Raw genomic sequence first — 144,179 nt, 5'->3', positions numbered from 1 at the left:
TTTAGTATTAGTTAGGCACTCTGCTAATCCACCTGACTGAAACACAACTCAAGCAGGACAAATTTCCAAGGTTAGAATCATAGAATCAAGGAATGATATAATACCTGTGCTGGATTTTCAGTAGAGCTATCCAATTAGTCCCACTCCCCAGTTTTGTCCCATTCACCTGTATTTTTCTTTCCCCTTCAAATATTATCCAATTCTCTTTTGAAAGTTATTGTTGAATCTCCTTCCACCATCTTTTCAACAACATGTTTCAGGACACAACAGCTTGCTGTGTGAAAAAAAAATCCTTAGGTCACCTCTAGTTCATTTGCCTATCACCTTAAATTGGGGTCCTCTGGTTGCCACCTTTTCTCCTTATCCATTTGATCCAAACAGTTCATGATTTTGAAAACCTTTATCAAATCTCCTTTTATCCTCTGCTGTATGGAGAAAAAGCCCAGCTTCTTCCGTCTCCCCACATTATTGAAGCTCCACATCCTTGGTGCCATTTTAGTAAATCTCTGCACCCTCTCTCTGAAGCCTCAGCACATGCCTAAAGTCTTATGCCCAGGATTGAACATACAACTCTAGTTGAGACCTAGCTAGTGATTTATAAAGATTTAGCATAACTCCCTTGCACCTTTACTTCATGTGTCTGTTTATAAAGCCAAGGATCTTATTTTTTAACATCATTTTCAACTTGTCCTGACAGGTGAAAATTTTGAGCACATACACCCCTAGGTTTTCCAGTTCCTGCACTCCTCCTTTAAAATTGGACAATGGAGTTTATATTGCCTCTTCCCATTCTTCCTACCAAAATGTATAATTTCACATTTCTTTGCATTAAATGTCACCTGGCATGTGTCTGCCCGTTCCACCTCAGCCATACTAGTTCAAATCCTTCCACACAGCACTTATTTGCATGATCTTATTTGCATTCCCTAGAATTTATTTGGATAAGAAAATGCCCGAGCTTGAGCTCATCTGAAACTGCACTGTCTGTTTCCTAACTCACACCAAGCCCTGTTAACTCATCACACTTTTGCTTGCTTACCTACATTGACTCTTAGTCTGGCAATACCTCCATTTTAAGATTCACATCTTTCTTTTCAAATCCTCCATGGCCTTTTCTCCATCACCTCCTCTAGCCCTATAACCATCCCCTGCACTCCTCCAGTTCTGGTCACTTGAGCTCTTGCACATGCCTGGTTTTCATTGCCACTCCATTGGAGGCTGCTTTTTAGGCCCTTAACTTATATTTTGTTTAATAACTCTCCTGCGAAGCACTTCGGGATGATTTACTAAGTTGAAGGTGCTATATAGTTATTGCAGCAGGCCACAGGGACATACAGCAGCATAAAATTCTAGTTGGTTTTCAGACCTTTTGGCTGCAGTCAAAAACAGCAGGAAGGTGGCCTTAAGTCCTGCAGTCCCTCCTTGCTAACCTAACTCAGTCCGGGCTCCAGGTGTGGAGAGATTGCTAACAGCTTCTTCTCATATCATCCGCTTGAAGGGGCTGGTCGCAAATTCTAATACCCAGTTTCTCTGGCGATCATCCTTTTGAGCAACCGTCAGGTGGTAACCCAGGAAAGTGATAGAAGAGGCACCCTGTCATTAATATACCATTATAAATGTGGTTTAAGTGGCGGCTTCCTGTCTATGCCGAAGGATGCCCCAGAAAATGTGTGTTATCAAACAGGAAGGATTGAATCTCTGGCAATATTCTAAGAGTTGAAGAATTCCCTGCACTATGTTAATTTCTTAGGAATTAAAATGACTCAGAATTCTAAATAACTTTTTCTCAATCTGCTTCATCCAATTTTATGTTAACTTATCACCCTGTGTGGGGGCGGTTTTAAGGTTGCCTATAAATAAAATGCACCCTTTTTCATTCAAATGGATTCTGCCAGTTTATCTTTCATGTAAAACACCTAATCTTCAAGTGTCATATCACTCTTGACTTGCAGTGTTGGTGTAGACAGACATTTCAAAACATGGAGCTTTCGGTTTGGATTGGCCTTCAACTAAGCCCAGCTCACAAATCCATCGAGGTCTAGTAATTAATTAGTTCAAGCAGCAACCAGGTATTTTATTACTCGGTTCCAGTCTCTTCATTACTTTCTCTCCCAAAGACACAGGCTCCTGCTAGGGTGGATCCCAATTCTCTGACACCAATGCCCACATCCGTTTCGTGTGAGCTTGGAGTATCAGCAAACCATTCAGCCACTGAAGATGTCACATTTGGAGCTGATTCCATCTTCATTCAGCACCCTCAAAGGTTCCCTTACCTACCAGAACAGCTGGATGATTTTTTTTTTCTTTCTCCAGCCCAAACCAGTAGTAGATTTCTTTCCAGTCGACTTATGTTAGGTGATGAGCTTTAACCGGTTAGTTCTGTGCTGGTAAAAAAGAGTTTCATATATCTGTAATCTGCCAGTCAGCTGATCATCTTTACTATTCTAGGCTATTCCCTAGCTACAGGATCTAATAAAAACATGTTCTTGGGCATTGATATGCAAACAAAAGGTTTTTATTTTGCAATCATTGATACGATGTGGGCATCACTGGCTGGGCCAGCATTTAATTCCCATCCCTCATTGCCCTTGAGAAGGTGGTGATGAGCTGCCTTCTTGACCTGCTGCAGTCCATATGGTATAGGTACACCCACAGTGCTGTTAGGAAGGGAGTTCCAGGATTTTAACTCAGTGACAGTGAAGAAACAGTGACATAGTTCCAAGTCAGGATGGTGTGTGACTTGGTGGGGAACTTGCAGGTGGTGTTCCCATGTGTCTCCTGCCCTGGTCCTTCCACATAGTAGAGGCTGCGGGTTTGGAAGACGCTGTTGAAGGAGCCTTGATGAGCTGCTGCTGTGCACCTTGCAGATGGTATAGACTATTGCCGCTGCCTGCTGGTGTTGGTGTGAACCTTTAAGGTGCTGGATGGGATGCTGATCAAGTGGGCTGCTTGGTCCTGGATGGTGTCAAGATTCTTGAGCATTGTTGGAGCTGCACTTAAACAGGCTAGTGGAGAGTATTCCATCACATTCCTGACTTGTGCCTTGTAGACGGTGGACAGATGGCTTTGGGGAGTCAGGAGGTGAGTTACCCACCACAGAAGTCATGGCCTATGATCTGCTCTTGTGGCCACAGTATTTATATGGCTGGTCCAGTTAAGGCGCTGATCAATGGTGATGCCCAGGATGTTGATAGTGTGGAATTCAATGATGATGATGCCATTGAATATCAAAGGAATGGTTGGATTCTCTCTTGTTGGAGATGGTCATTGCCTGGGATTTGTGTGATGCGAATGTTACTTGTCACTTATCATCCCAAACCTGAATATTATCCAGGTCTTGCTGCACATGGGCGCAGACTGCTTCAGTATCTGAGGAGTTGTGAGTCTACTGAACATTGTGAAATCATCAGCAGACATCCCCACTTCTGACTTTATAATGAAGGACGCATTTATCTTCTCTACAATTGTATCTATGATGGATTTATCCTTGTTGGGAACTCCACGAAAATGATGATAACTGTTATTTCATAAATTGGTTAAAGTAATTTAGTCATATCAAGAGACAAGCAACAATTAGATTATTTGTTAAATCTATCTTCAGGTTTTTTAACGAAAAAAGTTAGCATTTAAGTATTTACCTAATGCACCAAAATTGTCAGCCAGTAGCATATTAGAAAATTATTTAAGGCACTCAATAGTTCCTGTTGTAGCAAAATTAAAGGACAAGGGCAGTAGACGCATGGGAACACCACCACGTGAAAGTTCCCCTCCAAGCGACACACCGTCCTGACTTGGAAATATATCGCCGTTCCTTCACTGTCACTGGGTCAAAATCCTGGAACTCCCTCCCTAACAGCACTGTAAGTGTACCTATGCCACATGGATGGCAGCGGTTCAAGAAAGCAGCTCACCACCATTTTCTCAGGGGCAACTAGGGATGAGCAATAAATGCTGGCCCAGCCAGCGATGTCCATCCATTGAATGAATGAAAAAAACTAAACTTGATTTATCTAAAGGCCTCTCAATTCCTTGGCAAATTCATACAATTAGTAGTTGATTTGTACAGACTAGGAAAGTTGAGCACTGAGTAATATTAGCCAGAGGGCTAATTTGGGTTGGGGAATCAATTTGCCTTAGTAAATCTGGAAGGGTAAATCAGACAGGCTTCCCATCCTGGATTAAAATATAGCAACTGTTGATGGAAGTGCAGGTGTGAAGACATTGGGTGATCAGTTCTGATGCTCCCCAATGTCATGCCAACAATCTTTGTTTAACTTCATCCTGAATTAATTGGATAAGTCAATTCGCAAAAGAAGAGTTGAGGTGCAAAGCATTGCCTAGAATAGAATAAAGGGAAAATTTATATTAGCCTGTAATAAATATTTATGTTTAACATGTACACCTCTACCTAGGGAAAGGACTTGTGTAAATGGATGTGCTTTTGCTGAATAATACTTTGTTCTTATTTTCCTTAGACATTTCCGACAGAGAAGAGTTTTTATAATTTGACAAAGTATGCTCACCTAAACTTTTCCCACCTTTTCTCTTTCTAAATGGGCCTTCCATGTGTTTCTAACATGTTTAACATTTATTTAAAATTTCAGTGACAGCATTTTCAGCATTTTATCTCTGCAGTGCACTTTTACATTAGTATTGTTACCCTCGTGAAAATAAAGCCAAGCTAAAATCTAAAATCATCTGATACAATTAAATGAAAATGTTATTTTTAGTTTAATTTAAGCTCGTCACCTGATACAGTTAAATGAAAATATCATCTAGATTTCAGACTGGCTTTATTTTAATTACAAACTATTGTTTGTCACTGATACATGCAGCTGGTATTTTCCGCTCAATCCTCTTGGATGTTTATTGTTTTCAAAAGCTTAAACATCATGGAAATTCTAAATTTTAATTACATACACCCAAATCTGTTGGGAGTCACACTGTCAGAGTAGCTGAGATAGAGCAAAACCTGGACAAATTCTTGTTGTGCAGACATAAGTGATGAACTGTGATGCGGCTTTACTACATATCGTTATTTGCAAGTCTTTAACTACAAAAAGGATTGGATTTGCAAAGTACAGCTAAAATTTGAGAGCATACTTAGCAGCAACTATGATGAGCAATTGAAGGCTTCCCATTTCAGCGATCTTATAATCAATGCTCAGGTGAACTCAGGTATGTTTTATTGCTGTTTGATTCTTTCACTGCTTAGCAAACCATCCATTGGCAGGATCAGTACATCACTGATGCCATTCAGGAAACTACGAGAATTCATTCCAAGTGCCAGTACCAGCTGAAATAACTCTTTTCTTTGAATCCTTTTTAAAACATGTATGTTTCTGATAGCTTGGCGGTTGTAGCTTGTTGTAGCATCAACACAATGCATGATGAAGCTAAAGAGTAAATGTTCCTCCACACTGGATCTTCTGCTTCATGCTTCTGGTCAGGAGGCAGAGAACAGAAGTGAGATGCTAACAGCAGGGACAGGTGGAAATTAAGCAGGCAAATCTTGTGCCACTATCACTCTGTCTCTCCTTCTCTCTCTCTCTAGCACTCCCTCGAAGCGAGGAGGGTGCTTGCCATGGAGCTTGCAGTCTTTTAACATGGGGATGCTGTTGCACTGCAGCAACCACTTGGTTCTGGCTGAGCGGGAAACCCTCCCACTTCTGCCATCGAAATATCGGAAGGATTTACAGGTTGACAACCAACCTGTTTGGCTACGCCATTATCGCACCTCCCGTGGCCATCAAGATCTTGGGTGGGACTGAAAACTTCTGGCTCAGAGGTAGGGATGCTTCCCACTGCACCACAAGACCCCATTGTCATTATCATTAAGCTTCTAGTTGTTAGGCATCAGCAAATATCTAACAGCAATCATTTTGCCTTCTTGCCATCTCAAATGGGAAATGTTAAGTGGCATAAAGCAATGGATAGGATAAACCAGAATTAGAGCCCAAAAATATTTTACTAAAATTTCTGCATGCACAGGAAGAAAATCCGCATGAGTTGCAACAAAATGAGAAGGAGAAAGATGTATTTCTGTCGTTTTGCAACATTTTGTAGTTCACGGTAAAGGAAGAGGTACTTGTCTAGGTATAACACAGGGGTCTGAAGTCAAATGTGGTTAAGGTTTCAGGTTACAAGCAGGACTGAATTTTGGAGTAAGTTTTGATTGGGTAATTTGGTGGGATGGGGACGCTTGGGTTGACTGGGGAGAATCACAAAGAGGAATAAATTGAGTGCATCATTGTTTATGTGATAGTCAGGTGAGAAGTGATAAAATGGCTCCCCTCTCTTTCCGCCCCTCAGTTGACCACAACAGGGGCAAGATCTTCAGGTTGTCGGGCGGACGGGGTGGGTGGGCCTGGGAGCGGCTGGGAGATGGCCCGCCCCCCGCGATCGGCCCCTGACTGCGATTTCACGCTGGCTGGCCAATTGATGGCCAGCCAACATGAAAGGTGCATTGAAAGGCTCAGTGCTGCTGGGATGTGTGTGGGAAAAGGGTGAGCGCTGAAGTCAGCGCAGGCGTGGAGGAGTGCGCAATGAAAGCTCCCTGAGGCAGAGAGCTGCCTCAAGGAGCTGAAGAATTTTAAACCATCAAATAAAGATTTATAAATGCAGAAAAAAATGTCCACACATCAGACTGATTCACCTAAACATAGGCATTATTAAAATTCTGCCCAAACATTTTTAATTTTTTTATATTCAATTATGGAAACCTCATTCCGTCCTTGGATGAGGTTTCCTGAAAAATGCAAAGGCCACCTGGCCGATTCACCCAGCTGCCAACTGTAAGATTGGATGGGCAGCGAAAAATTGCTGTTAATTAATACTTTAATAACTTTAAAAGGCCTCTTAATTGTGGGCAGACGTGCTGCCCACCCTCACATGAGCCCGCCAACCGAAATATCGCCTACTATTTTACATATGATTGGGTCGGGCGTGCGTCCGCCCATGGGATGTAAAATTCTGCCCCAGGTGTCTTTTTTAATGAATTTGCAAGCCAATTCAGTGAGTGTTTTAACTGTTTAAGTGCTGTGACTGTTAAGGACACAGATAGACAGGTTGTAAATTTTAAAAATGTGAATGTTTGAAAAGAAAAGAGAATAGTATTTACAATACTTAACACCCAATTAAATAAAAATAATAAAAATGCTCCAACACACACACGCACATGCTCACACACACACACACACACACACACACACACATGCTCGTAAGTTACAAAGTGGAAGGGCAGGCTAAATTGTTTGAAGTTCAAGAAAAAAGTCAGCTGTATACAGCTCCTGTAGATTGATGACATGGACAGTTTCAGACTGAGCCTGATGATCTTTCTGGATTATGCATCGAGAAGATTTTTAAAATGTTGACGGACAATTTTTGTCCTTTCTTCTAGTGTCAGCAGCTGCAAGGTTGATATTTAATATGTTGCCAGTGACATGCGGCTGGTCAAAAAACAGGCAGGGCATAAGCTTGCAGGATGGCTGGAGAGAGAGAGAGTGCTAACTCAGGCTGGTTTCACTCTGACTGGTCTGAAGAGAAGCAGTTTCTTAAAATACAAAGAGGTTAGCTTGCTCATCACATGATCTCCTCTCACAAACTGGCCAGTTACCCAAACATGGTCATAGTAAGCTGGTTCCAGATGCATTGTTTAAAAATTATTAGATTATATGGTTTCTTTCTCAGCCAGAATCTATTGTCCAAAGTGATTGAGTCTAATGGCTTAGTCCACATCCAACTGAATATACAGGTTATGTTGGATGCTTTATGAATGATTCAGGAGATGGGTCAGTCATATCTGCCTAAGTTGATTGTCTCTGGTGGGCTACTTCTAGACAGTCCAGTGACTTGCTGATGGCTTTGTAATTTGTATGGTACAGTTATGTATGTGCTCAGCCATCTTAGAAGCTTCATTTAAGTCATTTAAAATGTTGTTCCTTAGTCTTTTTAAACTTATGCAGCGGTTTCAGCCCACTCAATAAATAAATCCATTTTCAATGTAAAACATGGTTTTCTAACAGTTTAGGAAAATGGGACTGGGGTTGAGCAATTATACAAATTTAAGACAGGGTAGAGCAATGTCCTTATGGCCTTGGAATAGAAGCTGTGAGATGGAAATTGTTTCCGTCAAATGCAGATAAGTTTGCCACTCCATACTGTAATATGTGGTGCTATGGAAGCTGTATTATATCAGTGACAAACTATATTTGCAAACACAAGAGATGTGTTTACCTTATGTGGGCAGAATTGGATCTAAATCTGATTTTGTTCCAACAGAAATGTAATTTCAGCCACTGAAATTCAAACCGTCTCTCTGGTGATTTTAAATATGTAAATGTACCACTGGGAAGTCATATTTGTGGTTGTTGTTTTGTGTGACACTGGGGAAAATATAAGGAAAAGTAGCAGCTGGTATTTGCAGTATAAGGTAAGGGAGTTGTATTTACCTGTACATTTTACTGCAAAGCTAGGAGAGAAACGTAATGCCCAGTTATACATATTGTGTTAAGAGTGGTGACGGCATTAATATTTCTGATGCTGTTGAACTTTGGTTCTGTTTTTGATGCCCTCTTCCCTCCAAAGTACTCATAACCTTACACCCCCACTATTCTCCTAGTATAAACTTGATCCCTGCACCTTCAGAATCAAACACATTTTGTTCACAACTGACCTGATCAGTCATCGCCAGATTTGCTTTGATCATGTTAAGCAATAATACATTTACCTTTCAATGTTTGAGTCCTCCTATGACTCCAGTATTATCCTTAATAGTAAGAGAAATCCCGCAACAACTAGCTGACCATGTCCTTGCTCCCACCATCCTTATCTCTAATACCAGGTGCTCATCCCTATGCTGTCCAGCTTTTACTCCACCTAAGTGCCAAATCCACATCATTCTTCATCTCCTTAATCTTCTGCTGCACACTGAGCTCACTTCCTCCCATGGATCTATCTGCTCTTCTACAAAAACTCTCCCTACCCAACAGGTGACTACTCAACTACTTCTTCTTGTTCCAGATATCATAAACAGCTCCCTTTACACTGAAATTGCTTCCCTTTATTCAAATCCACAGCTGTTAATCTCTCATCTAAAAATGTTTTCTCCATCCCTCTGCCCTCTCTCCAACTGTCATTCTGAATCTAACTGTTGTTTTAACTCTTGTGTTCCTTAAGTGCATCATTGCAACTCGACTCTTCGATAGCCTTTCCCAAAGTCCCCTTGTGAATTTTTCAATCTGGCATCTTCTACAAACTTTGGACCAAGACTGTCCTGGTCGAAGTCCCCAGTTACATCGTCTGTGACTCTGGCAGTTGTGCATTATTATTCGTGGTCTTCCACTGAACGCAGTTGACCATTCCACCTTCCACCACTGCCCAATCCTCCCTGACCCACTTCCTTGAGACTGCCTTCTCTTGGTTCCATTTTCACTTATCTCAGCATTGCCTATGCATTCCCAGCAATAGATTCTCCTCTTGGTCCCACACCTTGACCTCTGACATACTTCAAGGTTTGACCCTTGGTTCCCTTATTTATATGCTGATCCTTAGAAGTGGTGGGCTGAATTTTATGGGGCACCTTAGGCAGAAAAGCAGGTAGGTGGACCCATGAATTAGGGCATCTTTCCATCAGTGGGTCCCTTGCTGCTGGCTCACCTGCCCCCACCACAATTTTATGAGCAGTAGGGAGGGGGGAAGGGCAGAGTGTCGGGTGGGTGACCCACCCATGGCCCAACTAAGGCCCTTAAGTGGGCAATTAATTCCCAGTTAAGGACAGCATCCCACTGCCACTCTGATTTAATGCTGGGGTGTGGGCAGTCCACCCTCCGCATATAATCCAGCCCATTGTCTGCAGGTACGGAACCAGTTTCCTTATGCTTGTTAATGCATCCCATTTTGCCTAGCTAACAACATTGTGGACCCATTGCCGCATATGTGACGTCAATTTGTTTACCTGATACTAAGTTGTGGATAAAGCAGAACTTACTGCAACTGAATAACGTAAAGGTAGAATCCATATTATTTAGCTCCCACGAAGAAATATTTTCCTCACTCCACTCCTCCCCAGCTGATTTAGATAGTTCTTAGTGCTTGAGCCTGAGGTGCACTTCAAATCCCATATCCTATTCATCCCCAAAACTACTTACGTTTACCTCTAGAGGTTCCAATCCTGCCTCCCCAGAACAAAAAAGCAGTAAAAACTGGGAAATAAGAATACTGGCCCATACTTGTACACCTGAAAATGGAACACCAGTAAAAACTGGAAAATAAGAGCACTGATCCAAACTGTTTTTTCTCCTTCTGGGTTGCCTTTGTTACTTTTCAAATACTTATCAATGTTTTCCTACCTCAAGACCTGATTCCTCCAACACCTCCTTGCTGGCTTCTTGAGGTCGTGCATGCTAACATAGACATCTAACAACAACTGACCAAAAAGCCCCCAGCAAAGCTGAACTTAGAAAGAAATTAGCTGTGAATGTAGCTGTGGCATGGAATTAGATGGAAAGTGCGATGACACCTGAGCAGGTGATAACACCAACGATACCCAAAACACCTCAACAGTTCTACTGCTGTCAAAATATCTAAAGAACACAAAGAAATTCCAGATTTTCTCAATGCTGAATTTGGAACTTACTGAAGGAGATGTGGGTTAATGTCTCCTTGGAAGATTCTGATTTCTAACATTTTACTTGGGCGTATTCTGCAGCTTTCTGGGTCTTTGAGGAATTTCGCCTTTCCAGCCAAAAATAATTCCAAGTGCAAGGATTTCACATCCTTTAAGTATGACAATAGAACCAGTTGTATAGGCTTACAATCAACCCTACATGGTCTTGTCTCTTTCACATGGGATCCAACCATTGGCAAGTCATGTCAATTTGGCAATTGAAGGCTGTTACAATACACACCTACAATAATCTCAATCAACTGGGTGCTCTGCATTCACAAGATAATATTGAGCCAGCATAAAAACTGACAAATCCCCTCGATTTGATGGTCTACATGCTAGAGTTTTAAAACAGGTAGCTTCTGAGAAAATGGATGCATTGGTTTCGACCTTCCAGAATTCTTTAGATTCTAGAACTTTCCATGTAGATTGGAAGGCAGTAAACCTGCAACAAAGGAGGATTCAAAGGATTCAACAAAGGAGGAAGAGAAAAATTAGTTAACTTGACAGGTTAGTTAATCTAACATCAGTAGTAGAGATAATGTAAGAATCTATTACTAAGGATAGCAGGGCACTTAAAAAACTCTAACAGATTGGTCAAACACAATTTCTTACATAAAACTGTGTTGACTCTGCCTAATCATATTGTGATTTTCTAAGGGTGTAATAAGCAGGGTAGGTAAAGTGGGAACTGGTGGATGTGGTACATTTAGATTTTCTGAAGGCATTTGATAAGGCGCCACACAAACAGTTTTTGTACAAGATTTAAGGTTCATGTGACTGGGGCTAACATATATATGCATAGATTGAGGATTGGTTAACAGGCAAGAAACAGAAATTGGAATAAACAGGTTATTATCAGGTTGGTGGGGTGCAACCAATGGAGTGCCAGATGGATCAGTGATCGAGCTAGTTACAATCCATGTTAATAACTTGGATGAAGGGGGCAAGTGTGATATATCCAAGTTTGCTGGTGATAAAAGGCTAGGTAGAAAGTAAGTTGTGCAGAGCATATAAAGAGTCTTCAAAGGAATATAGACCTGTTAAGTATCCATGGAGTATAATGTGAGGAAGTGTGAAATTATCCACTTTGGTAGGAAGAATGGTAAAGCAGGATATTTTTTACAAAGTGAGAAACTTGTAAACATTGGGATTCAGGAGGATTTGTAGGGGGGGGGGGGGTGGGGGGGGTGGCCTTTTACATGAATCACAGGAAGAATTTGACCGAGCGTGGTATCAAGCAGCCCTAATAATATTGAAGTCAATGGGAATCAATGGTGAAACTTTTCACTGGTTGGAGTCATATTTAGTACAAAGGAAGGTGGTTGTGGTTGTTGAAGGCCAATCGTCTCAGTCTCAGAACATTTCTGCAGGACAGTATCATAGGCCCAACCATCTTCAGCTGCTTCATCAATGATCTTCCCTCCGCCATAAAGTCAAAAGTGGGTATGTTCGCTGATGATTTCACAATATTCAGCACCATTCGCAACTCCTCAGAATTTGAAGCAGTCCATGTCCATCTGTAGCAAAACCTGGACAACATTCAGGCTGGAGCTGATAAGTGGCAAGTAACAAGTGCCAATGAACATCTTAAACAAGAGAGAATCTAACCATCTCCCCTTGACATTCAATAGCATTACCATTGCTGAATCCCCCACTATTAACATTCTGGAGGTTACCATTGACCAGATACTGAACTGGACTAGCCACATAAATTGTATGGCTACAAGAGCAGGTCAGAGGCTGAGAATTCTGTGATGAATAACTCACATCCTCACTCCCAAAATCTGTCCACCATCTACAAGGTACAAGTCAAGAGTGTGATGGAATACTCTCCACTTGCCTGGATCACTCCCTCCACAGCCAGTGGCAGCAGTGTGTCTCATCTACAAGGTGCACTGTAGCACCTTGCCAAGCCTCCTTCAATAGCCATTCCAAACCCATGACCTCTATCACCTAGAAGGACAAGGGCAGCATGTGTATGGCCACATGCAAGTTCCCCTCCAAGCCACACACCGTCTTGACTTGGAACTATACTATATCGCCATTCCTTCACGGTCATTGAGCCAAAGTCCTGGAACTCCCTTCCTAACAGCGCAGTGGGTGCAGCCTACAGCACATGGACAGTAACAGTTCAAGAAGGTGACCCGCCGCCACCTTCTCAACAAATCATGGGCTTCCCAGTAATGCTTAAATCCCATAAAAGAATATATAAAAAAGAAAAAGTCAACATGGAATTATGGCAAGCAATTAAGTATGTTAACCTTTATTACAAGGGGGTTGCAGTTGAAGAGTAAGGAAGGCTTGCTGCAATTATACAGGACTTTGATGAGGTCATACCTAGAGTACTGTATGCAGTTTTGGCCTCCTTACTCCAGGAAGGATATGCTCCCTGAGGAGAGGTCCAATGACATTCCACTGGTTGACTCCTTGAATGGTAGGTCTGTCCTAGGAGGAAAGACAGAGTAGAATGAGCATATGTTCTTTGAAGTTTAGAAGAATGCGAGGTGATCTCATTGAAACTTGGGAGTTATTGGAGGCCTTGACAGGGTAGATGCTGAGAGGTTGCATCTCCTGGTTAGTCTGTCTTGAACTAAATGCCATAGTCTCAGAATAAGGGGTCAGCCATTTAGGACTGAGATGGAGAGAAATTTCATCTCCTCTACCGCACTGAACTGTGGATGCTTAGGTAATGACTAAATTCAAACCTGGAATTGATAGAGTTTTGGGCACTAAGGGGATCAAAAGATGTGGGAATAGGATGGGAAAATGGCCAGGATGTAGACCTTCCGTCATGATCTTACTGAATGCAGAACAGGCTTGAGGATCTGTGAGACCTACTCCAGTTCCTTTCTCTCATGTTTATTATGTAAGCCCAAATGCAGTGGTTCACCATTGATTTCTCTTTGGAAATTAGGAATGGGTAATAAATGCTGTCTTTACCAGGAATAACCACATTCCATGAACAAATATTAAAAATAACAATATAGCCGAAAAGAGAGACGCATTGCTGAAGCTTTTTGTCTTGCATTGATCAAGCCAAATGCAAGAATGCCAAATTTCTTATACCACAGGAGAAAAGGGATCTGATTGGTTGGCAAATCAATTCTGATTGACCAAGGCATTGCCATGGAGAAAGCAATGGGGAACTATAGGCTTCATATGTTTCTGGATAATTGAAAAAAGGTGCAAGGCTTGAACATGTTCCTTTTGTTTGCAGAGCACGGGGGGTCCCGGTGTATGAATACATGTCACCTCTAAAAAGCGTAAATGAGCCACGTTACAAGCTTGACTGATTATCTTAAATTGGTTGTTAGTGTAGTTATTAGCACACTCAGGATGGCTCAGCAAGTGCTGCCCAATTGTGAATCACATCAGACAGTAGGCTCTTTGCTTTGGGTTTTGCAAGTGCAGGCTGGTTGACTGCAGCCTTTACTTTGCCTATTATGAACTGCAAGAGAAACATGGGGAAGAATTTTCGGCCTGTCGGGCGGGCCATGCAGGAGCGGGCAAGGGAGGGCGCAGATCTGATTGCTGCCTATGATCGGGTCTATGCCACCATTTTATGCAGGCGGGCCAATTAAGGCCTGCCCAGTGTGAAACATGGCTCCCGAGGACAGTGTGATTGGACGGGCGGCGGCGGGATTGCTATGACCGTTGGGTCCAGTAGTGACCGGGTGTCCTGTTTAAAAGCCCTCCTGCAGCCTTGCAAAGGCTGTCAAACACGGCCAACAGAAGGGCTCCCCAGGCCACTGCTGGTGAGTAGGCCAGGCAGGAGGGGAGGGCAGGGGGGGCATTGTGCCCCTCATTTTTCAGGCGATTGCCTTGCTGCCCTCCTAGAGGAGGTGGCAGCATGGCGGGAGGTCCTCGTTCCCAGGGATGGAAGGAGGAAGCCCTCCCACATGACCAAACGTGTCTGGGAGGAGGTGGCGGAGATAGTGAACTACCGCGAAGTGGTGCAGCACACCTGGATCCAGTGCCGCAAGCATTTCTATGATCTTTTGTGCCCTGGAAGTGTGAGTACCATGTTGGCATTGGTCACTTAACCCAGAAGATAGACTTTCCCCCCTGGCTGTCCCCCCCTTCAACTATGAGTGCAGTGACTGCATTGAATCTTTGATGGCATGTGCCCTCCGCTGGGTGGGTCAACAGATATTGCCCATGCTGAGGTCACCCTGAGAGGATAATGATGAGATGGGTTCTGCACCCACAGCATGTGGTTCAGTGACAACCACATTACTGTTTTGGGAGCAACCTGGAGGATCTGCACCTAGGCGCAGTGCTGGAACTGCAAAACATTTCAAAGTCAGGGTGCTGACATGTTGGGAGGGGAGCTTCCAGGTGGCGGGGCACCGATCCATCTGCTGCCCTTTGCGTTTCATGTGCTTGCACCTCCTTGCTATAGAAGATTAGGCCGTGTGGTGCCAAATGTGATGTAGACAGCGTTTGGCCAAGGTAGGGGGAACAGGTCTGGCATCTTTGTGAGAGTGTTCGGCAGCTGCAGGGTGAGGAGGCACTGGAGCTCTGCAATGTCCCACTCTGGTTGGGGTGGGACGGCAGAGAAGAGATTCCAGGTACAAGTTGCACTAATCAATGCTCTTCTCTCCTTTTCAGGAAAAGAATGCTCATAACGCCGCCGAGCAGGTGAGCACTGGCAGAGGGCCGGCCCAGTTGGCCATCATTACCAGGTTCGAGCAGGAGGCCCTCGGTCTGTAGAGGTGCCATGTGCCCAGGTCCACCGGTGTCGGTGAGGCTGGGGTGCCACGGGCAGGTATGTTTGCCCAGCACTGAGGTCACCATTAGTGTCCCAGCAGCCATGGCACTGCTGAATGTTCAGTGATTGAAGTTTGCAACATGGCTTGACCTTGTCTTATGGAAGGATGAGCGTATAATGATCCGGGGGACAGGAATGCACATTGATATTGTGTCCACATTAACTAATAAATGTCCTTGTTCTTCCTTTCAGCATCAGTGGAGCAGGGCCGGGAGGAGGAGCAGCAGAGGCCCTCTCTCACACCTGAGGGCCCTGAAGTCTCTGACCCAACAGTGTCACACCATCTCTGCCAGGCAGGCACTAACGCAGATACTGGCACCTCAGTGGGAATTAGATCATTGGCTAGTGTCCTGGGGCACAGCGGTAAGGGCACTTCACAGTCGCTGGAGGAGCTGGTGGAGACAGAGAGTGCCCACGGCGCCAGCAGTCGAAGGACTGCAGGGGACCAGGCACATGCTTAGTCGGTGGCTGATGATGTGCCTCTGGAGTCATCTGTGAGGCAGCAAATGCTGGAAGTCCAACAGGGTGTGCAGGAGGATCTGGTAGAGATACATGAGGCTATGCTTGGCTTGGTGTCCATGGTGGAGGAGTCCACGCGGAGCATTACCAATGCAATGAGCCTAGTGGCCGAGCGCCATGCTCCCTCCATGGAGATAGTGGTGAGAACAATCAGGTCTTCCTGGGGATGCACTCAGACCAGCAAGCCCTCACAGCAGCTTTGGCCTCAGCTGGTCAGTGCCAGTGTGGGAGATGGCCTGGGCAACAAATTTCCCAGCTTGGTGCCCATCCATCCACGGTGAGCAGGGAGGTCCGAAGCACCCTCACGTCAGTGGAGCAGGGCACTCCGGATGAGGGCAGCAGCTCCTCCATCCCTCTGCCAGTGACCATTGCATTTGATGAGGCTGCGACGACTGGGGAGATGCCAGCTGTGGAACTGGCAGCTCCCTCCCAGGTGGGGCCAGCACAGGCTCCACAGGCCAGAGGATGTCTGCCAAGGTCATCGAGGCCAACAGGACAGCACAGTGAGCAGGCTGTCTCAGATGCTGGTGCCAGCAAGGATACAGCACCTAGATGTGGTACCCAAAAGCGTAAATTTAAGGCACCTTAGGCACACCACAGGTTTCTCACTGGTGCTTTTGTGTTGAGGTCATGATTAGTTGGTGTGGTGTTTAACACCTTTGTCATTTTGTTTCCTTAAGTTCATTTTAGACATGTGACCATAGCTGAGGGGGCCTCTTTTCCTCTGAAGGTGGATGGTTACTTATGATGTTATGAGTGAGTTGTGTCACATTGAGCTTTATTGACAAGGCCCTTAGTTAATGTTCCTATCCAGGCAGATTTAGCACTCAGGCGTCGAGCATGGAGCCTGCAGCCCAGGCTTCTCCTGGAGGTCCATCTGTGGTGGGCTAGCTGAAGGTTAATTGGATTAAAGCCTCCCAGGTGTCGCTGCTTCCCTGGAGTATGCCCGGCTCAGCGTCTACCCCCTCAGCATTTCCCTGTGCATGCTCATCCTCAGACTCACTGCTGGACCCCTCGTGTGCAGCCGCAGCCACTGCGTCTACATCTTCTTCATCTACAGCGTTGCCCCTTTCCAGCGCAAGACTGTGGAGAGCGCAGCATGAAACCACTATCACTGAGACACTGGGGGGTATTGGAGTGCACCCCCTGAGAGGTCCAGGCATCGGAAGCGCATCTTGAGAAGACTGGTGATTCTCTCCACCACAGCCCTTGTGGAAGCATGGCTTCTATTGTACCGCTGCTCAGCTTCTGTTCTTGGATGGTGGAGAGGTGTCATGAGCCACCTTCTGAAGGGATAGCCCTTGTCACCCGGCAGCCATCCATCCAGCCGGGCTGGAGCACTGAAGAGACCCGGCACCTGGGAGTGTCTGAGGATGTAGGTGTCGTGGGAGCTGCCTGGGTGCCTTGCACAGACTTGTAGAACCAGCATCCTGTGATCACACACTATCTACACGTTCATGGAGTGGAAGCCCTTCCTGTTGATGAAGGCACCGGGCTCACTTGCTGGCGCCTTGATGGCCACATGTGTACAGTCTATTGCACCCTGGATGCGGGGGAAGAGAGCAATGGCCGCGAAGCCTCTGGCTTGCTGTATCTGGCTGGCCTGGTCTCAGCGGTAGTGGATGGACGTCAATGCATGCCTGAATAAAGCATCTGTCACCTGCTTGACACAAGTGTGGACAGCTGATTGTGAGACACCGCAAAGATCACCCACCGAGACCTGGAAAGAGCCAGGGGCATAGAAGTTGAGGGCAGCTGTGACCTTCTAAGCCACTGGCATGGGGTGTCCACCCACACAGCAGCAAAGATCTCAGGCCCTATCATCTGACAGATGGAGGTGACTGTCTTCCTTGAGAGATGCAGCCTCCTTTGGCACTGCACCTCAGACATATTGAGGTAGCTGCTTCACTGCCTGTATACCCTGGCAGCAAGATAGTGGCGTCTTCTGTGGCCCCTTCCGCCTTGGACTTCCTGTTGGTCCTGCACCCTTGTGTCTGCACCTCTCCTCCCAAAGGTGGCTCCTCTGGAGGCTGAATGTGGACTCCTGGCCTCCTCCCCGTTCTGGCCCTCCCTTCCTCCTCAGAGGAGGTGCCTCCAGTGGAGAGCACAACTCCCATTCCCAGGCTAAGGGAAGGCTTCCTGAAACCTGCAGGCCTCAAAAAGGATCTTCGCTGCAGAGTGCTGACCTGAAGGTTGTGAGTCCTGTCCAAGCAGCTGGTATGAATTTTGAAGTATTTCTGCTCACACAGGCAAGTATCAGTAACTTTCCAAATTAAATATCTGAGCACGTTCACGACCCCACTGACCCCTCTTATCCTGCCCGCGGATGAGGTTTATACAAATGTCTCCTATCCGCCTGCCCGTTGTGCCCATGCGACGACCTGAAGATCGCACGGGCCCTGAAAAATTGCTGTCAATTGATGCCTCAAGGGCCTTAAGTGGCCTGTTAATTAACGGCGGGTGGTCATCAGAGATCATCGCGCACCCGCCACAGAAATATCACGATGGCGCGCGGTGATGTCGGGACACTCACCCACGTCATTTTACACATTAGCGTGTGGGGCCCGTCCCCGCACGCCAACGGGAAAATTCTACCCATGTTGTTTGATTTGATAAAATAATTGTTGGGATATATAACCTATGTAGCTGGCATCACACTGGCACTGAAATTCATACACTGCATTGTTCAATTATGTGTTAGGCAGAATGTCTTTTCGGATTGATGGCAGCCTCCTGTTAGTGGAAAGTACCACTCCTGTTGCTGCTGCATAGTGGCAGCATGAAAAGGCTAGTTTAACCTGTTGTTAAAATTTTGAGATACTTTGCCTTTCCTGGATAATTTGCGATAGGCCCGGCACTTTTCAAGTTCGGAAGTGATGGCTTTTGGTACATTTGGAGCAAACGATGACCTGATCAGCCATTATTTCGCAGGATAGCTTTCATCTGCTCTATTTCTGTATTGATGTTGTAAGGTAAACAAATAATTAAAAAAAGAATCTAACTGTTGTCTAATATAGATATAAGGCATTTTATAAACCAAGGGGGTTAGAGTTTCCGCTTTGGGCGCAATCAACAATCTAGGTGCAAATTGCACCTAAAATTGCGCTAGTTTTGATTCAGTGTTTTTCTCTCTTGAGTTTCAATTTATTTGCATATCACCAAACACAATGGAACTGAATGTCGGGCAGGATGGAGAATGGTTAGGTGATTTGATGCTGCATGCTTTGTCCCACCAGTCAAGGTGAATTTCTATCCTTCTGTTTGTGTCTGACAGCCTCCAACAAACCTCTAATGTCATTTAATGGACTTTGTTGTAATATCAGGTAATGTGCATGCATGAAATAGTCTGCTTCATTTGCTGGTCCAACAAGAATCAACAATACTTGCATAATGAGGGGATGGAAGTGTGAATCCCCAATCAAAAAAATGATGGTCAGTTAAAGGTTTAATGGCTGGCATCTATGTGAACCCCCATCCTGCACGAGCTCCAACTTATCCGAAAATTCCCCCCACCCACAGCTTATCCAGTACCTAATTAATCTAACCTATCACTGCCACCATCCACAAACTCCCCTGTCTTCATGCCCTCTGAATTAGAATTGTTATCCTTGCCTGTGAATCTCTTCATGGCCTTGGCCTACTTCACTTATGCAACCTCCTCCAATATGTCCCAGACATGTCCTTCATTCCTCTGATTCTATCCTCCAGTGCATTCCCCTTTCATGGCTGTGTGCAAGTTACTGCTGAGCTTGCCTATGGAGCAACAGTGACAACACTTCCAAAGTAATTAATTGGTTGTGAAGCCAGTGGGATGTTCTGAGGATGTGAAAATGCTGTATAAATACAAGCTCTTTTTTTAACAAATGCAAATTCCAGAACGGTTGAGAGACATGTTCCTCCCCTCTGTTGCCGTCTTTCTCTCTCTGGTTGGGAACCATATTTGCTATATTGACTCAGATATTTTACACTCTTGCACTTCACTCTCCAGTAAGCAGCAAGGAAATGTTATCTGAATTTAAAGTAATCCTTTGTTCTCCATTTTGATTTGAAAAAAAAGATTGACAAGGTTTAATTGATCCAGAAGACAAGTGCTTCTTTTCGGTTGCATTCTCTTGCTATCAAATAGAATAATATTAAACCCCATACCCCCAGTTTAATTGCCCCCGCTTGGCTTTCAGGGAGGGGGAGTTACATTAGGCCATTTGTTTATACTCTGAAAGCCCACTGCCTTCCCACCATGGTCTGGTTGTAATCGGCTGTTTGAGAGGGCAAGTGGGAAATCCATAGGAAAGAATCAGGGTCCCTCTTTAAATATGGCTTTGTGGGCTCCTCTGGCCTCTCACAGATGCATTGGACTACCCTTGCCCTTTTGGATCTTTTCCGGAGGCCCTGTACTCCCTCCTGAACATCTCAAAGCCTTGACCCACCCCACCAATTGCCCCTTACTTCCATTGCACTGATATTCACTGCCAGGGACTGCTCCCACGGCCTGCTGCTATGTGCCCACTCTTGCCTGCCAGTCAGGGAATCAATCTGGTTGGGTGGGACCAGAGCACAAGCATGCACCAAAAATAGAAGCGGGGAGTGCCTTTTATTGGCAGGTTTCCACAATTAAAAGATAAGTCAACTAGCATCTCCTTGGGAGTGGTTCTAGAATGGCATTGCCTGAGTTTGGAAACAACCGGCTTGGCCAAGCTGTCAGTCAGGAACTAATGTAATTTAAATATTCCAACATGGGGTAAAACAACTTAACAGGTATTGTGATGAGGGGAGAAATCATTATCGAAAAACTCTGATTGAAATAATTGGAGGTGGCACTACAAAGGACCAGTATTGCTGTCACAGTGTGTCTGATGGCACCTGCAATTGGGTTAGAGTTGTCCTTGCAGCCTCCAACTCAAAATACTTTGCCCACGAAGAAAGTGTGACCTGATAATATTCCTTTGAGGGAAACTGGGACAGACAAACTAAGTATCTCCTTGACTATTGAGTTTTAAAGGTTGGGAAATAAACAATGCAAAGCCTGAGGGGAAGAATGAGTTAGAGTGGGTGAATTCAATGTCAAATTAGGTATAGAAAGAGAAATAATGAGAGGGAAATAAAGATTGGATGAAGTGAAAGAGTAGGAAAAAAGTACGACAGAGAATGTGAGGATGGACCTAGATTTGCACTAAGTACAGTATTGGGTGGGTAAAACGATGTTTAACCTGCCGGCTGCAATGACGGCATATTACGCCGTTTTGTCCCAAAGCCGCTGTATTAATTATGCATTCCTGGGAAACACGGTGGGTGGGCTTTCATTCACGTGCCTCTCCATCACCTCACCGCTTCATTATGCTGGGCGCCATATTTAAAGTACAGCCACGTGCACACCTCTCAGTGCTTCCAGCCCATGACTGCTGCAAAGAAACATGGCCCTGAAAGGCAAAAAGTTTGTAGCCCCCAGGTTCAATGACGCCTCCCTTGAGTGCCTTTTGGACACTGTGGAGGCTCACCATGATGTCCTCTATCCCTGCTCTGGCCACAGGATTGGCAGCAACTTCACTAATCCGGCTTGGGAAGTGGTGGCAGCGGGGGTCAGTGCCAATGCCCTGCAAAAGAGGTCAGCCACCTCGTGCTGCAAAAGGATGAATGATCTCCTCCGTTCTGCCAGGGTAAATCAATCTTTTCATCACTCTCAACTCACACGCTCACAAACCCATCACATGTCCACAGGGCCCTCACTCACTGCCAGTGCAAGGGACATCACCATTCACTCTCTCACACACACCTTCATTGTCCTCATCCTGTCCATGTTTCCACTCACCACCCACACATGCCAGGCATACTTATCATCGGGCCTGGCAGGCATCCTGCTGACACTCTGTCTGTCTCTCTTCATGTAGGACAAGCTGGCACACAACAAGAGGGAGAGGTTGCAGACCGGTGGAGGAATGCCTGAAATCAAGATCCTCACAGACATTGAAATCAGAGCCATCCAGCTGGCTGGCGAGGATCTGGACCGCTCCTGTGCTGATGGTGAGGTCGGCGCTGCTCTACCAAGTGAGGATGCAGCAGTACAACATCCATCAGACAACCATGCTGTGGCAGGGACCACCCTGGTGTATGGCACTCGGAGGACTGTTGGAGGCCAGAAATTTGCTGAGTCCGAGTCAGATGACGAACCTCTGGCTTCGGTCAAGTCACAGTTTCTGGAGCTGCAAAGGCAAGCTTGGGAACATCAGCAAGGGATGTCCCCTGCACTCCTCAGATTGCAAGGCACGATAGAGGAGTCCGTCCACCTTCACTCTGAGGTGATAGTGCAGGCATTGCAATGCATTGAGGTCAACACTGGTAGGAAGGCAGCCGCCATGGAGACCTTGGTCCAGGATGTCGCTCCTGCACTGCTGCGCGAGCTCAACTCCAGCGCTGATGTCATAGTTGGCCTCCAACAGTGTGTATGCAAGAGGGGTGCAGAGCAGCTCGTTCTCACTCCATCTACCCCTTCTGCTCATGGAGTCAGCCAGGGGCCCTCGGGCACCAATAGGGAGGATGAGGATCAGCAGGTGTAATCCCGGGGGCATCCATCCAGGTGACTCCGGGAGTGTCAGGGCCATCCAAATCCCCTCTTCCTGTGACCTCAATGGCTCCAGCTCCACAAGCCGAGGAGGGTGCCACTGCCACACAGCAGGACCCCGAAAGCAGACCAGGGCGCTCAAGGTCTCGGCCCTCCAGAGGACGCCCGCCCTGGTCATCACAGACAGGACGTAGCAGTCAGCAGGCTGCCTCCACCTCCACTGTTGATGACAGAGGCGCAGGGTTAGGAAAGTTAAGGACAATTAACTCTTTTGGAGTCAACCAATTGATTTAAATTAACAAAATGAGGGACAAAATAAACACAGCCCCTTAAGTTAGGGACACTGAAAAACCAAAGACAAAATTTAAAGGAAACTTACAAACATCAAATAAAAATGTGATAAAGGAGGTCAATAAAACACCCCAGCCCCCACGGTGCCTGGAGCATGGAAGGCCTCAATGGTGCTGGCAGACGCTGTGTACTCTGTCTCCAGGGACACCCGGCCACAAACGTAGCCGCGGAAGAGGGGCAGACAGTCAGGTCGGGCAACCCCTTCGATGACCATGTTGAAGGGTCATGAGGACTTGAAACATCAACTTTGTTCTTCTCCACAGATGCTGCCAGACCTGCTGAGTTTTTCCAGGTATTTCTGTTTTTGTTTTGGATTTCCAGCATTCGCAGTTTTTTGTTTTTACCCCTTGATCGCCCAACTTGGCCAGGCCCAGGAGCAGGTTCACGAGGAGGTCCTCCTTGTGAAGAATTAGCTCTTTGAAATCCAACCAAATAAACTAAATTAACAAAATGAGGGATAAAGTAAACACAGCCCCTAAGTTAGGTTAGCTATAAAACCAAAGACAAAGTTTAAAGGAAACTTACAACATCAAACCAAAATGTGAGTAAGAGGGTTGATAAAGCACCCCAATCCCCGTGGTGCCCGGAGCATGAAGGCCTTGAGGGTGCCGGCAGACACCGCGTGCTCCCTCACCAGGGACACCCGGCCGCGAACATAGCTGCGGAAGAGGGGCAAACAGTTGGGTGGGACAACCCCCTCGATCGCCCGCTGCCTGGACCTGTTAGTGGTCAACTTGGCCAGTCCAGGAGCAGGTTCATGAGGAGGTCCTCCTTGTGAAGAATTAGTTGCACAGCCTGGGCATGGGTGTTAATCACTTGTACAGACTGTTTGCTATTGTCAATAAACTCCCAAGAATGTCTCCCTGCCGATGGCTCCATGTTCTAATGAGCAGTGTTCGAGTCACTCAGATGTGAAACATTTCTGCACAAGATAAAGGCAGGTGTCTCAGTCCAGGGCCTCTTCCCTGTGCTTTGTGTAGTCTTCAGACCAAAGTCATCACAGCCTCACACTCCCTGGACACATTACTGATACCCTGCACCTCAATGGTGCTTGTCATTGCTGCCAGAATGTCGTAGGCAGGTGTCACAGAGTTCCATCATTCTCTCTCTGTGCTCTCAGCACCTTCAAGGTGGGGCTAGCCCCCATCTCTTTGGCATCTGTGACCAATGATGCTGTGCTCCTGAAGGGGACAGCTGCAGAAGGTGGATACAGCATCAGATGTTTTTAAAGTTTCATGGTTGTGTCTCTATAATATGACCCTGGTCACAGAGCGCAAGGAGCTGCCCTCAGCCAGACAGGAGTCAGACATTCTCAGAGGCTGTGTGAAGATCTATGGAGTGTCCTCATTGCTTGTCTTCATCATCCTCCTGCAATCAAGCGACAATTAGGGCCTCCACTGTACCTCCATGACAGAAGCATTCCCACAGAGGGTATGTGTGCTGCCATAAGCCAGATGTTGCCAAAAGTCAAACGTTCCCAGATGCAATATAAGGATCTATGGGGGTCTCCTCACTGCATGTCATCATCATCCTCCACAAATATAGCAGCTATGAAGGCCTCCTGCACACGCCTGCCTCATCTGGCCAGTGCGAGGGCCTCATCCCCGTCATTGTTGCTTTGAGGACCTCCTCACCCTCATCCGAGGAGACGTGCAGCTCCTCCATCTCCTCCTCAGCCAGCTCCTCTCCCTGTTGCAGCGCCTGGTTGTGAGGGGCGCAGTAGATGATGACGATGTGTGACACCCTCTGTGGACTGTATTGCAGGCTCCACCAGACCGGTCCAGGCACCGGAACCTCATCTTCAGCATCCCGATGGTTTGCTCCATCAAGTTTCGAGCTGCAGCATGAGCCTCATTATAGTGTCCTCTGCTGCAGTCTGAGGCCGCCACATGGGTGTCATCAGCCACATCCTCTGCGGGTAGCCCTTGTCCCCGAGAAGCCACCCCTGCAGCCTCTGTGGACCCTGGAAGAAGTCAGGGATCTGTGACCGACTGAGAATGCACACTCCCTGTAAACCGTACACAGAACTGCAGGATGCACTCATGGTAGTTGCACACCAGCTGCACATTCAGCGAATGGAATCCCTTGCAGTTGGCACAGTTGACTGTGTGTTATGACGGAAATCTGAGCGCCACGTGAGTGCAGTCAATGGCATCCTGCACCTGTGGGAGAACTGAGATCTAGGCAATCGCTCTTGCATCCTGACTGTCCTGGTACCAGGTGAAATGCACAAAGTTGTTTGCCCTCCTGAAGATGGCATTTGCGGGTGGAGGCTTGTGATATCCTACAGGGAATACCTGTGGAGCCCTGAAAGGAGCCACTGGCACGGAAATTGAGCGCCACAGTCACATCCACGGCCATTGGCAGTGATGTCCTCTTTGTCCCCGTGGCGCCAAATCCTGCAGTAGCTGGCAGATGCAACCAACCAGTTTTCCCTAGACATGCACAGTCTTCAGCGGAACTGGTTCTCAGACATCTGCAGTAATGAAAGGCGGCATCTATAGACCCTGAGTCTAGCTAGGCACTGACCAGCGACAACTCACTGTGGCTCTTGGCTGGCATGTGCGGGAGCCCCAGCTGCCCCTTCTTCCTGAAGTTGTTGCACCAAACACACCTGACATCAACGGACATGGAAAATCCCGGCCTAAGAAAAAAATTGACTTTTAAAAAATCTCCGTAAGCAATTCACAACTTGATGGAATGCGACTCCACAGCTGTAATAGTTAAGTTTCATTCTTGGATATTGGCTGTCATTAATTCTTATTACACTATTAAAATGGTACTGACACTTGTAATTACTAGCCCTAAATATCTGTGGTGTTTAGTTTATACCTATAGCAACTGCATGAGGTCAATGATGAGGCAGTCCGCACTTTCTGTAGTTTTTCAGTTTGGAATGTTTCGATTTCAGGCTGTGTACCTGACAAGAAATATATATTTTCAATACCAAGAGAATTACAATTGTTTGGAGGCACCTAGGAGCAGAACATAATGTTTGGAGACAAGTCAAATTTTATTGCACTTCCTATAATTTTGAAGTCGAAATGTTTTTTAATATGCTTTTACAAATCTTATGAATAAAGTATCATTTTTGGGGGAACAAAATGTTTTCGCACAGCTAGCGGCAGAAGAGCACAACTCGGACTGTAGTTTCTGGATATTAGTGTTGAACCTTGGTCTAAAGTTGTTGTATTATTTAAGCATAAATAATGGTGAGCGCAATTAGTCTCAGTTTGTCAGTAAAACCCTGGCCCAATGTTTTCAAAGTGGCTCTGATGGGGTGGAGTGGGGTTGGGTTGGTGGGGGGGAGGGCGATGTCAAGGTGGGTTCCACTGTATCCTTGCTGCTATGTGGTGGCATAAGAATAATTTCCTAAAGTATTTTTCTCACACCTATGGTGCACTCCATTCCTGCTTAACGGCAGCATCAGTCGGATCCCATAACATCTTACACAGGCCAGTGGGATCTCTCAATTAGGGATATGATGTTTTCGTGCTGGAGAGAATTTTAAACGGGGAATAGCAAATAGCCACATAGGGATACGCTTTAAAATGCACGGGTTTTGATATAAGCAATATAAAACGATAGTTTTTTTTTCTCTCTCTCTCTCTCTATGCTCCTTGAGACCAAGCTGGGGGTGAGCACAGTGCAGTATTTACATTTGCTATTCCCAGCTGCTCCCCGTGTCCTAGCCCTGCTCCTGCTGCTCATTCAACACTCCTCCCTCTCGGTGCAGCTTTACCGAGTCCTGATTGGAGACAGGAGCCGCCAGATGAGTGGCGTGAGCAGGGCTGAGCTCCGGAGAGAGGAGAGGGGAGGAGAGAGTAGTCAGCATCATACTGATAGTAACTATCCACGAGAGCTCAGTATGCAACAGCGTGTGTGTGTGTGCATGTTGGGGGAATACATATATACATTAAAAACGCAAGCACTAAAGGCCAGAAGCAACATCGCGCACTTTGAAATCGCTCTATACATTTAGGGGATGTGCTATTATGAATTATTTTGGGGCTGGGACTTTGCAACAAGAATGTTGGCAAAATGTGTTTCAATTGCAATGGGGAAAATGGTCGGATAAAACAAGTCGTGCACGGTGCTATTTAGGCGCCTTGGAATGAACATTTATTATTATTATTATTAGAAACATTAAATTATACCAGGTTTCTCTACCTATCTGATATGAATGTTCCGGAGTAGTCGGGGAGGTTCCCCAGTCCCCGCCACCCCGGCGTCTTTGCTCCTTCTTTAACTCATTTATTGTTTCACTTCGGTCGGGCAGAAATAGGGCAGATTCAATAGGTCTGAGCAGAGGGAGAGGAGAGAGAGAGAGAAAAGAGAGAAATAGGAGAGGAAGGGAGAAATGGAGAGAAAGGAATAGAAAAAGGGAGATATTGAGAAAGATAGGAGAGCAAGGGCAAGGGGAGAAAATGAAAGGGAGGAGGGGAAGAAAGGGTAGAGGACAAAGAGCGAGGAGGTGAGGAGAGATAGGAGCGAGGTGGTGAAGGGGGAGAAGGAGAAGAAAGAGACAAGGGAGAGAGGGAAGGAGGGAAGGTGGGGACTGAGGAGGATGACGGAGAGCTGGTGGAGAGGAGCCGGAGCAGAATGGAGAGAGGGTGAGAGGGATAGGGGAGTGGGCTGAGGGGAAATGTAGGGAGAGAGGGAGGGGTGAGATAGGGATAAAGGCAGGAAGGGGAGAAGAAGTGGGGAGAAAGGAGGTGAGTGTGAGAGTAGAGGCTGAGGGGGAGAGTTTCGGGCGAGATGGAGGGGCAGGGAGAGAGGGGACGGGGAGGGGAGAGAGGGGGAGGGGGACGGGGAAGAGAGGGGGAGGAGAAGAGGGGAAGGGGAAAGGGAGGGAGAGGGGAGAGGGTAGAGGGGGAAGGGGAAGGGGGAAGGGGAGGGGGAAAGGGGGAGGGGGAGAGGGGGAAGGGGAGAGGGGAAAAGAGGGAGGGGGAGAGGGGAAAAGGGGAGGGGAGAGGGGAGAGGGGAGGGGGAGGGAGGGGAGGGAGGGGGGAGAGAGGAGGAAGGAGAGAATGAGGAGGAGGGGAGAAGGGGAGAGAGTGAGGAGGAGGGGAGAAGGGGAGAGAGTGAGGAGGAGGGGAGAAGGGGAGAGAGGGAGGAGAGGAGAGAAGGGAGGTAGGGGAAGGGAAGAGGGAAAGGGAAGAGAGGGAAGGAGGGGAGTGAGGGAGGAGGGGATTGAGGGAGGGAGGAATGGGGAGGAAGGGAATGATGGAGGTGGAAATGAGGATGGAAGTGAGGGAAGAGGGAGAGAATGAGGGAAAAGGGAGAGGAGGGGGAGCGGAGAAGGGGCGAGAGGGAGGAGGGGAGGAGGGCCGAAAGGGAGGGGGGAGGAAATGAGAGGGGAGGGAATGGGGAGGAGGGGAGTGAGTGAGAAGCGAATGGGGAGTCAAGGAGGAGGGAATGGGAAGGAGGGGAGTGAGGGAGGAGGGAAATGAGGGAGGAGGGTAACTCTGGGACTATCTGCTTTTAGGAGCTGATGTGACTTTGTCAGGATTATAAAGCAGAAAGTTAATGAGCTGTTGCTTCTTCCTTTCTCTTTGCCCTGCTCAGTCTCTCTCTGTCCTTTCTGCAGTGGTTGTCAGACTGAGAGAGGGAGCTGAACTCCAGTGTTTGTGTGTCCTTTATGCAGTGGGTTGTCAGACTGAGAGAGGGAGCTAAACTCCAGTCTCTCGGAGCTGCTTCTCTGTGGGAGGAGGAGCCTTCGCTTTTTTTTCCACTTCTGCTGTCAGGGTTTTTATTTTTCACGAGGTGAGTGAGGAGGCATTGCTGCATTAACGTTCTTGTGAGTTAAACCACTTAATATTATTTATAGATAAATATATATATTAGAAACGAACGTTATTTGTTCCACAAGAAGGGGACTCAGTGGGAACGATGTAAAATGCAATTTGGTAATGACTGGCTCGGCTTGGAGCGCGAACCGTGTGTGTGTAATGATTCCGGCCAGCCTGCAATCTCCGGCAGTGCACAAATGCTTCATATATGTTGCATTTCAATCGCAGAAACAAGTAGATATGTTTTCGGATTTGCACTTTGTTTTGCGTCTGGTGTCAAGGGAGGCTTTCCAAAGAGCTTTGCTTGCACTGATTGCACACAAAGCAGTGTTTCTGTAATATATATCTTTCTTTGTTACTCAGTCGGAGAAGAGCACTTTGCACCTTTTCTCTCGGGGCGTGCTAACCTCCCTCTTTTAGGTCACTAATTTACAATGCTTTTTGATGACTACTGAATGATGTTGTGATTTAATATTGAAGTGACACCTAAACCTCAATTTGGCAACGTTTAGTGTTTCATATATATATATATATATGTATTACTGTACATGGTTTGAGCTGCTGCAGGATTAGTAAATTAAGGCAAGAAAATGGCATTTGAAGAGTTCCAAAAAGATGCAAGTGTGTGTGGTGTGCAATGTTTTTTTAACATTATATGAAGGTCCAACAGTAGTAAACTTTCAACCACTCTCAAGGACACTGCGAGAACTGGCATTACTTCCACAGCATGTGGACAACGTTTCCATCCAAATACATGGTCAAGATAACTTTCTGAATGTAGGTGAAACATTTTGTGCCAAGGTTTGTCTCCACCAGGGATAAAGCTCTGTTGTGGTGCAGGCACAAGTATATTTTTAGAATCACTGTTGGAGTGGAATCAATTAGAGTGGCAAAATTGGCTTGATCCACAATGCAATGTGTGGTAATTATGATTTTATGTAATGTGTAGTATACCGTTAAGGATGTTATAAAGGAAGATCACATGGTCTTATGTAACCAATAGAGGAGCAGCACGGGCTACCTCTAGTCAGTAGTCTGAGTTAGTGAGAAGTATGGAGACAGCGTTTGAGTTGAAAGCACACAAGTGTAGCTGCTGAGTACCTTTGTAAGTAAACAGAATGTGTTCCACCTAAGAACTGTCTGCAGATCAACTCTTTCTATTGTCCTCGGCCATCCGAAAACTAGCATGCAATCAGGACCCCTAAGTCCCAACAAACTGGTGAACAGGCTCCAACACAAGGTTATTAAGAAAATTCTGGGATGGTCAGGGAACATCAGAGACAGGATCTGTGGTCATGCTCTACGAAGTAACCCAAGTGTCAATGAGTTTTAGTTTTCTAGCAACTAGTTGAATACGAATAGTAAGCGACTAGTTCTGAGCTCGCTTCCAGGTTAGGAACAGTTTTTCTTTTGGTAGTTTTCTGAACTTTTGTGTACCTTCATCCAAAAATAATCTCCTTTTATTACATTTCCTCTATTTATTTCATTGTTAATTTTCTGCTCCTGTTCTAGTTCAATTTTCAGTCTGTTACTTTGCATTAATATTTTGGCAGACAGTTGGATTTATAAATGTTTCTAAGAAGAATTTTTAATGTAGTCAGAAGCTGCATATTTTCCACCTGTTTCTTAGGATCAGTGAAATAACATTTTCTGCTGGTCTTGATCAAAAAATTATCAAATGATAGAACAAGTGAAAATATAGATTTTCCAATTTGGGATCCTGTTCCTTTCCAGGAAATATTTACAAATCCAGCTAAGACCTTTTAGACTGTACAATATGCTTTCAGTACAGGTTTTGATCATGTGGAGCACTGCTTTCAGTTTTGGGCACGGAACCTCTGCAAAGATATACTGACCAGCGAAGTGGTACAGTGCAGATTCACCAGACTTTATCACTTCAACATCTGTTCTGTGGAAGTTACTGGAATCAATCATCGCGGACAGGATGACTGAGCACATAGACAGTGATGACCTGACCGAAAAGGGACGGTATGAATATATGAAGGGTAGATCATGTCACAAAAATCTAGTTGGACCGTTTGAGAACGTCGCCATCATGGTGGATAGGGAAGTGCCTATGTGTATTGTCTGTATGGACTTCCAAAGGCGTGTTCTGTGCATCGGTAAAACACAGGGTATTGGGGTAGCTTTGAGGCAGAAGTTAGTAGTTGGTTGGGAGTTAGGAGACAGAGTAGGGATACAGAAAAATGGACTCTGATTGACCGGATGCAACAAGTAGTCTTCTCCAGTATTCCTTACCGGAGCATCAGTTTTTCACTATAGGTAGCAATGACTTGGATGAAGGAATGGAGTGTTGCATATCCCCAGTTTGCTGAGTTAGGAGGCAGAGTAAGTTATGTAGACGGGAGTAGAAAATTTTACAAAGCGACATAGATTAAGTTAGTAGGAAAAAATTGTGGAAGATGAAGTTCAATGTGGGGGAAGTGCAAGGTCGTCCACTTTGCATCTAGGAAAGACAAATCAGAATACTTTCTCTGGGAGATGTGGAGGAGGAAAGGGATTTGGGTGTCCAGGTACATAAATCAATAAATGCTACTGACAGGTAGACAAAGTAATCAAAAAAGTTATTGGAATATTGGTCTTTATCTCAAGTGGGTTGGAATACGATGGATTGGAAGTTGTACTTCGGTTCATAGAACTTGGTCAGATTCCACCTGAAGTACTGTGTTCAGTTTTGATTATCGTACCTTAGGAAGGATATATAGGCTTTAGAGTGGTTGCATTGTAGATTCATCAAAATGATACTGGGCTGAAGGGGTTAAATTATGAGGATAGGTTCTATAAGCATGGCTTGTATTCCCTTGAGTTTAGAAGGTTGAGGGGTGATCTAATTGGGGTGTTTAAAATAATCAAAGGATTCAATGCGATGAATACGGGGAATTCGAAACAAGGGAGCATAAATTAAAATTAGAGCTAGCTCATGTAGGAGCGAAATCAAGGAGCATTTTTTCACACATAGGGTAGTAGAAACCTGGAGCTCTCTCCACAGAAAAGCTGTGGATTTTGGATTAATTGAAATTTTCAAGCGAGTCGGTTGGCTTTTGTTAGGTAGAGGTAATCAGAGATAAGGAGTAAAGATGACTAACCGAAGTTGAGGTCCAGATTAACCATGAGCTAAACAAAATTCTGAATAGGCTTGAGGAGTTGAATGGCTTATCCCTGTTGCTGTCTTTCTATGTCAATGGGATGTGGGCATCACTGGCTAGGCCAGCATTTATTGCCCATCCCTAATTGCCCTTGGTCAGGGGGCATTTTAGAGTTGACCTCATTGCTGTGGCTCTGGAGTCACATGTAGGCCAAACCAGGTAAGGATGGCAGATTTTCTTCCCTAAAGGGCATTAGTGAACCAGATGGGTTTTTACAACAATCAACAATGTTTTCATGGTCGTCGTTAGACTTTTATTTCCAGATTTTTATCAAATTCAATTTACACCATCTGCTGTGGTGGGATTCAAACCCAGGTCCCCAGAGCATTACCCTGGGTTTCCTGGATTATTAGTCTAGAGACAGTACCACTATGCCATTGCCTCCCCCCTCAGCAGGAGCAGAAGTAGGCCATTCGGCCCATCAAGTCTGCTCTGCCATTCAATGAGATCATGGCTGATCTGATAACCCTCAACTCCACTTTCCTGCCTTGTCCCTATAACCCTTGATTCCCTTACTGATTCTAAATCTGTCTACCTCAGCCTTGAATCTACTTAACGACCCAGCCTCTACATCCCTTTGCAGTAAAGAAATCCACAGATTGTCTACTCTCTGAGAGAAGAAATTCCTCCTCACCACTGTTTAAATGGGTGCCCCCTTCCTCTGAAATTATGTCCTCTGGTCCTAGACTCTTCCCACAAGGGGAAATAACCTCTCAGCATCTACCCTGTCGAGCCCCCTAAGAATCTTATGTTTCAATAAGGTCACCTATAAATCAAATCCTGAACTCTATTTTGCCAACATAAGGTTGGTGTAGTAATATGTAAAGCTATGATAGTTTGTTGACCATCATTTTGTGTGAATTTATTTGCTAACCATGGACTGGTTGACAAAACACTTCAATAGGTCATAGCAATGGAGAATTCTGTATTAGACCTTTCTTTCCCATTCTGATTCACCTTCTATAGTCCAGGTACTGTATGTAGTGTACCACATTTCTCAGCACATTAGTTTCAGTGTAGGGTGTGTTGATCCCCTGGTACTGGTTAAAACTGCTGCTGCTTTGGTCGTTGTTTTATTTGTATGTTTATATTGGCATCAGGCCTTTGACCAATATAGACTGTGTCAGATCACCAACAAAAAAGGAACACTTTTATTTTACCAGGTATTTAATGAATATATAGATATACACTGAGGTCTGACGACTTTTGCACCAAATTTCCACCTAGCATATAGCTGAGAAATAAACTTCTAGGTATTTCACTGGACTCTTATGTTGCCTGTAACAATAGTAAATTCTCCCTCATTAGGTCAATCAACAGATTGTTGGTTGTGTGGTTTACTTTAACATAAAAATACAGATAGTGTTAATGGATTCTTCCACTCACCCATGTTGTTATGTTATTTATCTGTTGTAATTGTGTTTCATTGACCATGAAAACAAAAACATTTGATGTTCAGTATGTTGCAAAGTGTGGGACTGGCCTGTAAGAAGTTTTTAAACATGCAACAATATAGAGGAAACCTCTGTGGTATTGGAATACAGTGCTTAGGAAAACATTGTTATTTGGTTCCAATTGTGGGAACAGTTCTTGTTTTGTGGTAGCTGTCCACTTGCTAAGTAGTGTTTCATTGTGCTGAGACCAAGGTTTGCTTCATTTATTCCTTGGTGGGGGAGGCTGCTTGTTTCTGCTTACTGATCCACTATTTTGTGTGAAACTATTTTGCTGTCCTGGAACGTGGAATCACTGGTGCTGTTCAGCAAGAGGTAATGATCCTCTGTGGCATTTGATATATTTGCCCACTCCATCCCGCTCCAGTGCCTCTGCTTTGTGACCCATCTTCGTGACACCACTCTTGCTTGGTTGTTGAGGTTATCCCAATGTGTCCCAGCACATTTCTTTTAATGGCTTAACTTTTAACCCAACATGGTCACCTTAAGGGTGTCTCAAAGGCTACATTTACTCCTTTTTATTATTAATCTACATGTTTCACCCATTGGTGTGGGTTCGGTATCCATATGTGTGCTGACAGCATCCAGCTTTACCTCTTTGTGAGCACCCAGACGTCCATACCATCATTATGCGGTCAGACTCTTTATCCAACATAAAGTGGCAGATAATCCAGATTTCTCCGACTTCATATTGTCAATACAAAAACCATCCTAAGTTGATTCCTGCCAATAACCTTAGCCTCCAATCCCACCTCCCCCTCAAGCTGCTCATTCAGACTCTCCTTGGTGCCTTATATGACTAAGCTTGATTGTCCATTTCTTATCGAAACCCACCTATTCCCAGCTCTGATGTGTTAACCACTGCAACCCCTCCACTGGTGAAACTCTCATACCTCCCACTATCTTCTTGCTGACTTCCAAGTTCACTCTACATAAACCCTAACACGTCCAAAACTCTCTTGGCTGCAATATATTATACACTTATCTCCTGGAACTGTTGACCTCCAGTGGTTCCCCATTCACCCATGCATTGAATTCAACATCCTCATCTTTGTTCACAAACTCCCCCAAATATTTGCCATTCCTTTCCTTTGTACTCTCCTCCAGCCCTGTGTCTCTCCATTTTTTCCAGCCTACTGAGCATTTGCTTTATTCCATCTTTGGAACCAACTGACCTGACCCTACATTTTGGATCTTTCTTCTTAAACTTTTTGCTTTACTACCATTTTCAAAAGCCTCTTCAAAACCTGTCTTTCTGAATGTGCCTTTGGGCCACCTCCTCAAACTCTTCTGTTATTATTGCTTTATGCTTCCTTCTTGTCCTCTGTTCTCCTCTCCTCTGTTTACTACCTTAAAAGTGTTGTACCGACGCAAATTGTTAACTAGGAACAGGAGGCCATTTAGCTTCTTGAGTTTGTTCTGCTCCCCATTCTGTGAGATCATGGCTGATCTGTGCCCTAACTCCATTTACTTGCCTTTACCCCGTATCCTTTAATACCTTTGGCTAACAAAAATTTATGAACCTCTGATTTAAAATTAACAATTGATCTAGCACTAATCTGTGGAAAGGATTTCTAAACTTCTACCACCTTTCTTTGTAGAAGTGTTTCCTTATTTCAGTCCTGAAAGACTTGTCTATAATTTTCAGACTATGCTGCCTAGTCCTAGACTTACCAATCAGTTTTCATGCATCTACCCTATCTATTCCTTTTAACATCTTGAAAATTTTAATCAATTACCCCTTAAGCTTCTAAATTCCAGGAAATACGACCTAGTTTGTGTAATCTCTCCTGTATCCTAACCCTTGGAGACCAGGTATCTTGCTGTTCAACTCTTGGCTGCTCTAAAGTCCAGTGGGTTCACCCACCTCCTCACATTCAGCAACTCCTGCAACTCAACAAGGGAGAAGCCAAGGAGGAAAGAATAATCATGCGAGACAGAGAAAAAGAAAACAAGAAACAGAGAGAGAGAGCATGGATCTCAGGAGTATACAAAGCAAGCAGATTTCTGTTCAACTGAGGCTGCCCCTACCCTGTTCTACAAGCACAGTGTCTCAGGAACAATATAATCTCTAATGTATTTTCTTCTGTATTCGTTTACTCACTAATGCAGTGTTACTGGAGCTGAAGACTAACAAAAAACATTCTATAATAATAGTACTGTTTTCATTTGGGTATCTAATACTTTCAGGAATTGAGACTGAGGGGCCTAGAAATTGGTTGGTACTTAAAATTCAGGGGCTAATTTAGCAGCAGCAAAACCACGCCACAACTGTTGCGCAGAAGAACCATGTAAAATTGGGTCTCTAATGACAACTGTAAGCAATGGTGGGCTGGCATCCCATAAGAGATGGCAAAGAGGTGGGGCCTAGAGTGAGCCTGGTGGAGTGGGGGGAGGGGAGTGGGTGGCATTGGAGGGTGATGAGGGATGGAGATTGGGAACGGATAAGTGGTGCAGGCAGCAACCTGCAATTTCAACGTTGAGCTAGGAGGAGCGTTCCTGCTTTACCTGGCTCCACATTCAAGCAAGTAAAACATTTTTGTTGGCAGTTTCCAGCGGTCCCATGAAAGACCCCTGCTTTAGATCTCAGAATACTGATGTCTGTGGCACATGCTCCGTGTTTTCACAGGGATCTGAAATGGGCATTAGGCTCCCTATGGCAAAGGCAATCGGCCAAACAAAATGGACAACTCCATTTGCACCTCACTAATTTGTTATGTGGTGGACTCCCACAATGGATTGAGTGTGTGCATACTGCACACCATTTGGACCTTCACTGTCATTTTTTCAGGCCAGGATATCTGGATGTCCCCACAGAGAAATCTTGAAAATTATTGGCCTGTGAAGATTAATCTGAATTTGTGTGCATATATCTTTATGGCTCTCTTATTTTCCTTTTGTTTTCTTCTAATTCTGTCATTTTTATTCATCTCTCTTTTCTCTCTCTTTTTTGTTCACTCTTCATTCCTTTTAATCTTTCAAGGGATGTGGGTGTCGCTGGCTAAGCCAGCATTTATTGCCCATCCCTAATTGCCCTTGAGAAGATTCAAATCCATCCTAATGTTTTCCTACTCCCTCATTCTATTTTTCTGTCCTTATCTCATGTTATGTCTTTATTTTCTGTTATTATCTCACACTGTTCAGGTTTCACCTTCTCCTTGTCTCCAGTTCTGACACTGCTTTTTCCATCTCTCTCTCACATTTCTCTCTCCTAGCTTGTCGTGTGTTAATACCGGCCTCCAGTATTCTTCCTATTCTTCGGTCACATTTCTTTCTTTTGGTTTATCTCTTGCCCTTTTTTCTTTCTGTCACTTTTTATCTTACATCTATTCCCATTTGTTTTTCAATCTTTTTTCCTGTCTCTTTTTTTTTCCTCTTCCACCTACTTCACATCTTTATCTCTACCTTGGCGTTTGTTTAAATCTCTTTCTGCTTTTCTCTCTTTCACCTTTTAGATGGGATTTTCCGGCCCTGTTGTGGGTGGGACCCGCCCCAGCCAAAAGTCCATTGCCTTGTGATGGGACCGGAAGATCCTGGTGGCGGGCGGGTGTGGAAAATCCTGCCCAAATTGTCTTTTTCTGTCTCTTTGTTTCTTTCACTGCCTTTTCTTCGTCTCTCTGCATTTTTCTTCCTGTCTCCTCTATCTCACATCCTTTCTCTTGGCCTCCCTATTTCTCTTTCTTTTTTCTTATCTCTTATTTTGCATGCTATAATGTAAGCTATCATTTTCTCTTTCTGTGTTCCTAAATTGAGGGTTTTTTTTGTTTCCGAGCTGTGCATGGATTGGACTTTTGGGTTAGCCATTTTCACTCTTAGCCGTAACTGATGTGAATGGAAAATCAATTTGTGTTTTAGTAGTCAAGCTGCTTTTTTCTTGTGGAAAGATTGTACTCTTGTACTGACCAGGATTACTGGAACATGGTTATGGCTATTCACTGCATCACACTGTCAGCCCCCTGTACAAATGCATTTGTGGCTTTGTGCTTTCAGTGAAGGCAGTGGTCAGTTTGGGAGACATTAATCTTTGTAACAGTGATTTGGCCTCGTTGTTTGCATCCAGTAACTGAAACAATAACTTGTATTTATGTAATGCCTTTAGCAAATCATCTTAAGATGCTTCACAGAGGAATTATAAAACAAAAAAAAGGTACCGAGTCACAAAAGGAGGTATTAGGGCAGATGACCAAAAGCCTGGTTAAAGAGACACGTTTACATATACGCTCATTCGAATTAGGAGCAGGTGTAGATCATTCAGCCCCTCGAGCCTTCACCACCATTCAGTAAGATCATGGCTGATCTAATTGTGGCCTCAACTCCACATTCCACCTCCCCCAGTAACCTTTGCCTCCCTTGTTAGTCAAGAATCTGCCTTAAAAATATTCAGTGACCCTGCCTCCACCACTCAGGTAGGTTTCAAAAAATATCCTGAAGGAGGAAAGAGAGGCGGAGAGGTTTAGGGAAAGTTATTCCAGAGCCTAGGGTCCAGAGAGCTGAAAGTATGGAAGCTAGTGATGGAGCAATAAAAGTCGGCAGTGCCCAAGAGGCTAGAATTAGATGAGCGCAGATATCTCAGAGGGTTGTGGGGCTGGTGGAAATTATAGAGATAGGGAGGGAGGAATTTGAAAACAAAGAGTAATTTGTTTCAGTTTGATGAATAATACAGTTGATTGCGCTGAATTAGATATTTTTTTGAATGTGTTGCAGCCATTACTAAGTCGATGGTCAGTGATCTTTTGACCCCAATATTTGCTGTGGGGCTGAAGGCTTCAATATAAATACAATTGGTGCCTCTTCCTGGGCTCTAAATTCAAGTAAGCATCTTTAAGGCTATAGATTTCTTTCAATTTAAAGCTGAGCTGCAGGCTTGTCTCAGCCTACTACTTTAAACATTAATTTTACAGATGTTTTGTGCAAAGCAAATGTTTTCCTCTCCCCTCAGGGTGTGACATAAAATCTAGTGTCTGGATATGTAAAGTTGTAAGGCACTTGGACTGGAGGGCACACACCCAAAATTCTTCAAAGAAATCCGAGGCAGTGATGAGTATCTTCCAACATTTCCATAGGTACAGGAGTGGAGGATAACTACATTGGAAATATCATCCCAAAGCTTTTTAAAAAAAAGATCCGGCATGAAGCCAGAAATTTAAAGATTAAAAAAAAAAAATTTGGTCATGGGATGCGGGCGTCACTGGCAAGACCAGCATTTATTGCGATCACTAATTGCCCTAGAGAAGCTGGTGGTGAGCTGCCTTCTTAAACCGCTGCAGTCAATGTGGTGTAGGTACACCCACAGTGCTGTTAGGAAGGAAGTTGCAGAGTTTTGACCCAACGACAAATAAGGAATGGCAATATATTTTCAAGTCAGGATGGTGAGTGACTGGGAGGGGGACTTATAGGCGGTGGTGTTCCCATGCATCTGATGCCCTTGTCCTTCTAGGGGTAGAGGTTGTGAGCTTAGAAGATGCTGTCAAAGGAGCCTTGGCAAGTTTTTGCAGTACATCTTGTAGATGTACAGATGTCACTGTGCACCAGTGGTAAAGGGACTGAATGTTTAAGGTGGAAGATGGGATGCAAATCAAACAGCCTGCTTTGTCCTGAATGGTGTCAAGCTTCTTGAGTGTTGTTAGAACCACACTCATCCAGGCAAGTGGAGAGTATTCCATCACACTCCTGACTTGTGCCTTGTTTATGAAGGACAGGCTTTGTGGAATCAAGAAATGAGTTACTCACCGCAGGATTCCCAGCCTCTGACCTGCTCTTGCAGCTACAATATTTGTGTGGTTGGTCCAGTAATGCTTCTGGTCAATGGTAACCCTTAGAGCGCTGATGGTGGGGAATTTAGCCATGGTAATACAACCAGGATTACGGGATGATTTGATTGAGGTGTTCAGGATTATGAAGGGATGGGGCAAAATAGAAGATGCAGAAATGTAAGATTTTGGACAAAGCAGGAATGTTTTGATCTCGCGTGCTATATGACTGTGTAATGTGCTCTTGGAGTTAGGAATTGAAACAGAGACCTACGTACAAACATGCGGGCCTATCAGTTAGGAGCAGGAGTAAGCCATTCAGCATCTCGAGCCTGGTCCACCATTTGATAATATCATGTTTGACCTGATTATGATCTCAGCTCTACTTTCCTGTCTAACCCCTTTAACTTTTAAGTCACTTGTCAGTCAAGAACCTAACTAACCCACCCTTAAAAATATTCAATGACTCTGCCTCCATTGCCCTCTGGGGAAGAGAATTCCACATACTAACAACCCTCAGAGAAAAAAAATTCTCATCTTGGTCTTAAATGGGAGACTCCTTATTTTTAAACTGTATCCCCTCGTCCTAGTCCCTCCCATAACATCCTGTCAGCATCCACCCTATCAAGTATCCTCAGGGTCCTATATGTTTCAATAAATCATTCTTCTAAGCTCCAATGGATACAGGCCCAACCTATCCAGCCTTCTCTCTAATTTATTTTTTGAGTATGATTTATTTAAGCGCATGGCCTCTTCAGAATTTTTTGCATAGCCATGCACATATGACAACTTAAGCAACCAACTTGCGCATGGCTTATAGGAAATTTTGGACACCATCATAGACTATTTGGAACATGCATGTTCCCTGTTGCAAATTTTATGTAATTCTGTAAAATCTCATCAGAAAGATGCCACTTCTGACAGTGCTGCACCTCCTCATTACTGCATTGAAATGTCCGTGCTCAAGTTCTGGAGTGATACTTAAACCTATTAGGAGCTACCACTTAGCCAAAGCTGGTATTTATAAGGGTAAATTTATCAATTCTGCACTCGCAGAGGAGACTGTCACTGTGAAGGGCAGGTTGGAGGATCACAATGCTACGGTGTTGTAATCTTGTCACTAACTTGCACACTAGCAATGCAGGATTTCTGAAATGGTCAATAATCTCCTTGAGTTTTTTGGAGCTATTTCATACCATTTCACTTATGGATATTGTTGTGTAGGATTTCTCTAGTAACATTATATTATAACATTTTGCATGGGTCTAGATGTGTATTTGATATTGATAGCATTGAGAGAGATCTAGGGCAATTAAATGGATGGGTTAAAGAATGACAGGTTTTGATGCAGTGAAATATATACATGGCCATATGAAATGTGAAACATGGCCATAACAAGTGTGTGCATCAGCGAAGATGGGAGATGAAAAGGAATTGGGATGTTAACTGGCTATTCATCTGAAACATTCAGTCAATGTCAGATTGTCATTTGGGAGATTAATCATGCACCAGGATGGACTTAAAGAATACTTGTTTAAAGGCGAAACAAGTTATTCTAATCTTATAGCCCAGGCGTTCATTTATTCTTCTGTAATGATGTGTTCCATTTAGGCACATCACCTTTAAAGGACTAAAACAAAAACAGAATTACCTGGAAAAACTCAGCAGGTCTGGCAGCATCGGCGGAGAAGAAAAGGGTTGATGTTTCGAGTCCTCATGACCCTTCGACAGAACTTGAGTTCGAGTCCAAGAAAGAGTTGAAATATAAGCTGGTTTAAGGTGTGTGTGTGTGTGTGTGTGTGTGTGTGTGTGTGTGTGTGTGTGTGTGGGGGGGGGGTGGGGGGGGGGGGGGGGCGGAGAGAGAGAGAGAAGTGGAGGGGGTTGGTGTGGTTGTAGGGACAAACAAGCAGTGATAGAAGCAGATCATCAAGAGATGTCACCAACAATAGAACAAAAGAACACATAGGTGTTAAAGTTGGTGATATTATCTAAACGAATGTGCTAATTAAGAATGGATGGTAGGGCACTCAAGGTATAGCTCTAGTGGGGGTGGGGAGAGCATAAAAGATTTTAAAATATTTAAAAATAATGGAAATAGGTGGGAAAAGAAAAATCTATATAATTTATTGGAAAAAAACAAAAGGAAGGGGGAAGCAGAAAGGGGGTGGGGATGGGGGGAGGGAGCTCAAGATCTAAAATTGTTGAATTGAATATTCAGTCTGGAAGGCTGTAAAGTGCCTAGTCGGAAGATGAGGTGTTGTTCCTCCAGTTTGCGTTGGGCTTCACTGGAACAATGCAGCAAGCCAAGGACAGACATGTGGGCAAGAGAGCAGGGTAGAGTGTTAAAATGGCAAGCAACAGGGAGGTTTGGGTCATTCTTGCGGACAGACCGCAGGTGTTCTGCAAAGCGGTCGCCCAATTTACGTTTGGTCTCTCCAATGTAGAGGAGACCACATTGGGAGCAACGAATGCAGTAGACTAAGTTGGGGGAAATGCAAGTGAAATGATGCTTCACTTGAAAGGAGTGTTTGGGCCCTTGGACGGTGAGGAGAGAGGAAGTGAAGGGGCAGGTGTTGCATCTTTTGCATGGGCATGGGGTGGTGCCATAGGAGGGGGTTGAGGAGTAGGGGGTGATGGAGGAGTGGACCAGGGTGTCCCGGAGGGAGCGATCCCTACGGAATGCCGATAGGGGGGGGGTGAAGGCAAGATGTGTTTGGTGGTGGCATCATGCTGGAGTTGGCGGAAATGGCGGAGGATGATCCTTTGAATGCGGAGGCTGGTGGGATGATAAGTGAGGACAAGGGGGACCCTATCATGTTTCTGGGAGGGAGGAGAAGGCGTGAGGGCGGATGCGCGGGAGATGGGCCGGACACGGTTGAGTGCCCTGTCAACGACCGTGGGTGGAAAACCTCGGTTAAGGAAGAAGGAGGACATGTCAGAGGAACTGTTTTTGAAGGTAGCATCATCGGAACAGATGCGACGGAGGCGAAGGAACTGAGAGAATGGGATGGAGTCCTTACAGGAAGCGGGGTGTGAGGAGCTGTAGTCGAGGTAGCTGTGGGAGTCGGTGGGTTTGTAATAGATATTGGTGGACAGTCTATCACCAGAGATTGAGACAGAGAGGTCAAGGAAGGGAAGCGAAGTGTCAGAGATGGACCACGTGAAAATGATGGAGGGGTGGAGATTGGAAGCAAAATTAATAAATTTTTCCAAGTCCCGATGAGAGCGTGAAGCAGCACTGAAGTAATCATCGATGTACTGGAGAAAGAGTTGTGGAAGGGGGCTGGAGTAGGACTGGAACAAGGAATGTTCCACATACCCCATAAAGAGACAGGCATAGCTGGGGCCCATGCGGGTACCCATAGCCACACCTTTTATTAGGAGGAAGTGAGAGGAGTTGAAGGAGAAATTGTTCAGCGTGAGAACAAGTTCAGCCAGACGGAGGAGAGTAGTGGTGGATGGGGATTGTTCGGGCCTCTGTTCGAGGAAGAAGCTAAGGGCCCTCAGACCATCCTGGTGGGGGATGGAGGTGTAGAGGGATTGGACGTCCAAGGTGAAGAGGAAGCGGTTGGGGCCAGGGAACTGGAAATTGTTGATGTGACGTAAGGTGTCAGAGGAATCACGGATGTAGGTGGGAAGGGACTGGACAAGGGGAGAGAGAAGGGAGTCAAGATAATGAGAAATGAGTTCTGTGGGGCAGGAGCAGGCTGACACAATCGGTCTACCGGGGCAGTTCTGTTTGTGGATTTTGGGTAGGAGATAGAAGCGGGCCGTCCGAGGTTGGGCGACTATCAGGTTGGAAGCTGTGGGAGGAAGATCCCCAGAGTAGATGAGGTCAGTGACAGTCCTGGAAACAATGGCTTGATGTTCAGTGGTGGGGTCATGGTCCAGGGAGAGGTAGGAGGAAGTGTTTGCGAGTTGATGCTTAGCCTCCGCGAGGTAGAGGTCAGTGCGCCAGGCAACAACAGCACCACCCTTGTCAGCGGGTTTGGTGACAATGTCAGGGTTGGGCCTGAGAGAATGGAGTGCAGTAAGTTCAGAGAGAGACAGGTTAGAATGGGTGAGAGGAGCAGAGAAATTGAGACGACTAATGTTGCGCCAACAGTTCTCAATGAAAAGATCAAGAGAAGGTAAGAATCCAGAGGGAGGGGTCCAGGTGGAGGGAGAATATTGGAGATGGGTGAAAGGATCCGTTGAATGAGGAGAGGACTCCTGCCCAAAGAAGTGAGCCCGGAGACGAAGACGGCGGAAGAAGAGTTCAGCATCATGCCGAGCCCGAAATTCATCCAGCCTCCACTCCTCCATCACCCCCTACTCCTCAACCCCCTCCTATGACACCACCCCATGCCCATGCAAAAGATGCAACACCTGCCCCTTCACTTCCTCTCTCCTCACCGTCCAAGGGCCCAAACACTCCTTTCAAGTGAAGCATCATTTCACTTGCATTTCCCCCAACTTAGTCTACTGCATTCGTTGCTCCCAATGTGGTCTCCTCTACATTGGAGAGACCAAACGTAAATTGGGCGACCGCTTTGCAGAACACCTGCGGTCTGTCCGCAAGAATGACCCAAACCTCCCTGTTGCTTGCCATTTTAACACTCTACCCTGCTCTCTTGCCCACATGTCTGTCCTTGGCTTGCTGCATTGTTCCAGTGAAGCCCAACGCAAACTGGAGGAACAACACCTCATCTTCCGACTAGGCACTTTACAGCCTTCCAGACTGAATATTCAATTCAACAATTTTAGATCTTGAGCTCCCTCCCCCCATCCCCACCCCCTTTCTGCTTCCCCCTTCCTTTTGTTTTTTTCCAATAAATTATATAGATTTTTCTTTTCCCACCTATTTCCATTATTTTTAAATATTTTAAAATCTTTTATGCTCTCCCCACCCCCACTAGAGCTATACCTTGAGTGCCCTACCATCCATTCTTAATTAGCACATTCGTTTAGATAATATCACCAACTTTAACACCTATGTGTTCTTTTGTTCTATTGTTGGTGACATCTCTTGATGATCTGCTTCTATCACTGCTTGTTTGTCCCTACAACCACACCAACCCCCTCCACTTCTCTCTCTCTCTCTCTCTCTCCGCCGCCCCCCCACCCCCCCCCCCACACCTTAAACCAGCTTATATTTCAACTCTTTCTTGGACTTGAACTCAAGTTCTGTCGAAGGGTCATGAGGACTCGAAACGTCAACTCTTTTCTTCTCCGCCGATGCTGCCTCCATCTGACCTGCTGAGTTTTTCCAGGTAATTCTGTTTTTGTTTTGGATTTCCAGCATCCGCAGTTTTTTTGTTTTTACCTTTAAAGGACTAATGCATTCTAGAGGTCAGAAGAGATTTAGGTTCCAATTTGTGAACAAAGATTCTTAAAAATGAGACAAAGGACTCAGAGAAGATCACAGTCCAAGTTTTTAAAAGGTTGAGAGGTGATTATGTTACTTTATTTGGACAGTGAGTGCAAAACCAGAGGATGTAAGTATAACATTAACATCCCTTAAACAACATTTAAAGTATGTGTAAATGTACATATTGTATGGATATATGAAAGGAAAGTTGAGAAAAACTATGGTTGGGCAATTCCTGGAAGCTGCTTTCACTCTGCTGAAGAGGTGGTGGAAAGCCCATTTATATGAAAGAAAGACTTGCATTTATATAGCACCTTTTATGAACGCAGGATTTCCCAAAGTGCTTTACAGCCAATGAAGTACTTTTGAAGTGTAGCCCCTGTGGTAACGTAGGAAATGTTGCAGCCAATTTGCACACAGCAAACTCCCACAAACAGCATTGAGGTAATGACCAAAACGCTTGCTTTAATGATATTGACTGAAATAACTATTGCTCAGGGCCCCTCCTCTTTATGAAATAGTGCCTTGGGATGTTTTACAGACACGTGAGTGGGCAGATGGGGCCTCAGTTTAACATCTTAAAAAAAGATGGCACCTCTGGCAGTTCAGCACTCACTCAGTACTGCTCTGTTGTGTTAGTCAGATTTGATACTCAAGTTTTTGGAGTGGGACATCACCTACAATCTCCTGCTTCTGTGGAGTGCTTCTCACTGAACCATGGTTGACTTGAACATAAACAAGGTGACGTTAGGCTCAAGGAGTGGAAGCAACTCTGAGGAATTTCCCAACTTGTTAGGCCAAACAGCACTCACCCTGCCCATTTGATGATGCACCCTGGGTGTCTTCCCAAGTCAGTTTTGGAATAATCTCCAGTTGGTATGACAGGTGCAGTACAGAAGGAAGGATAGTGCCATCATTAAATGAGCTGGAAGAGGGAAGGGCCAAGTGGGTAATCCCAATTCAGACACTGGCCCGTCATATCTGTGTATTGGCTTTTGGCCTTCTGCTTGACTCCTGCTGGTCTAGAGGCCAGATTGTGGTGAAATTGCTGAGGAAATTCAGTTATCTTATGTTCACATTGTATGGTGAAACCAACAACAAAGAATATCATTAGAAATGCAAGAAACAAGAAAAAGACATAGGGCTTAACAAGCCTTTTGCTTTTCACTGCCCTTGATACCAATGACATGCCAACTTCCCTTTCCGTTCACTCCTAATTTTCTATGGTTATTAGAGCTCTTGCCATAAAATTCTGGATTCAAGTACCACTCAGGATTTGAACATATAATCTTGGCTGTCATGTCAGCACTAAGGGAATACACATTGTTTGAGGTGCTAGTAAATGATCATATGGTACTATTCGAATTGAAGGGTGATGACCTGGCTAACATTCCTCCCTAAGCCAAAAACAGATTAACTGGCCACTCAGCTCCTTCTTATTTTGGGAGGTTGATGTATGCAAATTAACTGCCATCTTTTCTCACTTAATGACAATAAGTATTTGGGAATTGGGGCAGAAGTAGGCCGTTCATCCTCCCTCTAAACTTGCTTTGCCATTCCCTTCGATTGTGCCTGATCTGTACTGCAGTTTCACTTATTCACCTTTGTTCCAACCCCCATATCCCTGGCCATCGACCTCAATCTTGAAAACTTCATTTGACCCTCAGCATCTGCAGCCTTTTGCTTGAACAGGTTTTGGATTTGCGTTACAGTTTATGTGAAAAAGTACTCCTTGATTTCATGCCTGAATGGCTTAACTCTAACTTTACAATTATGCTCAATCCTCCACCAGTGGCAATGGTTTCTCTGTATCAACCCCATTGAATCTATTTATTATTTTAAAGACTCCCAATCTGAGAACGGGATTAGCACTAAACAAATGCCTTTCCTTCCCTCTAGTTGCTGTTTCAACTCCAGTTACAATCTCTAATATTTGACTTAATTTGTGTTTTTTCCTATTCCTATGTAATTGGCCTTCCCTGGTAACCGGGTATCTTTCAACACTTGCTGTGAATCTCAGGGTGAATTGTGTCTTGCTGTCTTACTTTGAAGATTGCAGTCTTGCAATTTACAACTTTCATGGGTTTTCGGTGAATTTTCTCCAGGGCATAGTGCCACTCCTATAATCCTCTGCATTCACTCCTGTAATGCAACTTTGCATTCCCTGCACTCACTCCTGTAATGTGACCTTGCACCTCCTGCACTAACTCTGGTAATTTGTCCTTGCACCCTCTGCTCTCACTCCTATAATCCAACCATGCATCCCCTTCACTCACTTCTGAAATGCGACATGGCATCCCCTGCACTCACTCCTGTAATCCGACCTTGTAACCCCTGCACTCACTCTCGTAATATGACCCTGTAATGCAACCTTGCAACCCCTGCACTCACTCCTGTAATCGAACCTTGCATCCCCTGAACTCACTCCTGTAATCTGTCCTTGCATCCCCTGCACTCACTCCAATAATGTGACCTTCCATCAACCAGCTGCTAAATACTAAATTACTTCCTATGGCCTGAAAGATTGTGCCACTTGTTAAAGTACAGTTGATGATTGTTCAATTTAGGATTTTTATTTATTTTTTCATGGGATGTGGGCATTACTGACTAGACGAGCATTTGTTGCCCATCCCTAGTTGCCCTTGAGAAGGTGGTGGTGAGCTGCCTTCTTGAACCACTGCAGTCCATGTGGTGTAGAAACACCCACAGTGCTGTTAGGAAGGGAGTTCCAGGATCTTGACCCAGCGAAAGTGAAGGAAAGCCGATATTGTTCCAAGTTAGGATGGTAGGTGTCTTGGAAGGGAGCTACTAGGTAGTGGTGTTCCTATGCATCTGCTAGGTGGTAGAGGTTGCAGGTTTGGAAGGTGCTGTTGAAGGAGCCTTGGTGAGTTGCTGCAGTGCACTTCATAGATGGTACACACTGCTGCCACTGTGCATCAGTGGTGGAGGGAGTGAATGTTTGTGGATGGGTTGCCAATCAAGCGGGCTGTTTTGTCCTGGCTTCTTGAGTGTTGTTGGAGCTGTGCTCATCCAGGCAAGTGGGGAGTATTCCATCACACTCCAGACTTGCGCCTTGTAGATGGTGGACAGGCTTTGGGGAATCAGGAGGTGAGTTAATCGTCTCAGGACTCCTAACCTCTGACCTGCTCTTGTAGCCACAGTATTTATATGGCTAGTCCAGTTCAGTTTCTGGTCAATGGTAACCCCCAGGATGTTGATAGTGGGGCATTCAGTGATGGTAATACCATTGAATATCAAGGGAAGATGGTTGGATTCTCTCTTTTTGGAGATTGCCTAACACCATTGTGGCACGAATGGATGTTGTCGGGCTTCTTGGGTGTTGTTGGAGCTGCGCCATCCGGGTGGGTGGGGAGTGCTCCATCATGCTCCTGACTTGTGCCATGTAGATGGTGGACTCTTAGTTCTGGAGATCAAGATTTAGAATCAGTTTGATTCTAAGATAAGAAACAGTAAAGGTAAGAATTCACTTGTGTGATGAGTGGGGGTAGTTTATAGGCCTCTGACCTGCTCTTGTGGCCAACGCATTTGTGTGGCTCGCCAGTGGTAACCTCCAGGGTGTTGATGGTGGGGAGTTCAGTGATTGTGGTGCCGTTGACTGTCGGGTGGTGATGGTTGGATTCTCCCTTACTGGGGGTGGTCGTTGCCTGGTACTTGTGAGGTGTGAATGTTGCCTGCCACTTGCCGGTCCAGGCCTGGGTATTGTCCAGGTCTTCTGCATATGGACAAGGACCGCTTCAGTATCTGAGGAGTTGTGAGTGGTGCAGTGGGAAAGCATTTTGGTAGTTGTGATCGTCATTCAGTTAGTTTTAACATCATCATGGAAAAGGACAAAGATAAGTTAAAGTTCTAAATTGGCTTAAAGCCACTTTTACTAAGCTGAGGAGTGATTTAGCACAAGTGGACTAGAAACAGCTACTTGAAGATAAATCAGTGTCCGAGTAGTGGGAGGTATTTAAAGGGGAGATTCAGGGGGTTCAGAGTAAACATGTTCTCACAAAGAAATAGTGACCAACCAGATCTAGAGCCCCCTAGGTGTCGAGGAGCTTACAGGGTAAGATAAGGCAATGAAGGAAAGCTTGTGTCAAACACCGAGAACTCAATGGTATAGAAAGCGTAGTGGTGAAATCACAAAGGAAATTAAGAATGCAAAGAGAGGGCGTTTGGGGAAGTCAAACAAGGTAAAGGATTATGCAATAAATGGGAGGATACAGAGTGGTGTAGAGTAAGTGAGAGACCTTGGTGTGAACGTCCATAGATACCTGAAGGTAGTAGGAGAAGTTGATAAAGTGGCTAAGAAGGCGGTTAAGAATCCTTTCACTTATGAGCCAAGGCATAGAATATAACAGCAGGGGGGTTATGGTGGAACTATATAAAACATTAGTTAGGCCACAACTGTGCAGTTCTGGTCACCTCATTATAGGAAGGATGTAATTGCATTAGAGAGGGTACAGAGGAGGTTTATGAGGATGTTGCCAGGACTGGAAAATTTCAGCTATGATGAAAGATTTGATAGGCTAGGGTTAGACTCATAGACGTCTATAGCACAGGAGGCAATTTGGCCCATCGTGTCTGCGCCGGTTGACACTGGTCCCATTTTCCAGCACTTGGTCCATAGCCCCAGGGACTGTGGCAACGCAAGTTATAACCTAAATACTTCTTAGATGTTACGAGGACTTCTGACTTAACCACTCTTTCGGGCAGTGAGTTCCAGACTCTCACCACCCTCTGGGTGAAAAGATTTCTCCTCAACTCCTTGTTCTCCTCCTTGGAACAGAGGAGGCTGAGGGGAGATTTGACTGAGATGTACAGAGTTGTGAGGGGCCTGGATAGAGAGGATGAGAAGGGCCTATTTACTTTAGCAGGGAGGTCGGTGACTAGGGGTCATAGATTTAAAGTGATTGGTAGAAAGATTAGAGAGGAGATGAGGAGAACATTTTCACCCGGTGGGTTGTGGGGGTCTGGAACTCACTGCCTGAAAGTGGCAGAGATAATCAACCCACTTATAAGGTGGCTGGATGTGCACCTGAAATGCCTACAGGGCTGTGGACCAAGTGCTGGAAAGTGCAATTAGGCTGGGTGGCTTGATTTACAGCCGGCACCAGCAAGCAGGGCAGAGTGGCCTCCTTTTGTGCTGGAAATGTTTCTACATTTTCTAAATATTCTAAATATCTGAGAAGGAGGAATGTGAGGAGGGGGTGGGGAAATGGCAGCGCATGAATTGGTCCTTAGGAGAGCCAGCACAGAAATGATGGGCTGAATGGCTACTTTCTGTGCTGCAATGATTCTATGAGTGCTCTGATTCTGAGTGCGCTCCCCAATTCAGAGTGCGCTCCCCATCATGCATGTTGTAATTCAATGTGTGATCTAGTTCACACTACTTTAGAGGATTGTCAAAGGATACAAGTCATGCTGCAGCTGTATAGAACCTTGGTTAGGCCACACTTGGAATATTGCATGCAATTCTGGTCGCCACATTACCAGAAGGATATGGAGGCATTGGAGAGGGTGCAGAGGAGGTTTACCAGGTTGCTTCCTGGTCTGGAGGTTATTAGCTATGAGGAGAGGTTGGAGAAATTCAGATTGTTCTCACTAGAGTGACGGTGATTGAGGGGCGACTTGACAGAAGTTTACAAAATTATGAGTGGCATGGACAGAGTAGATAGTCAGAAGTTTTTTCCCAGAGTGGAAGAGTCAGTTACTAGGGGACATAGATTTAAGGTGAGAGGAGAAAACTTTAGAGGAGATGTGCGGGGCAAGTTTTTTACGCAGAGGGTAGTGAGTGTCTGGAATTCGCTACCAGAGGAGGTGGTGGAAGCAGGTACGATAGTGGTGTTTAAGAGGCAGCTTGATAACTACATGAATAGGATGGGAATAGAGGGATACGGACCCCGGAAGTGCAAAATGTTTTAGTTTGACAGGCAATATGATCAGCGCAGGCTTGGAGGGCCGAAGGGCCTATTCCTGTGCTGCACTTTTCTTTGTTCTTTGTTTTTTTGAATGTTACCTGCCACTTATCATTCCAAGGCTGAATATTGTCCAGGTCTTGCTGCATTTGGATACAGACTGCTTCAGTATCTGAGGAGTCACTAATGGTGCTGATCATTGTGCAATCATCCACAAACATCCGACTTTTGACCTTACGATGGAAAAAAGTCATTGAAAAAGCAGCTGAAGATGGGTGGGCTGAGGACACTACCCTGAGGAACTCCTGCAGTGATATCATGGGACTGAGATGATTGATCTGCAACAACCACATCCATCTTCCTTTGTGCCAGTGGAGAGTTTTCCCTCTGATTCCCATTGACTTCAGTTTTGCTAGGGCTCCTTGATGCCACACTCGGTCAAATGCTGCCTTGATGTCAAGGGCAGTCACTCTCAGCTCACCTCTTGAGCTTAACTCTTCTGTCCGTGTTTGTACCAAGGCTGTAATGAGGTCAGGAGATGAGTGACCCTGGTGGAACCCAACCTGAGCGTCAATGATTTACTTGATAGCACTGTTGATGACCCCTTCCATTACTTCACCGATGATCGAGAGTAGACTGGGGTGGTAATTAGCCGGGTTGGATTTGTCCTATTTTTTGTACAAGGACATACCTGGGGAATTTTCCACATTTCCAAGTGGATTCCAGTGTTGTAGCTGGACTAGAACAGCTTGGCTAGGGGAGCGGCAAGTTCTGGAGCACAAGTCTTCAGTACTATTGTTGGAATACTGTCAGGGCCCATAGCCTTTGCAGTATCCAGTGCCTTCAGCTGTTTCTTGATATCACATGGAGTGAATCGAACTGGCTGAAGACTGGCATCTGTGATGCTGGGGACCTTAGGAGGTGGCCAAGATGGATCTTCCTGAAGATGGTTGCAAATGCTTCAGTCTTATCTTTTGCACTGATGTGCTGGGCTCCCCCATCATTGAGGATGGGAATATTTGTGGAGCCTCCTCCTCCAGTGAATTTTTAAATTGTCCACCACTATTCACGACTGGAAGTGGCAAGACTGCAGAGCTTAGATCTGATCCGTTGGTTGTGGGATCGTTTAGGCCTGTCTATCACTTGCTGCTTATGCTGTTTGGCATGCAAGTGGTCCTGTGTTGCAGCGTCACCAGGTTGACACCTCATTTTTAGGTATGCCTGGTGCTGCTCCTGGCATGCCCTCCTGCACTCTTCATTGAACCAGGGTTGACAGCTGTGCTGTTATGTAAGAGGCAGCTGTGGATCTGCTATTCTGAGAAAGCTTTTACTTTATAGGAGTATTATTTAACAAAGCTGTTTTAGCTTCATTCTTCACCTTCTTCAACAATGCTGGTGTCAGCTGTGGCTCATGGTAGCACTCTTGCCTATGAGTCAGAAGGTTGTGGGTTTAAATCCCACACCAGGACTTGAGTACAAAAATCAAGGCTGACACTCCGGTGCAGTACTGAGGGAGTGCTGTACTGTCTTTCAAAAGAGATGTTGAACTGAGCTCCTGCCAGCCCTTTTCAGGTGGATGAGAAAGACCCCATGGCACTGTCCTGGCCAATAGTTATCCTCAACCAACATCAGCTGTCACTATCACATTGCTGTTTGTGGGAGTTTGCTATGTGCACATTGGTTGCATGTTTCCCACATGGCAACAGTGACGACACTACAAAAGTACTTAATTGGTTGTAAAGCACTTTGGGATATCCAGTGGTAATGCGAATCTTTCTTTATGTTGTTACAAATATGAAGTTTATAAGATTGTTTATTTCGGTAAAATAGAGGAATGAAGGAGGTCATGCAACCTGTTTTTAATTCTGCTCGACAACAAGCCTGGGTGGCTTGATTGTTAAAGGTTAAGAAGGGTATAGGTTAAGTTACTGGGATAAGATATTCACTCCTGTGGACAATGGAGAGTGCAGCTGTGCTGACTGTGGGTAGACAGATAGCTTTCATGTCTCACTGGGAGGAATTATGACTGTCACGCTTTATAAACAGCTATACTTTAAACTGTCTGTTTAACTGCAAGATAGAATGCAATTAGATGGTCTAGAGATAGCTATTTAGCATTTCTACCTGGCTACAAGGCCCATGTGATTCACATTACAATGGAGATGAGTTTTGGAAAGGTAAAATTCCAGAGAAAGCCATTGCAGTATCAGGTTACAAGATTTCTAAGATATCCCTGAAACTCACGGACACAACTCAGTCTGCAGCCATCTGAGAAACAGCAGTAGATGGAGGCAGCCTGTCCTGCACCTAAAGCAGAGAAAATGCTGATTGTATTGTTCACCAGACAGAAGGTGGATGGGAGCTTGCACTCAGATTGAAGAGACCGAGTTTGTGAGGATTTAATGGAGGTTGGAAGATTTGACTAGCTTGGAATAGAGGAAAGGAATCTCCAGTGAAGATCAGTTCTAGGATTCCCAGCTGGGAAAAGATAAAGGAAGCAGGTTGCCTGGAAGGGAGAATGGCTTTGAACTGGTTCTGGGAGAATAAAGTGACCACTTAAGGGACAGTTTAAAGTATAACTATGGCTTGGGATTATTGGTCGTGTTAAATGTCACATGAGGGATCTTTTCTGTAGTTTAAAATATAAATTGCCTACTAACGAGTGGTTAGTCATGTCGCTTTTAATTGGTTTTTTTACATTAAAAGTCTTAAAACTTGAAATCTTGTCATGTGATTCTTTCAGTGGAAATTCAAATATCATTTTTAAAAAATGTTATTGGTTTCTGTGTGGATTATAACAATGTTGAGTGAATGTTAAAAGCAACAACAAATTAAACGCCATTAGCTGTGCATTTCTTCGAAATTGGCTACTAACATCAGTTTTCCAATAATTCCAGAGCAAAACCTGAAGCCTGATTCACAGTCACCTGCATTAGGTGCTATATTTGTCACTCATTTAAGCTAAAATTGTAAAGCTGCTTGCTTCCTGTTAGCAAGCCACTGAGCAAGGCAGTGAGTGCAGGCACTGCCGTATCTGTTCATGCAGTGGTGCTATCTTGTGATACATCACATTACAGCTGAAGAATATTTAAGGACCAGAGTCAAAGGAAATTCTACTCAACAGGCCTGTCCCTTTATGATTGATTTGAAGCCTCACCCATCATTTCTGTGGTAACGGAGGATGGTTGTAGCCTTCATGCCACCTCAGGCACCTGAAATAATGCAAGGTTTTAAAATGCATGGCTTAGGTGTGATTCACAGCTTTAGTTGTTCTGTTGTGTCTTCTGGAAAAATTCTGACATGAACCAACTTAGTCTCAAGGGCCATTTCTTTCTTGTTCCTTTCGCTCTCCCTACTCAAAGGTGGAATTTTCCGTTCCCACTGGCATCGGGTGTCATGACAGTTGTGAGTGGGCAATATGGTGCTCAGCTTGGAATTGTCTCGTGGGCCGTGTTTCCCGCCACTGCATGTTGACCACTTCATTGTAATACATCGACATATCATTATAAGCCCAGTTCGCCAGAATCATCCCCCCACGCTGGATCATCCAAGCACTTTGGCACGATTGCGCACACCAACGTGTTTCACAACTGCACATAATTGACATGCACCTGGTGGGCTGCACTTCGCCCAGGACTTCGAGGCTCATTTGCCTACCTTGCTTGGGGTAGCACTCATGGTCATCAGCGCCAGGATTCGCAGGTGGCAGCACATCACTTTTAGGGGGCTCTTATGAGATCAGCTGTAAAGTGGGTCTGGCTTTTCAATGGCTGCAGGGATAGGGCTTGCTTGGGGAAGGGGAAGTGGCCTCAGGCAAGGGAAGAGGCTGCAGGGCGAGAGCTGTACTGGGGAAGAGGGTAACCCATGTGTATAGGAGCACATGTTGATCTGTGCAAGTGGCCTCAAGATGGTGAGGGCTGAGGAGCAGTCTCCAGAGGAGATGAGGCCAGATGGAGATATGAGGGTGTGTGTGAGAGAGTGAGTTGTGGTATCCCTTGAGCTGGCAGTGAGAGATGTCAGTGAATGTGTGAAGGCCTTGTGAGTGTGTGAGATTAGAGTGATGAGATGGTTGCCTTACCTTGATAGCATGGATGAGATCGTTTATCCTCTTTCTGCATGGATGGCAACTTCTCCTGAGCAGCGTTGGCACTGATCACCATTGCCAGCACCTCCCAAGCCGTAGTGGTGACACTGATGGACCTCTTGCAGCCAGAGGGAGGGTAGAGGACATTGCGGCAGGCTCCACCAGTGTCCAGAAGGTGCCTCAGAGATGCGGCACTGAATCAGTGGAGCTGCAGTCTTCTTGCCTTTTGGGGCCATGTCTTCTGTGCAGCAGTCCTGGGCTGGAAGCACTGTGCGTGGCTGCACTTTAAATATGGTGTCCGGCATGAGAAAGCGGTGAGGTGATGGTGAGTGGGTGAATGAGAGCCCGTCCGCTATCAAAATAGCGTGTTTTCTGGGAATGCATGGGTAATGAGGCAGGTTTAGGACGACACAGTGTGAAAAGCCACCATTTTGCTGGCAGTAAAACTTTCTTTTTCCCACCCACTATTTTACTCAGTGCATATCTGGGACAATTCTGCCCAAAGTGGTTATTTTTGTTAAAAACATTTTCGTGCTGATTTTGAATTGACACACAACTCAGGGGAGGTAGCTCAATGGCTAGCTCAATGGGTAATGCCCCTATCCCTGAGCCAGAAGTCCACCCCAGGACCTGACAGCCAAGGAAGGTGTGTACATAACATGGACAAAGAGGTTGAAAATCAACCTGAAAATCTATCCAACACATGCTAATGGCAGCCAGTAAGAGTGGGAGAGATTCCCGGTCAGCCATGTGATGGAAAGAAAGTTGGAGCCTCTACCACCACTATCCATAGATCCAGACTACAACATGCATGTAAAAGTCCATGTTGCCACAGCTCCTTGAACTCAGAATGAACTGTAACACACCACCACACAACTCAGAGGATAGGTGGTGATTTGCCATTTATATTTAAATCCAGCTCTGAGCAGGGAATGTGCTTGGACATTGTCTTCTGCCCTGGCTCCAAACTCAGTTGCCTAGCTACTGGCTGCTTGCCCCTCCCCGGCAAATGTCTGAGGCCCAGCCCACCTGTTTGTCACCTTGATGAAATTGATTTGATTTTGAGATTACCTTCCAACCACAAAACCGTATCACTACTAAGACCTCTTATTTCCACATCCATAACATTGCCTGACCCTGCCATTGCCTCAGCTTTTCTGCTGCTGAAACCCTCATGCATGCCATTGATACCTCCAGACTTGACTATCCCAATGCACTCCTGGCCGGCCTCCCTCATTCTATTCTCTGTGAACTTGACGCCATCCAAAACTCTGCTGCCTCTGTCCTAAATTGTGCCAAGTCCTGTTCACCCATCACCCATGTGCTTAGTGACCTACTGGCTCCCAGTTAAGCAACCCTTGATTTAAAATTATTATCCTTGTTTTCAAATCCTTCAATGGCCTCACCCTTCCCTATCTCTGCTGTCTCCTCCAACTCTGCACCCTCCAAGATCTCCGCACTCCTCTAATTCTAGCCTCTTAACCATCCCTGACTTTAATCCCTCCATCGTTGGTGATTTGTGCCTAGAGTTGCTTAGGCCCTAAACTCTGGAATAATCTCTCCACCTCCCCTCCTTTAAGACACTCCTTAAAACCTACTTGTTTGATCAAGCTTTTGGTCATCTGCCTTAAATCCTCCTTATATAGTTTGGTGTCATATTTGGTGTTGTAATGCCTCTGTGAAGCACCATGGGATGTTTTATGATGTTAAAAGCACTATTTAAATGTAAGATTTTCCTGTTGGGGCGGGGTGGGGGTGGTGGATGGTAGTGGTGGTTATGGAATGGTCATCCCCCTGCAAGCAAAGTCGGCAGGAAACTGAGTCACTGCACGCCAGCTCACCCTGCAGTCATACAGCGCAGTGGGTTGCCTAAATTGCCTGACAGTGGAGCTTCTGCCTCTCAGTGGGGAGGAAGTCTTGCCCTCAAATTGGCTGGCAGTTCCAGCAGTCCCGGCAGTGCCCACTAATGCGCTGTTGGCAACCAGTCCCACGGCAAAGGCCAAATGGATCCCAGAGTAAGTCCAGGGTATTGGGCGGGGAGGGTTTGGCCAGTTAAGGGACAGGGGTATGGATGCTGGGTTTTGGTGAACAAGCGGGTAGGAAGAAAGCGGGAGCACTATATTAGTGTGGGCTTCCCCTGGTGTGCAAAGGGCACCCTGCCAAAGATAGTACGACCCCTTCCTCCCTGCCCTTTTAAGAAATTAAAAATAACTGCCTGCCCAGTCTCGCCCATCAGTCCATGGCATGGGCAGAGTATAATTGGGGTCAATTGGCTTGTTAACAAGCTCAAATGACCCTTGATTATTCTTTTAAATATGGCGGATGGGCTGCCAATTTCAGCATCTGCCCGTCTCCTGTGTCATGGGGGTGAGCTCGGCGATGTGTGGGAAGGTGCTGGGGTTGGCATCCGCCCTATGTTACGTGTCCCCCCCCCCCCCCCCAATGGGGGGCACATGAAATCCAGCCCTTGGTATGGAAAGCCAAGTTTGTTTAATCGTTTCACCTCCCTTGTCGCCTCGTGGTGAGTAGCTCACCTCTACTCAGTGCCTTCCTCGTGGAGATATTCCTGAGCACACCAAATTGTGGCAGAGTCACTAATATAAATCCATGAGCTGTTGGCGATTTACTGTGCTGTTTATCTCCACCACCTCCCTCAGATTATCTTGCTCAATCTCTACATTGTCCCCTTGTAAACGGATCTCCCGTTTACCTGTTGGTGCTGGTCATGATGCATCTTCTTTTTGTGGTTTTGTAGTTGTACTCAGACCAGGAATTAGCAGCGTCCATGTTATTACTTATCCCACCAAGCTGGCAATGGACCTTTTAACTCAGTTTTACCAGCCTGATTACAGTGTGGTGGAGATAATGTGTCAGAAAGCATAGTTCATACTGTGCTCAAAAGGATAATTATGCAGATGTTATCTTGTGTTGTGCACACAGTGTCTTTCAATTAAGTAACTTGCTGTGCATGTCTTTGTTGCATTGTACGAGACAGCAAGGTAATTACAAACAGTCCCTTTTATTCTCTTCTAGAGCAAGGTTATGTACTCTTTCAGATACATTCAACATGTGATTTTTTAGCTCCTTAAATTTTCTGTGTCCTCCAAAATGCATTTGGCAACGTCAGAGCAGGTGGCTTGCTGAAGTGCTTTGCAATGGACTGCTGTAAACTTTTTTGAGAATCATGTTGAAGTTAAAAGTATTGTTGGTGTGTCTTTATTTTTATATGACATATGACAAATGAAACATAAGTAGTTTTCGGATGAAGTAGGTAAGGAGACAATCTGTCGGGCTATGTATTACCCTAGCTGTTGAGATTAGACTTGGGTTTAAACCCCTGTTACCTCCCACCAGCCTCCCATTTCCCCTCACCCCCCCAAATTTCCAATACATTACATTCCCAATTTCAGCCTGAACTAGCTGAAGTATCAAATCAACAGATCCCCACAGGAATGGAGCATAATTCGAGGTAATTTATGTGACATCACTCCTGTGTTCCTGTTTGGGTTCATTATTCTCTTGACAGTGCATATTTATAGGACTAGAATACTAAAGGTTAGCAACTGTACAAAACCCTGGTTAGTGTACGCCTGGAGTAATATGAGCTGTCCTGTGTACTATACCTTAGGAAGGATATATTGGCCTGGGACAGAGTGCAGTATTGGTTCACCAAAATAATACTTGGACACCAAGGGTCAAGCTATGACGAGAAATAAAATAAATGTGGGCTGTATTCCCTGGAACTTGGTCAGGGTAAAGGGTGATTTGATTGAAGTATTCAAGATATTGAGGGGAACAGATAAGGTAGATTGGGAAAAGCTATTTCTGCTTGATGGGGAATCTAGTGCCAGGGGGCATAGACTAATAATTAGAGTCAGACCTTTTGGGAATGAGTTTAGAAAACACTTCTTCTCACAAATGGTAGTAGAGGTTTGGAACTAATTCTGTTCTGCGAATGACAATTGATGCTAGTTCGATTGTTAATTTTAAAGTTGTGATTAATAATTTTTTGTTAATCAAAGGTACTTAGGGACATGGGGCAAAGGTGGGCATATGGAGTTAGGTTGCAGATCAGCCATGATCACATTGAATGACAGAACAGGCTCGAGGGGCTAAATGGCCTACTCCTGTTTCTATGTTCTTATGCTTTTAGGCATGAATTTAATTCTTACTCAATCTTTTGATGTGCACTTTCTATTTAAGCAAAGTGGTGAAAGACAGTTCTCCTGAGAAAGCAAAGAGCTCCTTTCATACTGGTAAGTAGTCAGCTTTCCAAAGGATGAAAGGAAAAAAAACACCTTCTACCTATATTTCATTCTCAGTATTATAATAAAGAGCAAATCTAGCACCTCAGAACCTTGGTTTGGCTCAAAGAGTTACCTTCTACCAGAGCTACACAAGAACATAAGAAATAGGATCAGGAGTAGACCATTTGGCCCCTTGAGCCTGCTCCACCATTCACTAAAACCATGGCTGATCTGATTGTGGCCTTAACTCCATTTTCCTCTCTGTCCCCAAAGCCTTTGACTCCCCTGGAGATCAAAAATCTGTCTGCCTCAACCTTGAATATACTCAATGACTGAGCCTCCACTGCTCCCTGGGGTAGTGAATTCCAAAGATTAATGACCCTCTGAGAGAAGATATTTCTCTTCATCTCCGTTTTAAATGGGAGACCCCTTATTTTGAAAGCACGCCCCCTCTTTCTAGATTCCCCCATGAGGAGAAGCATCCTCTCAGCACCCAGCCTATCAAGCCCTCTCAGAGTCTTATATGTTTCACTAAGATCACCTCTCATTCTTCTGAACTCAAGTGATTATAGGCCCAACTTGCTCAACCTTTCCTCATAAGACAATCCTTTCATCCCAGGAGCCAACCTAGTGAACCTTCCCTGAACTGCCTCCAATGCAAGTACATCCCTCCTTAAATAATGAGACCAAAACTATACGCAGTACTCCAGGTGTGGTCTCATCAATATTAGTAGGGTTCAACGGTGAAACCAAGCCACAGAGCTTTTCTTTATTGAGACAGTTTATTGACTTGTTCAGTTTCACAGCTCTCCTCCCACTCAACCCCAGTGTCCCAACTATCCCCTATTTATATGTGCTCAAGTACAATTCTCTTAACATTAACAATGTAATGGACATTAACAAACCTTAACAATGTAATTGACAAGGCATTAACAACCAATGCCCTCTACTGTTGTAACAAGACTTCCCTACTTTTATAGTCCATTGTCTTGCCATAAAGGTGAATAAAGACCTGACTGCTAGAAGATGAGATTGATGTTATGTTGCGTATTCTTAAAAGTTTAAAGGAAGATGAAGTTTGACTCACCTTTTCTCTCTATTCTCTCATTGTATGTTTCACTCACACCCAAAACCACTATTATGTTCACTTCCTCTGAAAGCCACTTAATAATTAATCTCTCCATCTGTGCCATCCGTTCTCCCTTTCTGTTTCCGTTATCTGCTCTTCTTCTCTCACTGCATAAAAGGCTCCAACAAGTCCTGTGTGAGAAGCATTGTACAGGTGCAAGATATTGTTGTTAAGCTGTGAAGAGAAATTTAGAATATTAGCCAAATGTTAGCTGTATGGTGCAGTGTTGCACTATTAGCTTGCTGAGAAGCTTTAATGCATGGGATCCCATGTTCTTGGGGAAGCCAAGCATGTACTTGTTATTGGCAGACAAGCCGGACTTGAATCCAAGTGTAAAAAGCTGACTTTCCGCTCAAGTACAGGGGATCGACAAGTGAACATTAATAAGGGATACAAATCTGCTGTTACACATTGGAGCACATTTGGCAGTAAAATGCCAGGAAGAACACAAGTATGAAAACTTTTTTAGCTTTACTTCATTACAATGGACAAATGATTTTTATCTTATTGAATTTCAAAGCTCACCCCAGTGCCTGCATTATAACTCATATGGACAGAAGTTTGAGGCCAGCTTTCGACTTTAGTGACCATTCAACAAAATCAGATGGAGGCCATTTGGTCCATTAAGTCTGTGCTAGCTCTTTCAGAGGAGTCCAGTTAGTCCCACTGCCCCGTTCTTTCCATATAACCTTGCAGTTCTGTCTTCTTAAGTATTTGCTCAGTTCTCTACTGTAGGCTGCTGTTGAATCTATATCCACCATTCTATCAGACAATACATTTCAAATCTTAACCACTCGAGTGGAACATAAACACCAGCATGGGCTGCTTCAGCCAGAAGGTCTGTATCTGCTGTATAGCTTAAGTAATCTTATGTAATCCACTTGCTGTGCAAAAACGTTTTTTCTCATGTCACTTTTGGTTCTTTTGCTAATCACCTTAAATCTGTGTCTTCTGGTTATTGCCCCATCAGCCATTACAAAGAGTTTCTCCTTTATTTAGTCTATCTGAATCCCTCATGATTTTAAACACCTCTCACAAGTCTCTTCTTAGCCTTCTTTTCTCTATGGAGACCAACCCCAGCATCTGCAGCCTATCCATGTAACAGCAATCCCTGTTCTCTGGAGCCTCTCCAAAGCCTTCACACCCTACCTAAAGTGTGGTGGCCACAACTGGACACAGTACTGCAGCTGGTTTTACGTAGGTTTTGCATAACCTTTTGGCTACAACACTCAAAATCCTGGAACACCCTCCTTAACAGCACTGTGGCTGTGCCGACACCACATGGACTGCAGTGGTCCAAGGAGGCAGCTCACCACCATCTTCTCAAGGGCAATTAGGGATGGGCAATAAATGCTGACCTAGCCAGTGATGCCCACATCCCATGAACAAATTTAAAAAAACTCTATTTATAAATCCCAGGATTCCATGTTTTTAATCTGCTTTGTTAAGTCCTATCACCTTCAAACATTTGTGCACCAAGACCTCCAGGTCTGTGTTCTTGCACCCCCTTTTAAAATTGTACCATTTAGGATGCATTGCCTCTCCTCATTCTTCCGACCAAAATGTATCACCTCATACTTCTCTGCGTTGATTTTCATCTGCTGTGTGTCTGCTCCGCACCACAACCCGTCTATGCCCACTTGAAGTCTATTAAAATCTGGTTCAATCTGGGTCTTTTTAAGAATAATTTGATCCCACTTGCCAGTTAAAAGTTACATGCAAGCGAAAAGACCACCATCCTTTCTTTTTATTGTATAAAATTATCAAATACGTGCACAATTCGTGAAAAACTACATTCCAATTGTCCATACGCCCATGGAACAAAAAATGTGTTGGGATTGTGGTTATAATGGGGACAATTGTGCACACAAGGCAGATGGTATATTACATCATCTTTATCCAGATCATTTTGCTCTGATTGGAGAAAATAACTAACCTGTTAGATTAATGTGTCGCTGATATTAAAGATTGAAACTGGAGTAAAGTGTTTCATGGGGAAACTTCATTGAAAATATTGCAAGTTGCTTGCTAGACAGTCTTGGCTGCAGCACAAATTCAATTCTCATGTAGCTTGCTTTACATTTATCCAAAATAAATGTTTAAGCACAGATTTTATCAGTGACACAATGTTATAATTGTACGCCTTACTGATAAATACCATGAAAGAATGCTGTCTCTTTGGCCTGTGACTCTGAACAATGATCAAGTCTTAAGCTGCCATAAATGCCGGTCTCAGCCTGGTACCTGTATAGTGTGAAAGTTACTCTGCTGTTGTGGAGCCGGCTGAGGTAAGTGATAAAGTACACGCATACTGAGATGTGTGAGCAGAGTTCTCTCGTCCCAGATGCTCTCATAACAAAGCATCATGGAATTTTGTAGAGCAGAATCTCAATCGCCTGTCATGACTGTTTGTCCTGTCTGAAAAATCATCAGCTTATTGCATGTCACAAATTTTGGGTCTGCCTTAAATATTCTCTTGGATTCAGTGCCAATGCTATCTCCTGTAAATATGTCCCTGCGTATGGAAAGTCCCTTTATTACCAAGTATTTGGACATCTAGATATATGATAGTGGGACCCAGAGCCATAACAATAAAACCTCTTGAAGTGTGTGCTGGACATATCTTCTATTTGTGTTTCTACTAGCTGATAATCAGTCCAATGAGGTGAGGCCATAGTTAATCAGCATGCTGATTGTTTTTAACATGCAATTCATGTTTGAACTTTTCAGTGAAATTATACCTTATTTCCTGTTGCTCCTTACAACACCAAAATATTTACACATTTATGCAAAATTAGTACAGCATATGAGCCTAACTTGGGCTGCAGCACCAACTGCATAGACAATTTCAGCCATCAGTTGCCATTTCTTCAGTAAAATACTCGCACCACCATCAGTGCACCTGCAGGCATTCCTTCCCATTCATCAACAGAATAGCTTATGGCTCCCTCAACATTCAAGTGTTATGCAACCCCAGCAAAAGTTTCTGCCAGCAAAATGCACATTTTTCTGGCCTGAGCTTGCTATGTGTGCATCTTGAGTAAATCAATGATATCATAGTTGCTGGGCAGAATTTAATTCATGCCTCGGAGGTGGGGACCCATATAATTGGGCAGTAAGGTGGGGTGCATAGAGACCCCGTCATCTTCCCAACTCCCCCTGATTAAATCTGGGGCGGGAAGCCTCGAGGATGGACTTCCTGCCAGAAGCCAATTGCCAGTGACACAATGTTATAATTGTACGCCTTACTGATAAATACCATGAAAGAATGCTGTCTCTTTGGCCTGTGACTCTGAACACGGCTGGTATTCTATCAGTGGTGGGCTCACACCATGTGGGTTTACCTGGTGGGTGCACCTGTGGCCAGGAAGAAGGGTCCCCACTTGGGCAGCCCATGCCCAATAGAGAGACCTGTGGTGGCAAAGTCTGCCCACAGATGAGGAACCCGCCTGACCTTAAAACTGATCCCCCTTCCCCCCTCCCCCCTCCATCCCCATCTCCCATCCCCATCCACTGGGACCTTTCTGACCTGTGCCGCAATGCTGGCTCCAGTGATGATCTTTATCCTTGGGCTTCCTGCAGTACCAGCAGTGGCCACCGCTTCCAGTGGTACTGCTGATGTCTGACCGGCAGCCCTCAGCGGTGGGAAAATACCCCTGAGGACAGCAATAACCCTGATTCCAACCAAGTAAGTGTCTGGTTGGCACTAATCTGGTCGGTGGGCTGCCTGGAATGCCAAGGCGGGGTTGCCACCAGCTCTGCAGCCAGTGGATGGGGCCACTGTTGCGACCATTAAATTTCTCTCATTGAGTAACTTGAATGGGGAAGACTGAGTGCCCGAGTTCCCTAATTCAAACCGTAGATTACCCCTCTGTGGAATGCCCCTGCACATAAGAATGACTTATATTTAATACAATAGAAATATAGAAGGGATATTGTGACAATACTCAAACGGTCAGACAGTATCTGTGGAGAGAGAAACAGTTAATGTTTGAAGTTGATGACCTTTTATCCAAGCTAGAAAAAGTTAAGAGATGTACAATGTTTTAAGCAGGAACACAGGCAGGAAAGATGGGGGAGGGGAGGGAGGTAGGAGAGATAAATGACAAAAGGGATGATGGTTTCAGGCTAAAGGAGATGGTAATGGGATGTGTAAGGAAACAAAAGGTGTGTTGAGAGGAGGGGTAAATGGCAACAGCAGAACCATTAGCAACAGTTGGTGTCTGAAATATGGGAGCAGGGTTAATATTTCAGGTGACCTTTCATCAGAATCTTGGGTCTGAAGGTCATCGATGTGAAACGTTAACCCTTCCTTCCTCTGTCCACAAGTGCTGCCTGACCTCCTGAGTGTTTCCAGCATCTTCTGGGTTTTTTTCACTTTTAGATTTCCAGTGTCCGCAGTAATTTGCCTTAACATAATAGATGTAATTTCTGATGTTTCAACTACTCTTGCAATTTGGGCTGAATGAGTTAGCAGAATAATTATAATATTCTGTGCAATATTACTTATTGAGAAAGCAAAGCTTGCAGAATAGGTGCAGGAAAGCAGGCTCCAGGCTAGGATTAGGTTAGGTTAGGTTAAGGGAGGGGCAGCATCGATCGCCTGCAGTTTACCAGCCAGTGTTCCTCGTAGGACAGGTGTGAGAGACGGTCTTATTTGAGGCCTGTATGCTGGGCCATTCTTCAAATAAGACAGATTGCTGAACTTAGTACTAAAAATTTCCTGTTGGGTTTTGTTTTGGACATCAAACCAAACATTGGCTCAGTACTCTCACTGGCTGAAACTGTACAAAATGAATGGAATAAAAATTATGCAGCTCATGAAAATGGTTTGAACCCTCTGAGGTTATTAGGCTGGTGGTATTCGCTTTGTAGAACTCCGGCCCTGGATCCACCACGTGTGAAAAATCACCCCCAACACATTGTATTCTTTACTGTGTGGTATTCCTAAATGACAGAGCAGGGGAGGAGGATTCTTGAGAGGCCCCCGAGGATTCATAGACTGCCGACCTCAAATTATTGCAGAACTGAATGGTCCTACCTGTGTGCAAGGAAGAGCATGTCCAGATTGTGATGCTTCTTGTGCCACTTTCCCAAATGCAGTTAACGACCAGCCACTGGCAATGACTTGAGAACAGTTCATCTCCTTCTGTGCTTTTGCATGTCTGCCAATAATGGGGTCTAACTTCAGACTGCAGGTATATTTTTCTTCTTATGGCTGATGCATATATAGATCAGCAACAATAATTTTACATTCAGGTGATTAAACCAGATAATTGCATCAAAAATCAAAGAATCATTGAATGATTGCAACACAGAAGGAGGCCATTCAGCCCATTTTGTCCCTGCTGGCTTCTTCAAGAGCAACTCGGCTCGTCCCACTCTGCTGTCTTTTCCCCGTAGCCCTGCAAGTTTTTGCTCTTCAGATAACAATCCAATTTCCTGAATCTGCTTCCATCATAGCAGGCAGTGCATTCTAGATCCTAACCACTCACTGGGTAAAAAAGTTTTTTCTCATGTTGCCTTTGGTTCTTTCGCCATTCAGTGTTCCCTCATTCTCGACTCTTCCACCAATGAGAACAGTTTCTCCCCTCTATTCTGTCCAGAGCCCCCCTCCTCATGAATAGTGGAGTTTATTGCTGTGATGCCGTCTTCATATTTATTATTCAGCCGTTGAGTTGGTATACGTTTCATGGTCTATTCTGGGTGACCACAATTGCACATTGAGCTTTCAATTTTCCATTTGTCCACCAAGTATTTACATCCACCATGATTTGTGCAGATGCAGTTTAGAATTGCCCATGAATTCCATGGAAGATCGAATTAGGGATCTGCTGAGTTAGGTCTTTTGCAAGGTATTTGTGACCTCTTGTGAAAATCATACAGCTTTCCCAGCTCCATCGGGGTTTAAGTTGCATTGGCAAAGGTTACGGATGTGGGTCCAAAGGGCTTGCATGACTTCAAACAGTATTGGACAAAGTTCATGAGTCCCTGATGGATGGGGAGATGGCAGCGACTGATTTATGTAAAACAGACAGTTTGTCAGGTTTTAGAATCGCTCATTGATTGCTGATTCTCTTGTGTTTCCAAGGACATCAAAACCAATCTTAATCAGACTTTGACCAGTGGATCTCAACATCATTAGGAAAATTCCTGAGAGATGTTCGCACCATTTTGTACCTGAGCGCTCTCGTGCAGATGTCACTAATGCTGCTCCATGACAGTGCAGAGGGAAGACAGATCTTGCCACATGATAATGCCCAATTGGTTGTAGCATCCACACTCTACCCAAAATAGATGGCATTGTGTTTTGCAGCGAGGGAAATTAATTTCTTTTCTCATGAAGGATCCTCCATCAGTGGTTGTACAAGGCCAGAAACATGAATTGATTCAACAGGGACTGTGTTCACACACAGCCAACCCTCCGTTCACCACATTGCCCCTTCCTTAACTGTGATCAGGAACTCACTCCCTATTGCATCATCAGCAGCCTGGGGCTTAACTTAACCGGCCATATAAATACTGTGGCTACAAGAGCAAATCAAAGGCTGGGAATCTTGTGGCGAGCAGCTCACCTTCTGGCTCTCCAAAGCCTGTCCATCAAAATCAGGAGTGTGATGGAATACTCTCCACTTGCCTGGATGAGTGCAGCTCCAACAACACTCAAGGAGCTCAGTACCATCCAGGACAAAGCTTGATCAGCATGCTAAACATTCACTCCCTTCACTATTGGCAAAGTGGCAGCAGTGCGTACCATCTGCAAGATGCACAGCAGCAACTCACCAAGACTCCTTCAACAGCATCTTTCAAACCTGTGACTATCACTTAGAAGGACAAGGGTAGCAGATAGACACCACCACCTGGAAGTTCCCCTCCAAGTCACTCACCATCCTGACTTGGAAATATCACCGTTCCTTCACTTTCATTGGATCAAAATCCTGGAACTCCCCTCCTAACAGTACCATGGGTGTACCTACACCACATGGACTGCAGCGGTTCAGGAAGGTGGACTATCACCTTCTCAAAGGCAAATGGGGATGGGCAATAAATGCTGGCCTAGCCAGCAAAGCCCACATCCCGTGAATGAATAAAAAATAAGCCCACTTATACCCATCAAAGTGTTTGTGACTAGGCTGATATGTACTTCAAGTGATTTGTGTGTGAATATATGCATTTGATGGGTACAGCATTGGCTCCCTTCTCCTGGGATTGTACCCTTCCTGTAAAACAAGATAGCACAAAATAATCACAGTGGCATTAGTTATTTTGTTATTATTGTGACAGTACTTTCTATGTTTCACGGAAGGTGGAATCTGGTTAAAGTAAAACTCATGGCCATAGTGAGCATTTCCAATTATGATCAGAAATGCCAGGAGCGTAGCTGTAAGTTTAGCATCCCATGCCCTTGAAGTCCTCCCAGCCTATAACATCCAGAATTGCCTGCTGGAAGGTGGGTCCGAGGTTTTATTTGTTGTGTGTCATCACCAGTCTAACCAAGGTGAGGTCTGTGTTACTCTAAAGAATTGTACAGATTGTTTGAGATGTAATTTTTTCACGAGAAACAAAACCTGAGCAGTAATGTATATATTACCAGGTCCAGTAAAATGGAGCCAATTAAACTGGATAAGAGTACATCTGCATAGTCAGTTCTATCTCTTAAGGCTAGTTTGAGGGTAATTAGTAAAATTAGTTTGAGAATATTAACCTGCTGTAATGGTTGGGGAATATCTTTATTCTCTCCCTCTTATGTTTCCATTTGAGAAAAGTATTGCCTAAATTCAGGTTAACAATATTCTTATGTGTAAGTATTCAGTTAACTGACACTAGATGACTCTTGTAATCTTCTATGTTAAAGACTTCAACTAATGTGAAACAGCTGACACAAACACTCACGTATAAAGATAAGGTCATAAGGTCTTTTATAACTGTACCCATCTAATCCAGTGTCAGGGAATTGATAGTGTTGTTTTTACTTCACTTGGTCCTTTTTTTGAAATTGGACACCCGCTTCCTCATATCTTTCCAAATAAGGCAGCTTGTGGACACTGTGTTGATCTCCCATGTCATGTCCTCCCATGCTGTTGGACTCTGTCTGTGTAGTGGCAGATCGCCTTTCTCCTCTGTGGATGGCTTTTCTCCATTTTTTCATGCTGTCTGTAATATGCTGAAGGACCTCGACAGTAAAACACCCACTTTAGTGCTCCAGATGGCGTGCTTGGCAGTTGGACTTATGTACTGAGCATTATTTTTACTCTATGTGTTAATTAAAGGGCTTAACAGGTGATTTCAACACCATTATTGCAGGTCTTTTTCCTAATTAGTTGCTTAGCAACACATTACACGCCCTAGCTGTAAGAAAATATTCCCTCTTGTTGGGATTTCGAAAACCATATTTAAACTCTTACCTTGTTCTCTCCATGACTTACACCACCCTGAACCAAACTGATATTGGACTTAATTAGCTTTATCTTATTCTGCATCCTTATTGAATCTCTCAATGCAGTAGCTGTTGTCTTGCTTTATACTGTTGACTTAATCTTGTCTCAGGTGTTTTGGCTGTTGTGATCTTGTACTTAAATTTGTTATCGTTGGAATATTGCTTTCCAGCCCTTTGTAGTGTGATGTGATCTCTTTATTTATTTTTTGGTTGGGATTTTTCTCATGCCTATTGTAGCTAGCTATTGCTATGTAAGGCACAATTACAGAAGCATTTAAAAAAAAATACTAATTTATAGATAAGGAAGAAAGAAGGATGGACATTTTTCCCAAAGGACCATAGAGCTGTAAGATAAATTACCAGGGAAGTTCACTAAAATAGATAATATATATAACGATTCAAACCACCATGTTTTGTAAAGTATGTCAAAGTACAGAAAAAAGATTTGAATTGAAAGGATAAACCTATCAAGACATGCTGGGGCTGTTTTCTCTAGAACAGAGAAAGGTGGGAATGGTAACCCAATACAGGTCTTTAAAGTTATGGAGAGGCTGTATAGTGTATATGTAGAGAAAATGTTTCCATTTGTAAGGGAGTCCAAACTATGGCTCATGAAAATAAGATGGAGCCAGATTTTGTGCACGGAGGTGGGTAGCTCAAGTTGGGAAATTTTTTGACTTGCCAGATCTATCTTGGTAAAAAGGGATCTGAATCATGAGATTTTTCCTCTGGTAGTTGGGGGTGGGGGGGAGGGGGTGGGGGAGGATAGGGGGTGCATGGCTCTTCATACCCTCTATGCCAACTCATACCTACACCGACCCATCCCCCCATGGCCCCTCATACTGCCCCGCCAATGCTCACGCAACATGGGGAGACCTCAGGAACCATATGTTGATGAAAATATTAAACTTCTAAAAATCTAATGCAGCTCTCACTACACAAACCTGAGAGTGAAAAGAACTCCAATTTGTGAAAGCACCAAAGCTTTTAAATCTCATGTGTTTAATCGCTTCTAAAAACAAACTTCTGTTTATACCCCTAATCCTTTAATAGCCTCTTTAATCTGTAAATCAAACTGTGAACTCAGAACCCACTTATTTATTTAATTAATTAGTTAATTATTTAATAACTAAGTGAAATGGAATGTCAGTCCTATTTTGGGTGATGGTACACTAAAGAACAGGGCCAGATCCTTTTCGATGTTTGAGTGATGTTACTCAGCTGACAAAGTTAAAGCCATTCCCTAGTGGGAGATGTAAGCTGAACATATAGTAGAGGAACTCGGTTTGTATTGCTCATGTTCTCTGTGAGAGTTCAGGTGCATAACAAAGAACAAAGAAAAGTACAGCACAAGAACAGGCCCTTCAGCCCTCCAAGCCTGCACCAATCATATTGCCTGTCAAACTAAAACAGTTTGCACTTCCGGGGTATGTATCCCTCCATTCCCATCCTATTCATGTATTTGTCAAGCTGCCTCTTAAACACCACTATCGTACCTGCTTCCACCACATTCTCTGGCAGTGAATTCCAGACACTCACTACCCTCTGCGTAAAAAACTTGCCCCCCACATCTCCTCTAAAGTTTTCTCCTCTCACCTTAAACTTATGTTCCCTAGTAACTGACTCTTCCACTCTGGGAAAAAACTTCTGACTATCTACTCTGTCCATGCCACTCATAATTTTGTAAACTTCTATCAAGTCGCCCCTCAATCTCTGTCGCTCTAGTGAGAACAATCCGAGTTTCTCCAACCTCTCCTCATAGCTAATAACCTCCAGACCAGGCAGCATCCTGGTAAACCTCCTCTGCACCCTCTCCAACGCCTCCATATCCTTCTGGTAATGTGGCGACCAGAATTGCACCTAATATTCCAAGTGTGGCCTAACCAAGGTTCTATACAGCTGCAGCATGACTTCCCAGCTTTTATACTCAATACCCCTGCCGATGTAGGCAAGCATGCCATATGCCTTCCTGACTACCTTATCCACCTGCGTTGCCACTTTCAGTGACCTGTGGACCTGTACACCCAGATCCCTCTGCCCGTCGATGCACCTAAGGGTTTTGCCATTTACTGTATAATTCCCACCTGTATTAAACCTTCCAAAATGCGTTACCTCGCATTTGTCCGGAATAAACCCCATCTGCCATTTCTCCGCCCAAGTTTCTAACTGATCTATATCCCGTTGTATCCTTTGACAATCCTCTTCACTATCTGCAACTCTTCCAACCTTAGTGTCGTCTGCAAATGTACTAATTAGCCCAGTTACATTTTCCTCCAAATCGTTTACATATACTACAAACAGCAAAGGTCCCAGCACTGATCCCTGCGGAACTCCACTAGTCACAGCTCTCCATTCAGAAAAGTACTCTTCCATTGCTACCCTCTGTCTTCTATGACCAAGCCAATTCTGTATCCATCTTGCCAGCTCACCTCTGATCCTGTGCAACTTTACCTTCTGTACCAGTCTGCCATGAGGGACCTTGTCAAAGGCCTTACTGAAATCCATGTAGATAACATCCACTGCCCTTCCATTGTCGATCATGTTTGTCATGTCCTTGAAAAATATGATCAAGTTAGTGAGACACGACCTCCCCTTCACAAAACCATGCTGCCTCTCACTAATATGCCCATTTGCTTCCAAATGGTAGTAAATCCTGACACGAAGAATCTTCTCCAATAATTTCCCTACCACTAACGGAAGGCTCACCGGCCTGTAATTTCCAGGATTATCCCTGCTACCTTTCTTAAACAAAGGAACAACATTGGCCATTCTCCAGTCTTCTGGGACCTCACCCATAGCCATTGAGGATACAAAGATTTCTGTCAAGGCCCCAGCTGTCTCCTCCCTTGCCTCCCTCTGCACTCTGGGGTAGATCCCATCTGGCCCTGGGGACTTATCCACCTTAATATTCTTCAGTGTAACACCTCTTTTTTTATCTCAACATGATCCAGGCTATCTACACACTCTTCCCCAGACAAATTGACCGTTAAGTCCTACTCTTTGGTGAATACTGATGAAAAGTATTCATTTAGTATCTCTCCCATTTCTTCTGGCTCCACACACAGATTCCCACCTCTGTCCCTGTGTGGGCCTACCCTTTCCCTGGCTACCCTCTTGCTTTTTACATATGTATAAAAGGCCTTGGGATGTTCCTTAATCCTGGTTGCCAATGACCTTTCATGGCCCCTTTTAGCCCTCCTGACTCCTTGCTTCAGTTTCTTCCTACTTTCTTTATATTCTCCATGGGCTTCATCTGTTCCCAGCATTCTAGCCCTTACAAATGCTTCCCTTTTCTTTTTGACTAATCCCACAATATCCTTCGTTATCCAAGGTTCCTGAAAAGTGCCATATTTATCCCTCATCCTAGCAGGAACATGCCGGTCCTGAATTCTTATCAACTATAATCAAGCACAGTAGGAACCTACTGTTCATTCAGTTCCCCTAAACATTGGAGCTCAGAATTGGAATGAAATGCAGTTATAGGAAAAAACCCACATTGCCCTGTTGATTTCCCAGCTACAACTGAAAGAGTTTTTATTTGCCCATAAAATATATATTCATACAAACCTACTTATGTGTGAACACTCAAAATAGGAACAGGAGTAGGCCATTTGGCCCCTCGAGGCTGCTCCGCCATTCAATAAGATCATGGCCGATCTGATTGAAACCTCAACCCCACGTTCCTGCCTACCCCCAATAACCTTTCACCCCTTTGTTAATCAAGAATCTATCTAGCTCTGCCCGAATAATATTCAAAGACTCTTTTTCTACCGCCATTTCAGGAAGAGAGTTCCAAAGACTCACAAACCTCTCAGAGAAAAGATTTCTCCTCATCTCTGCCTTAAATGAGTGACCCCTTATTTTTAAACAGTGACCCCAGCATTTATAATCCCAGTTGGTATTTCGAAGTGCAATTGTAAGTGAATAAAAGCAAAATACTGTGGATGCTGGAGATCTGAAATAAAAGCAGGAAGTGCTGGAAAAACTCCGCAGGTCTGGCGGCATCTGTGGAGAGAGAAACGGAATTAACCTTTCGAGTCCAATGTGACTCTTCTTCGGAACTGAAGAGAGGTAGAAATGTAACTGGTTTCCTGCTGTTGCAAAGGGGAGGAGGGTTAGGTGGAGCAAAAGGGAAGGTCAGGCATAGGTTAAAGGATGGGGAAAGATTAAATGTCAAAGATGTTATGGAACAAAAGGTAAAGCGAGTGATAATGGTTTTACTTACGAACATGCAAACATAAAAATTAGGAGCCACTCAGTCCCTCGAGCCTGCTCTGCCATTCAATAAGATCTTGGCTGATCTAGTTTTAACCTCAACTCCACATTCCTGCGTACCCCTGAGAAGTTTTCACCCCCTTGCTTATCAAGAATCTATCTACTTCTGCCTTAAAGATATTCATAGACTCTGCCTCAGCCGCCTTTTGAGGAAGAGAGTTCCAAATTCTCACAACTCTCTGAGAGAATATTTTTTTCCTCATTTCTGCCTTAAATGGACAACCCCTTATTTTTAAACAGTAACCCCGAGTTCTAGATACCACAGCAAGAGGAATATCCTTTCCACATCCACCTTGCCAAGTCCCCTCAGGATCTTATAGGTTTCAATCATGCAGGAGTAGTAAAGGAACAAAAGCATTGGTCCAGAGTAGGTGTTAAAAGCAGAATAAAGATCAGCACTGTCTGAAAGCAAAACATGAGACTGGCACTAGGAGAAAAAAAACAAAATGGAGGGCAGAGTTCATGGTCTGAAGTTGTTGAACTAAATGTTACATCCGGAAGGCTGTAAAGTGCCTAATCAGAAGATAAAGTGCTGTTTCTCCAGCTTGTGATGAGCTTCACTGGAATATTGCAGCAGGCCAAGGACAGAAATGTGAGCGTGAGAACAAGACGGTGAATTGAAAAGGTAAGCTACAGGAAGGTCAGGATCATTACAGAAGGAAAAAACAGTTCCGACCTGTCCTCTAATTTCCCAGTTTTTACTGCTTTTTTCCTTCTGAGTTGCCTGCGGACGGAACTGAGGTGTTCTGCAAAGCGGCCACCCATTCTGCGTTTGGTCTCCCCAGTGTAGAGGAGACCGTATAACCTGCAGCAAATAGAGTATACTAAATTGAAAGAAGTGCAAGGAAATTGCTGCTTCGCCTGGAAGGAGTGTTTGGGGCCTTGGACAGTGAGGTGGGAGGAGGTAAAGGGGCAGGTATAACACCTCCTGCAGTTGTAAGTGAGTTGGGAGAGAGTTTTCTTTCCCGTGGGGCGGACAGAGAAGGAAGAGGTTATGAGCGTAGATGGATACAGGAAGTGATCAGAGATGGCCTTATCTGTGATTGATATGATCCTGAGAGTCTGTAACATTGGGGAGAATATTTAGCTTGGCAGGTGGGTGCGCGCCCGACCCGACCAAGCGTAAAATGATGCGTGATGACGTCGGGTGAGCATCCCGACATCATTGCTCACTCGCACGATATTTTGGTCAGTGGGCGCACACCGGAGTTGGCAGCACGCCCGCCAACAATTAAAAGGCCTATTAAGGCTATTAAAGTCATAATTGAAAGAAATTTAGTGCTGCCCCACCAACCTTACAGTTGGCAGGCGGATGCAAAGGTCAAGCGGTCTTTGTATTTTTTAGGAAACCTCATCCACAGTCGGGGTGAGGTTTCCAACAATGATTAATAATGAAATAAAATATTTTAAATTCCACTTATAACATGTCCCTGCTTATGTGACAGAGTCACATGAGGGGACATGTTTCACAACATTTAAAAAATTTTTATTTTGAAAACTTCTTCTCCGTGAGGCAGCTCTGTGCCTCAGGGAGCTTTTCCAGCGCGCACCCACGCGCATGTGCAAAGTTCGCACTCGCCCTCCTCCCCAACCCCCACACAGGCAGCGCTGCTGATCATGTTGCGCGCTGGGTCGGGCCTTAATTGGCCCGCCAGTGTGAAATCGCGGTCCGGTCCCGATCGCAGGCGGCAGGCGGCCTCCTGACCAGCCCCGTCAAGCCCGCCCGATGAGGGAAAAATTCTCCCCATTGTGTTCTATCATTCAGCAAATTGAGATTTTTCCTTGTTTGAAGCCTACTCAAGAAATATTTTGAAATCGATAAAAGAAGCCTTTATTTCTCCTAAATGTTCATTTGATTGTTTTAACAATCAATACACACAGAGCTACTGCAGTGCCAAGTTAAAGTGGGCATTAAAAGGACCAAAATAGAATTTAAAAAGATAATCCTCAGATTCATTTCCTTTCCTGCTCATTTTCTTTCTGATTTTTCTCATTTGGAAAGTGCTCAGTTGGTGATAGGCTGCAAATTCCAGCTGGTGAATGACATTCCACGTTTTAAAGGAGGTGTTAAACCTTTTTAAAATAAACGTGCTAATGCCAACATCGACATAGGAGACAGGGCAGTATTATATGGACATGCCTTCAGCAGGAATTGCTAGGTTCATGCACCTTCTGAATTAAACAAAATCTGAACTGTTGATTTCATTATTTCACAAAAGTCAGGCCAGTGACTCATTTCGAATAGTGGCGGGGGGCTAGGGGGGGCATGTTGAATATGATTAACTGTTGAATAGCAAGAGAGTGTTCATCCCTTCCTGAGATAGATTACCTTGCTTCCATGTGACATTTTATTTAATGATCCAGCTGAGAACTAAAGGAGTGTGTGCAGCAGATGTATTTGAGTCACTGTTAGCCCTGCAGCTTGAACCCACTTAATGTCTTGGAAGCAGAGTACTGATCTGTTTGCCCCACTGGACTGCAGCCATTGTTGTCATTTTGGTTTCATTTCCCTGTATATAGGAATCATTTAATAGTGCTTTTTATTATAACAGGAAGGTATATTGTTGCCTTTACCGCATGAATCCTAGCAGAGTGGACCATACGTCTGTCAGAGAATGCGCACAGCTTTGATCCCATTGAAATCAGTGAGTGAAAATTGGGCAGTTTGTATAATGAGTGGCTGATTCATTCTACCAAATTACTGCCTTGAAGGTGAACATGTGCCCCAGAAGTTGGTAGAAACTGGCAATTAGCATAGGAAAGAGAAAGTTTAAAGGCTCCCATCTATGTACATCTCTTTCAAATGCTGAGCAACTGAATTGTATTTTCTGATTTTATTTGATGTTCCCACATTCACTGTTTTCTTTTTATGTTCACACATTATTTGCTTTTCATTTTATTTGGGGAAAATCATAGTTATAGTTAAGAGGTCTTCTACTCACAGATTGTTGTAGTTCTTTCTTCTGTTACCATCTGATTCCACTGTGCAAACAAACAAGGCTGGATTTTAATAGTTGTCATATTCCCCCCTGCCCTAAAACTAAAGACTAAAAAGTCAGTCAGAACCTGACCCACCAGAAAGCAGCTGCCCCATAGCTGTTTTAAGCTTGAAGGGGCATTAATTGCCTCAGGGTGAAACTTTCATCCCGCCCCACCCCCCGCCCCAATCCAATTGGCTGGTGGCTCTGTAGTCCCAGCAGCACTAGGTTCAAGTGGTGGCCACGGCTGGGACTGCAGACAGAACCCAAAGTAGTGTGGGTTATGGAAACCAGACTGAAGGTCAGTCAGGGGTATCGGCAGGGCTTGGCTGGCAGACCCCAGCGAGGGGGTTGGGGGGCTGCGAGGCTGGGGGTGTAGGTTTAAAATTTGGCGGGGGTTGGGGGGGGTGGGGGGCGGTGGGGGGTGGCTGTGGGGGGCTATGACCTTTAGAAGGTGCTTCCGATGGGCACAGGGGACCCCCAAAAGGAGGTGTACCCTCCTGCCCGACACCAGATCTCACAGTAAAAGCTGCTGGGCTACCCACCTGGCGTGAGCCTCCACCTGCCACAGGTAACTTAGCAGCAGAAGTGGAATGGGGCACCTAAATGGTTATTTATTAGTCATTTAAGGGCCTCAATGAGCCCAAGAGCACACAGGCTGTCTGAAACCAAGCCTACCCCGTTAAATGGGAGATAGACTGGGGGCAGGTGGGCTACATTTTAGAAATTCAAGCCCATATCTTTGTGATTGTAACTGTTGAATGGTTCTGTGATTAAATACCAGGAATCCCTCAAATTCACACTGTATAAAGGATGTTCTGTCCAGGTTGTAAACACACCTGAAGGACAGTTTGTTAACCATGTGCGCATGCACGCGAGCGAGTGCTCTATAATCTCCCTGAGGCACGGAGCTGCCTGAGGGAGATGAAGAGATATTTAAAAAAATTAAAAAATAAAATATAATGAAACATGTCCCCTCATGTGGTGCTGTCACGTGAGCAGGGACATGTTATTAATGATAAATTAGTTTTTGTTCTATTTTCATTTGCTTTTGGACATCTCATCCCGCCCATGGATGAGGTTTCCAAAAATATGCAAAGGCTGCTTGGCCTTTTCTCCTGCCCTCCAACCGTTAGGTTGGACAGGCAGTGAAAAATTTAATTTAATTGATAACTTAATGGCCTTTTTATTGTCAGCGAGCGCACTGCTGGCTCCGGTGCGCCCATCGACCGAACTATCACGCGCCTGCGTGTTGATGTCAGCATGCTTGGCCAAAGTCCACGTGCGTCATTTCACACTCGAGTAGGTTGGGCACGCCAAGTGAAAATTTCTGCCCCAAGTGTCTACTGCATGTTTTAATTTAAAAAAACACTAATTCATAAAAATCCATTTACTACATTTACATTCCTTCAACTACATTATCCCTTACAACAGCAAACATTTCATTTAATTGGATAATCCTTTATAAAAACAAGCATTGGAATTCATAGCCCCACTTCAAAGAGTCCATAACCACTTGGAGCTATCAATCAAACTGTGAAATGGCAGGCACTCTACCATGATAATGGAGAGTTGTGACATTAGTCATGCACCACTTATCAAGTAATGGAAGCCCTAAGGCTTATGTCAACAGACAGAGTGAAATAGCAAGTAATAATTTTTCTTAACACTCCAGACAGTTTTTTTTCAGAGTTGAAGGGCAAGAGTTTTAGATGCCTTGACAGCTTGACAGCTTCCTTTGACAGTTCAACTTGACACTTCTGACAGTTGTTTTGACAGTTCCAATGAGCTTCACAGTTCCAATGAGTTAAGCACTTTTTACGCACCTTCATGCCCAATTTTAGAAATCCCAAAGGGTGCCTGACCTCCCCTAATGGTCACCTGATCTCTTCCAAAGGAGGCCCTGAGACCATACCCAAAGGGGTACCTTACATCTCCAAAAGGGTATCCTGGCCATTCAGATGAATCCACAAAGTTCAGATCTGCTGCTATCAGATCTGTTCCGCACACATGGGTTTCAGACAGCCCTCACACCAAAACCTCACGAGTGAATTGAGCTCCTGATTTCTATGGGCAGCTGCCTCCATGAAATGTGCTTGCGGGAATCCTGACCCAGGCTCATTCCTGTCCTCATGAAGATGGTAGCCGCTGTGTTCAGAGGCAGGACTTCCAGATTTGGGCCTCTTCCACCATTTTTGACATAACAGAGAGCTTCTCCAATGTGGCAAAAATCCAGGCCTTGGATCTCAAAGGAGTTTAAACACCAGCTGATTGATGCCATTCTGCCATTGCATAGATGATTGATGTGGCCATGTTTGAAATATTAAAGGTGCTTCCATGATGCAGCAGGTCCCGGCTCCCTGTAGTGTACACACAAAGCAGGACTTGCAGATCACCGATGTGGTAGCCTGTGAATTCCTATCCATTACTTTTAGAGAGGAAAAGTTATTCGTTGAGCAGCCACAATTTACTGAGATACACACCCTTGAAGAGCTGCTCCCCACTGGATGCACTGGATAATGATATCATCCCTGTTGTGTGCCACACCAAATTGGATAGTCCCCAAAAACAGGTGTGGGGACCATGTTGTGCGATTAGCCTGTACCCATTCGACGTAATTCAGCCAACACGCCAGCTTGGTGCTGCCCGCTCAGTTCAGGTGATTGCTGTGCGCAATAGGTGCTCACCCTGTTGTTCGTTGGCTGCACGTACCAGCAGGGGGTCTGAGAATCATGACTTGCTGGCACCGCTTAAAACTAACCCGCACCACTTAGTGCTGATCTGCACTTCCTAAAAAAGAGAGGTGCATTGTGGCTGGAGCAGGAGCCGGCCTTGGTACAGGAAGGGAGTCTGACCTGGCAAACAGTGAGAAGTGTCATAACATGGGAGGGAGCGGCCTCCAAGGTTATCGGAGGCTGCTCTGGAGATCTTGTTGGAGGAGGTGGGAAGGGGGAGAGATGTCTTGTATGTGTAGCGGGCCAGGAGGACCTCCAGACACATGGTCAAAAGGAATGGAGCAGATAGCTGGGTAGGTCAATGCCAAGAGTCATGCTGTAAAGACCAGGGTGGAGAACCACGCACACGAGGTCAAGGTCAGCGAATGCATTTTTAAATGCCATTTGCCACAAACTGCTCCAGGAGCCTCAGACACTGCTCAAGTCATCACGCTGTCATCATTCACCAACCAACAATCTCTATCAATCTGAACCCATAAATAATGTTCATAATGCTTCACCTCAGCCTCATACACATAAGACTGCTGCAAACCGCACACCTACGTCTGAAAGCTTGCACAAGCACAGTCAGCTCTTCAGCCATGAAAGCTGCAGCAGCCAAACAGGTTGCACAGCCTTCACAAATACACTTCCTTCTCTCCTGCAGGACAAGATGGCAGACAGTTAGACCCAGCAGGAGCTAACCAGAGTGAGGGGGAGCAGGCACCCCTGCACGTCCTCACCCCCACATGGAGAAGACAGTACTGGCCATTATCGGGATACCCATTGCCGAAGCTTCAGCCAGAAGGGAGGCTGAAAGCATCAAATATGACTGTAATCCTCCTTCTTACCACCCCACGCGCCACCTCATCACACACCTTCCTCTGATTTACAAGCTGCAGCTGCTGTTTTATGCGTGTAGGCTTAGGCTGTCCACCCCTGTGAAATTCTTCAAGGGAGTTGTCTGTGTCTGTGGATTTTTCGTAGCGCTGTTGGGAATTTCAGTTGTGATCAGCCGATTTGTACCTGTAAATTTGGCGATGTTGATTGAACAATTGGCTAGAGAATCAGCAGCAGCTTATACCAGAGGGGAATGGAGAATGTTGGTATTCGAAAGACCACCTTCAAACTCACTATTTGTGTGTAAACTTAACCCATCTTGGGAAATCTAGGCTCCTCGCTTTATACTTAGGGGGGATAATAGCCACATAGCACTGCATGACAAATCACTTCATTGGGTCTCGAGTGGGCAAAGACCTTCTGAAATGCAAAGAGAGATGGTTTGGGTAGCACTGGGTCTCTACTGCATCAGAAGTGTTGCCAGGATTTCCTGTCAGGCAGAGGTGGGCAGCTGTGAGTGTCTGCCTATGTGCAGCTTGGCGTGATTAATGGAGGTGGGACTGCTGGGATAGTGTCATCTGCTGAATTCTCATTTATGAATTGTACATCAAGAGTGTTTAATGAGATGCAGGTGAAGGGCATTAATTAGGGTTTCACTTGAGTACGTATAGAGATATGCTCACTGAAACTGTGTGTGGTTGAGGTAGGAGTTATATGCTTGTAATGTTTGACTCTGTAAATAAATATAGTAAAGACTGAGTAAAGATTGGCTCTGTATCATCCTTCACTAGCTAACTTTCTGGATTAGAACGTCATCAATCCAATCTTCAGTGAAGCACCTTCCTTAGGCATGAGTGGGTCCTCAGAATGTTCCAGGCTTAAATAAAACAGAAATGCTGGAAATACTCAGGAGGTCTGGCAGCATCTGTGGAGAGAGAAACATTAATGTTTCAGATTGTGACCTTTCATCGTGAATATAATTTCTTGCAACATGCACGGTTTAGATATGATGTAGAAAATGATGAATTATATTGAATGTACTGACTAACATTGAAACACCACCAAATTGTCATTTGTTGCTTTCTATTTACTATACATTTTTTGCTTAATTACCATAGATTTTAAAAATGGAAGCTGTGGACCAGACGCTAAATTACTATTTTGTTTCATGGTTTGGACCAAGAGGTAAGTAGGCATCTTGATACACTGCATATATAGGCTATTTTATCATGCAAGTGTTTCAGCAGGAATGTGATTAATATTTTACTGTACATTACAAGATGTAAAACATCATTGTGTGAACATTAATCCAGTTGGTGACACAATTGGTGACAGTAATGTGCATCTTATTATGAGTGCAGTTATTTTAATTGGCCAAGGCATTTAACCATATTCAATTTGAAACTCAAATAATTACCAACAGTAGCTGAGAAGAACTATGCTGAGCATACTAATCAGCATGACCCTTGGGAGTTTTAAGTAAGATGAGAAATTACAAGCAAGTTTGCTTTTTAAGATGGACAACATTTCTGTCTTGTAATTGACCAATTTATTTAAAATTGTTTTGCACATGCTGTTTATTTGCAGATAACAGTGCTAACTGCCCATGGCACTTTTGGAGGCATCGTCAATGGAAGTGACCTCTCATTAACCCCAGAATGAAATGGCTTACAAGCCATAGTGCCATAGGTTACTGTCATGCCATTCACCTCAGGGTGACCTGCAGATGCCTTTACGGTCATCTGAATGGCAATATTTCAGGGTGCAAAGGCAGCTTGTGGGGGGTGGTGTGGGGGGTGGGTGGTGTGTGTGTGTTGGCAGTTGGCGTTGGAGGTGGTGTGTGAGGAGACAGTGGCATTGTGGTAATGCCACTGGACTGGTAATCTAGAGTCCCAGTCTAATACTCTGGGGACATGGGTTCAAATCCCACCATGGCAGTGGGTGGAATTTAAATTCAATTACTAAAATCTGGAATATAAAGCTGGTCGCAGTAATGGTTGACCCTGAAACTATCATTGATTGTCATAAAAGTCCATCTGGTTCTTTAATGCCCTTTAAGGAAGGAAACCTGCCTTCCTTACTTGGTTTGGCTGCCATGTGACTCCAAATCTACAGCAATGTGTTAAACTGTTAAATGGCCACGCAAGCTGCTCAGTTCAAGGGCAATTAGGGATGGGAAACAAATGCTGGTCTTGCCACTGACGTCTACATCCTATCAGAGTTAAAAAAAACAAATGGGCGCTGCTGCATTTGCATAAGTGTTCAACAAGAGGGTTGAGCTATATCCAGCAGTGCTGTAAAACATTCTGCAGTGTACTTGCACCACTGTGCAGCTGCTGGATTCCCATGCTGTACATCCTCCACCTGATTATGAGGCTAAATACTCCCTCTTAAGAATCATGAGATTGTGACAGGAGAAGGCACTGAGGAGTTCTTGCTACCCTCGCTTTCCATACAAGGAATGTTTCGAGGAGCTTACTCTCTGTAGACTTCATTGGCTCTCCATTCCAGTGGAGCTTCTTAACAATGAACTGCCACCTCTTTCTCCAGCACAATAGAATCATGATATAAGGAAATAATTTTGCTTACCTTGGCTATAGGCAGAAGGTTACCACCATGCTATATTAAGACAGTCTTTGAACATCAAACAAGAATGTGTTGAGTTTATGTATAAGAAAAAGCAAATGATTTTGGAATAAGGACAAGTGCTTGATGAGGCATATGTGTGATATTTTACTGCCCTATGTATTAGATGATGAACAATAATGGCAGCTAAGAATGTAATGAAAAAACTGATAGAGGATTTTTTGATAAATGACCACAACTGTCATCAGTATCAGATGTTGGGTCTATGTTCCGCAGGTTGGATTGTCAAAGCTGCGTTTTCCTCTGCCCATGTTACTTTTCTTTTCTGGCACCCTGTATCTTCCGTTTTGTTGTGTAATTAAATGCACCCTTTTTCTGTTGCAACATACCAGGTTGTTCATACAATTTCAACAATCCTCAGCTTACTTCTGAAGCCATTCTTTTTGTCTTTACTTCAGCAAAATCTTACCGACTATTTTAATTGCCCCCATGTGGTAGGAATTTCAGTCGTGCAGTCTTAAAAATAAATGTTGTAATTTGAAGATTTGTTCTACAAGATGTTTTAGAGCCATTACAGAGCATATAGCTCTCGGTCATGTGTTTTGTATTTCATTTTCTGTTGTTTACCACATTTGTCAAGTGGAAAAAATGTCATGTGCACTGATCAGGTGCTGTCTTATGGTTATCTTATTTTCCTACCGACCGAAACAAATTTCCACCAAGAGAGTCTTTAGTTTCCTCATTGTGAATGATACAGTTGAGAATGCTGATCAGATTCTTTAAAGCTGAAGTTGTCTAAACTTTGCCCAAATTGCCTATTTGCCTCACTGGATTAAATTTTCCAGCTTCTTATCAAACCCTTGTCTGCGGATGGGCTTTTATTAATTTGGTAGACTTTCTGTGCATATTCATGTGCAAATTCACCAAGAGAATTTAAAGAAGCATCGAACTTTCAACATGCAAGGTTTGTAAACCACAGAATTGTTACAGCGCAGGAGACCATTCAGCCCATCGTGTCTGCACCGGCTCTCCAAATTAATTCACTTTGTGCTGTTCACCTAACTTCTCCCCATAATCCTGCATATTTTTCCTTTTCAGATAGCAGTCTGATTCCCTTTTAAATGCTTCAATTGAACCTGCCCCCACCACACTCTCAGGCAGTGCATTCCAAACCTTAACCAATTGCTGCGTGAAGAAGTTTTTCCTCATGTTTCTTTTGCAAATTATTTTACATATGCGCCCCCTTGTTCTTGATCCCTTCATGAGTCGGGACAGTTTCTCCCTTTCCACTCTGTCCAGACTCCTTAACACTGTTAAATCATGGAGAAAGTATAAAGGACTATTTTTCATTAATATTTTACATGATAGCATATTTTCGCGACCCATTATTGTGTTTTGATTGTCCATTTTCGTTTCTCAGACTCTGCTTTGATTTTTCCTGTTTTTACGTTTCCTTTAATTTTTAACTCTGCTCCTATTGCCTTTTGCCCTGCTCTCATTCTTCTTTATGCCCTAAAAAAGGCAATTATAAGTCACCTGTTTATAATGATTAATGCCAGTCCCACCAGGAAATGTTTAGATAAGAGAGTTGGAGCTACAGTCAGGGAGTCCATCTTAATCAAAACCACTTAAAGCCTCAGAAAGCTTCATCCGATTGTGCGATTTTGAGTTCTTGGAGGAGAGTTAAAATACGTTTTCCAATTCAGTGGACGCCGGATGAAAATCCATTACTGTAAACAAGATTATGCTAATTTGGCTGCTTAATCTAACAGAATTATGATAATTTGAGAGCAAGAGAATGGCATTTAAATAATGCATTCTCTATATATCATGATAGCTACTGGTGCACTGCATATATTGCGACACCCATTGCTTTCCACTTAACGATTGCTTTCTTCAAGTGTTAAAGCAATAAATGAAGTGGATTGCCAATGTTGCTTACATGTGCAATTGATACTGCTTCTCTGGTTGGCATTCCTGTCCAGTTGTTTGTATAGTATTTATTTTTATTTATTCGTTCATGGGATGCAGGCGTCACTGGCAAGGCCAGCATTTGTTGCCCATCTCTAATTGCCCTTGAACTGAGAAGACCATTTCAGAGGGCAGTTAAGAGACAAGCACATTGCTGTGGGCATAGAGTCACATGTAGGCCAGAAGGTTTCCTCCCCTAAAGGGGATTGGTGAATCAAATGGGCTTTTACAACAATTGGTGATAGTTTCATGGTCACCATTACTGATTCCAGATCCTGTTAATTGAATTTAAATCCCACTAGCTGCTGTGGCAGTATTTGAACCAATGACCCCAGAAAGTTGGTCTGGGCCTCTGGATTACTAGTCCAGTGACATTACCACTACGCCACCATCTCCCTGACTTGATTGCCTAGATAAAAATAGAATGGAACTGCAAATGCTGAAGATCCAAAAATAAAATATTCAGCAATTCTATTAACATCTGAAAAGAGAAAAGACAGCTTAACTTTTCAGCTCTGTAACAAAACGCTACCTGTCAATCCTGTTCACAGATGCCATGCACATGCGGGATTTCCTATTTTTATTTTCTTACGTTGCCCAGCCATCACTTTTTCAGACTCCCTCTTTGTCCTTAGCTTTTTGTTTCTCCCAACACCATAGCCTTGCCTAGCTGGTCTCGGAGCCCTCTGTCTCCATGTCCATGACTGGATTTTTCTACTTTAGAAATCGGTAGGCATAGTTCTCATATACTTTAGTCTTTCAAGTATCCATTCATTACTCCTATTTGTTGTGTGAGAACACTAAGGGATCTCTGTATATCCTCGCATGTCAAGACGTTTGCAGCTTTCAGTATTTCTGTTTTGGAGTTGCCCATGTTTTACATCCATAAAGAGATTTTAGTCAAGTCATCCTTTCCAATAATGCCATACTCATTCTGCCCCCTGCCTAGCCAGCCCGTCACTTTTAAGATCGGTGCCTCTGTTTTCAATTTTTGTACCTCCTCGAAAGTCTTTGAGGCCTGCTGTCGTACTGTATTTCCCAGTAATTTCTACCTTTACTGTTTGGGCAATAAATTAGTGTATAAGATTGTCCACTCTTAATAGAAGTTCCCAGAAATGAAAATTGCGAGAGCTCTATAACAGACTGTTTGCCATTTTGCCAGCCAAGCAGTGAAGATGAAAATGACCCTCTATATCTCTGTCCCTCCCTCTTTTACACATCTATCCCTCCTGGATCATGATAAATGCCACTTCTGTACTTTTTGACTGGATTTGGAGCAATTGGAAAAACTGAATGACAGCTTGTCCTATTGATTACAAGCCCTAAAGAGACATTGCTACTGCGTTCCTGAAGGCAGGAGAATCTAAGTCTTCTAAATGGCCATTCAAGAAATGCATTATAGGCTTAGTTTTGTCAGTTTCACACTGAGAAATCATTTTTGAAACAAACAATTCTGAATGGTTTATATATTGGCACAGAGAGATGAGGCTGACTTCGCATTTATGGTTGCACAGTGCTTCCTTGTCTCTTAAGTCAGCACAATATTAAAATTGCCTCAGACCAAAGGGAAACATGAAAAGAGCTGAACTGATTCCAAGCCGAGCAGAGTGGGAATCTCACTCCTGTTTGTCCCAGGACAGGTTAGGCATTGACCTATAATCCAAAGACAAGGTTTTCAAATAACTTTTTGAATTGCTTCAGATCCATGAACAGCTTGCAGTTCTCTATAAACTTTAATGCACAAAAATGTCACAAGATACTTGATAGATAATAGAATGCCCAGTCAAACAAGGGGGTATTATGACGAGTAACCCAGAGCCTGATCAAAGAGGAGGATTTTAAAGAAGCTCTTAAAAGGTGGATGGGGATGTGTAAAAATGGAGGGGGTTAGGGAGCGAATTGTGGAGCCCAGATTCAGTCATGGCTTTCAAAAGAGAATTGGATAATCACTTGAATGGAATACATTTGGAAGGCTTCAGTGAAAGGGCAGGGGAGTGGGACTAGCTAAATTGCTCTTGCAGAGAGTTGGCACAGGCTTGATGGGTTGAATAGTCTTCTTCTGTGCTGTAACCTTTCTGTGATTCAGGAGCATGAGGCCTAGGCCGCTAAAAGTAGGGCCACCCGTGGAGGTGCAATGGATGGGGTGGGAGGTGGGGGAATGCAAAAGAGGCCAGAGCAAGAGATTGGAAGGGGAGTTGTTGGACTCGAGGAAGTTGAGCTAGGGATAAGAAGAGGAAAAGTCATGAAGGAATCATAGAATTTAAACACACTAATGAGAATTTTAAATTTGGGGCAGTAGAGACACTAATGTAGGTCAGTCAACAGGTGATGAGTGAATGGGACTTCCTGCAGGAGAGGATAAGGGCAGCAGAGTTTTGGACAAGCTGATCTTTATAGTATGGGATGCCAGCGATGAGAGTACTGGAATGATTGAGTCTGGATGACAACTTCAGCAGCAGATGGGCTGGGGTAGGAGTGCAGGCAGGTGATCTTGTGGAGATGAAAGTAGGTGATCTTTGTGATGATAAAGATCAGAACTAAAAGCAGAAGGTGTTGGTAACACTTAGCACATCAGATAGCAACTGTGGAGCGAGAAACAGGCTAAAAGTTTCAGGTCAACGACCTTTTGTCAGAACCTATTAACTAGATGGGATGAAAACCTAAATATAATCCATAATTTCTGATCTTTTATTTTGACATTCTGAATTCTTAACTTATCCAGATGTTGGGATTCATTTCATTACTTAGGACTTTAGCCCCAGTGCTCTCAGTTAATCAAATAATGGGTGGTGCCGGTTAATCAGAAAGATGGACTACCAGCTTTTCTACCGGAAGCTTGGCTAGCTGTGCTGAGGGGAACTGGCAGCACTCAGAAATGCTGCAAACCAAATCGTTTTTATGATGAAGCTGAAACTTGTTCTAAATGCCCAGAAAGTGGTCGATTTCACAACTGGCGCACAGGCACCTTTTCTCCATAGTTTTCTCCATAGAGTCTGGCAACTGGTTGTCGTCGATAAACTGACAATTTTATTTTAATTCGATTTAAAAGTCAACAGCAATCTGACTGAACCCGGTTTAAATCTCTCCATCTCTCATTCCAACACAGGAAGAACAGAGTTCCTGGCCCTGAGCCTGGTTCTCCTGCACACAACCTGGCCTGTCTCTGGCTTCCTCACCTACCCACTGCTGAGATCCTGCTGCGCGTTCAGCAGCCACTCTCTGAAATTCTCAAACACCTTCTCCGGCTCCTAACGCTGCCTGAAAGTGGAACTGGGCCGCTATGAACAAGCCACTCAGATAAACTCGAGTCGCAGTGAATGTGGCCACTGCCTGGCCCCTCAAGCATGAACTACTGTGCAGGTGTAGGGCAGGTACCGTCCCTTTGTTAGGTCCAGCCTGAAATTCCAGTTAATAGAGCAGTCCAGTTAATACAGTGATAGATAGCTCCTCCCAAAAGGCAATTGAGGGAAACGTCGTTGACCCTGGGGGCTGCAGTCTTTTTGTCTTTCGGGGCCATGTCATCTTTGCAGCACTCGTGGGCTGGAAGCACTGAGAGCTGTGCATGCGGCTGCACTTTAAATATGGCTCCCGATGTGATGAAGCAACGAAGTGATGGCGTGGTGGGCGAATGAGAGCCTGCCCGCCATGGAAACACGTGTTTCCCGGAAATGCATAATTAATGTGGCGTGTTTGGGGCGATACGGCATGAAAAGCCGCCATTGCGGCCGGCAGGTAAAACATCATTTTACCCGCCCACTACTGCATTTAGTGCAAATCTGGGAGAATTCTGCCCATTGGCTATTGTTCAGAATCATTTACCTTTCATATGCTAAAGTGACCCATTTTTCCAGAAACTCATTTAGGATTTTCTTGAAGAGGCGAGGGGAATCTGCTCCTTCTAAAACCTGTTCCAAAATTCAAGTACCCTTCCTCAGTTTGCATTTGTGCCCGTTTGTTCTCCCTGACCTCATCACCTCATGTTTACTTTCTCCCTGCGTGGTATCCATTCCTTTGGTCATTTTAAACACCTGGATGGCATCCCCTCAAAGCCTTCTCTCCAACAGGCAAATATTCAAGGCGTCAAGGTTTTCTTTATAGTTCTTGGATAGCGGTCATGCTTGTTCCCCCTTCCCTGTACCTTCTTCACAGTCACAAAGTCCATCCTGAAGTGGGGGACCCGTTCCGGACAAGGTTGTTCCGAATCCTCACATAATCCTTATATTTTGGTCTTAGTTTTCAGTTGTTTGGTGCAGCTCAGGGCCCTCTCATCCTCTTGGCTGCAGTTCCTGGACACGAGGCTGAATTTTACAGTCCCCCGCCTGCGGTTTTACAGGCAGGGAGGTTGGAGACAGGCCATTAAAAGTCCCCAGGTGGCCTTCCCACCGCCATCAATCCCCTCCCCAACCAGTCCGCTGTCTTACATAGGGCAGGTGAAGCCCAAATGAGGCCCTTAAGTGGCCACGTATTGGTTTAGATTGGCTCTGGAAAAGGTCAAAGAACAATCCAGAGTAAGAATAATTAACTGGGGAAAGCCGACTTCAATGGGCTAGGAATGAATCTGGGCCAAATAAATTGAATCAAAGGTTGGCAGAAAAATGGTAATTGAACATTTTGCTACCTTTAAAGATGAGATAGTTTGGGCAGAGTCAAGCTATATTCCCATGAAGGGAAAAGGTAGGGCAAACAAATCAAGAGTGCCCTGGATGCCGAAAGTAATAGAGATTGATGTGAAAAAGATAAAGTGTGCTTATGACACATGGCAGCTGGATAGCTGAATATAGAAGGATCAGATTGGAAACAAAAAAGCAAATAATAGAAGCAAAAAGAGGATATGAGAAGAGACTGCCAGCTAACATAAAGAGAATCCCAAAGTCTTCTGTGGGCATATAAATAGTAAAAGGGCGATAAAAGGACGAGTGAGACCGATTAGGGATCAGAAAGGGAATTTACACATGGAGGCAGAGGCCTAGCTGAGTACTTTGCATTTGTCCTTACCAAGGAAGAAGATGCTGCCTAGGTCATGATGAAAGAGGAGGTCATTCAGACACTTGAAGAGTTTAAAATTGATAAGGAAGAAGTATTGGATAGGCTGTACATACTTAAAATTGATTAGGCATCAGGACCAGATGAGATGCATCCAAGGATACTGAGGGAACTGAGAGTGGTGATTGTGGAGGCATTGGCCATAATTTTTCAGTCTTCCTTAGACTTGGGTAGTGCCAGAGGATTGGAGAGTTGTAAACGTTACACATTTGTTCAAAAATGGGTGCAAAGATAAGACCAGCAATTACAGGCCAGTCACTTTAACTTCAGTGGTGGGGAAGCTTCTAGAAACAATAATTCAGAACAAAATTAATAGTCCCTTGGGCAAATGTGGGTTAATTAAGTAAAACAAGCATGGATTTGTTAAGGGAAAATCATGTTTAACCAATTTGCTGGAGTTTTCAAAGAGGTAACAGAGAGGCTTGATGAGGGCAATGGTGTTGATGTGGTGTACATGGACTTCCAAAAGGCATACAGTGTTGCACAACAGACTTGTGAGCAAAGTTATTGCTCATGGAATAAAAGGGACAGTAGCAACATAGATGCAAAATTGGCTGAGTGACGAGAAACAGAGTAGTGATTAATGGATGTTTTCCAGACTGGATGAAGGTTTGTAGTGGAGTTCCCCAGGAGTCAGTGTGGGGACCTTTGCTCTTCCTGATAAGTATTAATGAACTAGACCTTTGTGTACAAGGCAAAATTTCAAAATTTGTAGATGATACGAAACTCAGGAGCATTGTGAACTGTGAGGAGGATAGTGTAGAACATCAAAAGGACATTGATTTGTGGAATGGCTGGACAAGTGGCAGATGAAATTTAATGCAGAGAAGTGTGAAGTGATTCATTTTGGTAGGAAGAACATGGAAAGACAAAATAAAATGAAGGCTACAATTCTAAAGGGGGGATACAGGAGCTGAGGGACTTGGGTATATATGTGCATAAGCCTTTGAAGGTGGCAGGACAGAAAGAGAGCATGGTTAATAAAGTATGCAGCACGCTAGGCATTATTAATAGCGACACTGAGTGCAAGAGCAAGGAAGTTATGTTAAACTTGTCTCGAACACTGATTCGGCCTCAACTTGAGTATCATGGCCAGTTCTGGGCACTACCCTTTTAGAAAGATGTGAAGGCATTAGAGAGTGCAGAAAAGATTCACAAGAGTGTTTCCAAGATTGAGCAACTTCAGTTATTTAGATATATTGGAGAAGTTGGGACTGTTTTCCTTGGAGCAGAGAAGGTTGGGAGGAGATTTGATTGCGGCATTCTAAAGAGTGAAGGGTCTGGACAGAGTAGATAGGGAGAAACTGTTGCCATTGGTGGAAGGATCAAAAATGAGAGGGCACAGGTTTAAGGTAATTGGTAAAAGAAGCAATGGTGGCATGAGGAGAAACTTTTTCATGCAGTGAGTGGTTAAGATCTGAAATGCACAACCTGACAGTGTGGTGTAGGCAGTTTTGATCGAGGCATTCAACATGGAACTGGATTAATATCTGCAAAGAAAGAATGTGTAGAGTTACGGAGAGAAGATGGGGGAGAGGCATTAGGTAAAATGCTCATTCGGAGAGCCAGCACAGACACAACAGGCCACTTGGCCTCCTCCGTTGTTGCAATTCTGAGATCTTCACGTTCCTGCTTTTTATTCAGTGACCTCCCGTGCGGAAAGTGCAATTGTGTGGATGTTACGGAGTTTGTCAGCAGCTTCTGCATCCCACAGTCTATATCTCCATGATACTCACTGCAGATTCATACTTTAACTGTGGCCACTTGGATCATGAATTGAAGTGTTGCCCAACAGAATGACTGCCTTCAGGATAAGAGAGAGTTTTGTTTTGGTGGGGCACTTTAGGCAGAATTTTCCCCCTGTTGGGAGTGGGGGGGCGGTTTTGGGCAGGAGCAGGCGTGGGTGTGCACACAGCCATTCGGCGCCCGTGATCGGCTGGCGCCGCCATTTTATGTGGGTGGGCCAATTAAGGTCCGCCCAGCATGACACGCGACTGGTAGCGCTGAGTGCATGTGTGCGAAAGAGCGCTGAAATCTCCCTGAGGCACAGAACTGCCTCAGGGAGATTAAAGTTCAAAAAAATTTTTAAAGGGGGAAAAAAATTTTAAGACATGTCTCCTCATGTGAAACTGTCACATGAGCTGGGACATGTCTATTAATTTTATTAAACATTTTTGCAAGACTTTAAAAACCTTCAAGAAACCTCATCCCGCCTGTGGATGTGGTTCCATGAAAAATACAAAGGCCACCTGGGCTCTTCACCTGCCCGCCAACCTTGAGGTTGGACAGGCAGCTCAGTTTATTGTTTTAATTGATATTTAAATGGCCTTAATAGGCCTTTGTCAGTTCGGCAGGCGCGCAGCTGACTCGAGTGCGTGCCCGCTGAACTGAAAATATGAATGATTCGAGCCAAAGATTCTCCCCACTGTTTTTGATACCATGATGTGAGACTTTATATTCATATTGCCCTTGCACCTATATTATGGATTCACACTAATTTAGTCTTATGAGATCAAATCATGCTTTGTAACATTTTTAATTCTGATTCTTAATTCATTCATGGGGTGTGGGCTTCACTGGCTGGCCCACCATTTATTGCCTATCCCTAGTTCCCCTTGAGAAGGTGGTAGTGAACTGCCATCAATGACATTATACTGATCATAATATAAGTCAGGATAGAAGAGAAATGTTTATCCCTATTATTGCCTATTGTAGACTGTAGCTTCAGGTTGCATTTCTCTGTTGCCTTCATTACTTATTCAAATGTATTGTGTTGTGTCTACCTAACAACAGTCTGCAGTGTCACTGTAACAAAAGCAATAGCTTAAAAGAAACTTACAAGTGTCATTATAATAATTCAATCTCAGTCACTTAGCATTAAAATAAATGCAGAAAATATTGGAAATGCATACCATGTTAGATTAATATCAGAAAAGTTTCTCATAAAGCGCCGACAGGTTGACCGACCTGCATTACCAACATTTCTGATATTTATTCCATATTTCTGATGCTGTGATTTTCTTTTTTATTACCCTTGCTCTTAGTGCTTGTGATTTATGACCTCAGAAGCTTTTGATTTGAGTTTTAGCCTCATAATTGCTAGGTTTTTACACTTCATACAATACCTGCTGCCCTGTTAAATTATCTTCGCTATGAAAATACTTCTTGCTTTAAAATGCTTATGCTTTGGGTACTGTATAGGTTTTTGATTCATGACCTGATGTTTTGTTCTGCAGGCATGTGCCGAATAAGCTAAAAGGGGCAAAAACTGCAGAGCAAGTGTAAAGAAAGAAACATTTGTGTTTAGTTACCAGAGTGTAACAGCTGTGTAAATTCGCTGAAACCACAGATTGAAGAGTTGAATAGTTGCAGTATATGTCCTGCTGAAACAAATGACCTCGAAGCTATCCATGTCTCAACCTAAACAATACTCATTGTCTTAGGGCTTTTTTTTGAATAAAGTAATGAAAAAACTTTAGGTGAAAGAAAGTACATACTTTAGTGAAACCTTACAAAGGCAGTAGCTTAAGAGGTCAGAGAGCAGCTTTTCCTATTGTAAAGTTAGAAAGTTAGCAATGAAATATGCTAGCATAATTTATAATAATCCTTCTGTAATATAAACACAGGCTTCTTTATTAACATTATCTCCATTTATGGAAACATTACTTCAGTGTTGCATTTTGGTTTAATGGATGGCACCCCGTCCTGTACTCCCTCACATGCAGGAAATAAAAAAAACTGTAAAACTAAAATAACGATGTAATAAAATTTCAACCCCTTTTGCCCCTGCTAGTGTTTCTATCTATCAATGTTAAAAAATGAAAACTGTTAATTATGTTACCTTAGCTGTGTTTTTAATGAGTTAATCAGTTCAATCTGGTTGCAGTTTTCTGGACGCTGAGTGAAACCCACACTGCTTCTCCCTTCTCACATGACTGTGCCTTTGCTCAGTGTTCTGCCAGTTTGTGTTTCCCATTGGTGGTGGTTTGGTGTGCTTGTTCAGTCAGTTGGAATGACTATACTCTGTAGATAAACAGCCTTCCTCTGTTTGCTGCCTGCTTATTTATTGTTTAAGAATGTACCTGGGCCTATGACTTTCAATCAGTGGTGTGTCTCTGCCATGCACATTGTTCCCAAAAGGGGTTTCAAAGTGTTCCAATGCAGCATCTTGAAATATTGCTTTAATAGAAGGAAGCCAATGAAGATGTTTGGACTGACTATTAACATTTTTTGAGGAGTAAAATTGATGTAGGTTAGTGACTGACTAGTATGACATGCAGTGTTTATGTAGAAATAAGGAAGAGAGCAGGTGGCCTATTATAGTGGAACCCGTAATGCAGCCATGTAGCCAACTTCCCCTCTCCTGTGGTTCTAAGGAAACGTGTAGGTGTTGCTTAGCTTCCTTTTAGAGCTTTCCAGCAAAGGGCTGGAGAGGTTAGATACTGATCATGAGGCTCCTTAACTAAGGCTTTCAGTCTACTTGTTCCAACAAACAGCCTGCATATTCTGTCACTATAGCCAAACAGAAATAAATAATTGATGTCATGGTTAAAAATAACCCTCTTTCTGTAACTGTTTCTTTGCTTGTCTCTCACTCTGGAATCTTTTATGTTTCCTCCCTGTCTTTGTGTTTGTTTTCCTCTCTTTCCATCTCCCTTTTCAATCTGCCTATTTATCGGTTTATGCCTCCTTCATATTCATTGTCGTATACCTTTCTTCTAATCTTTTTCCTTTTCAATCTTTCTGTAAGTCTTTCCTTCCCTCTGTCTCGTCATTCTCCGGTATGTCTCCCACTCGCTTTGCATGCCTGTTATACATGACAGTTTTAAGTAATGTAGGTTTCTATGCTTCTGTGGTGCACAATTCATTGAACTCTAATTTGATGGTAAAATTGGGCTTTAATTTAATTTTACTTCAGCCACTGACTAACTCATCAAATTATTTAGGAAACTACAGGAGTGAAAAAGACTCAGTAGTCCATCTGACCTGCGCCAAAAACTAATGCCTCTCAATCACCCACACACTCAACTATCTATATAATTCTGTCTTAAGTGTTTCCATGTTACCTGTCTCCGTCTTGGTTTCATTCTATACATTCACCACCCTTTGCATAAAGTTGTTCAATCTAACTGTTTCTGTACTTTTCCCTCAGCTTGAGCCTAGATCCCCAAGTTCCAAAGTTCGTAACAACTTCAAATATATCGGGGTCCAGTTTATCCATTTCCTTGAGGTAACTCGAATAATATGTGCCCTGAGCCATCTCTTCTCCAGAGTAAACAATCCCAATCTTCTAAATGTTCTTTGCAGCTATCAGTTTGGTTGTTCGTTTTGCATTTCCTCCATTATCTGAGAATCCTGACTGCAGTACAGTAACCAGAATTGTACATAAAACAGGTGTGGTGGCATCAGTGACTTGCATAGATTCATTATCACCTTCTGGGATTTGTGCTCTATCTCTCAGGCTTAACATAAGATTGCAGAGTGGAGTTGGCTCCATGTCTCACAATTTGCCAATTTTTCAGTGCTGTTTTGATGGTGCTTTCTGAAGTCGCACGTTTCCTCTTTCCTTGTAACTGCCATATCTCTTTCCATGCACACCCTCACCTCCATTACCACCCCTGCCAAATGCCTCCTAGAGAACAGCAACTCCTCACTATGTTCTTCACTGAAGCTTCCAACATCCACAAAATTCAGCAGCACCAGTATTTCAGTAGGATCCTATACATCTTTCAGAATGGATCCCTTGAGTAGATGCCATTTGTTAGTTGCTGTTATAGAAAGGTTCAGTTAAATCTTAATTTAAGTGTGGTAGGTACTTTGTAAATTGATTTACAAAGATATTTACCAAAATGCTCGGGTAGCGGCCAGCATTCCCTGTAGTTTTTTCGAACATGCAGGCAATTCCTTTAAGCACACAGCCCCTTTAAATTCTTTTTGCATGGTCACACACACGGAGCAATTTACAGGAGCCAACTTGTGTGAGGCCTGCACGAGGTCTTGATCATACAGCTCAGATGGGACATCAACAGTGACTCCTAGCAAGAAACCATGACCATACCAAAGCCAAATACACATATTTTGGTATAAGATCCACCCTGGTTTGAACATATAAATCCAGCACCAAGTTGTGTTATAATAGGTTGTACACTGCTGCCACTGTTTCCCACTTTGCATCTTCCATAATTTAGGGCCTGAGTACACTTTCTTGTGGTGTTACCGGGTAATCTTATTACCAGTATGAGTTCAAAAGAGACACCCCAATGTGTTTGATTCAACATCAACATTTGCATTTATATAGTGCTTTTAACATGGTAAAATGTCCCACGGTCATTCACAAGAGCATTACCAACTGAAATATGACACCGTGTCATATAAGGGTGTAAGTATTGGGGCAAGTGACAAGGCATGTTTTAAGGAATGTCATGAGGAGAGAAAGAGAGGTGGAGAAGTTTAGGGAGGGAGTTCCAGTTCTTTTGCCTTTGCAGCTGAAGCTACTACCACTAGAGCAATGATAATCGGGGATGCTCAAGAGACCAAAATTGGAGGAGTGCAGAGATCTTAGGGGCTTGTAGGTCTGGAGGAGGTCACTGAGTTTGGGAGAGGTGAGGTCATGGAGGGACTTGAAAGCCAGGATGAGAATTTTAAAACAAAGGTAATGGATGAATGGGATTTGGTGCAAATTAGGATATAGGTAGCAAAAGTTTGGATGTGTTTAAATTTATGTAGGTTGAAAGTAGGGAGGTTGCCCAGGAGAGCATTGGAATACTTGAGTCTAGAGCTAACAGAGACACGGATGGCAGTTGCAGCAACAGATGGGCTGAGGCAGGAACAGAAATAGGTGATGGCATTGATATAGCCAGCAGAAACAGAATCCCTATGGCCCTGCAAATATTGCTCTTCAAGTTCTTACCCAATTCCCTTTTGAAAGCCACAATTGAATCTGCCACCACCACACTCTCAGGCAGTCCATTCCAGAATTCCAGATCCTAACCACTTGCTGTGTAAAATAGTTTTTTCTTAGGCTACCTTTGGTTCTTTCACTTTAAATCTGAGTCCTCTGGTTCTCCGCCCTTCTGCCAATAGGAACAGTTTCTCTCTATCTACTCTGCCTAGACCCCTTATGATTTTGAATACCTCTATCAAATCTCCTCTCCAACCTTCTCTAAGGAGAACAACTCTATCTTCTCCAGTCTATCCTCGTAATGAAGACCTTCTTCCTGGAACCATTCTTGCAAACCTTTTCTGTACTTTCTCTAAAACCTTCACATCCTTCCTAAAATGTGGTGCCCAGATTTGGACACAAATTACCAGTTGAGGCTGAACTAGTATTTTATAAAGGCTCTTCACAACTTCCTTGCTTTTGTACTCTATGCTTCTGTTTATAGATCCCGTATACCTTTTTAACCAGTTCCTCGACCTGCCCTGCCACCTTCAACAATTTGTGCATATGTACCTCCAGATCTCTCTGTTCCTGCAGCCCCTTTAGAATCGTACCCTTTAGTTTATATTGCCTGTCCTCGTTCTTCCTACCAAAATCTATCACTTCACACTTCTGCATGTTAAATTGCATCTGCCACGTGTCTGCCCATTCCACCAACCCATGCACTCTTGAAGTCTATCACGATCCTCTTCATAGTTCACTATACTTGTAAGTTTTGCATCACCTTCACATTTTGAAATTGTGCCCTGTAAACCCAAGTCTAAGTCATTGACATATGTCGAGAAAAGCTGTGGTCCTAGTACCTAATCCTGGGAAACCCCACTATATACCTTCCTCCATTTTGAAAGACAAACTTTCAGAACTACTGTTTCCTGTTACTCAGCCAACTTTACATCAATGCTGCAACTGTCCCTTTTATTCCACAAAGATTAAAATGAAATTGAGAAAGAAGGCTTATGATGTGTCACATTCATAATAGAGACAAAGCTAAATACAGAAAATGCAGAGGAGAACTGAAGAAGGAAATAAGAGAGGCAAGGAGGATGCATGAAAATAGATTTAGCGGGTTATATAAAAGAGAACGCAGTTATCTTTTATAAGTACAAGGATAGTCAAAGAAAGGGTGGGACCAAAAGAGAGATCTTTTTATAAATCACTGGCTAGGCCCCAGCTGGAGTATTGTGTTCATTTCTGAATACTATACTCTAGGAAGGATGTCAAGGAGAGTGTGCAAATGAGATTTACCAGAATGGTACCAGGGCGCAGGGCTTCACTTATACAGCAAGACTAGAGAAGCTGGTATTATTCTCCTCAGAGCTGAGAACATCAAGGGAAGATTTAATATAGGTATTCAAAATCATCAAGAGTTTTGATAGGATAATGGACATACAACTATTTCCAGTGGCAGGAGGACATGTAATCAGAGGACACAGATTTACGGTGATTGGCAAAATAGCCAGAGGTGAGATGTGGTGATTTTTTTTGCACAGCACGTTGTTGTGATCTGCTGTGCACAGCCTGGAAAGGTGATGGAAGCATATTCAATAGTAACTTACAAAAGAGAAACAAATATTTGATTCGTTATGAGGAAAGGGCGGGGTAATGGGATTAGTTGGATAGCTTGTTGAAAAACCTGGTAGAGGCATGAATGGTTGAATGGCCTCCTTTTATGCAGTATCATTCCACAATTTTGTGGTTCCATTTGCCACCCTCTAATCCTCTGGCACCTCCCTCACATCAGGGGAAGATTATGCCAAGCCCTTCCACTACATCCACCCTAACTTCTTCTAGCAATGACAGATGCAAGCCATCCGGGCCCAATGATTTTTCCACACTGAGCATAGTCCATCCTTCCTTATCCACTTTCACCACATCCATTACCTCTACCATCTTTGCTTCTACCAATATTTTGTCAGCAACCTCTTCCTCAGTAAAGTAGAAGTAGATATTTTCAGAAGTGGGATTCCAACCCACACTTCCAGTGGAGGCTGCAAACTGAACAAACCACCTTTGACCACTTGAGCAGCCATCCTTATTGATTGTCTTTCTGCTGACTATGTTATTTGGCTGAGTCAGGCGATTAAGGTGTCTCTTCTGGACTCATACAGCTGTTTCTATTTCCTACCTTAAAACAGTGATGCAGCTCAAGTTATTCCATTGCCTGTAGAGTGCTTTAGGATGTACAGAGGTTATGAAAGATGCTACATAAATGCAAGACTTTCATTTATCCATATGCTGCTTTGCAGTATGGTTACTGGCCCTGCAGTCTCTGTGTTCTCTACTATTTTGTTGCACACAAGCCAACAGAGCACCACGACCCTGGGCTTTTCTTTTAAGTGGGATGCAACTCTTAAATTCAACATTATTGAAGTGACAAAGAGCAATTGAGTCTAAAAAAGAAAGTCCCATTGAATGTAATGAAATAGGGGATCAGCGTAGAGGCACATACTGTGGTGTTTGTTGTGTTAGCATACAAGTTCCTAAGATATATATGTGCAAAGGGGATGGCCAAGATAAGAATTTTCATTCTCCTGAATAATAGCTTGATGACATTTTACTCCCTCCTCGTCCTCATTCTGTGTTATTTGAAACCTTTTTAAGCATGTTTGAAAAGTTGCACAAAGATGGATTGTTAGTAATATTTTATTGGAGCCCAGTTATTTAAGCGTCTTAACAGCAGTCAAAGACTTACACTTTTACACTGCCCACTTTCACTCATAGTTGGTAACTGCAGAAACCCGACTATCTGCCGAGAAAGCACTGTACTTTTTCCACATGCATTAGGGTAACTTTGCCACCTGCTTTAAACAAGAGCTCACTTTGCAACCTGAACAATTAACTTATAAAGCAATGTGACGTGTAAGGCATTTGAAAATGACCCAACCCTTTGGAGAAAGAGACAGATTGTTCCCAATTTGATGTTCCCCACGTGTATGGTTTCATCCAGTCTTGTCACAAAAGTATTTATGTTGGAATCTTTTGGATGATTGAAAGCAGTTTATCTGAAAATGTTGCTGTGCTCCCTCATTTATTTGAGATAATCTATCAATGTGGCATTCTATCTCTATCTGAAAGCTTCCTCTTCAGCTGGCTGTGTAGTGAACATGAGTGACAACTTGTTGCCTAGCTGTGCTTAGCTGTGCACTGAACTATAACAATTTGCTTAATGCTGGGGAATTAAGGTTTATTCAGTTTGTAGCTTAGATAATGACAATTTTTCAATCCACTATGAGCAAAATACAAAAAGTAATTTTAATAATGTAATTTCATTCGCGATGCTTTCATTCACAATGTGTTTGTTTTGTAAGGCAATCAGCAGATACCATGGGGAAAATAAAGAACATTTGTATTAATTTGGTGTGTACATTTTTCCACATGGTTTCACAATTCTTGAGAAAGATAATAACAGGCTGTAACTTATTTTCTACATGTCATAAAAAAGTCAAGCCATGCTTGATGTAAAGTGTATTGTGCATCATCTCAAAGCTAACTGGAAGTTAAGCTGCATTTATTATTTGCTATACACAGTTGCAGATTGAAAGTGTTTTTGTTCTTGAAGAGCTGTTCTCACATTCATTTCTCTTTGTTCCAGATTCCAGAGTTGAGGGTTTTTTCCTTCTAGATAAGTATCCCCCTACTTTTATACTTAGTCTCCTGTACCTCTTTGTGGTTTGGGCTGGACCAAAGTACATGCAGAACAAGGCACCTTTATCTTCTAGGGGAATACTAGTGGTCTATAATATTGGATTAACGCTGCTTTCCTTATACATGTTTTGTGAGGTGAGAAATGTGAACATTTTGTTGGTTTTCATGAAATAATTTGTTCCCCCCGCCCCCACAGTTTTCTCATGTTTTGCTTTGTCTATCTTGTCGTCTAACAGTTTCTCATTGCTGTTTGTGTTTAATAAAAACAATTTGGAGCTAATTGAACCCAGTTGGCTTGGTATTAAGCCATATGGACCAAGACCCCAGTTCAATCACTGGTTGGTGCTACCTTTGCTTTGGTTGCACACTGTGGCGAGGGGCAGCTGGGTCTCGGAGCCTAATGAAATAAAAATCAGGGGTCCAGCTCTCAACTGCTCATCACGATCCAGTATCACAGCTGGAAAATAAAAGTGGGGCTGTTAGATACGTTTAAGATCCAGCCCAGCTGAGATGCCCCTGAAGTGGATCAGCCCTGTGGCACTCACAGTTCAGGATCTGCTATGAAGAATGAGCTGCCAAACAAAATCTCAATGAAGTGCTGGCCTGAGTTACTGCAACAGGTCAGGAAAGAAGCAGTAAGGAGGGAAATTTTTTAATGACATCACTTAAAGGACATGTGTAAGCTTCTAATGCTGCATTTCTCTGTGTTTATATACATTATACAGAAGTAAAATGTGCTTTTAGCATGCCTGATTATAATTAGATAAGAATATACAGAGAACGAGTCATGTTTACACTGAGTCATTTCCTTGTTCTGCTTCAATGCATTAAGTATAACTTTTTCAGATTAATCCTTATTTCAATTCTTTGTGTAGATGCAAAGGAGTTCCCTCCCTTAACCAGTCTCAGTTTTTTGTGCATTTATATTATACTCATTCGGCTAAAAGATGACCAAACTCCTGTATGCAACACCTGAGTGCTGACATTTTAAAAATATCTGTATCTATTAGTTTTAATTCCATTGTATTATCATTATATGTTCCTTAATCAGCTGCTGAAGAAATGATTGAAACAGAATGTCTGGAGAGCGAATCCAAGAAAACACTGAACAAGAAAAGAATGTCTCCACCAAGCCTGTCTTTATAGACTACGTACAAAAAGGCCCTTGCATATATATTATATATATAATATATATAGTTGTTTATCATGTCTCCCAAACATAGCTCAAAACTCTTTGCGTGCAATGAATCGAATTGAAGGGCTTAACTCTTATTGGATAGCTAAATGAAGCAGCCATTTTGTGTGCAGAAAAATCCCACAAACAACAATTGACCGAATGACCCGTTAGCCATTCTTTTTTGCTGGCTTAGAGAAAAATGTTGATCAGGACATCATCAATTATTTTTTCTCTTCGGTAGTGCCATAGAATTTTTAACATCTGCCAGAAAAGGAAGTTGGACCCCTATAGTTTCAATTCTGATTTGACAATGCAGCACTCCAATGGTACTGCATTGCAGATGGTGGGGTCAAATTGTGGCTTCAACCCACAATCTTTTTTTGGACTGGGACAATTTTAACTTCATTTGGATTATTCAGCCTCCTAAGAGATGGTTTCTCAGTGTTTTACTTACCCATCTCCCATCAAAATAATAAAATATCCAAGACATCTAACTAACTTGCCAGCACTCTGATCTTCTTTTGAAGGGAGGGCTTCCTAAATGTCTCACAGTGATTAGGAAAATGATCTGATTCAAATAATCACATAGTTATTTCAGTACATGATTTATAAGAATTTTTTAAATCAGACCTTGTTGATGATTTAAAACCCTAATTTTTTTGGTGTTTTTCAGTTTTTGTTTTTAGCATCAGTTACCAGGGGAATGAACAAGGACTTAAAGATAAGAGAGAAAACACAGAGAAATAAGTGAAAATCTGTTTTATTTTGTTTTGAACATCACTAAATCTAAATGGGCACCATTAAGCTAAGACAATCCATAAGTAGTGAAGTGGTTCACAGGCAATGCTTCAATGGGGCCAGCGATAGACAACTTAAAATTTATTAGAAATAATTCAGAGCATTTTCATACTGACCTATTCTTTATTGATTAGTCAGTTCCCCGAAGCAAATGATCTGCAGTGTCAACAAGTGATCTTTCCTAAAATTTATTTACCTCCAGAATTGGGCTCTAAAAGCCCCTCCTGTGGTACATATGCATTGCACCAATGATATTGCATTAGTGATATCGGGCAGAATCGTCCCAGATTTGCACTAAGTGTGATACTGGGTGGGTAAAATGATGTTTTACCTGCTGGCCGCAGTGGCGGCTTTTCACACATATCATCCCAAACCCACTGCATTAATGATGCATTCCTAGGAAACGCGCATGACAGTTTCCTTGACGGGCGGGCTCTCATTCGCCTGCCATGCCATCACCTCGTCGCTTCATCATGCCGGCCGCTATGCTTAAAGTCCAGCCACGCACGCCCCTTTCACTGCTTCCAGCCCATGACTGCTGCATGGATGACAGGATGGCCCGCAAAGGCAAAAAGACTGCAGCCCCCAGGTTTAATGATACGTCCCTCGAGTGCCTTTTGGACGCACTGGAGGCTCGCCATGATGTCCTCTATTCCCGCTGTGGCCGCAGGATGGGCAGCAAGGTCACTAATCTGGCTTGGCAGGCGGTGGCAGCAGCGGAGAGCTCCAACGCTCTGCAAAAGAGGACAGCCACCCAGTGCCACAAGAGGATGAGTGACCCCCCCCCATTCTGCCAGGAATGTCTGACTCCTGTCTGGCCGAGGGCAGCTCGCTTGCGCTCTGTGATCAGAGTCATATCGTAGAGTTGCAGCCATGAAACTTTAAAAGCATCTGATCCCTTGTCTGCCTTCAGCACCTGAGCCCTTCAGGAGCACAGCGTCACTGGTCACAGATGCTGAAGAGATTGGGACGGGCCCCACCTTAAAGGTGTTGGGAGCCCACAGAGAGAATGATGGAACTCTGTGACATCTGCCACGACATTCTAGCATCAATGACAAGCACCATTGAGGTGCAGGCATCAGTAATGTGTCCGGGGAGTGTGAGGCCAGATCAACACTTGGTCTGAAAGCTGCACAAAGCACAGGGAAGAGGCCGTAGACTGAGACACCTGCCTTTACCTTGTGCAGAAAGGTTTCACATCTGAAGCTGGCCGTGGAACAGTCACTGATGGAAGCGCTCACAGCTCCTTGCAAAGTTATCAGAACAAGGAGCCATAGGCAGGGAGACATTCTTGGGAGTTTTTTTGGCAATAGCGAACATTAACACCAGTGCCCAGGCTGTGAAAGTACATCTTCTTAACCTTCCTAACCTTGCCACTACGCCTTGGTGCTCCCTGGACACCTACAGTGGAAGCGAAGGCAGCCTGCTGATTGTGATGCCCTGTCTGTGATGACTTTGGTGGGCGCCCTCTAGAGGGCTGAGACCCGGAGGGCCCCAGCCTGCTTTCGGGATCCTTCTGTGTACAGTGGAACCCTCCTCGGCCTGTGGAACTGGAGCGACTAAGGTCACAAGAAGAGGGGATTTGGATTGGCCGGACAGTCCTGGAGTCACCTTGGTGTATGGCCCTGGGGTGTGCACCTGCTGACCCTCCTCCCTATGGGTGCCCAAGGGCCCCTGGCTGACCCCGGTCGAGTACAACTCATGAGACTGGAAGACCAGCAAGTTTCAGGCAGGCCAAGGAACATTTTTCACCGAGTTGATGGCTGGTGCAATTGATCTTTACCTCGGTGTGTGCTTCTGGGAACAGCTGTAGAGCACAGAGTCCTGTATCACAGAGCTGTTCAGGATGATCCTCGACAAAAACCACTGCATCTCTCTCCAGACCTCCTGTGCAAAGGTACATGGCAGAAGGAGGTAGACAATGTTCTCGTCCCCACCACAGCCATGTCGAGGCCAGCATGCGGAGGGGGTGAGACTCCGGGTGTGCAAGAAGTATCTGATGGGGAGGGCCTTTCTCACCACCAGCCAAGCTATATCTTGGGTGCTTGTTGGAAAGTTCTGGTGAGGTATTCTACCAAATGGCTTTGATTGACAAGATCTACTTTCTTCTTTTCCCACAGGGCCTTGAGGACAGTACGTGTGGACCACTGCCTGATAGATTTGTGGTCAGAGGTTTCTTTCTGCATAAACCTTTCCATAAGGGAGAGGTAGTACAGCACAGTTCAACTGCTTGGAGCATCCTGTGACCCTGTGGTCAGACCCATCCTTTGCAACACTTTGGGGCCTTCTGGCTGTTGTTCTATGGCAGCAGTGACCTAGGCGCTCGCAGCCAGGACTCTCTTGATTTCCCATACTGGGCCTGTGTTCTGCAGCCACACAGGCACATGAACCACACTTTCTGTCAGAATAGCACACCTCATGTGCACTGCAGACACTTGGGCTTAGAAATTGCATATGAAAACTGTCAGCCTATCACCTGTTTGAAGCCCCCTTTGCAAAACTAGGTTGTGCTGTTAACTGCTGAAAGTGCCGTGCATGCTCTGGGTCCGTTTCTTCAGATGCTTATCAACAAAACCAGTGGCCCTTAAAGGGACATCTGACGGCTGCCAGCTAAAGTACATTTAAAACATTTTACATACTGCATTGTGAAATCGGGAGGAACAGGACCCTACATTAAATCCACTGGCACGTCTACCACTTGGCCGCCTCCCAATTACTTTCTCCTGCCCCCCCTCCCCCCAATCCCCCCTTCACTGTTGTAATGATCTCTGCGGGCTGATCTTGAGGTGACCTGGGACTAATGAGTTTCTGGTGGCACCAGAACTGCTGCCTGCTGTTGACCAGCAATAAAGAATGAGGCCATCTGACATTTTTGGGCACGTGCAGAATGTGCAATCCAATTTCTGGGTAAGCAGACAGATTTTCTCAAATTTGCACTGTCCAGAACATGTCAAAATATTGCAAATAGTATTTGAACATCTAGATTACCTTGGGTTTGCGGAGTCGGGTTAACCTAGCTTGGAAACAAGCATCGGCCATTTCAACTTGCAACATAGAGTGCTCATACATATGAAGCAATGAGAATAGGTAAATCTAGTTATTATTTAATAGCTACCAGTACAAAAAAAATTTGTTTAATTGACATTAAACCATTGTTAATTAACATTAATGTTTTATTAACGACTCCCCCATAAAACTAAGTTCATAGGTTGGACAAGTACTAGAGATTTTGAAATTGTGTGGCCTCATTTGTACTTGTGTCCAGTGATAGTGGAAGTGCTTTTGAAGGTTGGTAAATTCTATGAAGCAGTGGAGGGCAAATTTCTCCAGATGTTGAATGTGTTGTCACAGTGATTTAAAAAGATACCAATAATGAAAATTATGGTAAGACATTAAAACAAACGCTAGACTTGTTTGTTAAGCATATTTATGAATTCTCATATTTAAACATGAAATAAAATGAAGTTGATTCTATGATTCTGTAAATGGTGGAGGAATTGGGTGGAATTAAAATACAACTGCAAAGTGACTAGAATCATATGGATTAGGTCAGATTCTTTTTAAAAATTCAATGCCCAGCTGTGAATGTTGCTCTGTGCTTGTAAATCATTGTGCAAGTCTCATCACTACTTCCTCATTGTTATGATAACAGTGAATTCCCACATTCAGCCTATAGCTGGAAATATAAAATCTACAGCATGTCACTCACTGTTGGAAGTGCCAGGTTGTAGCATCACCCCTTATGTTTGCTTGAATGCTTTGTTGCCTCAGAGCAGTCTGTGTCCATCTCTCTCAAATCTCCCTGTTTCAATCTCTCCAGCCCAGTTTACGAACTGTTCATATTGCCACCATCGCAAAGTCTAAGGTCACCAATTGCTTGCTATTGCTGTGCTAGGTGAGTCATCTCTAACCTCTCTGGAGTTCCCCCACATTGAACCATGCCATCACCTCCCTTGTCTTATCCAGACCCCAGAGGCTGCCCTTGTGGGATTACATTCCTATTTTCTGTGCATAGCCAGTGCAGCCCTGGCAGTGGCTTGTCTCCCTGCCCCAACTTTCCCCGCATTCTCACCTCCAGAGGCCCGACAGTTTTTATCCTTGGTCACCTTTTCTTCATCATCTGCACGCTGCCTTTTGCCAACATCATCTGCGTCTTACACATGCGCTGATGTCACCCAACTCTTAACAGCGGGATTGTCCCCTCAGTGCACCAAGTGTGGAGCCAGTGTGAGAAATGGCCTTTTACTTGCTGGCCGCAGTAGTGGGTTTTTGCACTGTATTGTTCGCTTCCTGCTGCATTGATTACGTACGCCTGGGAAACACGCCGGATTGTAGGCGGGCAGCCTCTGATTCATCCACCCCGCTCTACGTTTACCTCTTTTGACTCTGGGTGCTATATCTAAACAGCAGCTGTGCAGAGCTTTGTTAATGACTGCAGCAGCCCAAGACTGCCACACATGAGAGAGCTGGCCCCAAGAGGGGAGAAGACTGCAGCCCCCAAGTTTAGCGATGCCTCACTGGAAGGCCTGCTGGAGGTCCGTGGCTTTGTCCTCTATGTGATGGCTGGAGGGTGTCTACCACTCTGGCTTGGGAGGCGGTGGCAGCAGTGGTTATTGTTAATGTTGCAAATAGGAGGTCATCCATCCAGTGCAGAAGGAGGACAAATGATCTCATCCATTCAGCCAAGGTATTTCAATCTGATCACTCGCAAATCACACACTCACAAGCCCATCAGACATTCACAGGGATATCACACACTGCCAGCTCAAGGGACATCACCACTCACTCTCACCCACACCTGCACATCTCCATCTGGGCTCATTTCCTCTGGAGCTTGTGTCCTCATCCCATCCATGTCTTCACTCACCACCCTCATATGAGTTCTGCCCATACTCTCCACCTGTCTTTTATGCAGGACAAGCTCGCACACAACCGCAGGGAGAGATCCTCGGGGTGGAATGCTAGAACCCAAGTTCCTTGCTGCCTTTGAAAATTAAGCAATTGAGCTGGCATGAGAGAGGACGTGACCATGCCTGTGCTGATGCTGAGATCGTTGGCAAACACCCACATGAGGATCTTGCACCAGCTCATCTCTCAGACAACCATACTGTGAATGCATTGTCCTGTTTTACAGCTGCCTGCCATGCACTAATTTTCTCTACTTCTTTCATAGGCACCTCTGCAATGCGCTCAAGACCCTCAACCAGCCAGGCCCTTAGCTTGGTGAGAAACCTAAGGAACACCTTTTGAAGAGCAGTCACAGAGCTCACTCACACTCTCCACCAGTGCAGTGACGCACACCTCAGTGGGACCTAGATGTAGAGCAGCCTTGGGGTTACAATCTGGTGAGCACAGCACACAGTCTGTTCCACAATTGGCCGAGGCAGGGATATCCGAGGTTGCCGGCACCTGGAGTACTGCTGGAGTGCGAGTCAGATGATGAGCATCTTGGCTCGGTCATGTCTCAGTTGCTGGAGCTGCAATGATAAGCACAGGAACATCAGGGAGGGATGTCAGCTGCATTTCGCAGATTGCAACGGGCGATTGAGGAGTATGTCCACCTTCAGTCTGAGGTAATAGCGCTGGCATGCCAATGCACCGAGCTCAGCACTGATAGGATGGTGGTCGCCATCGAGACCTTGGTGCAGGACAGCGTTCCTGCACTGCTGTAGGAGCAGCACTCCATCACTGAAGCCATTGGTGGCATCTTTCAGCTGCCAAGTGTCACCTATCAGTTTCACCATTAAGGTTATACAGGATGTATTGTCCTGTTGCTGGAGATGGATCTCCTTTAGGAGCTTTGTCACATTGAAGGCAGACAGCCAAGAGCCTGCTGAGGATAGTGGAACAGCTCCTGGCTGTTCTAGGCTGCTGTTGCTACTGGGAAGCTGGAGAGACCCTTGAAGAAGCAGCACCTTCTGACATCTGATGCTGGGACGTCCTCCTCCTGTTAGCACCTCATCTCAGCAAGGACACATGCTCCCGAGGCTTCATAACCCTGCAAAGGATCAGGACAACGTGAGCCTGACATGTAACTATTCATTTTTATATTGAAGTTGAAATGAGAGGAATATCAACGCTGGTGTTAATGTTAGCCCATGAAGGAGGGCACTTGTCCAAGAGGGTACTCACTGGCTGGTATTTTCCTGCCTCGTCATGGCGGGACCTGCTGCCGGAGTATCGCTGGCCCAGCCAAAATTCTATTGACTTTCGATGGGACTGGGTGATCCTGGCAATGTGTGGGGCTGGAAAATCCCACCCACTGCAGGTCGAGATCCTCCTTGTGGAATCTGGTGGCTATGCACGCCTGCCTCGTCTGGCCCATGCCAAGGCCTCTTCCTCTGCAGCCTCGGCTTCCTCGTCGGAGGAGATGTGCAGTTCCTCCATGTCAGCATCTGGCAAGTCCTCCCCCTTTGCAGCGCCAGGTTGTGCAGTGTGCAGCAAACAACGATGATCCGTGAGATCCTCTGGGGACCATACTGGGATGCTCCTCCAGGTCTGTCCAGGTATCGGAATCACATCTTTAAGCTGCTTATGGTCTGCTCCACCAATGCTTGGGTAGTGGCATGAACATTGTTGTACCTTGTCTCCACAGGATTCTGTGGCTGCCACCAGGTGTCATCAGCCACATCCTTTGCGGGTACCCATTGTCACTGAGGAGCCAATCCTGGACCCTGCGTGGTCCCTCGGAGATGCGCAGGTTCTGCGATCTACTCAAGATGTACGAGTCCTGGACACTTCCTGGGTATCGGGCGCAAACCTACATGATCAGTTTCTTATGGCTGCAGACTAGCTGTACATTGAGCAAGTGGTAGCCTTTCCTGTTTATGTATGGCAGTGCCTGTTGTCAGGCTACTTTTAGAGCCAGATGAGTACAGTCGATGGCACCCTGCACCTGTGGAATCTAGCAATCTCAGCAAAGCCCAGTGCTCTGGCATCCTGGGTTGTTTGATCTCTGTCAAAGTTGATGTAATTGTGGGCCTTGGTAAAAGGGTGTCTGTGACCTCATGAATGCATTTGTGCGTGGACGCTTGAGAGATGCCACAGAGGTCCCCAGTGGAGCCCTGGAAGGAGCTATTAGTGTAGAAGTTCAGTGCAACAGTTACTTTCACAGCCAATGGCAAAGGATGCTCTCCCAGTCCCCATTGCACCAATTCCTGGAGAATGTGGTAAATTTGAGTTACCAGATCCCTGGACATGCCGGGTGTCGGCAACACTCTCTCGCTCATCTGCAGATAAGATGTGCGAGTCTTGTACAACATCGGTCTTGCGAGGCTCCTATGCACGACGTCTCTGTGAACCTCATCCTCTGTATCTGGATGTGGCCCTGCTGCCCCTTGGTGTTGAGGGTTTAGCTCCTCCCTTTGGCGAGCCTGGAGCCTCTGTCGCAATCTTCCCCTTCTCTCCTGCCTGTATGAGGTTATACAGCAGCAATAAATCCAGGCCCCATCTTCCTGAGGGTCTCCTGTCTGCAGCATCAATGAGAAACAGACAAGAGTCAGCATCAGCCTGCAAAGCTTCTCTTTCTGTCAATGACTCATCAGTGAATGTGGGTTCAAGGGCTTTGGAAACTAATTGCCCCAAAAATCCAGGCCAGCACAGGGCTCGTTTCAAGGTGCACCTTCCCACACCGCCCATCCCCAACCCCTTTACATAACTAACTGCGATGAGATTGCTTTGGCTGGGTGCGTGGATGTGCTGCTTTCAGCCCAGGTGATTGGACCCTCATTCACTGCACTCTAATACCACACTTCCTTGGATTATACATGAGGAAAAACGTTTAGTCAGGAACTGAGATTATTTGAGGGGGCTGGGGCATCTCTTCTATGGAGCTGCCAGCACCACAATTGTAACACACATCTGAAGATGGTCCAGTCGCCCAGTTGCTCTGGAATGCGTTACCACTCTGGGGAGTCTGCACATTGTGAACGAGGGGTTAATAGAAGGAGATTGATTCATGCCACTTTGCAGGATTAGTCTCGCATGGAAGCCCATCATAGCTTCACTTTCCTGATTCCCTGCATTGTCATTGAAAGACTCCTAACATGTCTCATGTGTGCCTCACTCCTCATTTGGGAATGTTCAGTTCAGTTCGGTGCCCCTTTAATTGCCCCCCCCCCCCCCCAGTGCATGCACCTGCCCGCCAATTGACCCTCAGAGCTTTCACCAGCAGAGTATCTCCTCATTTTAATTTTGTACTGAGCGGTCGCTGCAGGTTGGAAGATGGTGGTGCTGAGGTCTCATTACCAGACCAGCTTGGACCCTCCCTGTGTGAGTGTGGAAATCCCTCCCATTGTCCTAGAGAAGCTTAATGTTCAAGTTTCCCTCCCTCCAAGAACCCTTCAATCCTCCCCCTGTATTCCTTGATTCCATCATGATTGTGGTGGATATCCCTTTGTTACCCTCAGAACATGGTGAGGTAAATGTGCCTATACCCTGTGTGGACCTCACCCCTCCCCATCTTGAGGTCACTTACACAGTCTGGCAAATATCCCCCCTTCCGACACCCTCAAATGCCCCCACAGTACCTTTTCCCCATCTAAAGGCTGGAGATGCCTCCCTGCAGCCCAGTATCATGCCAGAAACCCTTGGGCCAACACGCATGACATTACGACAAATGCCCTGTGCACAACATGCTGGGCATGACTGAGACTGGACTGACAGGCCCTCCCCCTGCCTGGACTAGGACAAGGACAGTCTTTACAAGCTCAACGTTGAGGCGCTTCTTCACTCAACCATCCTCCCATTCTGGTCCAAAGTCACTTATGTCATTCTGTAACTGACTCTCCCCCCATCCTGGCACCGGTGAGCAGCCCTTATAATGAGATGCAAATGTATTACATTGATGTTCCTGACATGCCGCAGCGGGAAACATGGCTGCCATTGATGGCTGGAGCGGACGATCCTGGACTGATTTTACGACGGCGGTAAACTGAGTTTTCCAATCTCACAATATTTTCTGCTCCTGCCTACCATGACGCCTGCCGCGGGCAGGGCTGGCCTCCCCATCACCTTTCTCGAGGGCTGAGGGGACTTCAGTTATCAGGAGAGACTAGACAAGCTGAGATGGTTGTCCTTAGAGCCAATGAGGTTAATTGGAGAATTTAATAGAGGTGTTTAAAATTACAAAGGGTTTTGATAGAGCAAGTAGAGAGACACGTATTTAAAATAATTGGCAAAAAAGTTGGGAGGAGATGAAGAGGATTTTTTTTTAACTGAGCCAGCACAGGCACGATGGGGCAAATGGCCTACTTCTATGCTGAATGATGCAATTTCCCCAAACCACCTCAGTGCTGTCAGAGTGCCTGACCAACATCCAGCCATGAATGAGTCACAGCTTCTTCTAGCTTAACTTCATGGAGACTGAAATCAACAGCCCCCATTGTAATTCTGCTTCCTTTGCCACTGATTCCACCTGTCTCACAGGTACTGACTCAGACTGAACCTGCTGATCCTTGACCTTGCACTCTTGCTTGACCCTATGCTGAGGTTGAAACCTTAGCGTTGAGCCATCTTTTCATCCAAGCTTTTGATCACCCTTCTGAGTCGGTTCTTCGTTGGCTTATCCAGTTTCCCATCTACTTTCGCTTATGAAGCCCCTTAGGAAGTTTGCATGCTGAAGGTATGTACAAGAGCATGTTCTCCGAGATATGTCCAAAAACTTCCCTTTATGTGGTCAAGCGGAGCAGGATGCCCACAAGGGAAGTCTGTGCCTCATCTAGTCTCCTGGCCGCTTCAAGTACAACACGGACTTAGTCGATTGGCATGGCTGCGCCAGTCCTAAATAAACCCAATGTGCAAATCTCTGGGTGCATTCCTGCTGTCTGCATTTGTTTGGGTTTTTTTGCGGACGACAGTATTCGACAGTACTGGAGGGAAACAATTGACCCTAAGGGGGAGAATGCAATGAATAGGATATCGTGTATCAGATGCAAGGTAACATAAGAACTGTCTGGCACGAGCTTCAAACCTTCATTCATTATTTTCCATGTACAAATAAGATTTTCTGTCATCCGCACAGGGGAAAACTGCTTAGGAATGTTCCTCCATTAAGACTTGCATGCCAGCTCCCCAGGTAGCCCTCTCCCTGTCGGCCATAGATAAAATAACTCATTATGGTAATATCCCCCTGTAGTTGGTTGTAGTTTTGTTGTTTTATTTTCGTAGCTCATCACGAAAAGGCCTTCCTCATACATTGAGTCATTCAGATTCACAATTCCCCATGCACTTCCCACACCTTTTCCCACTGCTCTGAATGTTATGAAAATACTTCAACCATTCACCAGGAAATGGAATGAGTTGGGTAGAGTCTTTACCAGATTGGATGGCTTCAACCTGGGCCCTGTGAAGTGACTAGCTTGCTGGAACATATTTCCATTTCTTGTTAACGTGGTTCTTTTGTATGCATTGGGATGGAGAGGATTTTTCTTTAAATCTTTTGAAAAAAAAAGACCTTCTTCTTTGTTAATTTTGTGAGATAAACTAGCAATAGCTACAAAATAAGTCTGTTTGCTTCCTCAGCTGGTCAGAGGTGTTTGGAATGGAGGATACAGTATTTTCTGTCAGGACACTCATGATGCTGGTGAAGCTGATCTCAAGGTAAAATTACAAGCATTCGTTATACTAGTACAGAAGTGATGCTGGATTGACAATTTGGTAAAATCCTCAGGCTGGTATTATGACTGTGATCATTCTTTCTTCAATGTTTTCTTTAATCTCTTTTTAACTTTCAAATGTACCCCAAACATTTCAGAATCTTTTGCACTTAACAGTGTTAGTAAGAAAAAGCCCCAGGGAGTCTGCAAGTATTTTTCCCATACTTTTTTTTTCCTTACTGCCCTGTGACAAAATAACTGGATGTTATTACATTGAATTTAGTCCATATTCGCATGATAAGCCAATGATCACAAATGCCCAGAGCCAAGCCCAGGAGTTTAACCTTTCGGAAGGATGTTAGTGTTTCCATTTTGTTACCTCTGAGAGAATGGAATTTAATTGAAGTTCTTGTGAAGGATATAACCAGCTCCCAAGACGGTATAAGCAGTTACTGAGTTTTATTATGATTGTTAAATAGGTTCTCAGCTTAAGATTGCTTGTTAAAAGAGAATGTAAAAGGCACAAATGTTGAACCTGGTAGGAAGTTAAAAGCAAAATACTGCGGATGCTGGAAATCCGCAATAAAAACAGAAAATGCAGGCAAAACTCAGCAGGCCTGGTAGCATCTGTGGAGGGAGGAACAGAGTTAACGTTTTAAGTCCATATGACTCTTCAGAGCTCTGAAGAAGAGTCATATGGATTCAACACATTAACTCTGGTAGTAAGTTATGTTGAAATTTTATCCATGCACTTTCATTTAGCATTGATCTGATCTCAGTGTGAAAGTGCAATTTTCACCTTTGCTTACAAAAATCTAATGCCTTCAAATTGAACTCCCCATCTTTGTTTCAAAAGCCACATCCAGCCTAGAAAAATAAGTCACAATGAAAGATACATTACGGACCACACTGTTTTAGAAAAATGCAGCCAGTGGCATTTGATTAGTTGAAAGAAGAAATAAACATTATTGTATGATGTGATGGTTTTCTCGGTTCAGTTCGTTTGAATTTCTGCTAAAGCCTAGAAATTACTCTAGTCGTTAAGCTTATCACATGCACTTAATATTCTGTCACAGCGGAGAAATTTCAGTCGTGCCATATTACACTGATTTCCCTTCTTCCGCCCCCACATCACTGCTTCCAAAAACGCTCCGTGCAAAAAATCGGTGCTCAGCTTTCAAACAGAATTTCTGCACATAAGTAATAATCAGCTTGCTAAAATGGTGATAATTGCCTTTTAAAGGCATTTTAAGCACAATTGCCTACTTTGTGTGACGCTCCAAGATTGCAAATTTATGCACATGAGAATATTTCTGCATCATATTTTTATATGGCTAAGTGGATTGGGCAATTAAAAGTCGATTTGAGCTTGGTGTTAAAATGCTGCTTGACACATGCATGACACATGCAGCATTGGTGTATACATTGGCTGCTGGCTCTCTGTCTCAGGCCTGGCACACATTAAATTGCTCCAAGCTAATACGACCCTGAGTTTAATGTGGTTTATGGATTCTCTCCTTATTGCCACTGGAGCCCCTCAGCAGCACTTCAGACACTAAGCGTCCAATTTGAACTGATCCTTTAGGGGAAGCCATTATTTAAAAATTGCTTTGATTCTTCTGGATGGGCCTCTTCTTCCTGTGTGATCGAAAGCATTGACGATGCTTATTCCAGCTGACTTTTAACACCACAACATCAACAACTTGCATTTATATAGTGTCTTTAATGTAATAAAGCAGCCAAAGTGCTTCACAGGAGTGTTTTCAAACAAAATCTGACACTGAACTGCATAAGGAGATATTAGGACAGGTGACCAAAAGCTTGCTTAAAGAGATAGATTTTAAAGCGATGTAGAGAGGCAAAGACGTTTAGGGATGGAATTCTGGAGCTTAGGCCCCGGGTTAGGCTATGCCTCAATTTTTAAATTCCCATCCCACTCCTATCTCTTTAATCTCCTCCAGCCCTACAACTTCCGAGATATCTGCACTCTTCTAATTCTGGCCTCTCGACCATCCCCAATTTTATCACTTCACCCATTGGTGGCTGTGCCTTCAGCTGCTGAGAGCCATTGGAGATCAGCTAGCACGGTGGGGGGGGGGGGGGGGGGGGGTGCGGGGGTGGGTGGGGTGGTGGTGGTGGTGGTGGGGGAGGTAGTTGGTGGTAGGGAATGATAGGTGAACAGCACTTGGGGCAAGTAAGGACACAGGCAGTCGATTTTGGATGATCTCAAATGTCAGGTGCTGTGTACAGGTTGAGAAGGATGAGGATGAATAGTTTACCACGGTCATAGTCATATAGGTTATCATTTGAAACTTTAATAAGAGCTGTTTTGGTGCTGTGGTGGGAGTGGAAACCTAATGAGGGATTCAAGCATGGTCTTCCAGGAAAGATGGGCTTGGATTTGGGAGGTGACAACACGTTCTGGGACTTCGAAGAGGAAAAGGAGTCCCCTATGCTAATTGTTTTTTTATGTATGTTGTTGCCTGTAAATGACTCTTAATTGCTGCAGCAGTTATTATTTTATGCCCTATCCTTTGGCTAGGTTAATAATAAGATGAAAGATTGCACCAGGAAAAACAGTTGAAACTCATGTTCTCTTATTGAACCCTGAACTGTCCGTTGTCCAAAAGCATTGACAAGTACACAAGAACTAGAAATGGAAAAGATCTCAATTGCCTGACTAAGGAGAAGAATCAGTTCATTAATGGAAGTTCCCCTTATATTGTGAACATGTTTAGAGTCTTAGCAAGAGCCTGTATTGTAACAACCTCTGCAGTTTTTGAACATAGATAAGAGATCTGCCAGTGATGACCTTGGCATCAGATTTGGATATGACATAGCACACCCAGTCCAGTCAACTCTGCAAAGTCCTCCTCTTTAAAGCCTGGGGACTTGTGTCAAAATTAGGAGAGCTGTCCCACTCATTAGTCAAGCAACAACCTGACATAGCCATAATTGCAAAATCATACTTTTCTGTCAACATTCCATAATCCTCCAACACCATTCCTGTGCATGTCTTCTCCCACCTGCATGGCAGACCCACCAGAGGCGCAGTGATATACAGTCAGGAGGGAGTAGCCATGGGAGTGCTCAATATTGACTCTGCATTTATATAACCCCTTTCACGACCTCAGCACAGCCCCAAAATGCTCCTCAGCCAATGAAGAACATTTGAAGTGTGGGCATTGTTGTAATGGAGGAAATGCAGCAGTCAACTTGTGCACAGCAAACCCCCACAAGCAGCAATGTAATAATCACCAGAAAATCTGTTTTTGTGATGTCGGTTGAGGGATGAATAATGGTCAGAACACCGGCAAACAAAATGAAAACAGAAAATGCTAGAAATGCTCATCAGCTCTGGCAGCATCTGTGGAGAGAGAAACAGAGTTAACGTTTCAGTTCACTGACCTTTCATCAGAACAGCTCATCGTCATCACTCTGTGTGTGTAGTGTTCAGACCAATGAAGCAGCATTGCACAGTATGAACATTATGGTATATATCCTCCGGCTTAGTGTCCACCACTTCAGCCCTGCTCTCACCACCAATAATTTCTCATTTGACATCCAGAAGAGCATAAGAAATTTGTCTAGGCTGGTGTTGCTTCCAGTGCCTATACGTACACTACGAATACGTAGAGCACAGTAAATATCGGAGTAGCATTGCCTGTGTGACATATTAGGCCTGCAAAGAGAATTCGATACATCTTGCTAAGTTCACTTACTATCTAAAATGACTATCTGAATTCATGCTGTGTTTTGTTTTATTCATGAACAATGAGTATAACTGTCAAGGCCAGCATTTGTCACCCATTCCTAATTGCCTTCAAGAAGGTCGTGGTGAACCACCTTCTTGAACCATGGCAGTCCATGTGGTGTAGGTACGCCCATAGTGCTGTTAGGGAGGGAGTTCCAGGTTTTTGACCCAATGACACTGGAGGAACAGTGATATCATTCCAAGGGAGGGTGTGTGTGACTTAGGGAGGAACTTGCAGGTGGTGGTGTTCCCACGCATCTGCTGCCCTTGTTCTTCTAGGTGGTAGAGGTTGCAGACAGAGATGCTGTTGAAGGAGCCTTGGTGTGTTGCTGCATCTTGTTTATGGGTACACACTGCTGACACAGGATCACTGGTGGAGGGAGCAGGGTGTAGTGCCAAATTTTGACTTGCTGGAGCTGTAAGAAAATGTGTTGGCCGTATCATTTCCAAAGCTACTATTACATTGTTTTCTTGTGCATTAATCATTTGAGCCCCCAAAAGTCTGTAAAACAATGCTTTTTAAGCGTAAATCATTAGTACCCCCACTTCACCAACCTCTTTCTCACCCCTCCCTCCAACAATTTCCTCCACCCCCAAACCCTCACCCACTCTCCATCCCAACCCTCTCCAAACTCCTCCCCACCCCTTCCCCCAACCCCTCCCAACACCCTCACTCCCCTACTCCCAAAGCCCCATCTCCAATACCCCCCCACCACTCCCCAAACCCCCAACCTCCCCAGCAGCTGTGCAGCAACGAGTGGAATTGACCTAATGGACCCGCTTCAAAACGTCAGAACTCACATCCTGAAAGTTCTGTCTGTCAGGCGCAAAACTGTGGCTATTCAGCATGGATGACGAGAATGCCATTTAAAACACCAAGCCCGGGCCCCCCAGCACACCCCCCACGCCCTGGTGTTTGGATGCGTTTGCACCTCTCTCACCTGGGCCCCGGTTGGAGGCACTAGAGTGGTGCTCTGGTGCGCTCCAGCAGCATTGCATCCTTGGGAGGGAGTGCATGTTTATGACGGTGGGTGGACTGCTGATCAAGTGAGCTGCTTTGTCCTGGATGGCATTGAGCCTCTTGAGTATAGCTGGAACACATTGCAGTGGGTCTGGAGTTACTGAACCGGGTAAGAATGGCAGATTTCCTTCCCTGAAGGACATTAGTGAATCAGACAGGTTTACATGGCAATCAAGTAGCTTCATGGTCACCATTACTGAGACCGGCTTTTTATTCCGGAGTTAGGTGCATAGGTTTCGATGAACTTGATAGCATAATCTACTTGTCCTCTTCAGGATCAGCTCTTTCTTGTGTTCATCCTTCGCGTTCATCTCATTGGCCTCCTTGATTTTTGTTCTCACAGCACCAATGCACTTGTTAACTTCCTCATAATCTTGTTTTGTGGGTAAGCTGTTCTGCATAATCAGTTTTGTCAGAGCTGAGCTCTTTTCATTTCCATTTATGACAAGTGCACGCCAATTTTTTGACAGGTGCCTCTACTGCATATTAATTACCTTTGTGAATTATTTTTAAGTCTGAAGTCTTCTTGCTGAGGCCCGCCCAGGCTCAGCAAGTTTGCCAAAAGTATTTACTTTCTCGGCTGCACCCTATCATGTGTAGTCAGCCATATCTTCGGGGAGGGGCGGGAGTGACAGTACCTCGCCTTGTGTCACTCACGCCTTCTACCAGCTACTCAGAAGGCCTGAAAGTTAAATTCATGTTGCCTTCATTGCCCACAGTCTGCTGCCACCCCCAAAATGATCTCAGAACAGCTGGACACTTCTTATTCGCACAGTTTGAAAGGCTTGTTTTTGCTGTAAACGTGCACTGTCCAGGATTACTGGAACTCTGATGTGATTAGCTCCTCCATCATGCAGAAGTCACATTGTGTGATGTGACATGCTCGTATGTGAGCTTTATTACCCAGATAACCATATGTGGTGCTAATTTGGATTTCCGTAAGAGAAATTTCTAGGCTTCTGTGAGTTGATAATAATCTATATTAAACTTCTAATGTTGTAATACAAGGCCTGGTTTTATTATTGGGAAATCTTCTAAGTTGTTTTGGATTTTACTGCTTTTTAGCTATAATGAAATGACCCATATGTTGGTGCAATAGTGTAAGGTCTGTGGTAAACACCTGCAGTAACGCGAAATTTAGCCTCTTCCATTAAATGATTTAAATGCTGGCTTTTGATTTGAAACCGAGTGCCACAAAAGCCCCTTGTGGGTTTTTGCACAGGGCTGGCGTTGCTGTTGGGAGCACCAGAATTAGTATCCCATCCAAAATCTGGACCCCCTCCGAGGTGAAAAAGTGCAGTTGTGCCCTTTGTTCTTCTTCAAAATATAAGCCCTTTGTTTGTGATCCCAAATTAGTCAGAAGATCTCACGGTAAATTCTTGTGCGGTCGGATTGACCCATCCTGACAGGGTACAGATTAGAAGAACATTTTAATTTGGAACCACTGCTGAAGACTTCCATTTACTGTCCTCTGTAAAGCACAGAATTTGCCAGATGGCACAGTGACATGTGTCCCATAGTGTCTTACAACCTACTTCATAAAATGATTTGTGAATTGATGCACTTGTAGACCTTGTGCGAACTATTAAGCAGATGGTTTTTATGATGCATCCATGATAAACTACATTTGAGCATTATTCCCTCTTTTTCACAGATTATCCGTGTGCTATGGTGGTACTACTTCTCTAAAGTCATAGAGTTCATGGACACTTTTTTCTTCATTTTACGAAAGAACTACCATCAGATCACTGTTCTGCATGTCTATCACCACGCCACCATGTTCAACATCTGGTGGTTTGTTATGAACTGGGTGCCCTGTGGTCACTGTAAGAGAGATAACAGTCTTTCTCTTTTTAGGAGATTTGTTTTTTTTCGAAGGGCAACTAAATCTAGACCTGATTGGGCATTTTATTTTATTTCTCTGCTCAGTGCCTTAGGTTGAAACTTTGGCGCTGAAATTATTTGGAACTTCTTGCCACTGCACTACGTAACTTTGTCAGAAGTGCAACAATAACCTTGTTTGTGTGTGTAAGCACTTCCTCCAATGTTGCAGCAGCTCAGCGGCAGAAACTCCGGGGCTTTAATACTTTAGCCTGTATGTACTGGGGTGGTTTGCTAGCAGAGTGTCTCTGTAAAGGGGGTGTGGGTGTTTATTTTATTTATGTATGGTGCCCCATTTTGGGCAACCTGTACATCCCTCCAATGAAACTCTACTGTGATTGGCTCTGAACTGAATGTTTGTGTCCATATTCAGTGTGAAACAATGACTGGCCTGTCATGTATGCTCTATAAATGCAAACCGTTCATAAATGAATGTTGCAAGGAAACTGATAAAAAGCAATTCTGGTTATTTTGGGTTTAGTTGCTCTTAAAAGCTGCAGTATTCCTTTTCAAATTGACAGTTTTACAAATTTAACAACCAGGCATCTGTGCTTTCAAGCCCTAGTATTTTGAAATGGTTTATTTGAAAATTACTGTTTGCTTAAATTTTAATTTTCTTTGAATTGAAAAACAGGCTTGCTTGAAATAGTATAAAGCATCCATTTAATTGTAAAATACTATTCACAACCACTTCTGCTTAACCTATGGATCAAACAGAGGTTGTTAAATTTTTATTGCCTCTTTATGCAGTTGAGGTATCTCTTGTTAACTGAATAATGTCCTTTACTATCCTTTATACCCACATGGTTAGGATGATCCACGAACCAATTTGACCCATCTGACCAGTTTCGAGTTAGATGTACGTAGTCCTTAGAAAAAGGAATGGCAGTGTACAAAAGCAGAAACACAAAACATCCTGTGCATGTATTACCTAACATTTGCTATTCAATCATTGCTAATTGCAAATGAGAAGTCATTTTTCTTACCTAGTCAAATCTCCTGCTGCCTGTTAAGTGAGGGGAGTGTGTAACATCCTGACAGTGTGGTGGGGCTTGTCAGATTCTTGACAATGAGCTGGCAAAATATTCATCTGATACTTGGGATCTTTTGTGTTTCTGTCATTTAGGCTATCCAGTTGGTGGTAGGTGCACCTATGTAACCCTGAGAAATTAAAAACGGGTCTGAAGAGTGGTCCCTGTGATTCAGCTTCATAAAGATCAGATCTTAGGGAACCCAAAGCTGAATTTGAAGCCTTGCCCCAAGCATTTGAACTGTTGTGGTGTTTTCTGCTATGTACTTCAAAAATTTAGATTCCAGTTTAGTTATCCAATTATACACGTTGACTCTACACTTGTGAACCCATCTAGAAGAAAACCCATTGGAACACTATGTAACTTCCTGATTGATGGCAGTTGTGCTTTTATTATGCGACCGGAACTTAATCAGGAAACAGAACGTCTTCTAAAATCTCACAATGTGACTTCCTAAATGTAAACTCTGTCTTTCCAGAATTGATAATAGTGCCTCTTATCTACAGAACTCAGGAGGATGAGTATACATATTGGATCCCTTTGCAATCATTGTCTTACTACACACACTGCTTTACAAGACTAGAGCTTCTTGGCTCTCATATTTTCCAGATTTTAACATTGAAGTACTTTCTTGCATGCATTTCCATTTTATTCAACTGACACTCTACTTTTGTTTGCAGCTTTCTTTGGAGCCACTCTTAACAGTTTCATTCATGTGTTGATGTATTCTTATTACGGTCTTTCTGCTATCCCAGCCATGCGACCTTATCTTTGGTGGAAGAAATACATTACTCAAGGACAATTGGTAAGTCAAATATTATTTTACTCAGATGCCTGCAAGTTGTGAGTAAAATCAAATTCCCAATATTGCTATATCTTGTGCATGTTTTTTATGGATATCTGTCAATTGCAGAGAGCTGTTGTTGAAGTTGTCCTTTTGCCCTGCAATATTATTTGGTGCACGTATTTATCTGTAGCTTTCTTCCTCCACGCACTATACCTGATCTCCCTGTTGCTATATATGACACAACACACTTTCCAGTTGGTAGCTAATATGATCTTTCCAACTCCTGGATGGTAACCAAGTGTTAATTATTAATGTACTAACCTGTAATTAGATGGCAGGCCATAACTTCGAAATGTGTGTGGGAAAGAGAAGCAAAAAGGGATCCTGGCAGTGTGTTGCAAAAATCTTGAAAAAGAATGTAGTGAGAGAAAACAGTCAGTCAAGCTCAGCAGGTTCAGGGGTAGAAAAGGTCACTGTCCAGAGTAAGGGGAAATTGTGACATGAGGAACTATTTGATGCCCAAAATTGAGAAATGAATCTGTGAAGTTGGATATAATCTTTCAGGGGAGAGGAGATTATGGAGTCTGAACTTTTCCAAAATGTCCACAGTGTAGGAGACCATGGAGGTTGAAGATAGTAGGAGAGGATGGACTGCACCTAAAGTGTATGTCACCTCTGTATTGAAGATTGTCAGTTGTGGCTGTAGAGGCCGATTCATGAGTTGCAGCTCCTTCCACTGATGGCACAGCTGATTAGTGTTGGCCTGGGGTTGACTGATGTTCTTTCCTTCCGACGGGCTCTCTTTTCCACCATCTGGTCTTTTTATTTACCCTCTGCTTTTTCCACGCCCCTTCCTGACTGCTTGTCTCCAGGCACTCCGGTCAGCAGCGAGGACTTCTCATGCATCAATTCTGATCTCGGTCAACTTGAAGTCTCGCTTGCAAATAACCTTGTATCGAAGACGTGGGTGACCTGTTGGTCTTTTGCTGATAGCAAGCTCACCATAGAGAGAGGTGGCCTTCATTCATTCAGCTCACAGTCAATGGAGTTGCTGCTGACTCAAGAGGGCAAACATGCAGAGGATCCCTGCATGCTGGTGCATTTTCATATTCGGCTCTCTTTCTTGCCAGGAGATTCCCAATATTTGCCTGAGGCAGTGTAGGTGGAAGCTGTACAACTGCTTTTCTTGGCTTGCATGAGTTGTCCATGCCTGGCTGCAGTAAAGGAGGGTACTGAGTGCACAAGCATGGTACATGTATTTTCAGTCAGTTTGTTATTGCTCCACACTTGATTTATCAACGTTGACATGACAGCTGCAGCCTTGGCAATCCTGGTGCTGATTTCAGCATCACAGGATAGGTTGCAGGTAACTGTTAAAGGTATGTGAAACTGTCAATAACCTCCAGCGTGAGGTTGTCGATGTTAATGGAAGGTGTAACAACAATTGAAATACATATATAAATGTAAGAAGATGAGCGAAGTGCATTAAACATAATGAACAAAGATTTTTTAAAAAGGCACACATGGACAAGGATGATCATGTACACAAATTACATTTTGCAGACTGGTCTCCTTATTTGAAAAAGGATATAATTGTCTTTGAAGCAGTTCAGAGAAGGTTCACTCAACTCATTCCTGGGATGAAGCAATTATCTTATGAAGAAAGGCTGAACAGGTCGGGCCTATACCCATTGGAGTTGAGAAGAATGAGAGGTGATCTTATTGAAACATACTAGATCCTGAGGGTGCTTGATAGGATGGATCGACCCTTAGCAGATGTTTCCTCTGTGGGAGAGACTAGAACCAGGGGACACAGTTTAAAACTAAACCATCTCCCTTTTAAGATGGAGATGAGGATTTTTTTGTTTCTCTGAGGGTCGTTAGTATGTGGAATTCTCTTCCATAGAAAGCAGTGGAGGCTGGGCCATTGAATTTATTCAAGGCAGAGTTAGACAGATTTTTGATAGACAAGGGAGTCAGGGGTTATTGAGGGCAGATAGGCGTGTGGAGATGAGACCATAATCACATCAGCCATGATCTCATTTAATGGTAGTGCAGGCTTGAAGAGCCAAATGGCCTCTTTTTGCTCCTAAGTCCTATGTTCCTATCGACTATGGTGAACTCGCTAAGCACTTCTGCATGACTGGAAAGTCTGGAATGGTGCTGAGAGCTTCTTCATTGACAACATTCTCCTTTGAGTAGAGTTCAAGGTAGTGCTCCACCCACCTTTCCATTTGCTTGCTAGGTTAAATGACTTAAAAGCCTACACATTGTAAGAGAGACTGATGTCAGAGAGGCAATGAAATTAGTGCTTGAATAGCATATTTGGAGTTTAGTTGTAACAAGAAAAGAGGAAGAGCAATAATCGTATCAATAGAAATAAACCAATGAGACAGGCTACAATGGAGAAAGGAAGATTGGAGATAAGAGAAAGGTTGGTTATCAACAACAATCTTTATGGGCAGGATCTTTAGGTCGTCGAGCAGAGGGTGGGGCCCGCTCACCGATGCATAAAATGATGTGGGATGATGTCAGCTGGAATTCCCGCCATTTCAATTTTCAGATCGGCGGGGGCACAGCCGAATCAGCTGATTCCATTTAAAAAGTAATTAACGTAACTAGTGGACCTGCCGTCCAACCTTAGGGCTAGTGGGCAGGCCAGGAGCCCCGGCGGGCTTCAGAAAAAGCATGAAACCTCATCCACAGGCAGGATGAGGTTTCATGACAGTTTTAAAAAATTTAATAAATGTTTCTTTTAAAGTGATGGACATGGCCCAACTCAAGTGACGGTGTCACATGACGGGACATGTCAGGGAAATTTTGTTTTTGTACATTTACCATTTTTAAATTTGGCGCCGATCTCCCTGAGGCAGCACTTAGCCTCAGGGAGATCAGTGCACTCATTCGTGCGCATATGCGAAAGAACGCACACCCAGTTGAGGGAATCCCCATTCCCCTGCCCGCACAGGGAGCGCATAGCGCTTCCTGGCTGACATCACGCTGGGCGAGTTTTAATAGGCCCACCCACTTAAAATGACGGCACCAATTGGAGGCGTACCTGCAAGCGCCCACTCCTGCACTTCAAGAACCTCCCCAGAAATAGGAGAAGTATTGAAGTCTTGAGCTTTATGAAAAAGCTTAAGATTTATTGAAGAGGAAGGAACTGTTGGCACAAAAGGGAAACTAAATTTCTTTGAAACAACTATAAAAATTGAAGAGATTGGAAATTCGGTTTCAAATGAGTAGAGATTGCATGTGAATCAATGAGTGACTCAGGGTAGGGCCATCAAAGACAAGAGGTAAAGAAATTGCACAGGAAAATGTGCCTTTGATTTTCATTACCCCAGCAAAGAGCACACTGGAAATCAATATGGAGGGATTCTGCTATTGCACCATGAAGAGGATGAAGGCTGTGTGCACTATGGACGTGCAGTCTGAAGAAGTTGGTAAATGTAGAGTGACTTTTTCTTATCCATTCATGGGATGTGGGCTTCACTGGCTGGGCCAGCATTTAGTTGCCCTTGAGAAGGTGATGGTGAGCTGCCTTCTTGAACTGCTGCAGTCGTTGTGGTGTAGGTAACACCCACAGTGCTGTTAGGAAGGGAGTTCCAGGATTTTGACCCAGCAACAGTGAAGAGACTGCAATATATTTCCAAGTCAGGATGGTGAGTGATTTGGAGGTGAACTTCCAGGTGGTGGTGTTCCCATGTATCTGCCGCCCTTATCCTTCTAGGTGGTAGTGGTCGTGGGTTTGGAAGGTGCTGTCTAAGGAGCCTTGGTAAATTCCTGCAGTGTATCTTGTAGATGGTACACACTGCTGTTACTGTACATTGGTGGTGGAGGGAGTGAATGTTTGTAGATGTGGTGCAAATCAAGCAGGCTGCTTTGTCCTGGACATCATCAGCAAAGGTATGGATAGGCTTCGCTGCTTAGCGGCAGGAAATCATTGATGTAGAGAAAGAGCAGAATGGGTAAGAGGAACCCTTGAGCTAATGAAGAGAGTATTAAGATACCAGACATTAACTGCAGCCCAAATGAAGATATGAAAAGAAACAGAATAATCATGAACATAGCTTCAGTATACTACATTGTTGGAACACAAGTAGTGTAAATGAGTGGTTATAGAGATGCTAAGGAGGGAAAAGTTTTAACTTCATTAATAGTTGAGATGATTTTGAGGTAATGCTTTTGAAATAAATATGTTGTTGAAGCTTTTCATCTTGTACTCATCAGGACAATTTGCAATAATACCAAATTGTAAAGGGAACAACAATTTACACTGCATGTTCCCTTTACAATTTGGTATCCTTGCACATTGTCCTGATGAGTGCAAGATGAAAAGTTTTGACAAAATATCTTTTTTCGGTAATACTCAAGTTCTGTACGACCAAGTAACTATAAAAATATAAATGCAAGAAGATGAGTGAAATGCACTGAACATACTGAACAAAAATTTAAACAAGGCACAAATGGGTAAGGATGGCCATGTGGAAGAATTAAATATTGGAACCTGGAAAGAATGTCCTCGTCATAAAGCAGGCTAAAGTAAATGACAGGGATTACTATTATTAAGTACTAAGTTGGACAGTAACATCCACAGTTCGCACATGTGCAGTTATACACAGAAGTTGCAGTCAGAGTTACCCTGCCCCTTAAGATTTAAAATGAGGGACTCCTTGGGCCCCAAGGGTCTAGCCTTGGGCATCTCCTGTTTTTCATCTGCCTGCTTCCCCTCATCATAATCATCTGAAAACACACCATCAGTTTCCAAAAGTATGCTGGTGACACCCAGCTTGACATCACTTCCACCTCTCTCGATCTTTCCTAAATTATCAGACTGCTTGTCAGACATCCGGTACTGGAACAGCAGAAATTTCCTCTTACAATATATTAGGAAGTCCAAAGCCCTTATAAGCTCTTGTCCCCATGCCACCAACTCCATCCCTCTCACTGGTGACTGCCCGAGGCTGAAGCAGACTGCTTGCTATCTTGTCCTATTTGACTCCAAGATGAGCTTCTGACCACATACCTGCACCCAACTAAGGCTGGGATTTTCCAGTTCCGCCCACAGTGGGAGTCGCTGACGGACCAGCCAAAGGCCCGTTGACTTCGGGTGAACACCGTGGGATCAGAAAACCCTGACCTAAGTCCGCTTATTCCCACTACAATAACATTACCTGACGCTGCCCCCCTCCCTCAGCTCATCCATTCCTTTATCTCGAGACTTGACTATTACTATGCACTCCTGGCTGGCTTCCCATGTTCTCTCCTCTGTACATGAAGTCACCTGAAACCTGGTTACCCACGTTCTAACTTGCACCACACCCCATTCACCCAGCACCCCTGTACTTGCTGACCTACATTAGCTCCCAGTTAAGCAATACCTCAGCTTTAAAATTCTCACCCTTATTTTCAAACCCTTCCATGGGCTTGCCTCTGCCTATTTCTGTTACCTCCACCAGCCCTACAACCTTCTGCGATATCTGCACTTATCTAATTCTGGCCTCGTTAGTATCCGCTAGTTTTAATCATTCCACCATTGCGGGCTGAACCTTCAGCTGCCAAGACCCTACGCTTTGGAATTCACTCTCTAGATCAGGAAGACCTCTGTTTCTTTCTTCCCTTCTTTAAGTTGCTGCTTTGAGCAAGGTTTTGGTCATCTGTTTGAATAATACCCTATGTGGCTCGGTGTCAAATTTTGTTTGCTAACACACCTGTGAAGTGCCTTGGAACATAAAATATGAGATATAAACATAAGTAGTTGTTGTGTTGTTGCTATTGCACATGCTATGCTAGGACAGTACCTTGCTGATTGCAAGGGTATGACATTGCTATACTTACCCAGTAGTTATCCACTAAACATGCCAGAAAAAGTTAGAGCTGGTGCCTTCAGGTGAAAGTGAGTTTTTAATGATGTGATCAGTGATTATTGCTGCAATGCAACTTCTCTGGTACTGAAAATTTAATTTTACTGTGGTGGAGTCTAATTCCTTCTGAATGTAATTATTGTTGGAGATTCTTTTAAAAAATTATTCTACTTTTTCTGTCATTCTCTTTTCTCCCTCTCTTTTAATCACACCCATCTTTCACAGTCTTTATTTTGCTTTCTGTACGTGATTTAAATCAGTAATGATCCTTCAGGTGATTGGTTGAAGAGCCTTACTGTTTCTGACCCTGCTTACGAAAGCCACAGGCCCCCTGTAGAAAGCGTTGTGCTGGATCAGACACTTAGGCTGACACTTAGCTCTGTGCCTCAGGAAGCTTTTCCTGTGCATACCTGCGCAAACTTGTGTGCTCACCCTGCTCACCCCCACACAGGCAGCACTGAGCACTGCACAACGCGTTTCACTCTAGTTGGGCCTTAATTGACATAAGTCACATGAGGGGACATGTTTGGTACACCTTTAAAATATGCATTTTTATTTCTTAAAATCTTCATCTCTCTGAGGCAGTTCTATGTGACTATGTCACATGAGCAGGGACACGTTATTAATGAAAAGTTAAAATTTTAATTTTATTTTTAAGTGCTGTTGGAAACCTCATCCTGCCCATGCAGCAAAAAATTACATTTAATTGGGACTTTAATGGCCTTAACAGGCCTGTTAATTGTCAGCGGGCGCACTGCCGACTCCAGCGCATGCCTGCCAACTGACTGAAATATCGCGTGATGATGTCAGGATGCTCGCCCGACGTCATCACGCATCATTTTACGCTCGTTCGTGTTGGGCCCGTGCCCGCCTGACGAAGTAAAAACTCTGGCCTTAGTGACCCTCAAAAGCTGGCAAAAACCATATAGGCAGCTTTCAGGACTGTGAGCAGTAATCGCTGATCCTTCACTGACTGCAAATCCAGGCCATGGTTTCAAACCAGCTATTTGAGGGCGTTCCCAGAAATTATATTGTAAAGAAGGGGAAATTTATTGTTAGATAAAAGCAAGGAATTTTTTTTACTCTTTCACGGAGTGTAGGCATCACTGGCTAGGTGAGCATTTATTGCCCATTCCTAATTGCGGTTGAGAGGGTGATGGTGAGCTGTCTTCTTGAACCGCTGCAGTGCATGTGGTGTAGCTACACCCACATTGCTGTTAGTGAGGGAGTTCCAGGATTTTGACCCAGTGACACTGAAGGAACGATGATATAGTTCCAAGTCAGGATAGTGTGTGATTTCAAGGGGAACTTGCAGCTGGTGATGTTCCTTTGCATCTGCTGCCCTTGTCCATTGAGCTGATAGAGGTTGTGGGTTTGGAAGATGCTGTCAAGTTGCAGCAGTGCATCTTGTAGATGGTACACACTGCTGCCACTGTACGTCAATAGTGGAGGGAGTGAATGTTTAAGATGTGATTTAAGCATTCAGATAAACTTGGGAATGGGAAGAGAAGGAATCAAACTGAGCAGTTTTATGCCAATAGTTGGAACAATTGAAATGGTGGGACGTAAGTTAAGTAAGATTTGGATATATTTGGAGTAACAGACACATGGTTCAGATTTCCAGAGTGTCACACTGCAAAATGTGAGATACTTTAAGCAATGCAGAATTAATGGGGGTGGGGAGAGAGAGATGAAGGGGTAATTTAAAATTCTCCACCTGGGGGTTGTCTGCTTAGAACTTTGCCCAATCTTCACCTTGTTGAAATCCATGGGCCAGCAGACCCCTCTGCTAGATTACTGCCTAGGCAGAGAAGTGAAAAATTATCCCAGAAGTTTTACTTCAAGCATGAGATTTTTGAGAAGGATCTACTTATTGAGCTGGGATAAGTTCGGGTTTAAATTGTGTCAATTGGGGGCAGGGGACTGAGATGGAGAGATTTCCTGTGGTTGTTAGGTATCAACAATATCATAAACATACCAGAAACATTTTCTTTGATTTATATTTCCAGCAAATTGCAAACACATTCAAAAAGAATGCATTCTGAATTTAACTTGAAACAACATTCAAAGGTCAAAGATCTTTTTCTAAAATGTTGATAACCCATTGTAGCCTGTGCAATTCTCCTTTCACCCTCTCATGATCAAATGCAAATGCATTGTCGGGCCTGTTAAGCTAAGATTCAGTGAAAGATCTAACAGGGGATATTTAAACAAGAAATACATTGCAAATCTAGAGATTTATGTTAAAGAAGGAATGTGGATTGTGGGGCTGGTACTGGGCTTAATTTATAGACTCAAAACAAGCCCCATAAAATTAAAGTCTGACATTTGGTTTGTGAAAATTGTGGAATGAGTTGTCTACAGTGCTAACAAGCAGCAATAACTTTACTGCCATTACTTTACTGGAAGTGTGGCAGAAACGCTGATTCCACCAGGTGTAAATAAGTTTGGGCCGTTATGGGAGAGCATGTGATAAGCTCCAACAAGATTTGTCTCTGCACAAGCTTCAACTTTAATTATCAAGCTGATCCCTCAGCGTTACACAGATACACATCCAAGATTGTCAATTTATAAAACGGACCAAAATGAATGTATTAATACGTCAAGTTGCATAACAAAAATAAAATTGCTTTGCCAGGTCAGCAGTTTTAGGATGGTACTACATAGCTGGTATTTTACTTTGTCTTTGCTTATTTCTTAGATACAAATTTGATTTCTTTTCAATTATTTTCAGCTCCAGTTTGTTCTAACGATAATTCAGACCAGTTTTGGTGTTATCTGGCCATGTGGATTTCCAAGTGGCTGGCTGTATTTCCAGATTGGTTACATGATCTCTCTGATTATTCTCTTCACTAATTTCTATATTCAGGTAAGTGATAATGTTAGGCAGTCCTTTAAATAATCTGCTCTCCCACGCCATTTACTTTCAATTTTATCTGAAAATCCTGGTTTGGAGTATGTCAGTGGAAACACAGCTTTCAATGGTTTGTGAATACATATAATTTTTTTAAACGTCAAAGCGGCCCACTATCTGGTACTTGACAGATATGGGGCTATTGTGGGGGAAATATTCTGCATAGATTTTCTTTACTCTATCACCCGCCATTATTGCATACTAATCTGCACCAACTGAGCAATAAGACCTGTAGTCAACTATATTTATTCCAACTAGTCATCTTAACCAGTATAAAAAAAAACACTTAACAAAATTGCCAGGTAATTGAGGATGAGGAAAAATGTTTGGCCCATTTCAGAAAGTCTCTGTTACAGCACCCAAAGCTTCCAGGATTTTCACCTCTAGTATTCTTTCCAGGGGCCTATTCAATGCATTATCTCTCTTGTGTTGAGAAGAACTCCCTGATATCAATCCTAAAGTTGCCTTTTACTGGTTTGAACTATGCCCCTTTAACACTACTCTCCCAATTGAATTTAAAGTCATTTTGTGGATTCATCTTTTCCAATCTATTAACTGTTATATACCCATATAAGGTCAACTCTCAAGCATGTTCTTTTGATGCTCAAAGGCCCAGTCCATCCAGTCTTTTCTCATTACTCAGATATTTGACCTTAGAGGCTAACTTTATGGCTCTTTTCTGTGCTACCTCCAGCCATTGCTGGAAATGCCGATATCAGTCCTTTGTGTCGTGGTGCACCTAGTTGTCAAATCTGGCCTGATGAGAGTACTGCGTGGTTTGAGCAGGGCTTCCTCTGACTACTGGTCTACTGTTCTGGGCATGTAAATTCTGTTAGCTTTGCTAACTGCTGCTCCTCAATGAATGAACATTTTGGGCATCAAGTCTACTAAACGAGCTTGATCTCATTCAACTTTAGTTTCAACGTGGAGTACTTGTGTTGAGTATTTCCTTCCTACGAAAAGTACTTCATAGTTGCTTGCATCAAACTACATCTGTCATTGTTCTCCCCTTAAATATTTTGTGCAACGTACTCTTTACTTTTTGATCTGCCTCCTTTAATTCTAATGCCCCTCCTATCACCTGTCAATTTGGCCAATTTGTATTGGGCTTCTGAATCTAAACCATTCTTGTAAATTAGAACTGTACAGATCCCAACACTGAGGTCAGGAGGTACTCCCTCTTCCCCCACACCCGCCTGACCTTCACAACATAATATCTTTAAAAACAAGTACTTGTTTCCTGTCCTTAAGCCAAATTCTTATCCATGACAAGAATTCACCCTGGAACTTCACAGCTTTCAGCTTATCTGAGAGCCTTTCATCCAGAACTTTGTCCAAGACTTTTTGGAAGTCAAGGGACATCATGTCATAGCTTCTCAGCCCACTTGGCACGACACTTCATCAAAAGAAGTCAGAGAGATCGGCCTCTCATTCAGAATCTCTTCCTTCAGAAACCATCCAAGTGAATTTCCCCTCACTTCACACTGACCCTAAAAAGCAGAAAATAGCATCAAGAATTATTACAGAAACACACTGGCTCCAAAGGTTTTTTTCAAATCATTTTGGAAATTGTAGAAGTTACTTATTGATACTAGAAAATAAATTTCTACCACACAGGCCCATTGACAAGGCAATTTATTGGGCATAAATTCACACGTATCGGTTCGGATTATTAAAAACACACTGTCCCTGAACTTCCTTGGGGGTTCTCCCAGTCTCTTGCTGTCACTCAGCTTAGCTCAGTTATGCTGATCCCTAGCGCATTTTCAGCAGTTTAAAGAATGTTGCAGAAGGAGAGCAGAAGATCACCTGAACAATTTTACAGCAATAATCTCATACAGGGTATAGCCTGGCAAAGAATTACTGGTATGAAAATAAAAAAGTTTAATTTATGTGGTGCCCGACCAGATCCCAGGTAATCTCAGAGCATATCACTCCTACATTGTGAGGAAACATTTCAGAGCACCAGGTCTCTGCTAGGTCAGAAAGAAAATGCCCTTCATTGTGTTTTTCAGTATAGTTTTGGCACTAGGATGTTTGGCATCTGTGATGTGAAGTCTTGAGGGAAACGAGTGCTCTCCAAGCGTTTATATTGATAGCTACCCGTACTTGCTTGAGACTCTGACTTACCTATAAAATGCAAGCAGGATCGACTGCTGTAGGTTAATTTTTGTGCTCCCACTATTTCATGGTTTCTTGCTATCCAAGCTGAAGAGAGTTAAGCCCCAATTTTAACTGCCTGACGGAAAGCTGGCAGGAGGGCAGTTAAAATAAGTCACTTAACCTCTCTGATCCCTCTCCCTTCCCACCGTGTCCTGATCTTCACCTCCTTCTTTTGATCAGACAATTTTAGTTGCAGTCCTTTGAGAGCAAGGTAGGGAGTGTGGGGAGGTTAAGTGATGGCTTCCCTGCAAGGCAGACCTGGCGGGAGCCGGACCCTGACCTAGAAGAGGCCCAGAAGGTAAATTTTTTAGATTTTTCTTTTGGGTTTCCTTGAGGGGCAGGTACGCTCCTCGGAACCTCACATAGGAGACTTGGGCCTCCTTTCCTCATAGACGTTTACAGCACAGAAGGAGGCCATTCGGCTCATCGTGGCCACGCCAGTCATCAAAGATCTGACTACACTAATCCCATTTTCCAGCGACTGGAGACTATGGCAACACAAGTGAATATCTAAATACTTGTTAAATGTTACAAAAGTTTCTGACTCAACCACCCATTCAGGCAGTGAGTTCCAGACTCCTACCACCCTCTATGTGAAAAAATTTCTCCTCAACTCCCCTCTTAGCCTTCTACCTCTTACCTTAAACCTATGGTTATTTACCCCTCTACTAGTGAAAAAGGTGCCTTCCTATCCACCCTATCAATGCCCCGTCAGAATCTTATACACTTCTATCCGGTCCCTCTCAACCTTTGCTACTCCAAGGAAAACAACCCCAGCCAATTCAATCTTTCCTCATAGCTCAAATTCTCCAGCCCAGGCAGTATCTTGGTAAATCTCCTCTGCACCCTCTCCAATGCAATCACATCCTTCCTATAATGTGATGACCAGAACTGCATGCAGTACTCCAGTTGTGGCCTAACCCACATTTTATACAGTTCCAGAATAACCTCCCTGCTCTTGTATTCTACTCCTCAGCAAATAAAGGCAAGTATCCCATATGCCTTCTTTACCACCATATCTACCTACCCCCTTCCGATTATGCCCAAAGCCTTCCTGCGTTCTCTGACTGCCGGGGTCCATACCCACAGTGACCTCCTGTCGCCAGATGCCCACTGATCAAGCAGTCAGTCTGGCCAGGTGTCGTGGAGCTTTGCAAATCAGGCTCTGCCATTAAACACAGTTCCCAGTAAAATTCAAAGCATTAGTCTCACTAAGGAAGGCTTGACTTACCCATGGTCTCAAACCTATATATATAAAACTATGGCCTGCATTTTTCAGTTGGTGGAACGGTGGTGGCCGCAGAGCCGACCACTTCGCGCGATTGGCTCTCTGCCCCCATTTTACGCAAGCGGGCCATTTAGGGCTCACCCAGAGTAAGACGCGAGTGGTAAAGTGCTACCTGAGCGGGCAGAGGGAGGCGGGAGAGTTGGGGTCAGCGGCGCACGAAAGAGGGCTTCAATCTCCTCAGGGAGATTGAAGCATTATTGAAATAAATAAATAAATGAAATTAAAATTTAATGAAACTGTGTCACATGAGATGGGACATGTTTTTATATTTCAGAAAACTTTTATTTGATTCATAAAAGCTTTAGGAAACCTCATCCCGCTCGCGGATGAGGCTTCCTTAAAATGTAAAGGCTGCTTGACCTTTTCGCCTGCCCGCCAACCTTAAGGTTGGACAGGCAGTGTAAACAATGACACTAATTGTTAGTGGCCTTAATAGGCCTATCAGTTATCGGCGGGCGTGCAGCCACTCCAGTGCGCTTCCGCTGAACGAAACATCGCGAGACAGCGCGATGACATCAGGACGCACGCCCAACATCATTGTGCCTCATTTTATGTGCTGGCCTATCGGGCCCACCCCCACACGCCAACAGAAAAATTCAGGCCAATATTCTACTATGTAAAATGCAAGAAATCAGGGGAGAGGCATAATTGTTCTTTATATATTTTAGGATTGCATACAAATACACCTTTATCCAAATTTTTAAGAAGAATTGCTTGTATTCATTGGAATTGCCTACAAGTGGGCTCACTGTGCTATGCTTTGCAAAAGAAACCCCATTCATTTCTTTTCTCTTTTGTGTTTGAACAATTTCAGACCTACAAGAAAAAGAGTGCTTTCAAAAGGAAAGACTGTCTAAATGGTTCCACAATAGCTGCAAATGGACACTCAAATGGGCTTTCCACACAGATGGATCATTATTCAGAAAAGAAAACTCACTAAGATCGATCCCAGGGCTAGAACCGTGTTTTGTCAGCACATTAAGATTTTTGTGATGTTCTAAGGCAATTTCAAAAGTTACCAATGTGTTAACTATATCCAGTCCTGCATTATATAGCCATATAGGGTAGGAATTTGGAACTGAATATCGTTGTGATCAATAGAGAAAATGAATATAGAGAAACTTCCTTGTGCGAAAGAATACCCAAGTGGTAGAGAGGTACCGAAAATCATATCAGCCCTAGATAGTTTCAAAAATGTTAGATTATTTCCTGAATTAGAGCAATGGACCCCAGTGTGAATCAGGTAAAATGTGGTTGATTTTAGTTTACAACACTGTTGTTGCCTTACTGCTTATTTGTGTGTTAGGTACTGTCTTGTATTCACTTTAATCTTAAACCATATTTATATGTTTCAACTGAAATGTAATTTGGCACAGGGTGTTTACCCATATGCCTTAGTTCTATCTAAAGTTGCAATGCTGCATAATTACTACGTTTTAAATGTTTCAAGAATCCTATACCTCTTTCTTGATTATAAATACTTGGCTTGCTGGTTTTAATAAAATAGGATGGCGTGTTGACACCACAGTGTAGAAGCCGACGACTGAGTGCTTCATGGATGTGTTTCACGCTAACAATTTCCCTTTAGTGCAATTGACTATCCAGCAATAGAAACCTGTTCAGCATATCCACCCTTGTCCTTATACTGATTACATCCAATCCAGTTTTTACTGAATGGTCAACATGCACACAGAAATCTTCTGTTTCCACTTTTGCCGGTGGTTCCAAATTAGAAGCTCTTTGTCATGCGTACCTCTTATACGTGCTCAAAACTCCAATCCACTCAGGAATCCCCATGACTGTTGTTTGTTCAAGGATCAATGCATAGAGATCGTTTGCTCTGTTATCACAGAATTGAAGCTGCAGTTAATTAGAGGCCTGGTACATTCTACATTTGAGGAAAAGCTGGAAGCCCTAGTTGAGATAAAAACAGAGAATATTGAATCTGCAGAGGAGCCCATTCAGCATCTGAGAGAGAAAGAGCAGTTACTGTTTCAGGTGCTGACTGACCTGCTTTGTAACTTCAACATTTTCTATTTTTATTTCAGATTTCTAGCATTCATGGTTCTTTTAAAAAAAACTGTGCAGTTGAGTTAAGCTGGCATGCACTATTTCGAAGTGTTGGCAGTGTAGCTGTAGCCTATTTGTGGCACACAATGCAAAAATCAAGGATATGAGGTAACAATTCTGTTGTTATACTTGCTTAACTGTCCCATGTGATTAGGTGAATTACATACCTTGGTTGCTGTGGCCAGGTTTTGCAGGGTGCACATATTGATGGTCTCATTACTTCCGAAATGCAAATCATTACTGCACATATGCCATGGCTTATGTGGCGTATTGTTGTGTATGTGCAGCGGCACTGCTAGTTTATGAGGAAAATGAGCCCCTGTAAGTGTGACCTGCTTCACTCAGTAGGATACGAGTTGAAAATTATTTGCAGGCTTGAGCCCTTTTTGTGAGGGGTGAACTTGAAGTGGTAGGTAGATAGGGAGCTTCTAGTACAGGACAATGTCTTCATGTTCACCTGATGATTCTGGGGCAATGCATTAACTTTTTAATGAGCACGTTAATGCCATGGGTGGGTAGCGAAAAGAAGAGCAAACATCTATACCTACCAGAGGTGGACTGGGAAATCTGCTCCAACTGTTGTAGCCCTCACCCATAGCATACACTGGGAAGCTGACTTCTGTTTAAATTATTTTATTTTAAAATTGCAGTGAAAATTGGTAATTATCAAGGTTGAACTAATGTTTCTGTGGGGTATCCAGTGAGTTTAAAGTATAACAGTTATGCAGCAGTGTCACTTTAAATAACTTGTGCAGTTACACATATGCCTTAAAAATAAATCACAGGGTCTAAAGCTTTGCTGCAGGCTTGCTCAATGTGTTGGTGAACCCTGTGCAAAGAAAGAAAAAGTTCACGTAGTTTCCAATCTGCAATGTGATGACTCTAATTCTCTCTTACATATTTGAATTAAAAGTTTGTTAATAACTATTAAGTCTCAAATACTTCAAAAATTACATTAACAGGTTCAGTGATATACTTTTAAGCAAACAACAAATCGATCCTTACTACTAATGAGACAGTGTCATACCTAACGAAATATTATCACTATTTTTTTAAAATCCCTGATCTCTTTTAAGTGGATATAATAATTTTGTAACTAGTGCGTGATTCTTTCACCACAGTAACCCTACCTGTGAATATCTTGGTGTAATTACTGTGATGGGGAGCATGATCCAGTTTCCTTTCTCATTCGCCTGGAACAGGGTTTGCATATACCTCAACTAAGCAATGCCGGTGTGTAAACACCTGTTGAGATTAAGATGTCCAAAATGTAGCACTATAACTTCAGTTTTAAAAAAGACCAAGCACCCAATACACATTAATGAAACTGCAATCCTTTCTTTTCCCAATAAAGTTGACGTTGTAGAATGGTATAATCTATACTCTACCTGAATCTTATTCATTTGGACAAAAGTTACTGAAACTGTACATGAAAATCCCAGCATTTGGACCTTTCCTTGCTAGTCTGTCAACCTATTCACTTTGTGGAAATAATTCCTGAGAAGTACTCATTTGATCAGGTGACAATGCATTTTAGTAGCCTTAGAACAGGAAAATAGCCAATGTACATTTTCTGGTTCCACTTTTAAAGTTCATAATGGGAGCAAAATGTTTGAATATGAAGTTATCAATGGTCTCCTACTCCGTTTAGGGTTTGTGATTGATTTAACTACTGCAAAACCAAGAATAGAATCCTGACTGTGAACGCTAACACAGTGCAATACTGAACAAGAAAGCACATATAGACATACAAATTGAACCATGGACTATCAAAGAGCAGTATCTTTAGATGAGCCAGTACATGCAACCATAGTGGAGACTTGCTGAACTGCTGAAGCACTGTTTTCATTTTCAGTTTTAGTGGAGGGTAAATGTCAAGGGTCCTTCAAAACTTTACATCAGTTTCCCTTGCATATCTCAAAAGTAAAGCGAACACTTGGTTTGCGGGGTTTTAATCGAAGGCTACATACACAACAAACTCTAAGCTGTTCTGGTTGTCTTAATTAAGTATGACATTCTGTATCCCTTTTTTCGTACAGGCACTGAATCTTTCAGTTAATGCTGCTCTCAAATGTCACATTAAATTTTTTTAAATTAAACTTTAATTATGAGTGTGCTGGTTTAACCTGTGTCTGAGTAACTTGTACATTCATCAGTTGTAACATCTGCAGATGCAGTCAATTCACAGAATTAAAATCTTTACTGAACTTATCCTGTTGTGCCAGTCTATTTATAATTCAGTGATAGACATAACACATGCACATGGTTTACTCCCACTTATGTGTTAACACATACTGAAGATAGTTTTTATTTACTGGCCTCTTATTGAGCTCCTGCTGGTAGCAATCCTGACTTCAGTGACAATGCTGTACAAAAAAAAGGTTGCTTCCAGGGATAGAGAGCCACCTCAAGATCTCAGATTCCTGCCATCACCTGCAGGGGCAGCATAGCTGTCAGAAGTTAGATAATCCAGCTGCTGTTTTTTTTTGCCATAATGGGTTCTTCAGCAGCTCCTGGGGAAGATCTGGCAACTGGATAAAAATAGCAAATCACAACTTTCAGACAACTGTTGATGTACAGGTTTCCATTAAAATGGCTACTCTGGTGTGTATAAAAGCTGAGTGCAATGCAGGATATTGTCTTATTCAGGATCAGTGGCTGTGGAGACTCAATAGTTAAACTGGATAGCCTCCGAGTACTGGCATGGGGATTGGGATACATGATTTCCTGTGCCTGTTCAATGTAATGCAGGCTGTATGCCAGCTCTGCACTGTTAATTGTTTTACATGCTTTAATTGTCCAGCGGCAATTATGTCGCTGTTTATTGGCTGGTGCATCAGCAGGGTGCCAGTATCATGCATGACAACGAGGTTCTGTTGCTTAATGCTAGCCTGCACCTCTTAAGGGGAGACGCTTTGTGGCTGCAACGCATGGTGACTGCCACATGGGAAGTGAATATAGCCTGTGAAACATGGGAGAGTGAACTCCATGGTTTTCAGGTACTGCACTGTGGAGGCATAGTGAAAGAGGTGGAACAGAGGAGAAATGTCCTACAGAGGCCAGGAAGCCCTTCAGACACACACGCAGAAAGCAATGGGAGTAGATACCCAAGGACGTCAATGCTAAGGATCTGGATACGGTGCTGCCAGAAGTCCAATTCACCTCACACAAATGGCCGAGGCCACTGATGCATCTATAAATACCAGAATTTACCAATAGCCTCAGTCACTCCTTAATTCAACAATCAGTATCAGGTCTCGCATCTGATATTCATATGTCTCATGCACTTAGCACTGCTGCAAGCTCCGCACCTACATCTCACAGCTCGCACACATTAGCAGCTCTTAAACCCCGACAGCCACATCAACCAAACATTACACAGCGCTGACATACTTCTCTCTCATATGCAGGGGAAGGTCACGCATAACCGGAGGCAATTGGAGCTAACCAGAGGGGGACAAGTGCACCTACATGTTCTGAACCCCATTATTAGGATGCCCATTGCTCGGGCCATGGGCAGCGGTGGGGATGATACCATCAAAGGGGACAGCATCCTCATACCTAATCCTTCTCACTTTCCACCTGCCCTATGTCCCACACTCTCTTATGTTCTACAAGCTGCAGATGCTATAAGCATACACCACTTACTTTCAACACACTCCCTATGCCATAGACCAACTCATCTGTCTTTCTCCTCATGGATACCCAATAAGTGTAACCTGGCCAGGCAGTTTAAAACAGCAGTGATGATAAAGATGCACTCACTTACACATTGGTGCTAGCTCTGGCTAAGTTGGTAGCACTCTTGCCTCTGTATTCCCAAAGGTGGTGGATTCAAGTCCCACTCCAGAACTTTGTATGCAAAAATCAAAGTTGCAGTACAGAGGGAATACTGCTCTGTTGGTGATGCAGTCTTTTGGATCAGGTACTAAACCAAAACCCCTGCCTGCCCTCTCATGTGGGTGTAAAAGATCTCATGGCACCATTTCAAAGAGGAGCATGCAATATCCTGGCCAATATTTCTCCCTCAATCAAGATTCCAAAAAGAGATTATCTAGCCATTATCACATTGATGTTTGGGGAGCTGGCTTTGCGCACATTTCCTGCATATTTCTGGCTTTACGACAGTGAATAGACTTGGCTGTAAAGTTAGGCTATTTTGAGGTCACAAAAGGTGAGCCATAAACGCAAGTCTTTCAGCTCAGATACTGACACTGCATGTAATTTAGGGGATCTGCATGCGGTGATACCGGGTTGGGGTCAAGGATAACGCAAATGCCAGCTCACCAGTGGGTGAGGTTGCCCAGAGGTTTTATGGCAAAAGGCTCAGCTGAGGACTTTGATGGTGTATCCTACAGAGGAACACTCATGGGTACGTGAAACAAAATACTTGGTGCATTGGGAAGCCTGCCAGATAGCCTGTGGTTAATGTCATGGAGCATGGAGGAGAGCAGCACCAGATGATACAGAGCTTGAAGCTCTTCCTTTCCAGTGTGGAAGTTCTGATCAACTCTATTAGCACACATGTAGACCCAAACATGATGCTGCTGATGTCTTAGACCCCATTACAGCAGAAGCAGATGCTCTCCAATGTCTGAATGCTGCAGTGGATGCTTCAGGGGCCTTCGGGGTCTCACAGCAGCTCAGCAAACTGTCCTTGAGTAGATCATTAAGATTGCTGGAGGAGGGACTGTGGCCCCATGGAGCAAGAACCTGCTGTCCTCTCTCAGGGTGGCAGCATTCACCCTCTCACCACGGCCACTCTACCAGCTCACACTGATGTTGCTGCTGCTGTGCATGCCAAGGTGGTGCAGCATGCAGCCAGCCCTGTTGGACTCAGAGCCCCTCAAAATCATCCTCTGGGCCAGCTGCAGCCTCTCCGACTGAAAGTCAGCATCCCACCAGCCCTGCTGCAGCAATTGGGAGAGCAGTAGGACAAGCAAAGGCACACCCAAGACAGGCGCTAAGGGAATATACAAGCCTGATTAGTTGATTTCAGTACACAATATGACATGATTTTAATTTATCAACTTGGTTTGGAATGTTTATTTTGTGGTAGTTTATATTTCTACACTGGGGCCAAGTCGATGCTGTGACGGTCAGTGACATAGGGAATGTAAGGTGTGGGACTGTTGGAATTGAGGTTGTGATTACTGGTATCACACTCACGAGTTCTTCAAGGACAGCCTGGGGAGAAAGGGGCTGTTGCCTCCTCTTCTTCCTCCCCCTCCTCCTCATGCTTCTCACCCTCAGCTGATTGCTGTATTATGGAAAATGTGGTTCCCCTCAGCATGGCGAGGTTGTGCAGCATACAGCAGACTACATCAAATCTTGAGATTCGCATGTCTAGTCCTGCAGAGCTCCTCCAGAGTGGTCCAGGTAGTGGAGTGTTGCTTTAGCACACCAATGGTCTGCTCGATCACATTTTATACGGCGGTATTGCTTTCATTGTATCCATGCTACACAAATGTGTATGGGTTGCACACTGGGATCATCAGCCATGTCATCAGAGGATAGCCCTGGTTGCTTAGGAGCCATCTTTTGGTTTGTGGCACCGACTCAGATGCAGTGGGCACAGTATCTGCCACAGAATGAATACATCATGATGGAGACTAGGCTTTTCCCTGCCTAATGTGTTGCCAATGTTCACACACCAGCTAAAAGTTGAGGAATTGGATTCCTTTTTTTTTCTCAGTACATGCATGGCAAAGTTGATTTACGACACCTCTAAAGCAATGTGTGTACAGTCAATGCACCCTGCACCATGGGGCAGCTGGCAATTCCAGCAAATCCACGTGTTCGCTCTGCCTGCTTCTCTCCAGGGAAGGAAATGTAGTCAGTTCTCTTTGAATAGGGAACTTCAGTGGCTTCCCTTACATAGCAGTGGATGGGTTGGTAAACTGGGAGATGTTGCAAATATTTCCAGCTCCAGCCTGGAAGAATGCAGGTGTATAAAGTTTCATTGCCATGGTCACCTTCACAGCCACTGGTAATGTGACACTTGGCCTGATCTGAGATAGTAGTTGGGGTTGCAGCACGTGGCAGGTTTCAGTGAGGACCTCCTTAGTGAAGTGCAGACATTGCATACACTTCATTCCTGTGGTTCAGGAAGAGAAATTGCTCCCTAAACACCCTGAGTGGATATAACCTCCTGCTGGGAGCTTTTCTCACCATCTTCCTCCTCCAGCTTCCAGCAGCCTGTCCTGTCCTGTGTGATCTCACATCTTCAAGTCATGCTCCATCCCAAGAGGAAGGCATACTGCTGCACCTATGTCTAGGACCAAATGAGTTATGCAGAAGTCTTGAAGTCAGCAAAAATCTAAGTGTGGCCACACAACTCCCTGTAAACATAGGCAACTTGAAACAACTACAGAAAGCACCAACAGCCAGAAGAAACCAACCAGGAACTGTCTTAAGAAAATGATGATTCCTTTAAATAGAGCTGCTGGGGAGTCCTTCCTGCTATTGATCATGTTTGGCTGTGCAAGTTTAAGATAGGGCATTTGCTGGAGTATCGAGCTCCAAATTGGCAGGTCTGATTACACGCTGATTGGTGTCATGACCTGCTTGCTCATTCATTGCAAGTGCTAACATCCTCACCAAAATGGCTTCTCATGCTTTTGTTCCACAAAAAACATGTCCCAGATGCCATTTTTGAGGTCTAAGGACACCCGCAGTGTCCCCCCAAAAAATGGGTGCAAGCGATCTCAATTTCACAGCCAAACTATTCTTCCAGGTCTACAAAATGGATTAGGCACACATGGGTATAGTTCTGGCTCTGAGAAACATCTTCAAGCACTACTGGCTTTGCGGTATACAGTAATGATGCTTCAGTGGTTTAATATATGCTTGTTTATCAGTAGAAAGAAGACCAAACATGTTGAAAAAGATAGCACTGGCCCAGAGGTTGGCTGAAGCCTACTCCCCTAATACTCAAGGAGAGTCACATTTGGAGCAGGGATAAGGAGGAGGTCAGGGCAGGAAACTCAGAAGTACAAGTTGCCAGGGTGTCCTGCAGATATTACTGCAGGATGTTGTTTAATCATTTTCTGCAGGTTTCTCACCCAAGGGACAAAGTGGCAAGAGTAGATAGTGAGGGAGAGACCTTAGGAGGGTGAGATTGTGGTTTGATATTAGGGATGGGAGAGATCACAGAGGAGGGGAGATCATGGAGATAAAGATTGTGATTTGGTGGTTCTCGTATTCAGTGACTCACTTTGTGGTCATGAGAGGGTTCCCTGGTGTGGTGGTAAGATGCAGGGGGTAAGGACAGATTGCAAGGAGGTAGGGAGAGCATGGAGGTGGGGGGGAAATTGCGGGGTTGAGACCAGGGAGAGTTCGCAATTATGGAACTAGAAGCAGGTAGGCCTGTTGGGTCTAGAGGAAACACTCCTGCTCCTCCTAGCCCACAGGCAATGCTGTAAAGGCATGGGCCTGATGGATCCGCCCCCTTTATCTGCCGGGATTCCCAAGGCTTGGGAGACTGGGCTGAAAAGCGTTAAAATAAAAAGCATGTAAAACTGGAGATATGGAGCCTCCTTAAAGGCCTTTATCGACCCACTGACCTCCTGAGAGTGGATCAGTAACCCCAGCTCTATTAATGGTCAGCTTTGTGGTGGTTGGGGTCAAGTTTAAAATTTTGAAGATTTTAACTTCTCACCCAGTCTTTGTCAGGGTTAAAATCCCCCCTCTTGCTTTCGGCCTCCCCTACTCCCTTTTGAGACTGTCACAATTACTGATGTCCAGGGTGGTGTCCTCAAAGGAAATGAAGGACCTGTCACTTCAAGGCTCTCTTCTACTTCAGATCTGTTTCTTTCATTATGTAACAACTTGCCTCATAAGTAGAGGAGCAGAGTTTGAAGGTCTAGAAAGTCAATGATGCAGGTGCCTGTGTTTTGGGACACCAAACATGTGCCAAAGCGTGAGATGATTACAAGCCGGAAGCGCATCACCCAACATTTTGGTATTAGCAAACATAGGCATCCAGGGCCCTTGCCCGTGTTTCAGGATGATTCTTTATCCTTCTCTTATGTCGTTGATACATGAACCCAAGAGACACAGAGATATCTGATTTATAAACGTTACTTATGAACAAATTAAGAAGGCCATTACATGTGATGCCCAGGAGACCACCATTACTCAGGACTAAAGAGCTCATCGGGGCCTGCAAGCGATGTTGCCTTGACAGCTCACTTTAGCCTTTTATAATACTAGGTAAAGATGCTGGAGTGCAGTTACTTTATTAGGGTAACTATTCCACTTAACATGTAAACGTGTTCCGACTGCGTGCGGTTAGCGCGCAAGTACATTCGCTGATACGTCATTACATTGTTCAATACTTGTCTTCCCAATGTGTACATGCTCACTTGTCTACTTTCTGTTTATTATTCTTCAAACATTCTCCATGCATGAATCACTACATCTATTTATAATGTCCTTCCATCCTTATCTCTCTTCGATATTTAGTAAGGCACAGAGGCCCATTATTCTATTACTCTCCCTTCCTGTTCCCCAGACACACTGGCACTAGTCCACTTATTAAAACTCCTTTTCTTTCATCTTCCTCCACCCCGGTGCTGGTCCCTGCATCTCTTTATGTTCCAGATTGATTTAATTCCTTTGACCCTTGCTACTACAATAATCCTGCCTAGAAATGGTGCTGGCCATTTTACTCAGTGCACCTATTCTTAGAGGCCCAGAGGCCTGTTTGAGGGCACCTGTGTAAAATTGCATTGTTCTAATGCAAAGGCACCGGGCTGTCTGTGTTCAGGAAAGGTTGAAGGTCACCACCAAAATGGTGTGCTTTTTAAAAATACGTATCTGAATGTTAGGGTTCAGTACAGTCCCTCAGACCAATGGTGGGCACCAGTCACACCTCACCACCCCCAACCCCCATTGCCATTTTTTCCCCTCTTTAAGCCAGCAATGCAGTCCCCCAAAACTCCAGGGCCAAGATTTTTCCCTCTTCGGGCGGGCTTGGTGGGGGCGAGCAGGAGTGGCTGGGAAGCCGATCGTGATCGGGCTATGACTGTGATTTCATGCTGGCTGGCCAATTATGGCCCGTCCAATGTGAAATGCGTGCCGCAGTGCTCAGCGCTGCCTGTGTAGGGGGAGGAGGGTGAGCAGGGAACTTTGTGCATGCTTGTGCACAGGAAAAGCTCCCTGAGGCACAGTGCTGCCTCAGTGAGCTGAGGTTTAAAAAATTAAAAATAAAGAATTTTAAAATGTTAAAAAAAACATGTCTCCTCATGTAACTCTGACACATGAGCAGGGATATGTTATTAATGAAATGTTACAATATTTATTTAATTTTTATTTGCTGCTGGAAACCTCATCCCACCCATGGATGAGGTTTCCTAAAAAATCCAATGCCTTTTCGCCTGCATGCCAACCGTAAGGTTGGACAGGCAGCGCAAAATTGCTTTTAATTATGATTTTAATGGCCTTAATAGGCCTGTTAATTATCGGCGAGCATTCTACCGACTCCTGTGTGCACCTGCTGACTGAAATATAGTGCAAGTGTGTGATGATGATGTCGTGGCACATGCCCAACGTCATCATGTGTCATTTACGTTCGTTTGGGTCGGTTGTGCGCACGCCCGACGAGGTAAAAATTCTGGCCCAGGTAAGTTTGTCGGTGAGCT

The 144,179-nt window shown here is 44.1% G+C and overlaps 1 protein-coding gene across 1 annotated transcript; it reads left to right on the top strand.

Annotated features, from left to right (window-relative positions):
- The first annotated feature begins 28,548 nt into the window (after positions 1 to 28,548).
- On the top strand, positions 28,549 to 136,746 carry elovl5 (ELOVL fatty acid elongase 5). Its single transcript, XM_041188069.1, has 8 exons — positions 28,549 to 28,666; positions 80,123 to 80,189; positions 99,137 to 99,324; positions 111,686 to 111,763; positions 118,189 to 118,360; positions 120,127 to 120,251; positions 128,835 to 128,969; positions 133,280 to 136,746. Exons 2-8 carry the CDS (start codon positions 80,132 to 80,134, stop codon positions 133,403 to 133,405), a joined length of 882 nt encoding a protein of 293 aa, XP_041044003.1. The 5' UTR covers positions 28,549 to 28,666; positions 80,123 to 80,131; the 3' UTR covers positions 133,406 to 136,746.
- The last annotated feature ends 7,433 nt before the right edge of the window (positions 136,747 to 144,179 follow it).

The sequence above is a fragment of the Carcharodon carcharias genome, chromosome 5 (genome assembly GCF_017639515.1).
Source record: "Carcharodon carcharias isolate sCarCar2 chromosome 5, sCarCar2.pri, whole genome shotgun sequence".
In the NCBI taxonomy this organism is placed as follows: Eukaryota; Metazoa; Chordata; class Chondrichthyes; order Lamniformes; family Lamnidae; genus Carcharodon; species Carcharodon carcharias.
The sequence above is the reverse complement of the archived record's forward strand: the minus strand, read 5'-3'. Positions and strand labels throughout refer to the sequence as shown.

What these genes read in the sequence shown, in the direction of transcription:
- elovl5 (XM_041188069.1), top strand. Translation starts at nt 80,132, where the DNA reads ATGGAAGCTGTGGACCAGACGCTAAATTACTATTTTGTTTCATGGTTT. An exon ending in TTCATGGTTTGGACCAAGAG is followed by an intron (nt 80,190 to 99,136) that starts GTAAGTAGGCAT and finishes TCTTTGTTCCAG; the next exon opens with ATTCCAGAGTTGAGGGTTTT. An exon ending in CTGGGTGCCCTGTGGTCACT is followed by an intron (nt 118,361 to 120,126) that starts GTAAGAGAGATA and finishes TTTTGTTTGCAG; the next exon opens with CTTTCTTTGGAGCCACTCTT.